Here is a 120,020-nt window from a genome sequence, read left to right as displayed (position 1 = left end):
TCCTTGGGCAACCTGTGAACAGACGCTGCCGTCACCACCTGTGGGGGAAAAACTCCCTCCTCATATCTAAACTTCAGAGGATTTAGGCACCGGGGTGCCAATGCCACGATCACACAGACATTTGTTCCTGCAGTTAACATGGAAAGTAAGGAATATAAATGAAAGGAACAGATCCTCCTGCTTTTCCCTCTGAGAAATACACCATTAGCGTACGGAATGTTGCTGTAACTCAGCAGAAAACTAAAACCATATCAGAACCCAAGGCTCCTATGACCGATCTCTGTGAGATTTCAGCAGGCAGGCGGCCAAGTGGAGCTGCAGCCACAGAGATATATTTTCTTCTTGCTCCGGCTCATTAGCAAGAAGCAGCTGTTAGTTCATTCAGTATTAATGTCAGCCGTAATGAAAGACACCACTTGTAGGAAGAGGTGAATTGAGAGAGCTATAAAGAAGGACACTCTGCAAATGCACGGTATCAGTCAGGGTGGTTGAATTATAACAAGACTCAATTTTTGTGAAGCCATAAAGGAACAATGAGAAAAGAAGAAAAGCTGTGCGCACTCCTGACTCAGCAGACTCTAACCATAACGTGTGCACTTTGACTTGAAATTAATGCAACATACAAAATTAAGAGGAATTTTGCCGGGATGATTTCAAGTGTCAAAACCTAAGATATATACGCTCATATCTGTATGATGCTGTTTGTGCTTGATACAACCTGACTGCTGCCGCTCAGACAATCCGCCCCCAGGGAATAGCTGAAAAACCTCCTGAAATGAAACTCTCTTCGCTTTCCACTTCTGAAAGCACAGAAGCGACGGCTTTACAAACATTTAACTGTTTTTCTCCCTTTTAAGAATTAAAAGGAAAGCTGTATCTGCAGTGAGGACACTCCTATGGAGTGATGCTAAGGAACACAAGATTTGCTGGAGGAAGATTTTGGTAGAAGCTGCCCAGAGCCACATCCAGCCTGGCCTTGAATGCCTGCAGGGATGGGGCATCCACAGCCTCCTTGGGCAACCTGTGAACAGTGCGTCACCACCCTCTGGGGGAAAAACTTCCTCCTAAGATCCAACCCAAACCTCCCCTGTCTCAGTTTAAAACCATTCCCCCTTGTCCTGTCACTGTCCAACAGAGAGGAGGAAATCACTCTGAGGTTCCCAACTCATTATCTAACAAATCAATGACAGCTGAAAATGCCTCATTTCCCCAGGGTCCTCTTACTTGGGAGTGTGTTACTCATTTCTGTAGGTGAGCATCCAACAGGCGGCGTGAAGATGAGCCTTTAACTATCACAGAAATAGCCAAGCCACATGAGCTTAGATATTAATCACTTTAAGCTGCAGCAAAAAACTCTTGCTTCCTCCAAGATAAAGGTTTGGTAAATTGGAGGAAGCCATCTGAAGGGAAATGCTGACAGCCTTTAGATGAGTCCCTCCTTTGAGACCATTCTTACCTTAACCAAAAAGCAAACAAACAAAACCTTACTGCTCTAAATTACACAAAAAAGAGTCAGATCAGATATTAGTCAGAATGAGAGTGGTCATTATGGCTGTTGGTACACCTTAGTGCAGCAATACCTTGCCTGAAATCCACCCTTATTGATATCGGTGAATGTCAGCTGCATGTGGAGGAGCAAATGGAGAGGCAGTGTGCAGTTTTTGGTTCTCATTGTCTAATGCTGTGAGGGAAGAAGTTTGCTTGTTTTCTCCTTTGAGCAAACACAGATCAGACAGTGCTCTGTCAGCAGGTTACTCTCTTTCTCTCTAAAATGCCACCTGTGACTACCATTGAGAGAGTCTCTGGTTGGACTCTATTGCAATTAACACAATTAGTGTTGCAATATGTTGGAGGCTTCATCAAAACCACTGAGCTGAAAACTTCTGACTAATTAAGTCAGCTGTGCTGGGGACACAGATCTGTTCCCTTTGAGGAATGAGGTGAGCCACAGATCCCAGCCTCCACACTTGGAAGGGTTAAAGGACCCAGCAATGTGCAGAAATACGCAAGCTGGGCAGACAGATAAGCGTTGCTTATGAATAACATTACCCTATAACTCTCATCTGACTCTCTTATCCTTTCTCCGACGCTGCTGTAAAGATTGCAAATCAGATAATAGAGCCATTTGTAAATTAAGCAGGGTGGATTTTGTGCGTTATTCTAATGTTTCAATCTGTTTCTCTTTCTACTCTTTGGCCCTGTTACTCTTTCCACTCTTTTGGTGGAGCTGCCCCTTCTTGGCTTATGCCAATGCATCCCAGTGCTGGGGTGGCTGTGGAAGCCCTCCCATCCTGTTCTGCATGTGGGATTTTGCTGCTCATGGTGCTTTGCCTTGGGCAGCCTGGAGATGGGCAGGGGGCTACTCAGCATGTCCCCATACCTGAGTTGGTGCAGTTACAGCCCATTGCCTTTCCAAGTTCTAATAACCAACAGGTCTGTTCTCAGCGAGATTATCTCCTTGTGCTGCATCCCTGGCTGCACCCGTGCTCTTCACCAGGACATGTGCACAGAAGCCCACCCCAGGTAGAACAGCCCCATGTATCCCCAAAAAGCCCCCTACGTGGTTGCAGCTTCCATAGAATCTCTGCAAAGCAACACCAGCAGTGATGCTCCATCCCAGGCTGCACTGCCCCGCACATGGCTGCGGAGGTCGGGGAGGAGCCGCTGTGCAGAGGGTGTGATTCCACCTTGTTCTTCTCTAGCAAATTAATTAGGCTATTCTCAGGGCTCTGCAGCAGCAGGTTGCCATGCAGTTCTCCTGTGTGGGTGTAGTCCTGGAGGTTTTCTGAAGCTTTTAATTACTAGTCATGAGTGCGGCGAAGGCTTGTGAAGCGCTGTGCCTTGGAGGAAAACAGGAATGCTCTGTGGATGGGAAGCGGTGGGGGATGTTCCCAGCCAGATACCTGGAGATAAACCTGCCTGAAACAGTCTCTAGGAGAAATAAAACCAGAAGGAACGATTCCACGTGTTTGAATTAACATTACAAAAGCAGCGGGGTATATACGTTATGTTTTTAATTCCAACAGATTAAAATCTGGCCACTACAGCAAGGGCTTCAGAGGGGCCTTTAGCACTGCCAATATTTTCCTCTCTTATAGCAGCTTTTCATGTGTTCCCTTCTGAAAAAATCCTTGTTCTCACTTGGCTAATCCGGTCTCTTACACAGATATTTAGAGGTTTATTGCTTAGAAACAGAAAACACCACATTTGTACACGGGCTGTATTACTGTGTCAGATAGGATCTGAATGTTTCCCAGGTGCTGCTGGGGGGTGGGAGGGGAAGAAAGTGCTTGTAATAGTCATCTCCATCAGATGCTCTCTGCAACTGAAGGTTGGGGAGGGAGCGGGGCTGGGCTGGCCTCTACCTCAGGTAACAGCAGTAGGATGAGAGGTCACAGCCTCACATTGCACCAGGGAGGGTCAGGTTGGGTATCAGAGCAATGTCTGCTCCAGAGAGCAGCCAGGAGCTGGCACAGCTGCCCAGGGGTGGGCAGTGCCACCATGGAGGTGCTCAGAGCTGTGGGGATGTGGCTCTGAAGCAGTAGGGGGGGTCTCAGAGGGTTTTTCCAGCCTGAATGGTTGGTTCTGTGATTCTATGCACAGCACAGGACAGAAAACCATCCATGCTCCTCAGCAGGTGCAGGAAGGCATTGCTGGGGCAGTTCATTGCATCCTGCATGTATTCCGGAAATCCCAGGTCTGTGATCTTTATTTATATATGCTAGAAAATGAGAGAAGCATAGAACTTTGAGCTTTTTTTTCCCCCTGTGGCACTGAGATTACATGAATGTTTTTCTCCAGTGAGGATCTGACAGACTTGGGTGCTTTGTTTTGCTGATGAAGACAAATCCCTCCGACTCTCAGCTGCCTGAACATGATGGCTGAGTGTTGGTTTAGGAACACGGTGATAAATTGCTGCTGTTTGACACATGTGTGGGCAGCTGATCAGTACAAAGTTTGAGGGTAAGGTAGAAGTTATTTATCCATAGGTTGTGTAGGTTGACGCCATGTTTTGCTGCCATGATGAAGCTTCTCACCCTGTGTCTGGTTGTGTGATTCTGAGCTTTTTCTTCCTAATGTTCCCTTTCCCTCTTCTGTGCACAAATTTCTCTGTGGCATCCAATGTTCAGGTGAAGCATTTGGTAATGGCCCAGTTCTACCCAGCCTTGGTTTCATCACATAAGAAATGTGAATTTGCAGCAGGGTTTACAGCATGATTTATTTCTAACTGACCTTCATTGTTCTCTTTCCTTTTGTTACTCACTTTTCTTCTTCATCTCACTCTTCTCACCCTTTTTACTTATCTTTGTCCCTTCAGTCTCACTCCTCCTCCTTTGCGTATCTCATCCTTCCACTTTGTAATCTCTTATCATTGTTCCATTCTCCCATAGTACCACTGCCTCTCCATTTCCTTTCAGTGTGTTCTTCCTGCCCTGATCCTGGCCTCATATTTTCAGAGCAGGAAGGGGCCGGGCTGGAGGAGGTGGCTCAGGCTCTGCATCCACTGGCCATGGAGCAGGTAGGTGTCAGCAGAGCTCTGCTTGGTGGTCTCATCTCACTCATTCTATACCAGGACTGAAAAGCTGCTTAGAGATGTTGTGGATGCCCCATCCCTGGAGGTGTTCAAAGCCAAGTTGGAAGGGGCCCTGGGCAGCCTGGTCTAGTATTAAATACAAAGGCTGTCAGCCCTGTCTGTGATGGGAGAACTGGATCTTGATCGTTGAGGACACTTCCAACCCAAGTCTTTCTATTCTATAAAAGCAGGGAAAAAGAGATTCAGAAAGTATTAACTAACAGATAATGTCTGTCCTTCCTGTAAATGCAGCCTGGCCATCTATGGAAGAAATATGATCTATTTAGTTTCATGTTTCAGACTTCTTCAGTTTCAACTAATGCAGCGGTAATGAATCATTGACCCTAGAAAAATATCACTGATTTGATTAATTAGCACTTAAAAGAAATCCTCAGATAGGAAACTTTTGAAGGTTGGAAATAATGCTGGTATTTTATTTGTCCTTTCATTAACCGGATTCCTAAGAAAAAATCTGATACAATTTTTATGTGGATTATGTTCTGGTTTGTTAAGTGTAGCTTCAGATTAGGCTGTTTTCATCAGAAATGTTGTGATACATAGATTGTAAGGGCAGTTCAAAGGGAAGAATCATGGAACCAAAGAATGGCCTGGGTTGCAAAGGCCCACAGTGCTCACCCAGTTCCAACCCCCTGCTGTGTGCAGGTCACCAACCAGCAGCCCAGGCTGCCCAGAGCCACATCCAGCCTGGCCTTGAATGCCTGCAGGGATGGGGCACCCACAGCCTCCTTGGGCAACCTGTGCCAGTGCGTCACCACCCTCTGGGGGAAAATCTTCCTCCTCATATCCAACCTAAACCTGCCCTTTCTCAGTATAAAACCATTCCCCCTTGTCCTATTGCTGTTCATCCTGGTAAACAGCCATTCCACCTCTTGTTTATAAGCTTCCTTGATGTACTGTAAGATGCTGAAGAGCACCTGTGGCAGCGCTTGGCAGCAGTTTGTTCCTCACTTAGGTAAAAGGGGGCACCCAACTGATTTCCCAACTGAAGAAGTCCACGTGTGCAGTAGCACCAGCGCTGCTCCCAATACCAGGAGTGCCATTAACTTCTCAGCACCTTCCATGTGTGCAGCAGCCCCATGTTGCGCTGCACCGAGCGGTGCTCACACCCGACTGCTGGAGCGTGGCTGCCTGCTGACAAAGCCCAATGCGAGGGATCGGGAGGTTAATCAGGCACAGTGATTTTCCTGTAGGAAACTGCCAATTGCTTTCAAATTAATGGCTTAGAAGAGTTTCTAGTAGATTTAAATTGAAAAAGAAAAGAAAACCCTGAGAAATGCCAGGTTTCCTCCATAGAGCAGGAAATCCTTCTGGAGGGATTTTAATGGGAAAGCTTTCAACAGGAGGCTGCAAACCTAAGGGGGTAAATGATTCCTCAACAATGGCATTGAACCCTCACTGTCTGCTGACTGCTGTTACCAAGGCTGGCGGTGCTACTTGGAAGTAGCTCTATTAGGGCCCTGCTCAGCTCCCTGCCCCGACAGTGCTGCACTGTGCTGCTGTCTGGGTGTAGGATCTGAGGATCCCAGGGAGGACTCTACAATGCAACAGGATCAAAGGCAGACAGCTCAGGGCCCTGCCCCACCCCCCAGCTCTTGGAGTCACAACAAGAGACGCACAGAACTCAATTACTAAGCAGAAATCCAGCGTAGGACATAATTGCCATCCAGCAGCAGCGCCCTCCTGCATTGATTACTTTTTCCCTTTAGGACTTTACCTGTCAGTTGAGTTTTGCTTTCATTAAAGTACTTTTCTTTCAATTTTCTTCTGTTCAAAAATATCCTGTAATGCAACTTAAGGGTTTTCTCCTCCCCTCCTCATGGGCAGCACTGCCAGCCGCTGCCTGCACTACCGACAAGTTAAACCGAGTGCAGGAATTTTCTAATAAGAAAGGATTTCAATCGCTATTACTCTCCCTTAAAGCCCAGCCTGGAGCAGACTGTGCTCCCAACTCCCACTGGAGGAAGAAGGCAGAGAGGTCTGCAGCAACAGCATTGATGGTTAACTCCCTCCCTACCAGCTGTGATGTGTGGGGGCTCAGGAGTGGTGTCTGAGCAGGGTTTGGCTGCTCTTCTGCTTCCCCAGGGCTCATACTAGGAGGGATGCAGTAGGAGCAGCTCAGCCCTCTCCCAGCACACAGCTGCTGGGGATGTGGGGCACCTCGGGGTGGGGGCTGTTGAACAACTTCTACAGCATTCAGCAGATCCCCTCCCAAGCGACAAGCTTCTTTCTAAACGAGACAATGACTTTCTGTAGCATTTTCTGCCTGAATTTGAAGAGGCTGGAAGTTGCAGCTCAGTCAGTGTTATTCGTAACCTACCTGAAATGGGGTGATCAATAATTCTCTCTTCCTTGAAAATTTAAGAGGCTGCTGTGAGTCTTAACAAGGAGCCTTTCTGCACATAGTGCCACCCTGACCAGCTGTTTAGCTTCAGTGCCAACCCCTCATCAGGCCTCACTGCCCTCCCAGCTCCAATTGGGAGGCTGTGGTGGGGTGGGGGGGTCAATCACTGCCCCAGCTAACAGTGATAGGATGAGAGGTGGTGGCTTCATGTTGTGCCAGGGAAGGGTTGGGTACCAGGAGAGGTTTCTTCTCCAGAAAGTGTCCAGGTGCTGACACAGCTGCCCAGGGGAGGGCAGTGCCATCATGGAGCTGCTCAGAGCTGCGGGGATGTGGCACTGAAGGAGTGGGCAGTGGGCACAGTGGGGCAATGGGGTTGGGCTTGGGGGCACACGTAAGCAAGCTGGTGTGTGCTGCAGGCTCCTCTGCTGTGCCCTGGTATCTCCTGGTATCTCTGGTATCGTGACAGACTTAGTTGATCTGACTTCACTGGAAACCTGGGATGCTCAATGCATTTTCCTGGCTACCTCAGGTACCCAATGCAAGTACACGGCATGTGGTGATGATTAACACATATCAGAGGCTTCCTCCCATTGAGGATGAGCTGTAGCCATTCTCACCTACGTCTGCTTGTGGAGGGGAGCTGGGCTGGTGTTGCTACAGACTGCTCAGCCCCAAAGTATTGTGGAAACATTCTGGGGTCTATTAAAGGAGGAAGGAAGTTTGTTCTCAAGGGTTCTCTGGGATAAAGTATGGTCCACTCCTTTATATTCGAGGTATTTTTATGCTTTTGTTGCTGTGGGTTGGAGCTGGGAATGGTGGAAATGAAGTGTGGTGGTCTTTCATTTGTTTTCCTTTTGCAAGCAATCAGTCTGAAATACTGATATCAGTAACATCATCTTTGCATAAAAATAACTTAAGGATATTGTGTAAGGAACAGGAAAACAGATCAATTGAAGTATAATAGAAAGGAAATGCATATTTTATGGTTAAACTTGCCAATTAATCATCTTTGTGCAATCATGTGTTCTAATGGCTGCTCCAAGTGCCATTGGTTCAGCTGGTACCCAGCGAGGCTAAGATCCAACCTAAACCTGCCCTGTCTCAGTTAAAACCATTCCCCTTGTCCTATCACTATCCACCCTTGTAAGCAGGAGGGTTGGGAGAGGCAAACGTGTGGGGTTCCTGGATCTCATAGTGACTCCCATCACCATCTTGAGGTGCAGGGAATGGCTTTGCTATAGTGACTTTTATTGCACTGAATGTACTATCCACGTGACTCCGATTTCTAAGATTTTTCTTAATGGCTTTAAATCAGGGCTTGATGCACTGGAGATGGAAATCAATGGGATTGGCAAGAAACGAGTATGAGGTTATTTCACATTACAGGAATAGAACCAAAAGGTCACTCCAGGATTTTTCATTTGATGTGTTTGCCTTGAGGAACATGTTCAGCAGAGAACAGGGTTGTGCCCTGAGGAGCCATGGGAGCTGTTCTACCACTCACCACTCTCATGGGCTGTCCTTCCCCCCACCTCCCTGTGGGCATCAGCAGCTAAATCATGAGAACTTGGCTGCTTCAGGCACTGAACCTGCACAAAGCAGGGAGTGGAAACTAGATTATCATTGTGGTCCTTTTCAGCTCAGGCCATTCTATGATTCATTCTATGATTTGGGGTTAATCCTTCCCCATACAGAGGGATTACAGTTTGATAGTCACCATTTCCCAAAGGGACTGGTCAGGGCTTTAGGTGAGCTGCATATGAGGAAGGATAAAAATAACATCCATGGTTCTGCTAGGTGAAGTAAAAGACATAAGGAAAATCAATCCTAATGCTACAGGTTGAAAGGTGATATTTGCCCAAGGAGGCTGTGGATGCCCCATCCCTGCAGGCATTCAAGGCCAGGCTGGATGTGGCTCTGGGCAGCCTGGGCTGCTGGTTGGTGACCCTGCACACAGCAGGGGGTTGGAACGGGATGAGCACTGTGGGCCTTTGCAACCCAGGCCATTCTATGATTCTATGGTTATTTGAAGACAGCTCATTTCCCATCATAGCATGGTATCACACAATTAAGTGCACCATGAGTTTATCTGATCCGTTTCTGATGGATTTGCTGTTTACCACCATTGGAAACAAATGACTGATGCAGCAGGTAGGGATTAACCCCAGGGAAGGACTATTAGTCTTCGTCGTTATGAGAAAACTCAACAGAATAATCACCAGCTGGGTCATTTGTTTGGCTGGATGCTTTGGCAGCTCTGCTTGGAAGACATAAGAGCTCCTGAGATAGGGCTCCTGATTGCTGTAGAGCTGTGGAGGGGTGAATCGGGTGGTTTAGTACCTGAGAAGAAAAAGCTGCTTATGTTCAAGCTTGCTTTATCAGACAGCTCCAGATAGCAGCGATGACAGCTGAGATTCCCTCTGCTGTCTCCAATCCCTCTGCACGGCGTGAAACGAGCAGGTTAACCTGGGAGGCAGGCGTTGGTAAAGATAGCAGGGAGCCTCAGAGAGCATTTGGGAAGCAGAGTTTGTCTGTGTTGAGAGCTGCACGAACACCTGCAGGCAGAGCTCTGCTCCTGCTCATCACGGCACTGATGTTTGTGCCTCTGATGGCTGCTGTGCCAGCGAGATTTACGTCCCCTGTCCCATAGAGGAGCGGGATGTATTACCATTCGAATGGTCGGTCATTACCGAGTATCGTCCATTTCGCATCGAGAGAACCCAGAAGAAAGGGCAGTCAATAATATCCTCGGTAGGAAATGTCTGTAGTTTAGGGTTAGGGTTGTTAATGAAGGTGCTCCCTTTTTGAATGTTACGGGCTCATTTTTCTAGACTTAAAAATGAAGATGATGGGCCTCAACCTTTTGTTTTAGGGCTAAGCTGACTCCGGGACTATCCGAAGTGCACTTCAGGGTATTCAGGGGGTGATGTGTGCACCAGGTGTGGCTGATTAACTGCCCGCAGTGCTCCCAGAGCGCTTCTAAGCCGAAATTAGGAGTAAAAAAAAAGAAGTTACGCTCCAGACACTTGTTTCCCCCATGGCTTTTTCCTTCTAATTCTCCCATTTGTCACGCGGCGTTAAATAAAGCGGCTCCTGACGGGAGCGGTGTTTGCTGTGCGGGGCTGCCTGAGCTCTGCGGTGCTTCACCGCCCCAAGCGCTGCTTCTGGGCGTTTCGCTGCATCCCTCGCTGCTTAAACCCGACTCAGCATCACTGCCGCTCACTGGCCTGGCCGGGAAAAGCAGAGCGCAGCACGGCTGTATCCGGAGCTTAACGGGGGAGGCTGAGCCCCTGGCGCGGGGTCTTGTCATAGCACTGCCATTAATGTAGATGGGGAGGTGCCCAAAGATCCAGGAAGCACCGGAGCAGCACTTGAATCATTTTTGAACCTGTAAGATAAGGCAGTCGAAGGGAAAAAGCAGCCGTTAGTGTGAGCACGCGTTTAGCCAGGTGATAGAACGACTCTTATCAAGAGCTCCCCAGCTTTAATTGACATGAGTGAGCTCGGGCTTACTGAAGCCACATCACCCGTACAACCATCCCTGACTCACGTTACCGAAGTACTTAGTAAGACTGCCCACCCTCCCTCCCACCACCAGTAAACTTGCTCAGTTTTCCATGTGTAAAAGGGCACCTGTGTGTGCATTTGAAAGAGCACGAGCACCAGCTGCTCTGCCCAGCGCTCCTGCCTGCTTGGGAGCCCTGCTGCTGCCTTCGGGCTGTCAGACAGGGCTGCACCCACAAGGGGAGGGAGCTGCTCTGAATGCAGGGAGCAATGGCCACAAACAGCCTCTCAGCGTCCGCAAATTCCCCTCCAAATTTCGAGTCCTCGGCAGCGATGACAAATTTACCACAATTTGCTGCTATGTTGGGTATTTTGTAGATGAAATGCTCCAGTTAAGACAAACTCTGCTCTGAGATTATTGCGTTTCATAGGAAACAACCATTTTCTCTGTCGTTATATTTCTGTTTTTCTGCTCAGTTACAATTACCACGACAAGTTTTGTGTTTAAACTAAATAAAATAACCCAGCACTAAAACATTTGGAAGCTTGTTTCTTTTTATCTGATTTCTGTCACTTTGTGGATTATTCCCATCTCTACTTCCCAGATCTCTCTGAGGGGGTCTATGAGCAATGCATTTCGGTGTTGTCCCATTGTGGCCAGCTGGATGGAGCTTTGCTCAGCCCTGCTCAATGGGTCCGGCCCTCCTGCCAGCTCTGCACCCAGTAATGAGCACAGAAGCCCCAGGTGTGGGCAGCAGCTTCTGCAGGGCTGTCCCAAGGCAGATACTGCCACAGGCTTTCCTAAAGTCTAAGTAGTTGGTGTTCTTCCACTATGGAGCAGAAGTGGAGGGCACAGTGGGTGTGATGTGGTGTGGTGGGGGTTACCCCAACCCTCTGAACAGTGCAACGGAGGTCAGCCTGCACCACACCTGGCCTTGGCAATGGCAATAATGGGTTGTGTTCCTGCAGGCTGCAGGTGAGGGTTTTGTTGCTAACAAAGGCAGTTGAGCATTATTCTTCTGCAGCCCGCAGCTGGAGCCCTGCACGGCCACTGGGGAGGTGAGACGGGCTGGTGTGGTGGCCTCGTGGCAATGGAGACCCACACCGAGTACATCCTCGCATAACGTCGCCTTCAGAGCCAAAACCTGCGATGCGTTTTGCACTGTTCCGTGTCAAGAAGCCCTTCCGCAGCCTCGTGCAGCAGCAATCTCGCTTTAGGCTCTGAGCAAGGTCCATCCTCCCTCCTTCGAAGCTGCCCCGATCCGCCCCATCGCGGCTTCCCCGCCCGGCCCCGGAGCTCAGCGTTGCGGTTCCGCCCCGCTCCTCCCTTACGCGGGCGGTTCCTCTCCGCGGGGCGGTGCCTGAGCCGCCGTCGGCTGCCGGCGAGGAGCGGAGTTTCACAGGGCGGCGGGCACGGCGCAGCCCCGTGCCATGTAGGATGCTGCCGGTTCCCGCAGCGAAGCGGCAGCCGCCCCTGCTGTGGCCCGCCGAGCCCCCCTGGCCGTGGGCCGTGCCGGGGCTGCTGCGGGTCGGCGCTGCCCCACCGCCGCTGTTGCTGTCTGCGCCGGCCGTGGGCTGGCCCGTTCCCTGCGAGCCGCTGCTGCCGCTGCTCGCCGAGCATCCCCCGCCGCTCCACGGGCAGGTAACGGCTCCGAGCCGACCCTCGCCGGGCGCTGCGGCCGCTCAAAGCTGCGCGGTGCCTCCGACTGAGCCCCTGCGGGCGCCGTGCCGGGCTGCGGCCGCTAGAGGTTCTTCGAAGCCCGGGCACGGGGATTTTCCATCGGGTGGGAAACCCGCAGTGCTTTTATTTGGTTTGTTTGGGTTTGTGGTTGGGTTTTTTTTTCGCTTTTTGGGGTCTTTGGGTTTCCAGTTGGGCCGCAGGTGCCTTTCTTAACGCGTGCGGTGCGTCCGTAAGAAGAGATGAGCGAGGAGGACGAGCAGCAATACAAGCACAGCTCCCCGTGCACACGGGCTCGTTCCGCTCCCGAGTTCTGTGCCGTGCTGCCGAGCCCGGCGCTGCCCGACGGGGTTTCGCTTATTTCTCGCTGCCGCACTGGGAATAATTGGGGCTGCGCTTCAGATCCCGCTTTGGCTGCAGTAGTTGCTCCGCTACAGCAGGCGGAGCGGCGGCAGCGCTTGTAGCTGCACCTCTCCCTTCGTAGCGTTAGATGAAAAGTGCGATGCAAAGCGGCAGTCGGTGTGCGGCGGGGTCCCGGCAGCGGCAGGCGGGGGCTGAGCTCTGTGTGAGCCCCTCCGTAAGAAACAGGCTGCCTGCGTTTCCTTTCGTTCTCCCTCTCCCCTGGGGGTGACCGCTAAAGCCGCCTCCAGCTGCTCTGTTCGTGGGGTTCCGTCGGAGCGGAGCCGACGGGCGGCCAGCACCGCATCCTTCCCCGAGCGGCGGCCGGGGAGCACGAATATGTATCGGGTTGAGGCTTGAAATTCAATGCAGTCACCCCGGAGGCGGCTGGGAGATGATGGAAGCATTGACTTGCTCGGGGCAAAACCCTTCTGTTAACTTCCTGCCTTTTTGTTGCCCCCACAGTGGATATTTGGAGCTCATTCTCCAGTCGTTGGATTTTCACCGTCATCCGGTGTGGAATTTGTGCCTGTTTTTCCTCCTGTGTACACATCTGCGGTTCCACCACACGCTGGGAAGAGCTGGATAGATAAAAGGCTGCCGAGCTGCAAAGTAAGTCTGATCGTGTTTAACGGTGATGCTCAGAAACTATAGCAGCAGAGAAATATTTCTGGTTTTGTAAACTGTGCCTGCATGCAAGAGGGAGGTGGTTTGTCCAGTGAAACTGCATGGAGAAGAAATATTGTGGGGCTGATATGTGCAGGAGGCTGCTCCAGGAACGCAGTGTTTTTGGTTCCTTGAAGTTATGCAAAGGATAAAATACTGGAGGAGGTGGCTGCGGTCTGTGAGCTGCTGATGGAGTTGTGCTGCAGGAGCTGTGTTGGAGGCTCTGTTGGCTCCAGCTCTCGTTTGCTTTTGGTGATGCTGCTTTAGCTGACTTGTGTTGAGGGCTGGCTGGGTTTGGGAGTGATCAGCTGAGTGCTGTCCTCACTTACAGAGCAGCAGTCAGTCTGTTCTGGTGTTTGTCTCCAGCTTGAGATCCTATCCATGTGTTAATAATGAGTTAAAAACAAAAGCTCAGGGATAGAAGTGAGAATAAAATCTCTGAAACTTTAATGCTCTATTACTTGTGTTGGACAGATATACCTAAATAATGCATTTGCTCTGGATTCGGTGTGGGTACATCCTGAGGAATCGTGTCTCTTCCAAGGAAATGAGAAGCCTCTGCTAATGACAAATCAAGTGGCTTTGGCCATCGCCAGGCCAGCTCCTGCCTCCAGGCCTCTTCCCACAGTGGTGCTGGCACCTCCGCTGATGCCAGGTTAGTAAATAATTGAGTATTTACTGCTATTCGTGCAGCTCAAAAGAGGAACAAGCCATTTCCGAGAGGGTTTCATTCCATTCATCTGAATCTCTCCCGATTGATCTGGAACCTTGATGGCAGCCTTTAATCCCCTGAATTACTTCCAAAGAATGCCAAGAATGTATTAATTGAAGGAGGTAGCAGCAGATAGTTCTGTATCTGGTTGTCTGCTTCCAGAATGATGGGGCTGGTCATCCCCAAGGTTCTGGGTTTGTTTTCAGCTGACTGATCAAAAAAGACCAATGAGCTTCATGCAGGATTCTCCCAATTGCTGTGAATTGTTGGAATGAGATGTGTGGTTTCCATAGACAGCTATTAGCAGGGGACAGTAACTGACTGGTCATCTCATTAAAACTCAGTTGTGCACGGTGGTATTTATTAAAGAAATGGCATTAATCTGCGGAGTACAGCTGCTAATGGAAGAGCTGGGATTTATACTTGGAATTCCAAGACCAGAACATGTGTTGCTCTAAAGCCCAATCTCTGTTTTTGTGTTACTGAGACAGCAGCTGCCTCACAGATAAGGTTGGGAAGTGAAAGGATGCTGGTACTTACAGCACTGACTTAGAATCTGAAATTCAGAATTGGGGTACTCTTAATGTCTTGCTATCTCTGCTCCTGTGCTCCTTTAGATGTCAAGTAACATTCCTCCGTGTCTGGAAGCTGTGCAGCATGCAGCAGTTCTGTTTTTGCAGTGAGAGGGGAGAGGGTGCTGGAAGAGATGAGTGTTTGGGTTGCTTTGCCAGGTTGATTAATGAGCAATGAAGATGGCTGGGAACGGAAGCACATAGAGCAGTGCAGATCAGCTCTGTGCTGGGATGCTTCTAGCAGTCCTTTACAGAAAGCTGTGCTTTGCTCTTGCCAGAATCGAGCGATGCTCCACTGTAGTGCAGATTCTCTGCTGGGAATGACAGCAGTCATAAATAAGTGTGCCACAGCTTGAAAATCCGTTCTGTTGCCACACAGGGAATATTTGAGCTGAGTTGCATTGTTCAAAGTATGTTTTTAATAAGAAATGCAATGGTGAAGGAGAAGTTTTGTATAGCTGTATGCATGGCAAGTGGGTTGGTAGCCTGGTAACTGCTGAGCTGGCTTGGGTTTACACATTGGCTTGTGTGTGTCGTTCTGCTGAGCACGGGGAGAGTTCTGTGCTGAACTGTCAGCTCATGTGAATGTGGAGAGTTTAAAGTACATACATAATATGTCAAACATAAAGAGCGAGTCTACCTGGTGGTGGATTAGAAGAGCTGGCCATGCAGAGCAGTGGGTCGCACATCGGTGATCCTGAGGGAGCTGTGCTGTCTGTAAAGGGTTTGTTTCCAGTGAACGATATGTGCGCAGTCAGGGCTGCTGTGACAAGAGAGCTTGAGATGGATCAAACCGGTGCTGATCCATTTTCGTCATTGCGAATGTCTTGTTGAGCAGGGCTTCTGGTTGAGTTGTACTGAATGATGATTTTCCCTGCTCTGAAGCCTGTCTGCTGCTGCCTGCCTTTCAGACAGGACTTGGTGTGCAGCGCTGCTGCACTGTTGCTCTTTGTCATATCATAGAACCATAGAACAGCCTGGGTTGCAAAGGCCCACAGTGCTCATCCAGCTCCAACCCCCTGCTGTGTGCAGGGTCACCAACCAGCAGCCCAGGCTGCCCAGAGCCACATCCAGCCTGGCCTTGAATGCCTGCAGGGATGGGGCATCCACAGCCTCCTTGGGCAACCTGTGAACACATCTTAGGCTCTGCCTCCCCCCTCCTTCCATCTCTTGATTGTTTTCCCACCACCTTCTGGGCTGATGGCTGTGTGCAGCACAGCATGGCATGGGCTCCTGCTCCTCCTCCAGCAGCGTGCTTAGCATTTATTGCCCTGCTCCTCAGGAGCACGAGGACCCCAGGCCGACTTGCATTGATGCAATCAATGCATCTGGCTAATGCTAATCAAGTAACATCCTAAGCAGTTGGTGAGCTCCAGAGCTCATGAAATCAAACCTGTACATTTATGACACTGCTGCAAGAATGGGAGGCTATAATACTGGTGCACTGCAGCCTGGATGAGAATCTGCTTCCAAACATACTTAAAGTTCTGAGGAAGCATTATGGTAGTGCTTGAAATATTTAGTGTATAATTTTTACAGTTAATATGAAAAGTAATAAAAATACAGAGAGCAAATTGCTCAGGTAAGTGGCTTAAACTGAGAAGTTAATAAGCTTTTAGCAGGCTGCGTGGCAGTGTTCAGCCTGAAAGCCCATCTCACAGGCAGGTTTTCCTTCTGCAGTTATCAGCAACGATATAATTGTTTTCTCAATTTATCAGCAGTGTTACAAAGATAAAGGAATGTGAAGCACTGACATTTGGTGAATGATAATGCACATGATTTTGCAGCTGTGAGTACCGGTACCAGCTACTAGGAGGTGGTGTTTTCCACAAGGAAAGGATTCTGCTGTTATTCTCCAGTATGTTACACAGCACGAATTTATGTACTTAGAATTTTGGGTATCCAATGAGGTTAATGACAGCTAGAAGTGGTGGCTTGTTTTATGTCTACTGGAAAAAGGCGCCGCTTGAGTATTTGTGCAGAGAAAGGATGAAGGTTTCTGACGGCTGCATTGTGCAGTGCCACATGGCTGGACCCAAGTTAGATGTGCCCACATTAGCTGCGTTGTCTGGCACTGCCCTGCTGGGGGAGCTCCCTGGAAGCCTTCCTGAAGCACTGCAGCTTGGTGCTCCGGGATGGTTCACGTTTTTAGAGCTGCTTTGCACTGAGTAGCTCAGATTTCAGCACTGAGCTTCCAATGGGGGGAAGCAGCCACAGGCACAGCTCTGGGTTATGTGAAGCACGCGTTGCCTGCCTTGTGGCATCCTTCTGTGCATCCCAGCGGGGCTGCTGGCCTGCAGAAAGGAGCCAGGGTTGTACCACTAGGAGAAAAGCTATAGCTCTCCAATGGGCTGTTGTATCCCCCTGGATACTCTAACTTGGTTACCAAGAATGGTTGAGCTGGCAGGAGCTGGAGCTGAGACAGCCTGAAGGTGAATGTGTTGGTGGCAGAATGGCAAAGGTGGACGAAGTGAAGACCCAAAATTAGGGAAGTCAGAATGAGGGAGACCTGAGGGAAGGATGGTATGTGGGGTCTGTGTGGGCTGCCAACATGGTACTGCCTCTGTGCTCACAAATCCTCTCCAAACAACTGGGAAGCACTGAGCACAAGCTTTACATTTGTGGATACCAGCAGACAGCTTCGGGGCATCTCAGATTGGATACTTTTGTATTTAATGGCCGTGTATTAGTTTCCAGTTTGTAACGCAAGAGAGCCCTGAGGGAACCTGAACGTCCCTGAAATGTCACCCAGCCCTCTTTGTTTGGACACTTCAGGGAGGAGAACTCAATCAAATCTTTGGGAATGCTTGATTTTAGTTGCAGCCTTCCTGAAGTTTTGGCTTTGTTTATTAAGTCTGTGCTTGTTGCTGCTCTCTGTTTCATCTACCCAAGTCGAGTACAAATGTCAGCTCCAGTTAAGACAGGTTAATTTTCACTTCAATTATATAAATGAGGTTGCATTACAATATGCCTATTGAAAAGGTTTCTTGTTCCAGCTTGCTTTGTAACGTTGTCCTGCCTGGTCCTGAGACCATTACAAAGAAACTCGTCCCTCTCAGTGATTTGCGGAGGCTGGTTTGGTTGGTTTTTGTATTGTTATTTATTGCATGTGGGCATAGAAGTGAGCAGTCAGTGGTGCTTTTACTGGCAGACATATGCAATACCAGGTTACAAATGTAAGAAGCTGTACGCTTTTTCCCTCTCCCTTTTGGCTTCAGAAGACGGGAAAATCAATATGTTTTTCTTTGTATTAGGATAATTGCCCTATTTAAGTCAACCCGTTGCCTCATGTTATTGATTGATAAGTGCTGCTTCAAGATGCTCAGCACCTGAAATTCCAAACCACGTGCAGTTCAGGTAGCAGAGCCAGCAGGTTCTCCCAGATCTGAATTCTGCAGATACAGATGCAGGTGTGATAAATGCGTGTGTTGTAGGTCTTCCAAGCATTAAAAAAAGACCGAGTTCCTTGCATGAAGCACCTGAAACTCCTGTTAAAATCATGAGTTCCCTCAGGGCCTGCCATGTGGTTGGGCAGTGCTGCCCTTTAGGTGGCCTGGTGTGCCTGTAGAGTGCTGTTCAGTGAGTGCTGGTGTGTGAAGAAGTGATAGGAGAGAATTAGCCAAGAAGCAGCCATGTCTCCATCTTCAGGTCTCAAACCTATTAGTTCCAGAGGGTGCTTTGCTGATGAGGGGTGTCAGTGTTCTGTTGGAAGTGGCCAGCTGTGGCCAGATAAACCTTCTGCAGTGCCCACACTGGGTGGTATATCTGATTAGATGCTCAGACAGCATGCTGGTATGATCAGCGGTCTGAGTGTAGGTAATGCTTCCCATTGCCTTCTCTGTAGATGCTTACATAGGGTTTTCAGCTGGAGCAAATTATCTGCTTCGTTTCCTTAAGTTCTTTACTGTGAGAGTGGTGAGGTGCTGGAACAGCTGCCCAGAGAGGCTGTGGATGCCCCGTCCATCCCTGGAGGTGTTCAAGGCCAGCTTGGATGGGGCCCTGGGCAGCCTGGGCTGGTATCAATGTGGAGGTTGGTGGCCCTGCTTAACACACACCTTATGTAGCTGGCCGGGTCTTGAAAGGTGCTGAGAAAGCAGTGTTATAATCTGCGGGAGGCTGGGACTCTGGGAGGAACAAAATCTAAGGCAGAAATCAGGCTTTTGTTATCCTGTTCCCTCCTTTTTATGGCTTGTCTTCAGGGAGGGGTGATCAGACATCAGCAGTCACTGTAGCTCATTTCAGCTACATTTTTCTCTCTTCCTATCAAGAGACAGTTGTCAGTTTTAATACTGATAACAGCCTAATAAGTTTAATAAGGAACTGTCACATAAAATACTTTGTTTTGTTCCTCTTAAAGGCTCTACAGATGGAAGGGAAAGGGAATAGGGGATTGTAAACAATAAATTCACCCTTCAAATGCTTCGTTCTTCTGGATTGCTTTTCTATACACATTTAGAGGTGGTGATGAGTGCTCTGTGCTGCCTGTTGCCTGAGTGCTGTACTTCCTGCAGCCAGATTGGGCAGCCCCAGGGCTGTGTCCCAGCACTTGCCTGCTGCCCTGGCCCAGCAGCAGGATCTGACCCAGGAGCATCCTGTGGCATCTGTGCTATGTGTCAAGATTTATTGCCTTCAGGCTGGGGCAGTAAGTGGCAACTCTGTGCTGCAGAATGGGTCCCAAGCTGGTGGACTGGACTTGAGAGACCCACTCAGCGTTACCCACCTTCTGCCTTCAGTTTGTCTAAGCAGCATCAGCTGTGATTCAGTAAACAGTTCAGAAGTGTCTTTGTGATCACAAATGATAGACTCCTTAATGTTTCTAAGTATCAGCTGGGATTGTGCAGTGCCTGGATGTGGCACACTGAGTAATGGGTGGGCTGTACAGTGGTACGGGTGCCCAGAAGCCAATGGGGATCCTGAGGGCTGGGATGGGGGCGCAATCAACTTTAGTGTCACAGAATGGCTTGGGTTGGAAGAGACTTTAAAGGTCACCTAGAGACAAGGATGCAGGTGCAAGCTGTTAGTTGTTTTATGAATAAAAGTGAAAACAAATAAGAAAACTGTTGCTTTGAAAAGAACTGGTAATGGTGCACAACCCTCTGTAGGTGAGGATTAAGGCCTCAGTGTTATTAATTTCACTGACCCTCCTGTGAAAGTGTTTAACCAACCTCAGTTTAACTGGTATTTAATTTCATACAGCCTTCACAGCGTGTGTGTCCAATGTTGTTCACTGCTGTGTTCCATCTCCATCGCTGCATTTCAACACCTTCGGTTTGTTACCTCTGAGTACCCCCACTGCTCATTCAGCTGCTCTGTGCTTCCAGTAGCTGCACACCAAGATGTGCTGCCCTCCTCATGTGTCTTTCCCTACTGCTGCTGGAGAGGCACTGGGAAGGAAGGCTGGAGAAGAATATCAATGTGGGTTTGGTCGTTTTGGCAGACAGCTGCTCAGGATGGAATGTGCCTTGACAAAAACAGATTTGGAGGAAAAAGCCATTGATAAGAATATTTTCCCCCCTCAAGAGTATCTTGATGAGGGTTTTTTATTCCTATTTGCAAGGCATTTGAATCTTGAAATTCAAGTAATAGTCACTAAGTGTGATTTGAAACAAAACCCTTCCCAAAAGTTTGTGGGAATTCTCCCAGTGAAATGGGATTGGTCTCTGCAAAGAGCAGCTTTGCTCCGCTCTGTCAATGGCTGAAGAAGTGCCCAGCTCCTGAGAAGCAGCTTCTGAGGCAGGCTGAGCTGGGGTCCCTCCTGCTGGGATGGGTGGTGTTCAGTGGGCTCAGTGGAAGGCGTGTGGGGACCCCGGGCAGTGATGTGCTCCAGTATTAACAATTACAGGGGTATCCTCGTGTTGTGGAATTATTTAGTAGGAGAGAGTGAGAGAGAGCTTCATCAAAAGCTGCGAAATCACCCAAACTTCTCTTTCAACTGGCTGATGAAACTTTAATAACAGAGCTGCTGAAACTTGCATAAGGAAAGCCTTCTAGCTCCTGAACCAGGAGTTCTCCTCAGCTGTGCTCACAGAAAACTTTGGCAATGCAGGATTCTGTTGTTCTGTTGCTTTGCTCGGCTCTTTGGGGGACATGCATGTTTCTTTCTGCTCATGTCCCCTGCAGGAGGCCGGCAGGAAAGTAATTCTCCATACATTTGTTTTCCAAGCATTGCAGAAGGTGTTGCATTGGTTGCTCCCATTGAAGGTGGTTGGGTTGCAGGCAGTGATCTCACACAGGAGGGGTGTGGAACACATCCAACACTTGCAGTTGTTCTCAGGTGAATGAATGCAAAGACTGTTAAAAAGTCTGAGTAATCAGACCACGAGATCTTCAGATATCTCCATTGTGACTTGGGGAGAATAGCCTATTTTTCATCTATCCATGGTGGAATGATTAAAATGTTGATATTGTTTGTTGGTGTTTCTTCGCCTGCACGCCTGCTGCGTTAGTGCACGTACAGGTATTGAAATGGGTTCCTCTTGGAGCTGATACCCAGTTGCATTAACGGAGACTTACTGAAAATATTTGACTTCTGTTTAGCAAAGAAGGAGAGCTTGTTTTGTTGGCGAATAATCGTTTATTATAAGATTGAGAAGCAGTGCTGCTGAAAGTGAGGAGAATAGCCTCAAGAGCCCCAATTAGCTGTAAGTGGAACAAACTCCTTTCCAAAAGCACAGAACCACTTTTCCCAACCCCAGAGCTGAGAGCAGGAACACTTGGCAACAAGGGCATCTGTGTGTCTGAAGGGGCATCTGGCCATGGAGCTGCATGGGGCTGGGCTATATCCTCTGCCCAGAGTGAGGCAGTGGTGGGGCTGGCAGTGGGTCCCTATGGTGCCTTCTGAGCCCCCCAGGGCCGGGCACTGGCTCAGCAGTGATGCAGAGGTGCTGCAGGAAACCCAACAGATTGAGGAGATGTCTGCTGTGATCGAGCAGGGATTTGTGCTCTGCTGCAGTTGGCTCTCAGTGCCTGAAGGGTTTCCACATGAGCTGAAAACATTTGCTAAATAACATAATAAGCTAATGATTGCTTAATTTTTGAATACATAGCTCAGTGTAGACGGAGTAACAGCTGGTGTTTGTCAAATGAGGTTTTTCCTTAAGACTTTCTACTGCTCATTTTCTTGTTTATTTAACATATTTAGCTAAGATTGAGCTCCAAAGGTCTTCCCCTTAAGCTTCTTAGTCATCATGGTAAATGTTATACAGTCAGAAGTGAGTTTGAGGCTGCATTTGGTGGGCAGCTGCTGAGTTCCTGTTCAAGGTAGTCTTCTAGTGGCAGGACAAAGGGGAAAGGATTTAAACTGAAAGAGAGGAGATTTAGGTTGGATGTTTGGAGGAAATTCTTCACTCAGAGGGCAGTGAAGCCCTTTCCAACCTGAGCCATTCTATGATTGTATGAAGTGTCTGCATGGCGTATGCTCAAGGTGAAGGCGCCTGCACATGAAGCTTAGTTGTTTACATATGTAGAGCAGGGCAGCAGTCCAACAGGTAACGTTAATGTCTGGTTAATGTAATGGGTAACATAAACCTTCAGATCTAAAATCAGACAGTTTTTATTTAGCAAAAATCAGATCTGGATGTTTGTGCATCGTTATGAACCATGGCAGATAAAGTGAATACAGATCAATACATTCAGCTGCTTGGCTTCTGTTATTGAGGTTTTCTTCATTTGAGTTTAACAACTTTGCACAGCTTATACATCACTCAGTATTGCCTTGTGTTGTCCCTTCAGGTTTATAAGGGTGTGTTCTCACACATAGGGTTCAAAGCTTGGAGTTCTGGAAGAACAACAGCAAGAGGGGCTGAGGCCATATTATCAGCATTGTGTCCTTGTCCAAGGCACTATATGAAACACAACTTCCTTTTTATAGAGTTTAATGCTTGGAAAAAACCCTCAAGATCATTAAGTCCAACCATCAGTGGTGCTGCTACAAGGTTAGAGTTAGGGTAGGATGGTTGGGTTGTGGTTGGACTTGATGATCTTTAAGGTTTTTTCCCACATGGGCAATTCTGTTAGAAGCAGATGTTCATTAAGGTCCCTTCCAACCTCAGCCATTCCACAGTCCTATCTCATGATGTTGGAGATAAGGTGAAGAATGTTCAGTGTGTTTGTGCTGCCTTTAATTCAGAATGCTGGAAGCATCCTTATATCCATCCTGATGAAATGACTGTATCTCTCTCTGCAGGTGGCTGCCGGCGCGGTCCCAGCCCAGTGGGCAGCCCCCCAAGCCTGGCGCTGCTGGCAGTGGAGGCTGAAGCCCCCCCAGGACCACCCCCATCCAGGGTCCCACAGTGCCGCCTGCTCACCCTCTCACCCCTCAGGATCCCGGTGCTGGGCTCCCCATTCCCAGGTAAGGTCTGTTGGGTCGGTGTGGGGAAGAAGCACTGTGGGCTCTGCAGCACGGACAGCCTCTGTGTGCATCCTGCTGCTGTGCTTTGGTAGCTGTACGCACACAGCTGCTGTGTAAGCACACACACCTGGGATTAAATTGTTTTCTCTGGTAGCGCTTACAGGTGTTCTCTGATAGCATGCGTTAAAAGTTTGTGCTTGTTAGTAATTTTTTGGTATAATGTGACAGCTGTGGGCAGTATGTGAACTGAGCTGCATCCTCTGTTAACTTTGGGAAGGAAATGTGGTCCTAATGGCACTGGGTCTGTGCGGCAGTGGGGTGGTTGGAAGGTGTCTGTGTGACATAGAAGGACAGAACTACAGACCATCCTGAGTTGGAAGGGACCCCCGAAGGGACACTGAGTCCAGCCCCTGTCCCACATAGCAGCAACCAACCCCAAACCCTATGGCTGAGAGTGATGTCCCAGTGCTCCCTGAGCTCCAGTAGCTTGTGGCTGTGCCCACCACCCTCTGGAACACAGCCTTCTCCTAACCCCCTTAACCCCAACTGTCACGGCTCTGTGCTCTAGTCCTGTTGCTGTCACCAGGGAGCAGAGCTCAGTGGTAATGTCTGGGACACAAGCAGATTGCTTCCTTACAAAGCCTGCTAGAGGAACACAGCCTTGGGTTCTACATGGTTCCATATCGGTTTGGGTGTGGATGATGTGCCTCTGGTTGCTCACTGCAAAACCTTCTATTTCCTCTACATGGCATTGCATGTGGTACCTGGGGGCTCTGCAGCATCCCTGACTGCTGTATGAATCTCCTGTTCTACCTCTTTGTGGTCATTTTTGGAGCTATTGGTGCTTTGGATGCTTAGGGTTATATTTTTGAAACACAATGTTCCAGTTAAGTTGAAAAATGTAATTTTGGTGCCTCTTTTTGGTCCTCGAAGTGTAATGTAGCACAATGCAGAGAGATTGAAACCGGCAGGAAGTGTGCAGTTACGATATTGGCTGTTTAGATGAAACCTTCACATGAGAAATGGATCTCTAATGATCATTCCTGTTGAGCAGCCATCAGAACAGCACAGATAAACGGCTGCTGGGGAAAGGCTACATGGTGTGAAGGGCCAGTGTCCCCACAGGGATACGGTCTCCCAGCTGATACAAAGGACCATCCTGCCAGCAGAGCTCAGAGCTCTATAGGTGGTCCCATGGGGTGGGAGCTGAGGGCTTCCCATGGGGTTTTGTCTGACCCACAGAGAGATCACTTTGCCTCTCTGAAAGCGAGCACCTTATAGGAGAATCGGAGCGTAAGAGAATTGTTCTCTATGGGTGCCGAAATACAGATTGAGATGCCAGATGTATTCTTCCTTGAATTGAGATGCTCGGGCATTCTTTGGAGAAGCAGTCACAGGACTTCTGATTCACGGCTGCAGCACTGAGCCCTGCATGAATTGTATTAGACACGATAGAATATTATAATATCAAGGAGCTACAGTGTTAAGATAAGTGGCTCGGCTCTGCCATGATAAACATGTCAGGCCATGATAATTGTTGCTTTCCCTTCGAATGACTGTGTGATAGGCTATCAACTACCATGCTCTGAGTGCCTGAGCAATCAGCCCATTATCAATCATTCACAGTACACCACACGCTTCTGGGTGTGTTCTCCTATGGAATATATAGCAGCTTTTTAGGAAAGAAAGCTTGGAAATGCCCGGCTCGTATAAAATAAACTCAAGATTCAGCTAACCATTTTTCTCTATTAATCATCCTCTCTGGAGGGCTGGCTATTTCCTTTGCAAAGGCTTACATAAAACATTTTTATGAAACTCCTTTTTATTGTGCTCACGGTGAAGAGGACTCTGAGGTGTTCACTTTAAATTATCTTTGTCAACACGAGGTTGATGGAAAGCTTCCTGAGCGGAGCACTGAGGATGGCGGCAAGGCCTGGGAGATGGGGAAAAAAGGGAAGTAATGGATGGGAGTTTTCATGAGCTCTAATGAATGAATCAGAATTGGGGGATAGGTGTGAGTGTGTGCACTGCAGCTGTTGGGAGATGCACAGCAGAGGGGGAGTGTTGGTGGTCAGGTTGGGTATCAGAGCAATGTCTGCTCCAGAGAGTGGACACAGCTGCCCAGGGATGGACAGTCCCCATCCATGGAGGTGCTCAGAGCTGCAGGGATGTGGCACTGAGGGGGTGGGCAGTGGGCACAGTGGGTGGGTGGGGGTCTCAGAGGGCTTTTCCAGCTTGAACACTCCAGTGGTTCTATGACTCAAAGAACGCTGTCTTGCATCATGTTTAAACAAGGAGAACATGGGAAGTTCATTAATTACTGGGTTAGTTTATAAATCATACATGAAGCAAGAAAAATGCAGCTGCCCCAGGGTCTGTGGATAATGTTCTCTTGCAGATCTATTTTTCTTTGAGATCCGTGAGTTGTCTTTAATAATGTCAGCACAATGATGCTTTTAGCTGAAAGGCTGGCAGGGTTTTAAGCACACTGTATGCCTGGCATTATCTGTACGTTAAATTACCCTTTCTTGAGGCCTTCCCAGTCATTAACTTGTACAGCAATAGTGAAGCAGAGTGCTGGGCTGCCTTTCACCACTCACCATTCTTTGCCTCCAAGTTACACCAACTCCACCACCACTGCTGTGTGCCTCCCAGCAGCTGCAGTGTACAGGTCTACCTTCCCATGTTCTCCTTTCTGCCTCAAACCGCACCAGACAATTCCTGTATTACAGCTCTGAAGTTCAGCCGCTGGGTTTTTGTGGAGGTGTTGGATGCGTTGCTCTGTTTGCTGTCTGCCACAGTGTAGGCTTCTGTCCTAAAAGCAGTATCAAAGGAAAGGGTGACTTTGCCAACTTCTAATGATGGATGTCCTGAATGTTGTTACTGGTCATCTGCAAGCAGTTAAAGCTGTGATTGTTAAAGACTTGTGCTGTGACAGAATGAGATTGCTTGGCACCACTGTAAGTGGTGAAAGAGAATTCCAGCCAACAAAGCCAGTGGTGGCCAATGTCCCATTCTGGGTTGGAGGGCACAGAAAGAAGTGTTGTATTCTCACTGCTAGAAAACTCCTTATCCCTGGGGCAGTTTTCTTATCCCTTATCAGGATAAGCAGAAAACTGCTTATCCCGAGCAGACAGAGCCAGCAGAGTGAACCAACAAGGTGGTACGTGGTGCCCCAAGCTTTGGGTGCACCTTGTGCTTTGCAAAGATTTGGCATTTTGAAGAGTGCTGGGCTTCAGTTCTTTTGTTCAGTGGCACTTTGGCTTCTTCCTGCTTGGAGAACCTGGTAGCGTTGGGTAAATGCTTTGCACTCAGCAAGAATGGAGCTGCTTTGCAGAGCTCTGGTCGTCACCATAGTGAGAAACATGAGCACAGTGTTTCTCTGGTTTCTGCTGTACATTAGGGCAGGTGGTTTAACACCAGTGAGCCAACATGGGGAACCATCCAGAAACGCTACCAGAGCTCAGCGCTAGGTTGGTTCTTCCTTTCTTCCTCTTCCCCTTTTCTATCTCTCAGTGGTTCTGCTTGTACGTTCTGCTTAAGTATTTAGTGCCATTCTTGCTGTTAACGTGGGTTTTGTGCCAGTGTTAACATAAAGACCAAATAAAAACTTGTGGAAAGCAGCTACGCAGTGATCTGTGCTGCATCCTTGTGTTCATTTGCTTTACTGGTAAGGAGAGAACTTAATTTTCCAGTGCTATCAAGCTTTGAAGAGGACTCTCTCTTAAGGAAAGAAAAAGGCAATAAAGTCCTGGAATGTGGAGTTATGTGGCACTTTAGGAATGGGATGGCTGGTAATCTCAAACGCCTCTTTTATGGCTACTGTATTAGGAGCTGGGGGATTTATTTATTTTTTCCACATCCCATTTCTTAATTATTCAGATGGAAAAGGTAAGATGGGAGCGCACAGTTATGGACTCTGTAAATTAGCAGCCAGTACAAATATTAAAAAAGACACCATCTGCCATAGGAGCCATTTGCCACCTGTTCTCTTCCTTTCAGAATTATTTAATGGTTTACATTTAATGGTTCAGCCTGCCACGGAACAGCTGGGAAGTGACTAAGTATTTTTCCTATCAGTAACTTAGCGGCCAAGCGACGTTGTATGTTCAAAACACCTCTCAGTGCCAGAGCTTTCTGCATGCTCCTTCATGTGTCTGTCAGCTTGCTTCATTAGCGAGTTCTGCTGATACAAAACACATTTTCATAACAACAATTACTCAGTTATTTTGATGGTGTTTTGGGGGGAGAAGAAGGGTTTTTCTTCTGCAGCAGAGGAGTAAAGGCTCTGGCTGTGCTGGAGGCTGCCCTCCCAACTGCTTTGTCTGGGGGGCACTGATGGGGTAGGGAAGTTCTAGCATATAACTGTGTCACACTGAATGGAGAGCTGAGGTGTGTCCTGTTCTGTGCCTGCACCTGGTGAGGCTGTGCCAGCCCCACAGTGATGGTGGTGCACTGGGTGCACAACCTGCCCTGTGTGCTTGTCTTTTAGCATCACAAGTATTCTTTGATAAACTGGATGCTTTGATGTTTTTGTTGTCCTCCTTTTTACATTAAAATATTTAAAGTTTTGTTGTGTTTATGCTTTAACTATAGTTACGTGTTTTATATGAAGCCCAGACAATACCTCCTCGCTCAGTGTGGTCCAGGGGAGCCAAAATGTTGCACACCTGTGGTCTAACCAATACAGCATGGGAGTTCATAGTCCAAGGGGAGCAAGAAGTGGTGTTTTCAGATCACCAAAGGAGCAATTCCAGGTATTCCAAGCAGATGTGTGGCACTGACATACTGTAGAAGCTTCCCCCTCCTTCCTGGGCTCCTGTGTGCTGAGCAGTAACAGCCACTCATCTTGGAGCACTGAGCAGTTCTAACAAGCTCGTTGTAAATGATCTGCCCAGCTTTAATGCTGTGTAACGAAGCAAGCAAATGGATGTTTATAGTTATTAAAGTGATAACTTCCTGCTTGAGCTAATATCCAGCATAAAATTACTTTTCAGCTTCATATCTGTGTTGGCTCGTGTGAGTGAAGGCATGCATATACAGCAGTTCTTGAGCTGGCCCATTCCCATGAGTGCCAGTTGCCTCCTGCTGGGTGGTGCATCCCTGCAGTGCATGGATGCTCAGCTGCCAGGCAGGGCTCAGTGGGGCTGGGAGGTTGGCCCTGGGGTGAGCCCTGGCCTTTGGCTGGTCATTCTGCTGGGACAGGACTTCAGTGCCTGGAAAGCGGTATCAAGGTACTGACAATAGCAAGAACTTAATTAAACAGCCTGTGTAGCCACAAAGGCAAACAACCCGAATCCTTCCATTCGTTCCCAACTGTTTGCTTGGTAAATGTCATAAAAGTCAGACTTAATTTACTGTATGTTTAACCACTCGTTAAAGCAGGCAGCAGGTTTTTTTTATGCTTTCCTTCAGGTAACGCCAGGATGCTGCTGTAGAGAGCTTGAACCACGTTTCAGGGGTTAGGAGCACATCTGCAGTGCTAAGATACCTGCAGAGCACTTGCTCCCAGATTGTTAGGGGGGGCTGGAGGGGGTGGCTGCAGGCATTGGCTCAGCTCTGAGTACTGGGCTTTGCTTCCCACACCTTGCAGTGCACATAAGTCAGTGCTGCTCCTCAGCTGGGAGGCATTGTTTTCCCCCTGGAAGAGTTTTCAGTTTCCATTTCCTACCTTTTTCTATTGCAGGCTGAAATGTAGCTGAGATTCTGTTTATTAAAGTGGTCCCTTAAGCTAATCTTGATTCAGTACGGGGGTGGCAGAAGTCTGAGGAGGAAAAGCCAAATGGCTGCAAGGACAAAACTGTCCCAGTAGGATGAGTGATGGCCCAGGGCTGTGTGGCCTTCAATGGAACTTTGTGTTCTTGTGTGTGACTTCTGGGACTTAATAAAGCTACAGTGTGTGATGGTGCTGCCGTGCAAAGTGATTCAAAGTAGGATAGCACAAAGGCATCTGATGTGAACTGCTGCTTTGGTACTGCTGGGGGCTACAGGTCCTGCTCCTGCAGGGCAGTGGGGACAGATTGGCTTCAAAGGACCCTTCCAACTCAAATGGTGCTCAGAGCAGAGAGCAGGAGCCCATTTTGCTGAAGTCCATGTGAAAGTTGGGGAGATGCAGCAGGAGGGACATTGCTTTGCAGTAGATGTTATCAGCAGCCTGGGCAGTTTGCCTGGCATAACAGTGAGCTCGCTGGGTAAATGCCAGTGCAAGAAGGCATGGTTCAGTTTAATTCAAGAATGCTATTTTGTTTAACACTGGAAGTTAAACTGGTGTTGCTATACCTACAGGGAAGGTCTTCCAAAAGAATACCAAGTGTTGACAGCAGTTTGGGGCCACAGCAGTAACATGCAGTGATGGAACCTGCAGGAGCAGCAAACAGGAAACTGGATTTTGGTTATTGGGCTTTTCTTTTCTCTAAGGCATCATCTCTGCCCCTTCAGCCTGACAGAGAGTGGGAAACAAATGGTGTTGTTAACCAAAGTCAGGTGTTGGTGGGTGTTCTCTGGTTGGCTGGATGTATTCCTCAATCTGTCCCAGCTATCTAAGTGTAAATAGATTTAACGAGGTAAAATGAATCTGGCTGACTGGCCAGCATATAAATCAGGAAAATTAATTAAATTCCACAATTTAAAATGTGCCGTAGATGCTTCCCTGGGGCAGCTAAATAGAATTTCATTGATTTCATTGCAAATTTTGTACTGTTTACCTCATCCAGAGTGAGATGGGAGCATTCCTACTAACAAGGTGGGGGTTCTGGCTGCCCCCCCCCCCAAGGACAGCTGGTGTCAGAGGATGAAGGCTGCTGGGATGCTGCAGGTCAGGCACTCAACCTGCGGAGCTGTGGGAGTGCATGGTTGGACAAAGATGGAACCACATCTCTACTTTCTTTGTTACTGACTTTGGAATTCCAAAGGTAATTTATAACTCGAGCCCTCCTAGAAATAAGGGTTGGAGGATTTTTCTCTGAAATACAAAGGATTGGTTCATGCAGAAATAATTGCTCTGATACGACAGAGAGAAAGTTCAAGTTCCAAAGGCTTGTTGCTGCATAATTTATTGTATTCTTCCAGACTTACATCCTATTAAACTACAAGATTGAGATTTTATGCTGGAATTGGTTTTCATAAGGAGAAATATTTCATATGGAAATAAATCAGGGAAGTTTTACAGAATGTGGATGTGTTAAGGAGCTTGTGAATGTGTCAATGAAGCACTGAGAGTGGCTGAGCTGTGTCCCCTGCCCCGTGGCTCTCACTGCTGTTCTTATTGCTCTGTGCTGGCTGCACTGATGGGGCCATCAGCTGGGTGACCTGCAGCTGGGCAGAGCGGTGTTGGGCATGGGATGCTTCTGGTTGGGTTTTCAGGTCCTTATGCTCTGGTTTCCTTATGCTATGGTTCATAGGTTCATAGAGTCAGTCAGGTTGGAAAAGATCTGTGAGATCATCAAGCCCAGCCATTCACCTGGCACTACAAGGCCATAGCTAAGTAATGTCCCTGAGCACTGTGCCCTCACTTCTCCTCTGTTCCTGCAGGGATGGAATCTCCACTGTTGCCCTGGGCAGCCTATTCTGGGGCCTGACTACTCTTCTTTGAAGGGATTCGTTCTGGCTTCCAAGCTAAACCTCCCCATGTGCAAATTGAGGCTGTTGTCTCACATGCAGGAGTTGGACTCAATGGTCCTTATGGGTCCTTTCCAACTTGGGGTCACACATGATTCTATGATCCTGTCCTTTCATGTAGCTCTAGCTCTTGTCTCAGACATAACAGTAGGTATCCTGTGTGATATAAAAGATAGAAGATGACTTTTCCTTAATCCTTGCAGCTTCCAGCTGATTTGTGACAGGGTGAGAGAATCAGAGTGGAAATCATCAGGTGGTGCAAAGCCTTCCCTGCAGTGCCCAATGTGGGGACCCTTGTCTGGGAGGGTCCCTGTGCATGGGGGGCTCACCAGTGAGGTGCTGCTGGATGGAGAAATAGAGGAGCTGTCTGAACACAGCTCCTGTGCTGCTGTGGGTTATTGGTTACGTCTCATTTGTGCTCTGCTGCAGAGTGGAGAGCAGTGCCCTGATTGTGCCCTTTATAAGAGGGAGTTAAAGGGAAGTAATCTCTAAGAAATCTACAGTAGGGAGCTGAGGTATATCTGCTACTGTCAGTATTACCAAATACATTATTCTATAAATCAGTGATGAATTAAAATGTCGACCATGTACTGTGTAGGGCTGGCTCTGTAAGGGACAATGGCAGAACTAACGGATGCTTGCTGTGCTGCCCAACATGGAGCAGTGGCACTAAGGGAAGTGTGACAGCTGGGGACATGGGGATACGGGCTCCAAGCAGTGTGTGCTGGGGGGGTTGTATCATTCTGGCTTCTGCCAGTTGTTCTAACTGAGCATAGAAGAGGAAAAAGTCTTTGAACATAAAGGGACAATAAGTGAGCAGAAAAACCTGGTTTCACTTCACACACAGCTTATTTTCATGGTAAATCTAGGGGATGATATAGCCCAGCAGGTTTTGTGAGTGGCTCCAAACAAGCATCCTGGCTTCATTCCTCTTTAGCAAGCGAGCAGTTTGACTTTCTGCATGATGTTGCACAAACTCTGCATCCTCACCTCGATTTGCTCTGGCAGGTGCATGGTTTCGCATAGACAGGTATGTAAGTCAGTGCCTGGCTTGGCCACGAAGCGCCTACCACCACTGCTGCACAGCTGTGATTACTGGAATAGGTTCAGGGAGTTAATTAATGAAAGCAGGACTAGGGAATCTAATTTCACACTTGATGTATGTAGCTGTTCAGAAGCTCTCTTGAAATGTTGTTTGAAAGCTCCATTGCTAAACATGCTGAGATTTGTTCCAGAGCTGGAATTTTAGGGGTGTCCTTGGTGATGCCCATCTGTGCCACGGGCCCTGGAGCTGCTGGAGGAGTAGAGTTGGGTTTGGAATCTCTGGGAGGTGCCCATGCCCAGCCCTGCTGATGCCGGGTGCTGTGGTTCCAGGTGGGCTCAGCCATAGCCTGGGGATGGGTGCTGGCAGTGGGGCAGAGCTGCTCCACCAAGCAGTGAGGGAGGGAACCAAAAGCCCTCTGCAATAATTCCTCTGAGAACTCTTAAATCAGGAAACCTCTGTGATCCCGAATGTGGCAGCGAGAGTTTGAAAAGCAATTAGCATTTTAACAGTCTGCAATTAACAGCTTCTGAATGATGAATGTGGGTGGGCAGCAGCACAGCTCCTGCAGCAGCACTGGGTCCCACAACCAGTACCCAACGCTTCCTGCTGACCCGTCCTTGGGTTTCTGTTGTTGTTTGTTTTTTAACCTAGATGCTGTTTACAAGCATGGGCAATAAAGCACACTTTGTATATGGGTATATATAGAGATATATATATAAGGCTAAACAAGGGCAATTTAGCTGTAAATATTTAAGCTTTATGACTACTTTCCAACTTCTCTTTGAAGTCACTTTGATTTGATTTCTTTCTCTGTTCTGGAAATTAAAAGCAACAAAAGCAGATTGCTAAAAGGAGGCCAAACAGCAGAAAGGATAGAAGGGGTCTTTCCCTGTCGCTGTTCATTGGCTGAAGATGCGTGCTGACATTTAGTGCTTCTGCTGTAGCTTTACTGAAGTATTTGCTGAGCTTCTCTCTGTTGGTACAATTATAGAATCTTTAAGGCTGGAAAAGACCTTTAAGATCGTCAGGTCTGAGCATCAGCCCATCCCCAGCACGGTGCTGGTGCACAACCATGCTGCCTTCCTAATAGGGAAAAATAAGGAGAGATGATCTTGGAGTCTGAGTAAAGGAAAATGGAAAATGTAGAGAAAGGCCCTTGGACCTGCTGTGCAGTAGGTGGGGTATAACCAGGGAGAACTCATGACGCCAAGGGGTGGGCAGTCCCTGTCCATGAAGGTGTTCAGACCCCAGACTGGAATCTGATGTGTGTGTGACACACATTTGGCACCAAACCAGATCCTTCTGAAGGAAACATTTTTTGGGATAGTCTTTAGTTGAGGAGAAGTCATGTAAAACAATGCCAGTCTAATGCAAATTGTAATCTAATACTTGCAGCCGTGCTGTCTTGATGATTTGTATCTTATAAACATCGGCTTGCATGGAATGAGATGAAATCGTATTTTCTCTTCTTCCCTAGAAATCAATTGTCCTCTTCAAATCACAGAGAATGAAAATGATACATTACAGAGTAGCTCCATAATCTGCAGCCGTGTAGTGCAGCCTGAGCATTTTCTGCGGGCATAAGGACAGCTGTTGTGTTTCTGAAGGAAAGATGAGCGTGGGTTGGCTGGGATGGCCATGGTTGGGACCTGAGCCTGCAGCACAGCCGCAGCTCCTCAGCTCTGGGAAGCCACCCCTTTGCATTTCTGGAAGCTCTTGAGATCATTTAAACCCCAAGTTTAAAGCAAGACAGTAATGAAGATGCAGGAGGAGAACGTTATGTGATTTTGACTGGGCTCCGTGGAAGTAATTGCCACATTATCAGCATTTGGCTCCACTCCAAAATACATCTCACTTAATTATCTGAAACTGGTAGTGACACGCGGCTTGCCAGCATTCTGACGTGATCATTTATTTTTGATTCCATCTTTAAGGGAACAAGTGGTAATTGCCCCAAAAAGGAGAAGCTTGAAGCCGCTTTCCTTTACATTTAACTTCCCCAAGTTTCTCTTTGCACCTCGTTTTTCTACTTTGTGCATCATTTTTTAAATGAAAACTAAGTGCTGCTGAGATTTGATTTATGGCGGTGTTTATCTGAGATTAAAGCACAGCTGGAAGTATAAAGGAGCTCCGAGGGTTCCCCTCCAAACAATCACAGCAGCACAACCTATGGCCGCCCATTGAGTCACTGCAAGCATTCAGCCCTGAATGGCACAGCTCGCCCTGCTGTGGCTCAGTGGTCCCTAGGGCACATAGTGGCCTTGCTGGCCTGGCTCTGGTCATACTTACTGCTGGCAGACCCTGTACCAGCTTGGGCTGGCATAGCATTTAGGGCTGTTCTTTGTGAGTGTAGCAGAAACGCAAAGTCGCAGCCTGAAGCAGTGATGGAGCACCTGGTGGGAAGGCAGGGTCAGCCCAGGGGAGCTCAGGTGTGAGCAATGCAGCTGAGTGACTGGATGGATGGAGCCAGGATCCACCCCCTCCCAGCCCTCATTGAAGGGCTGGCAGTGGAGACAAGGGTATTTTGCTGGAGATCCCTGTCTACCTGAGGCCTTGCGATCTCTTATTTTATTCCAGTTACATCTTACTCTTTTCATTGGTGCACCAGGAGCTGTTCTACTACAGCTCGAGTGCGTATGTCATACATGTGTTGTTATATCCTGTTTGCCTTCTGCCATGTGCTGTGTAAGGGAGATCAAAGTGGAGATTAACAATGGGAAACAAACTGCTGGAATGACTCCTTCATTTACCTTTTCTCTTAGTCCTATGAGGGCACATCAGGTTGCCTTATCACATTGTTTTGCATTGCAATATGGACCCAGGAAAGAAATTAATTCTCTGGGTATGTTTTGTTGGACTCATAATTCATAGGAGTGCTTCCCACACAGTTCACTTCAGCAGAGGCATCCCAAGGCCTGTTTGAAGTCACTCTTGCATCCTGAAGCTGCTCCTCTTCCAGCAGCTATGGGCAAAGTGAGGTCTGTGCTGCAGAGCTCCTGCAGGAACCCAGCCCTGGGAGCCAGCTGCAGTGGCTGCCTGTGGAAGGAAGCAAGCTAATGGAGCTGGCTGAGATTCCGATAGCTCCCTGGGTAATTCATGGAGAGCAACTTTAACTGATCCTAATGACTGTAAATTACAGAATTCTGTGATTTTGGGATAAGCATCAAGTGCAATTAAAACTAATGAAGAATTACAACTCTTATTTGTTTACTTGTTTCCACGTAGTAGTGCTTTGCACTGGAGCTACCACCACACAACGGCTGCTGCTCATCTTAGAAGCATGGCATACTGGCCATTGCGTGGCTCCTCATCTGTCTGCAATCAAACCTGAGATCCAAAAAGCATCCATCCTTGCTTCTAGCACTTGTTTAAGTTGAAGAAATGGAAACTGGTTGAGATCTTTCTGGCTTCTGGTAGATGTATTTTGCGTGATTGATTGGGGGCTCTTTGAGCTTCTGAGATCATTTCTGCTTTTCCAGCAGCCAAAGCCAACCTGTTCTGCTGTTGCTGAGAGGCAGGAGCTCCTTCAGGCAGCCCCGTCCATCCCTGGAGGTGTTCAAGGCCTGGTTGGATGGGGCCCTGGGCAGCCTGGGCTGGTATTCAGTGTGGAGGTTGGTCCTGTGTGGCCGGGGGGTTGGAGCTTCATGATCCTTGAGGTCCCTTCCAACCCAGACCATTCTGTGGTTCTGTAATAAATGTTGCTTCCTGGTTTGCTATGCACAGGTTGGAGTCTGCACCAGGAAATCTGGAGCGCCACTCTAATCCCTGGGGATTAGAGAGGAAACCCGGGGCTGCTTAGGGCCAGAGTTCCTCCTCCTGGTCTCTTTGGGATTCACTGCATTGAGTTCATCTGCTCTGTGAGGTTACGGACCTTTGGGGTTGTTACCAGTGACAAATGAGGAACTGATGATAAGTTGGAAAGGATTTAAGGTTAATGTGCTTGGGTCCCACAGGAGCTGCTTTATGTCTGTACTTACTGTAAGGAGAAATGGCAGTGAGGTCTGCCTCTGCAAGCAAAGCTCTTTTGGGCATTTAAATTCAATATTAGAATTCCGTATTTAATGTGTGTGTCCTGGTTTGGGCTGTTGTAGGTTTGGGTGGTCGGTTTCTTTCGTGCAGGAGAGGGATTGTACTGGTATCAAAAGGGCAGAGCCCATGTGCCATCAGCACAGCAACACTGGTCCCTTGGAAGCTCCCAGGCAAAACCTTCCCCTTGCACAGCCTAAGCACTGAATACTTAATGCTCTTTGTTAATGCATTCTCTCATTACATTTCAATTTGGATGTAAAAAAGAACCATTGCAGCTCATATTTGACTTAGAAATAAACATAGCGTGGAGTACCTGCAGGGCTCGTTATTAACTCTGGGATTTTCAGTGTTGCATCAGTGACTTGAAAGTCAACACAATTGTGCTGTTAATGGGTTTTCTGCTCTTCAGTGATGGGTGCGCTTTTGCAAATCACATTCTTGGGTTCAGGATCACTGACATATTTTGTCATCTCAAAAACAGCCAAAGATGATCCAGTTGTTGTCTTGTGCTCCTGAACTGAGAAGATAGAGGAAAAATTCCTTCCCAGAAGGAGAGCAGGTTGCTCAAGGGGGATGGAGAGTCCCCATCCCTGGGGGGGGACATCAGTGGGGATGTGGGCAGGGGGCCTGGTGGGGTGGGTTGATGCTGGGGATCTCAGAGGGCTCTTCCAACCTTAATGATTATATGAATCTGTTTTAGGCAGGAATAAACATTCAGGATCTTGTCCTTTTTCTGTGGCTGTTGATGTGATTCCATTGCTTCCACTGACATGAAAGCTTTTTAGTAACAACACCAACATTTTAGTCTCGGTCTCAGCAGCGAAGGCATCGTGATTTTCACTTCTCATGAGCTCCTGGTCCTGCAGTGCAGGAGGCACATGGCTGCTTCTGCCCAGCGTGGCTGTGGGGTCTGGCCCTCACTGCCTGAGGAGGAGGAGGATGAGGAAGGCTCCTGGCAGGGCAGCACTCCCAGTGTGCCTCTGGCTGCTGGCTGGCAGGCACTGTCTCTCCTAGCAGCTCAGACTGAGCAATGAAGAGCTGCAGTGGCAGCGCTCTGGCTCCCACCATGGGTTACTGGTTTTGGTTAGAGAATGAGCCAATGGGAGTTTGTAAAGCTACCAGAATCAGTTACATTTCTTGTGCCTTGGAGACACCAGCCTGGGTGCAAAGTGGCTGTGCAGTGGGACCCTGTTCTTCCTTTCTCAGCTGGTTCTATTTGCTGCTTCTGAGTGATGTGTTAGCTCCATCCTCTGAGCTCTGGGACTGGGATGCTGCCTACATACCTTGGGATGCCCTGGCTGTGGTGCTGGGCCCTGGGCAGCAACAATCGCTTTCCTCCCTTAGTTCTGCTCAGGAGGCTCCTCCTGTCCCAAGCAGCTCCTGTCTGCTTTGAGTAATTGCTTCGCCTCTCTCTTATTGGCATGATTTATTGAGGACATGCCTGCTGTCATTTCATCCTAGTCAAAATAAATGCCCTTATTATCTTTGTTTTCTCTTAGCAGCAGAATGCAGTGAATACAGGCAGATGTTTCTGACTGAAAAAAGAACACAAGGGATGATCCTTCCTTTGTGTTCTGGTGAGGAGACATCCCAGACGAGCACTGCCCAGGAGCATGCAGTGTCTCACTTGCCTTAGTCCTCCTCTGTCCTTGCAGTGTCGTTGCAGTTACATTGAGACACAGGCTGCTTAGCTTTTCAAATGACGGTGAAGTGCATTTGCACTGAAATAGTTTTTAAAATGGAGGGGTGTTTCCAAACATGCAGCTTATGGGTCAGTGCTCCTTGGCTTTAAGGGTATCCAGAAATGTGTCACATTCTTTGTGGCTCATGTTTGGGTGTTATTTCAGCCCAGGTTATGTGGAGTTCATACTGAAAGCTTATATTGCATTATGACATACAGCAAAATCCACCGAGTTGATTTGTATTCCAAATCCATCTATTGCAAAGACTGCTTTTTCATGAGCACAAAGTACTGGAAAGCATAAATATTTATTTCTTAAAGTTTATGATTGCCTTAAATCATTTGTGCTTATTTAGCAAGCGTAAGTTATAATTGAACTGAGCCATTGAACCTGATCTGCGTGCATTAAAAATATCTATATGTATGTGTATATATATCCATGTATATACTCGAGTCAAATACGGATGGAAGCTCTGAGCTAATTGCTTCCATCACATTGAAAGACGCACTGATAATTTCATTTTTCCTCCAGGTGATAATAAATCACTGCAAAGAGACACTTAAAACTACAGCGCAGAGTCATGCTTCAGCGTGCAGTGTGTTTTTGATAGATAAAAGCTGAGCTAATATGCAGCGCTGTATGTCCATCCATAGGGAGACAGCTCAGCACATCGTGATGTTATTCCAGGTTGGTGTGTGTGGAATTGCAGACTGCCATACGTTGGCATACATTAAGGGATGCTTCTGCTTGTGGGCTCCTTAGAAGCGTCTGACTTCAAAGTGGACCTTGGGCCGCAGGGAGCACAGCCAGCACCGCACTGTCTTGCTTCTCTTCTGGAAGGGATTTATTTGTCCAACATTCTTAACTCTGCCTTGAGTCCCACACTTTCCTTGCCACCCACCCCTCAGGCTGCAGCCCTGCCTTCAGCTGGTGGGGCTGCCACCATGCTCCTCTCAGCCCAGCACCTGCTGTCTGTTGGGTGTGAATGGCACACTGGCCATCCCAGGTCTGGCAGGGCTGTAAGAAGCGCATACAAACATTCAGTGTCTTCTTATATCCATATGATTTTCAGGCTTCAGGAGGAGGGCAACAAAACACAACCTGGAGATGGATGTACTGCAGTACAGTGCCAGGTGCACGTCCTCCTGGCTGTGTGTGGATGGAGATGTGCAGCACAAGCACAGTTTGTTTGCAGAGGGGGAGTTTCACTCTTCCAGAGGCCGGATCCTGCATCCCCAAAGCCTGAAGGTCAGGGCTTGTTCTGAAGGATACCTTTGAAAAGGAAATATCGTATCCATCGATGTGGAAGCTTAGAATAGAGAAGGGAAAGGGCTGTGAATCATCAGAGCTGGCTCTCCATGGGCTGCTACCAGGTCTGGTGCAGTGCTTGGGGCTTCTGATGTGCACTAACAGCAGGTCAGAAGTAACACTGGGTAAAAATAGATGTTTTGACATGGTCAGATGGTGAAAGAGGAGGAAAAACATGATGAATTTCACAATTAACATTTTACTTTAGCCGTACTGACAGTTCCAATTATGTTCAATAGAGTCTATGTCTGCCTAATGGCAAAGCGCCATTAGGGTCACAATTACTGTTGCTGCTTAAAGAGCCTTTGAATGTGTCAGGGCATTTCAGTGTGTGCTGGGGACCCTGGCTGAGCACTGCTGCCACTGATGCTGATGGACATTTCAGAACCATATGGAACTACCTCTTGTGTTCTCAGTGGGGTGATAACCAACAGTACAGTTTCGAGGACTAAAAAGTGCATCAAAGTATCCTTTGCTATAACAGAATCAAATGTTATATTCAAGGAAGCAGACAGCATTTCCTGTGTTGGTGAGAACTGGGCTCAGTAATCTGCTTTGACAGCTGGGAACTGGGAAACCAGCATCAGTGAAGTGGACAATGGAAAGGAAGGAAAAAAAGGAAGGTTCCAGAGATGCTCTCAAGTCCTGCACAATGCAGAGAAGTTTGGATGAGAACCCTCTGATGGCATAAGGGTATGCAGTGAAATGGAAGGGCCGTGCACTCTGCAGCCTGCATCACACCTGGGAAATATGGTGTGAGTCTGCCTTAAACTAGGGATGTGTCTCTTCTGTTGGTTGGACTTGATGACTTTTCAGGTCTTTTCCATCCTATGATTCTGCCAACTCAGCATTGAAATGGTGCTTGTGAGCAGGAGATGGAGCCTGCTAATGGGACACCTGAATTTGTGTCTGAGTTGAGATGGTGGGATGTGTCCTTTAATCCTGGAAAGATCTGTGTTGTCTGAATGCGGTGCTAATGGGAAACTGATGCTCCAGATTTGACCTCCAATTTGGCAGTAGCCACAAATTCTCAAGGTTTAAGTAGTGCAGTTTAATTAGCATCAATTTTGCAGCAGATCTGGGTTTCTAATTTATCATGAATAAGGCTTTTGAGCAGTTTAGTGTGTTTCTGTTTTGTGAATCATCTTTGAGAAGGCTGTGACTCACTGGGATCAAGCTGCTGTTTGAAACTATTGGCAAAATATTTCCCATGGCTGGGATGGGACGCAGGTGGTTTGTGGTGAGTGATGGTGGGAAATGGATGTGTGCTATTTAGTCTTAATTAAGAAAACTGATCTTGCTGTGTGTGCCTTTTCTGAAGGCATTAAGATGTCCTTGTGCATCACATTTGTGTTAATGTACAGTATCTGCTTACTTACTTACTTACTTACTTGGATGTGGTGGTCAGGCTGGACCACTCACTCAAATACACACAAACCTGATCACTCGAACCACCCTGGGGGTGTTGGGCAGAGAGTTCACAGGAGGTTGGGTGGTTCTTCTGAGAAACAGGACTGACAAAAGGGCCTTGTTTAATGGAAGTTGTGTCTTCCGGAAAGAAAACATGATTTCATTGTGGTTTGAATGCAGGTTCAGCCTCGAGAATGGATGCTCGCCTGAGTCCTTTGATGCCAACACAAGTCACCAGGGTGACTGCTGTGGCCGCACCAGCTGTGACAATCATGACAACCAACTTGGTGGAGCAGGCACTGAAAGGTGTGTATGTGCTTCTCTAGACTGATTATATCCTTGAGGCGTATGTTGTGTGTCTGTATTGCTGACCAAACCCTGCTTTCCACACTGCACAGGAACAGGGGACACTTAAAAAATGGGCTCTGATTTTGGGATTTGCTGTGAGTGCTGTCAGTGTTCAGTGTTGACTTGGTCTGGCATTTGGCAGCAGTTTGGCATCTGGTGACACGAAGGGCAATTTCTTCACAGTCTTTGGGCTTTTCGTTTCCCATGCCAATGTGTGTGTGTTGCAAAAGGGAGCAGGCACTGTTCCCAAAAGCTGGAAGGAGCATTCCAGCTCTGTTTGAGACTTTCCAAACGTTATTACACAGACATAAATCTGAAGGAAGCCTCATAAGTGTTTCTTTTGACATGCTTTGTTTTAAAGTTTCTTTTTGGTGTGGTTTGCTTTTGCAAAACACCTGCTGCTCTTATCAGCAGCGTAGTTACAAAGACCTTGTTCTCCCCAGAGCCACTGAGGTGTTATTGACTTGTTTCCTTGTTGGGAGCGAGCAACAGAAGAAATATTAGAACTGTATAAAGAACTCACAGGTGGAAAGACAAAGACCATAGAATCATAGAATGGCCTGGGTTAAAAAGGGCCACAATGATCATCTTGTTTCAACCCCCTGCTGTGTGTAGGGTCACCAACCACCAGACCAGGCTGCCCAGAAAAGATCTGTGCTAGAATCATTCTGTTCTGCCCTTTGTTGCTTGTGGGAAGCTGAAATATATTGTGATATATTTCATGTCAAATGTATTTGCTATCCTTCTTCAGAGGACTTGCCCGAGCCCTCCTGTCCTGCTGGGTGAGGATTACACTGTGTGAAGCCTTTGATATCTAGATGGCTTCTGGTGGATAAGCCAATAGAAAATGAAATGGTGACACTGCTGAGAGCTTTCAGAGAATCATAGAATGCTTTGGGTTGGAAGGGACTTCTAAGATCATCGAGTTCCAACTCCCTGCTGCAGGCAGGGACACCTCCCCAGACCAGGTTGCTCACAGCCCATCCAGTGGTTTGGAAGAGCAATCATTATATTTTTCCTTGTATGCAAGTAATGTAAATAGGATGAAAATCGTATTTTTGTTCCTGGCTTTCCCTTGGAAATGACAAACACATTCATCTTCCTTCAGTATTCATTGCTGATTTCCTGCTGACCACACTGAAAGACGAACAGCAATTTCACTCCAGTTTTTTCTGTAAGGTTTCTCAGGAGATCACACTCCTTTCTGCAGGCTGCTATGAGCTGCCCTCATTTCCAATGGAAAAACAATCGAAGAAAGAATGATAATTAAGAGGAACTGGCAGTAATGCGGGTGATTTCAGGCATCAGTCCCAGGTGCGCCAGGAAAGGAAGCTGGTGGGAGGCAGGGAGCTGGTGGGGCAGTGGAGCTGGGGTTGGGCAGCCTGGTGTGCGTCAGCTGCAGTGGGTTTGTAAGCCCACTGAGCATTGTGCACTTGGCATCCTGTGCCACTGTTCTGTGCTTGCAGCGCCCGTGGCAGGAACAACAAGCCAACAAATGTCTTTTACAGGACATTCCAGCCATGCTTTCATTTTGCACCATAGATGAGTCTTTCTCTGACTTTGTTTCTAAAGACAAAAACTGTGTGTTCAGGGAGACTCAGCGCAGTTGTATTCTGCTCATGATAGCACAACAATTCTTCCTTCCTCAAGACCAAATTAAATTCTCTTTGGATGTCTGGGGCAGAGGTAATAAACTCTACAACAGTCCTGGCTTCCACTAAGCATTTATTTTGTGATAGGAGCTGGAAAAATCTAATGCCAACTACAAATCATATTTGTTCCCTGTTGTGGTTTAACCCGGAGGGGCTCAGCATCGCACAGTCATTCACACCTTCCAGTGGGATGGGGAACAGAACTGAAAAAATCAAAGTAGAGCTCATGGGTTGAAATAAAATTGTTCAGTATGATAGAGAAAAGGATGATAGTTATGACTATATTTATATGTAGGAAGAGGATCAGGGAAGTCAACTCTTAGATAGGGTAGATAACAGCAGGACAAGGGGAAATGGTTTTAAGATGAAGGAGGGAAGGTTTAGGTTGGATATCAGGGGGAAGTTCTCTTCTCAGAGAGTGGTGAGGTGCTGGAACAGCTGCCCAGAGAGGCTGTGGATGCCCCGTCCATCCCTGGAGGTGTTCAAGGCCAGGTTAGATGGGGCCCTGGGCAGCCTGGGCTGGTATTAAGTGTGGGGGCTGGTGGCCCTGCCTGCAGCAGAGGGGTTGGAGCTTTATGATCCTTCCAACCCAGGCCATTCTATTATTCTATGATATATATATGAATGTATATAACAAGCAATGCACAAGCAGTTGCTCACCACCCTCAACCAATACCCAGTAAGATCCCAAGCAGCAGAAGAGAGTGAGATGAACTCCCAGCCCTTCCGAACTCCTTCTGCTCCATGTCCTATGATACTGAGTGTCCCTTTGGCCAGTTTCAGTCAGCTGTCGTCATGGTGCCTGGTGCTGCTGCATGGACAGTGTGTGGGTTAGGAGCACAGAGCAATCAGTGCTGGGGGGTTGGGTGAAATGCCATGTGTTTTGCTCACTTAATGGGGAAGTTCTGGATATTGCAGTAGGTCCCCTTTAAAATAGAAGTTCTGTTGTTAGAATAGTGGCAAATATCACCTATGTGAGTGTGTACACTGTGTGTTTGAGGAGCCTAGGAGTGATGCTTGTCTGGGACCTCTGCACCAGACACAGAGCCCACTTTGTTGCAGCAGACAAAGAATGTGCTGTCATCATCCTACTGCTTCTGTTAAACATCTTCAGGAAAATAAGAGTGAATGGGAAAAAATTGCTGTAGGGGCAACAAACTGCTCAAGGAGAGGTATTCTAAGGAGGGAGGGAAGCACAGAGTTCGATAGATCACAGTGGAATGTGTCGAAGCAGATGCAGACACTCATCAGGGGGTGAAATAAGATGTACAGGAGCAGCCCAGGAGGTGCCCATTGCATTAAATGGTTGTGATGGGTTGAAAGTGGGACCCACATTTGTGGGAGTGGGACATAGAAGCACACACACCTGCAGCAGGGACAGCCCGGGGTAGCCTGGGGGCTAAGCTGAAAACAGACACTTTCGGTCTGTCAGGACAGGAGGTATTCGGTGCAATATGAAGCACTGAATGCCTACAAGTGTGCACTTGAAGAAAGCCCCATCCTTTGCAATATTTAGAGTCAACATTTTAAACCTATTTAAGCTGCCATTGACAGTAACAGAGGTCTGGCCTCTAAAACCCTTAGCAGAGCAAAGCTTCATTCTGTCTTTGTCCGTATCTTTTCACAGAGCGAATCAATCTGCTCTAATTCTGCATTTAATAACATGTTTATCATCACACACTTCCATCTGCGGCAATATACGTAGGATAATTTTGCTACTTCACCTCTACTTCTCATTCTGTGAATTATTCATGTCTATTACCTGCCTTGGAATATCAGAGAAATCCCTTTCATCAGGTTTCCTGATGCAGGCATGGTATGAACGCATCTCTGGTAATTGCACTGCTAAGTTTAGGGGCAAAACTGCTGTGTGATTATGGCGGAAAGATGTCACATGGCTTAATTGTCTGCCTGCAGTGCGTTTCATGCACGTAAGTTAAAGAGGAGCAAAAAAGTTGATTAATGAGAAAAGAGTAACCCTGAGCAATGAGCTGCCAATGGAGGGTGATGCTGCAGTTGCCAGCGGGCCTTTATAGCGTGTCTGGAGAAATGGCTCCTCATCCTTCTGCCCAACACCATCCCAGGGAGTGCTCCCAGAGCCTGGGGTGTGCATGGGGGCTCAGGGCTGGCTGGGGAGACACAGGTTTGCAATTTCAGTGTCTCAATACAGTAATGTTGGAAAATCATCTCAGTGTTTGCTGTGGGTATACAAATAATTGACTCCTGATGTGCACAGTGACTTACACCTTCTTCTCTTCTACTTTTCTTTGACTTCTGCCTTCCCTTCCCTTCCCTTCCCTTCCCTTCCCTCCTCCCTCTTCATATAAATTCAGAATGTTGGGATAGTCCGAGCTGTGTGTGAATGCGTGCTGACCGTGCTGTTTCAAGCAGAGATGCTGCACCCACATCCCTTAGTGAGGTCACTGCTCAGACAGTGTGAGAGCTTTTCAAAGGAGAAGAAATGAGAGGTTGCCTCGGGCACTGCCAGCACAGAGCATCTCTGCAGGGAAGCTGTGTAAGGCCCTGGAAGGAGCAGCTGCAGGGCTCTGGCTCAGTCAGTGCTGCTGCCCCTGTGCTCTGTAGGCAGCAGGGGGAGAGCAGCAGCAGCAGCAGTAGGGCCACCCCTGTGTTACCTGCCTTTGCAGCAAGGCAGCATTACCCCAACTGTCAGTGTTTCAGGTTCTGCCAAATTTCACGTGTGCAATAGAAACCTAATAGAAACAACCTGGGTTGAAAAGGACCGCATTGATCATCTGATTTCAACCCCCCTGCTATGTGCAGGGTTGCCAAAAACCAGAGCAGGCTGCCCAGAGCCACGTCCAGCCTGGATGTAGTTTTGCTAAATCTATCAACTGGCACTAGTATGTTTTTATTATTGTATGTATGTTAACAAATGGTGACAGCTTGGTAAATGTGTTCTCTTGTTCCTCATGTGTGCATACATTGTGTGTGGGTGAATGAAAGATCTTGGCTTCCTCTTAATCAGAATGCTAATGAAGACCATAAAGGCACTGAACCAGCTTTTCTTTCTAGGATTAGAGAAGGAGATAGGGAGAGGCAGAGCAGCAAGTGGGGTTAATGTGATTTCTGTGCTGAAAGAAAGATAAGCCCAAAGTCTCTTAAGCATCATCCGAGTGTGTTGCTACATGTTCAGCTGCTCCTTTGCATGACAACACTGGGGCTTTGCCTTGTCAGGGCAGCGCTTTGGGGCTGTGTCACCAGGAGATGCTGAGCTCTCCAGAGCTCTTTCTTGGGGGTTATTCCTGCGGATGGCCTCCAGCAGAGCTGCCCCAGTGGCTGCACATCCCACATCAGCAGTGGGATGCTGTGACCATGGGGAGCCTGGGAGGAAGGCACACGGCTTACAGGGGGCTGACAGGATGTTGCTTGACTACAGCACTGGCTGAGCTTGGCCCATAGCGCAGAGTCCCTGTAACAGATGTCTGGTGAACAGGGATACATTTAGAGATGCTCTTGATACTCATTAGCCGCTCCCTTCTCCTCGCTCCTTTAATGTGGAAATGAGTTGATGTGATTTGTAAATCCTCTTCTCTGCCACCTATAAAAATTAACTAATTCTTTTGAGAAAAATGGCGTCTATTTACATTGTTATCATTGTAATATATTCAGTGGTGAATTAGTCAGACCCATGACAGGTTCAGCCTTCTCCACGGTGCAGCCGCTGTGTTTTTTTCTGTGGTCTGAATAACCTTCAAATTACTGGAATAGCATTTTAGGTGTGAACTGGCATATAAGGGGCATTCCTGGAAAAGCACCGCTTGCAAATATTTTCTCTGAACCCAAGTTTTAGTTCAGTGACTAGAGAAAACTCAGCTAAGTTGTCCAAGTGAAGGAGTGGAAGGACAAGAAATGAGCAAATAGAAGAGAGTTCATCTTTTCAATGATTTCTTACCGTAAAAGCCACTTTTTCCTGATGGTTTGGGCTGTCTGATACCTGCTGCCTTTTGCCTTTCCTGCTGTTCATTATGGCCCCTCTGTTCTCCAGATGCAGTCATTTTGTAGTGGAAGCACTTTTAGCATTTAGCATTTCAGATGCGGACAACTGCTTTGTAAAGGGGAAGAACTTGTTCTTACAACTGCTTCCAATTAAAAAGCAATTAAGAGCTCATGTGCAATTAAGAGCTTCTGTGGCAATTGCTACAGAATCGAAGCCAGCACATGGCAGTGCCTCCAGCTTGCAGGCTCTGCTGGACGTGTCTCTGCACTGTGCTGGCCTTCCTGGAGGCTCAGGGCTGTCCCTTAGGAAAGGTGTCCTGCTGGTCTCTTATGTCTGTCCTGCATCCGTCCTATTTCATCCTGCATCCACCCATCCTGCATCCATCCTGTGTCAGGGGGGCACCTGAATGACACAGTGTCCCCATTCCCCTCTCCATGACCTCCTCTTCTTCTTCCACATTGCTCCATTTTCCCTTTTCCTGAGCACAGCCTGGCTTTTTCCTGGGCTTTGGCTGCATGAATGTCCATCTCAGGCAGCACTGACAGTGCAAGTGTAGTTAGTGTATGGGATGTGCAAGCAGTTGTGCAATGAGCATATTTTGAGTGTGCTTCATTATGACCCTTTTTAAGGAAATTGTTGAGCCTGGTTTGGACTTTTCACCTCCCGTGCTGCTGTCCCCATCACCATTCTTCTTGCTCTGTCTAGCAACCAGGCAATAATCTAGCAAAGAGAAGGGAAAAATCCGTTTCCAAAGCTTTTGAAGAATGCAGCTGGGGCCCACAAGGCAGCTGGCAGGTGTTGGGGAAAGAATATGTGCTCAGTGCAGGCAGAGCTCTCTCTGAAGGATGAGCACCACTGAGACAAGGTGTGAGCACCATGCTCCTCATCAGGTGTGTGGTGCTGGGGTTGGGAGCTGGGGCCTGGACCTGCAGATGGGAGCAGTCCCGACCTTCCTGCATGTAACTAATGGGCAATGCTTCCCCTTGCAGATAAAGGCAGAGAACGCAGCAGGGCCTCCTGCCCCCCCGCCCTGATCCTGCACACCGACAGGAGGAGCAACTCTGTGGAGAGGGATGGCGACAAGGTCTGCTGTGCGTTCCCTTCTTCCCTTAATTCTTTCCCTTACAAACCATTGCATGATATGGAACATCACAAATCAGAGCCGGTACAAAGGGCTGCTGTGTGACCAGGAGATGGGTTTAGTTGTGCTGTGGAGCTCTGTCAGTCTGGTGCACCATGGGGCTGCCTGCAGTGGGCACCCAGCTGCCCCAGGAGCTCCATCCTGAGGAGGAGGTGTGGATGGAGAATTGCTCACATCTTCTTTTGGGTTTTACATTCCTGTCCACAGGTTCTGCAGTCATTCCCCACATCTGCAGCTGTGTTGGCACATCCAACACTGGGGCACATCCTCAGTGCTTCAAGCAGCGGAGTATTTTCCAAAGGAAGACCTCTGGACGTGCACTTTATTATTTTTTAATTAAGTACATGCTTGTCACTTCTTGATATTGCACTGAGCTGGATGGCTGCCTTCCTCCCACGCCTCCTCCTTACAGTTCATTCCCTTAAGTTGCACAAGTAAATAGCTGTGCTGGAGCCATTAAAATGCTTGCAGGCCGTACTTGTCAGTTGTGCCACACCAATGCCTTACTTGGTGCCTGTGACATAGGACAGGAGTGCTGCTGGGTCCTCATGTGGGACTCCCCCCTGCCTGGGGGCTTGTTAGCATTCTGTCCTTGCAAAAGAGAAGTACACAAAAGCAGGCAGCGAGTGATGCTCAGTGCCCCTTGGGAGCTGTTGGGATGGGCAAAAGCAAGAGGCTGCTTTTTCATTTATGCTCCTGAAAATGGGGCAACACATTGATTATACCCCATTGGTCCTGACTGTTCCCAAAGCACTTGGCTGTCCATAAAGCTGCTAGTGTTACAATGGCCACGTTGGTAATCCAATTCAAGTTTAAGGGAATGATTTGTAAGACAATAACAGTCTTATGCATCGGCTTTATTTGTTGACTAATCTCTATCTCTCTTTCAAGGATCATTCTTTTAAACTAGTAAATGAGGATGACAGTACTTCAAATGGCAACAAGCCGGTGGCATCCACTCCAGTGCCAGGATCTCCATGGTAAGCAAATGCAATTAGAGCTAATAAAAGTCATTCATCAGTGCTGTTTCTCTCGCCAGACATGCATTAGTGGTCTCTACGTGGGGAAAATACACTACCCTGGATGTTAAACAGCAGCGCTGTATTCCTTTTCCACTGTAGCTTTCCCTCATTAATCACACACTTAGCAAAAATGAGAGGACGTTGTGTGACTGCCTCCCTGGGATCCACAAGGTAAGTGCAATGTGCTGCTGTCAGGAGCAAAGCTCAACCAGGAACGGCTTCTGGCAGAACGTTCCTGGTGCTTCTTTCTGATTGTATGGGTGCTTCACTGCTGGTGTTGTGCAGCACGGTGCTGCGCTCAGCCAGGCTCTTTAGGGCTCAGGTCCTGCTGGAGCTCTCACGTATTGAGATTCTGGATGGTTGACATGAAGAATTTTTCACCTACTGTACCCATATGCTGCAGAAAAATCAGTTTATTCTCATTGATTGATGTCTGTGGGATCTTTGGCCAAAGCACTCCATACTGATACCAGCCATTATGTCTTGTTATTACTCCATGCCATTTTACGAACCGATGCTATAAATACAGTGTGATGTCACATCAAATCTCGGCATCATAAATGGGATTTACGTTAATCATTCCTCTTTCTGGTTAGTTGCTAATACAGGAAATAGTGCAGGGGAACCATTTGAGCCTGGGTGGCAGTTCCACATCTCCTGCAGCAGTGGCTGCTGGGTGGCTCATAGGCAGCAGTCTCAGATCCAGACCTGTGATGCTGGAATCTCTGAGGTGAAATCTTAAGTTTCTGAGTCTTCTGAGAACTATTTGGTGACCCAGCGAGTATTAATGTGACAGATAAAGCACTGAAACCTCATCCTTGGGACAAGAAGGAAATAGCATAGTCCTCATGCCAACAGTTGCCCCCTATTCCGAGATGAGAGTCTGGTTATTACAAAATAAATGTTTATGTAATCATCTTGTTCCCTTTCTCACACTTAAGCTACTATTTCTATAAGGGAAAAATGAGCACAGCAATCTCTGCATTTCCAGTTTATGGTCTGTGACTGAAACAAAATATCATGCGTCCCCTATGGATAATTGAAACTGTCATTGTACCATGGAGGAATAGGTGATATGTTACGTGGGGAAAGGGACATTAATTTTAAATTAAATGTCAAGTGATATTAGTCACAGAAGAGGCAAAGAAGGGCCACAAGGGAGCACGGAGTTTCTCACTGGGGGTGGCTGCTCACAGACCTGGCAATACTCAATGGTTAATGAGCACCGTCAGCATCTGTGCCAGTGGTCAGAGGAGCACTGAGCACAGCAGCCCATCAGCAGAGGCAAAACACACATTTCCAATAGCTCTGCTTCCAACCCCAAGTCAAGTAATAACTTTGGCCGCCCCATGTACGTGGGGTGGCATTACTGTTACCCGACAGGGTGCTGGATTTGAGCTCCGCAGGGTTTATGTATGGCCAGTTCCCCTCACAGTACTAATTCTGCAGTATGCCTGTTTGTTCATAATGTGAATTTCAGCGAGGGACATTTCAAAGCAGGCATTTACTCCTGGATGGGATTGGGCCTGTGCCCTGACAGTAGTTCTGATATTTAATAAAAGGGCAACAACAGCCTGCTTACATTAATCAGCTGAATCTGTCCTCTTCACCTAAATGCCAAGGGCTTTTTCCCTTCCCTCTGGGACCACTGTGGTATTTATGGGAGTGCAGAGCCTTGATATGGAAATGTTCCTTTACACTTCCCTCTTGTTATTTCATGTAGAAGAGACTTGGGGCCAATGGAACAGTTCTTGACCTGGCTGTCAGTGTTTCTGGTAGAACAGAGGTTTCTGTAGCTCTGAGACACCAAGTAGTGAATATACCTCATTTTTGCCCTATAAGATATGAGAGGTTTGAGAGGCTGCTTTTTGATCTAGCATGCTTGTGTATTAAAACAGAAAGTTACTAAAATATTGGTCACCCCTTTGTTGCTGAATTCAAGCCCAAGATCATGCGTGCTGTAAATATAAGCGAAGTCATCAGCTGAGCTGAATGAATTTACTTATAAATTCAGTGAGCTCTTCTGAATGTACATCATGGTGGTATGGGACTTATTTTCCTTATTGCTGTAGCTGTTTTATAATGAAGTTCAGGTGCAAGTAGTGCTGTCATGCAGAGACAACTACTTGAACTGGTCAATAAACTGGCTTGTACAATGGTGACTTGGTCATGTTTCTGGCCTGGACCCAGAGCCCCCAGCTCTGCACTGTGGGTTGTTGATGCTGCCGTGTGCACTCCCCAGTGCAGATGCCTGTGACCAAGAGGCACTTTAAAATATGAGCTGTGCTTTCCCATGGCTTCTTTCACTGTGGACATCACTGCATTCCTCCTCCCCTTGCTCTGTTCTCTACCATGATAGAGTACTCCTTCTTCTGTGGAGTCTTTAGACCATTCATGTTATGTGGAGGGAGTCACTCTGCCCAAGGTGACTTGCATGGTGCAGAGGAACCTTGCGCGGGTGACACTCTGAGTCTCATGCACAGTTAATGAGATACAAGAATTAAGCTCGGAGTTAATTGCTTGGTCACAAGTGTACTTGGCATGATCTAAGCATAGTTTATCACTTGGACTAGGTGTGTAGTCTGGACTGGAGATGACCGGGTCTTCTTCTTCAACCCTACAATGCAGCTGTCGGTGTGGGAGAAGCCGGTGGACCTGAGGCACCGCGGCGACATTAACAGGATCCTCGAGGACCCTCCGCACAAGCGCAAGCTGGATGCTGCAGCAAGTAACTTAACGCGCCGCGACTGTGCCTCTGTGCCAACACATACTGGGTCTCTGTGTTCAGTGGAAGTGTGATAACCACGATTCAGTGGCTTTCCTTGAGACTCCATGTCAAGTACCCTGTTAAAATTGGTGTTTATCACTAAACATTTATTTTAACTGGAGTGGTGAGCAAGGGGACAGAGAGTGCTCATTACTGGCAATAAAGAACCAGGTGGCTTCTTGTACTGGAGGAATCTGTGATGTATAAAATACATCTCGGAAGACAGTATGTTTTATTACTGTTATTTCCAAGATGTACATTATGGGCGCATTACCGATGCATTATTTAGCTTTTGCACAGGAGCAGATACTCCAAAGTTAATGATTATTCAACCAAGTTGTAGAGACGGAAAAACTCCCAATAGTAAATCTCTAATGGTTGCTAAAAGGTTCAGTGGAAACGTGGGTGCTTCAGTCTAAACATAAATCTACCAGTCCCCTTTTAAACACTGTACTGTTGAGGGGGAAATTTGTGGTGCTGGCTAACACATACCATGCTGATCTGCAGTAATATGTGCTGAGTGGTTCAAAGTGCAGCCTAAAGGAACAACCTGGCCTGTTGGATAGCTGGAGTTTGCTGGCTGTTCCTTTGCAACATGGCCAGTTTGCAGAGGCAATTCCCTCATCCCCACGCCCCTTGTTGTGCTATTTGCTCTGCTCTCTGCTGCCTTGTTGCCCAGTCCAGATGTTGTTCCCACTGGTGAACGATCCAGCAGTACCCAGTACCCGTGCTTGCCTTTGTTCTGGTGGCCCCACAGTGTTCCACCACATAATTCTCTATATATGTTGTTTCACCAGTTGTTGGCTCCCTTCGCACTGCTACTGAGAGCAGTTCAATTCAGTTTTAGTGCTTCCTTTATTCCTTAAATCTTCATGTTGGCTTCCATGTCTGGGCCATGCCAGTAAGGTCTGCCATTGTGGTAGGACATCCAGCCATTGGAAGCACTGCTGGTCCTGGTCAGTGCTGGTGGCTCTGTGAATGTCATCATGCCTGATTCCTATACTCCTTAATATATAACATCATTACCTTATTTCAATATTAATTTAAATGATCAGAGGCTTCAAATTTGCATTTTTTTTCCTTTTCTTTTTTTCCTCTGTATGATTTCAGTAACTTTGTCTCTGTATCTTATAATTCCAAAGTGTATCTGCAGAGCTTCATTCTTCAGGAGAAAAGCAGAACGTACGCTTTTCATTATGGGATATATTGAAAGAGTGATTAATTACTGATGAGGGAGTGTGGTGGCCAAAGACAAAAGCAAGGGTCATTGTTCAAAATCTCTACTGAATTACTGAGAAGAATCTAAAGGCACTGCTGATAGGTGCCACTTCACTCCCACCCTTTATCATCTATATATTCCACCAGGATTTGATTCACGCACCGATTTCTTTATGACTATGGTTTTCATTGCTGCTAATAGTCTTCATCTTCCTTGATAAAATTGGGAATCAGTATTTGAGGCAATCAGGTTATAATTAGTACACATTAGCTGCCAAGGTGAAAGAAATTATTTGTTACCATTTCTCTTAGCTTGTAATCTGATTAAATAAATAACACAAATGAGCCGTGTGTTAGCAACAATGGCTGCCAAATGGATTTAGCTTAGTTGCCACTGCTGAGTTTTAATTAGAGTTTTTAAATCAAAGTCACGAAAAAAGTTAACAGGCATAATTATTCACGGGGCGTTGTAGGTTATCTGCACATCATTCCACTGAAAGATCAAGTGCATTTGTAATTCAGGCGTAAATGAAACATTGCTCATTTGCCCATGGCGCTGCATCCACGCAGTGCTGGATTTGGCAGAGCTGTGAGGCAGACCCACCCTTGGTCTCAGCATCCCCCAACCCATCCCAACAGCCCAGTATGATCTGACCCCTCCAGCCATCCACTCCATCACAGTTACCAACATTCCCATCCATGTGTTGCGAATGCAGCAGAAGCCCAGAAGTGAGGGTGGCAGGAAGATGTCAGTGCTGATTCTTTAAAGGAAGATTCAGGTCTGCAAACCCAGAAGTGAGATTTGGAACGTAGGCCCACATGTGTTGTACTCATCTAAGCTGAAGGCGGGTGTGGGCAAGGCAACGCAGTGGGAATAGGTAGGAAAGCAGAAAAAAGTCTGAGGTTGAAAAAGGGCATTTTCTTGACAGTTTTTGCAAATTGATTGCCTGGGTATGAGGGTCAGGAGGTCTTGCTTATTTCAGATGAAGAAAAGCAAATTGGCATTCTAATTACAGAAATTTGCATGTTGATTCATACTCAGTCTGATAGCTGTTCACAATTAGGAGTGAGTTAGTCTACTCTTTTCTGACAAACGCTTTTGAACCATTCATTGTAGTGTTCAGACAAAACTAAGCAGCCTGTTCCTTACAGAGAATCATAGAACAGCCTGGGTTGCAAAGGCCCACAATGATCTTCCAGTTCCAACCCCCTGCTGTGTGCAGGGTCACCAACCAGCAGCCCAGGCTGCCCAGAGCCACATCCAGCCTGGCCTTGAATGCCTGCAGGGATGGGGCATCCACAGCCTCCTTGGGCAACCTGTGAACAGTGCGTCACCACCTGTGGGTGAAGAGCTTCTTCCTAATAGAGAACAGCATTGCTCAGCTCCCTCTTGCATGTGATCTGCATGCACTGGGGCTCTGCAGAACCATGAATCAGGTTTCTGTGTATTGCCAATGGATTGGCAGCGCTTTGACGCACCTGCTAAATAGTGATGTTTTCTTTTCGTTCTGGAAAGTGAACCGAAATTCATTACATGGTTGGGATTAGTGGAATGATTTAATTAATCAGCACTAAGCCTGGCAGACCATCAGACTGTGGCGGAGCTCCGCTTCATGATTTCACGGAGAGATTACTGTCAAGTAATATTCTTCCTCAGCGCTTTAAGTTAATTACTCGAGGCTGTGCTCGGCTGCTTCTCTCCCTCTCTGAGGCAGCTGCTGGCCTTAGTGGTGCGCTGTGATGCAGCACGTTCCTGAGTGAAGGTACAAACACTGTTTGTCATCTTCCACTATTTTCCATTGCACTGAGGTGTTAAGTGATGCTGTTGACTCTGCGTTCCATTTATTCAACGCAGTCAGTGGTACAAGCGGTGCAGGGAGGATCTGGTGTTCCTGCTATATGTGGGCTCTCACTATTTGCTGGGGAAAACCTGAGATAGGTCAGGAACTGGTGGATAGGAATTTGGGCAGATTGTACCAGGTTCCTTTTATCTGAAAGTTATGTGGTTAAATAGCTGTCATTAAAGCTGAGATCTCTGCAGCTCCCATAGCTTTATGATATTGCTATTGAACTACATCCCACCATCCAAGTCTGTGGCTTGTTTTTCTTGTTTCTTTGTACTTTAAATTGGATGCCTTGAAGAATTCGGCAAGAAAAGGTAATAGTTTCACAGAATTTGTGTCTATTTAAAACACGATTAAATTGATGTGTGTATTCTTAACACCTCCATCTAGTAAGTAACACTGAGATCAAGCTCTCCTTATTTTAGAACACCATTCACTTGGTGTTATTCTCATGCGAAGCTATAGCTACTAAATATCAAAAGCATTTTTGAATGCTGTGTATCTGCTCCTGTTGGCCTGTCTCCAGTTCTTGTAGGCTGCAGTGTTATATTGTTCCTTCTGCAGTGATGTAAGGCTGCACGCATGCAATGCTGAAAGCCCACTAATACACTAACATACCACTAATTTCCCTCAAGTAGGGAAAGAAAACAAGTGAAGAACAAGATTACATTGAAGCCTGAAACATCCCTATTTCTGTCAGCTTTGGTGATATAAAGGTTGGACTTGGGAAGTAACAGGAACTTGTAATTGGTTGATGAGTTTCAAATACTCTGTGCAGAGAGAAAAGTAGTGAAGAGCTGAGTTGGAGCAAAGAGTGAGGAATGAAAAGTCACGTTGGAATTGGAAATGGAATTGTCTTCCCATTTATCTTGTTCAAACCTAACTGCTCTGTTTGTTTCTTTTTAGCAGATAAAAACGTTGGCTCTTGTCCAGGAGATGAAAACGATGACATTAGCGTCAAAATTAAGAGAAATAAGTAAGTCCTAACGTTTACTTACCTGTATATAATGTTGGGAACCTAAACTCTGGTACTGATTAGTGCAAAGAGAATCACCATTATCATGTTCTGTATGGTAACTTCCCGATGCCCAGTGAGGGACATCCTTGAGGTATCTGCTCTTCATCCAACTTCACCACTATTTTTAAAGTATCTATTTCCCATAGATAGCATTTTTGTATTACTATGTATTAGTATTACGCATGTATTCGAAAGAGACGGGATAAAAGCTTAATCTTCATTGAAGTGGGTTGGTTTGTTTTTCTCTGGTTTTGGGGTTCCCATGGTTTTTGGTCAGCCTGTTGGTGCTGCCAGCTCAGGGGTATCTGGAGGCAGCTCTACTGCTGTGCTCCTATTTGACCTATATTACCATGTTTGTTTCAAATGCTGGTGGAGAAACAGGCTGAAAAACTTGTGCTAGATGAGCGAACTTCTACTCTCACCAGTGGTTGAGGGTAAGAAAATGAGATATGCAGTTCAAATGAAGTGATGCCTTCGGGACATCTCATTGTACGTGACTTTAGGCCAGTAACTGCAATCCAGGGTCAGCTGTTTGCATTGTTTGGAGCAGTAAAAAATATATATCCATAAAATAAATATGTATAGATACTGTGCTCTGCATGTGGGGGCATTTTGATTAGGAAATACAACTTATTTCTGTATTTTCCAAGTGGTTATGTTGAAGATAATAGTATTCTCTTCTATATTGCCATTCTTACCTTACATTGAGTGGCCCTTTGCTCCTCAGTAGAGTTTCCATGGATTTATATTATTGTGAAGAAAAAATCAGATCCATTGAGTTCAACACTCAAATGTGTATTACTTAAGATGTAATAAAGTATATGTTTATACTTAGTACAGAGTGTATGTGTACTCCTAGTATTTATTTTATATTTGTAAACTTAATATAGAAGTTGATGTTCACTCTAAAAGTGTTTAAGTATACTTTTATTAAAATCCATGGGTTCAGTAATGGACCTTTCTTAGAGCCTATGTGTAGGAGCTTTTCTGTGCAGCTATGATTATTCCTTCTAATGATTGAGAGATTGGAATTCCACATACAGTGAACTCTAAAACTCAAGAAACTCATTCATAAACTCAAGGAATACCCACTCAATGATTTCTGCATCAAAGTGATTATTGGCATATGAGGATTACAATGTCAGCTTGGCTGCATTTCCATGACTTGCTCTTGGGATGCTAACTTTAGCCCTTCATTTTCTCTGTATTCTAAAGGGTGTTGTCAGAATTGGCAGGACCCAGATAGGGACCATCTTTTTCTATGTTGCCAGAGTTTGTTTTCTCATTGTTTTATTGCCATCAGAATATCCCTTTCTAGGAAATTATGTCATACTGGTCAAGCTGGGCAACGTCAGTCTGGCCCAATGCTGCTCAGTGCAGCTGTGCTCAAATGGGCACAGCCTGAGGACCAGAACTCTGATCCTGCATAGCATCTGATGTATGGCATGATCATCATTTAGCAAGTGTTGGGTGCTGGGATCTCTGTCATTAGTCCTGTCTTCATTTAACTTTTAGAATAAATCCCGAGACTAGAAGGAACCAGTTCACATTTGTTGTACTTGGGCAATTAGTCCCATGGAAGTCAAGGGCATTAGTCATAAAATAAACAAGCAGGATTTGGCTTGACAGCACAGCGGTGTCTCAGACTTCGTCGTGTTGATCCCAGTTCCTCAGAAGTTTGACCTGTCACTGGAGAGCCCCAAAGTGTTTATTTTGCTGTCAGCAGGGCATATATCCCCCAACAGCTCCATGCTTTCTGCAGCTGTTTTGAATTTTAAATTCTCTTTTATAGCATGTAAAGATTTCCTGACATCTTGCTTTGTGCCCTGAAACAACAGCAGAATGCAGAGGTTTGTGGATGGAGATTTAGAAATTGACCTTTTGCTATGGAAGCACGGCCTCAGTGCTTGTTTAAATGTCTGAATATTAAGCTGCAGTTAACAGTCCTTGACATGTAAAATACTTGAGGATTTTCATTTCAAACCAGAATGTAGTTATCCTGTTATCTTTTTCATTAGTGGGACTCAGACATCCCACAGTAGTGGGCGGGATAGCACCAGTAATCCATGTCTGAAGTATTCCCATTGCAGCTGTAGGTCTGTGCTCCCTCGTTGCCTCCCTGCTTCCTTGTGCATTTTCATGTTGATGCTGGATAGCCTGAAAAAAATATTTACGTACAGACAGTTATTTACTTCTTTTTGCAATATTAATGATTTGGGGTTTTTTTGTTAAATATAACTAAAATGAGGTTATGTGCTTTCAGGATTTGTTTTAAACATGCAGCAGTTCCTATTCTGTTTTAATTATGCTCCCTCTCTGGAAGTTGTCGCCTGAGTAGATGATAGGGATGCTCTGACACGCAATAAATCATCTGCTCTGGAGAGAGCCCCGTGCTGATGATAAGACGTGATTGCATCAAAGTTCCAGCACAGTGCATCGTAATTCAGCTGGAGGGGTCATCACACAGCTACATGGTAGAGCCTTCTGACTCTATTACTTCTGTCAGTTGTCATTTCTGATGTTCGCACTGATGTCTGTCTTCACGTTTATGCATTACATGTACATCAGTAAGAACAGAACTGCTCCCACAGCCAGTGGGGGACTTGGCTCAAAGCTGGCTGCAGATCGGAGTGGGAACGTTCTGCTTTCATGGCTTTACACAAGCCTGGTGTAGGCTGTGAGCACCTGATGAGCTGTGGGTATCCCTGCTCACTGCAGAGAGTGGCACCAGGTGGCCTTTAGAGGACCTTACCAACCCAAACTGATTCTGCAGTTATTTGCTGAAGAAAATTACATTGTTTGTTGTAATCTCTGGCGTGAGACAAAAGCAAGTCAGTGTAATGTTCAGCATCCATTCCAATCTCCTGAGAAAGACTGAAGGAAAGAAGGGCTCTGGTGATGCTGAGCTGATTGAGAGCATGCTGGATTTCTGCAGTTTCAGCTGGAAGAAGCTCTTTGCTGATCATAGAAATTGGATTGGGCCTTTCATGGATGATGTTACAGGAAAACATTTGCTGTTGCAATATGAAATTCACTGTCATTCCGCAAAGGAAAACAATTTGATATCTTTGAAATCACTCGTAATATAGCATCGTTTTAGGGTAAATGGAAGTGTAATGTGATTATTTGTAGAGGGAAGATAGTGTACTGGAACTCGTGTTACATACCGATGTAATCCATTTGCTTGGAAATAAGAAAGTGTTTTCATGTAGAGATTCCAAACCTAAGTGTTGAACAATACTGTACAGTAAATTGCATCATGAACAAATGCAGTTATGCCTAGTAGAATGCTAAGAATCAAAGCAGCTCAGTTCCATCAGCCATGAGTGTACACTGTGATCATTCCTAGATTCTTGGTCTCCCCAGAAGGCACCTTCATGTTTTATTGTGTCTGCTCTGCTGAAGACATTGACAAGCAGTAGGAAGAACCCAGAACAGGAGTCTGAGTCCTGGCTTGAAGCTAAAAGATGGGAGATTTAGCTTAGATGGCAGGGAGGATTTCTTTCCTTGGAGGCACTGAGGTGCTGACACTGCCTGGAGCTGTGCTGCCCCATCCCTGGAGGTGCCCCAGGCCATGGCTGGGCTTTGGGAGCCTGAGCTGGAGGGCACCCAGCCAGTGGTAGGGGTGGGACAGGGGGTTCTGGGTTCCTTGCCAACCCAAGCATGCAGGGATTCCATGATTCTGTGATTCTATGAGCTCTTCACTGAGGATGCTGAAGTCATGTCATGACACATGAGGGCTCTCCAAACAATGACATTTCCCAGAATGGGGTGAGGATGCAGTGTTAATCGTCTCCAGCTCTGATAAATTTATTTAAGAAGTTTTCTGGTGGAAAAAACTTTGGTTCCAGTGACTGCACCAATGATGTAGGATTACGGCTGAGGAGAGCATCCCCCTCACGCTGCAGCAGCAGGGTCAGTGGTTCTCCAGCACATTTGTACAGGGGATGGATTGCCAGGCTGTAAAGAGGGTTAAAAGTGCCCTCCCAAGGCTACAACTGCTGAACTGTTTTCTGTCTTGCCTTGTTAAAGAACAGAAGATTGCCAAGTTGCTGACCAGGGGAAGGCAGGCACGGAGGAGAGGAATGAGAAACCATCAGCAGCAGAGGTCACACCACCCCTCGAGGAGCGCATCACTCATTTCCGAGATATGCTTCTGGAGAGAGGGGTAAGGAACACGTCCATGGGTCAGCATAGCTGCTTGGTGAAGGGAGAGCATTGTGTCTGACCAGTGCAGGAACCACGGTGTGGCTTGGTATTCAAAGGAGAAATTATTGAAAGGGTGTTTTCTATTAACCGTGTAGCTTCTGCATTTCTTTACTTTGACTTTTTCCCAGTGCCATCCAGTGAAATGTGGCCATTCCAAACTGAAAGCCTTTTGCTAGTAAATCCCTATGTATGCAACCAAATGTGGCTGCTCCTACTGCTGGGAACTGCACTGTGCATTCTGGAGGCTTGAAAGAGAAAACCTGCTTGTATCTTTGGCCTTCCCTGGCTGTATTTGGACCTGCTGGGAAGACCTGGTGGTCCCAGGGCCATTTCCCTTGGCCATTTCTCTTACAGTTTCCGCAGGGTCTGAGCAAGGTTAGGAGCAGTTAGATGGAGCATAAACTCAATTTATGGATAGAGTCCATCAGCACTGTGAGCCTCACCACCAAAAGGGAACTACGAGTCACAGATCACAGCAACAGCATCCTGTTAGCAGTTTTGTAAAGAGCTTCACCCTGACTTTTATTTCCTGCCATAGCACTCATAAACCTGTGTCGAACTGCTCATATAAAGGTTACCAACAACAATACAGTTGCTTTTATACATAAAATTGCCAGTGCAAAATTTTGTCTCCCAGTGCCCCTTCATCTTCAAGGAAGCAGGGTTGGATTTAATAAAGGTAGCGTGCTTTAGCCCTATTCCTGCAAATGGAAATGGGTGTGTGGTGCAGTTGTATGTGCAGATTCTATATCTTCCTCCAACACTCTTCAAGTATGTACTATATAGAAGCTTATGGAACTTCTGGGAAGAAAAAAGAGTCATAAGTGTGTGTTGTTAGGCAGTAAAGCAGTAGAAGTTATCTTTGTTAGTCGGCAGACTTTACAGGTTCAGAAGTACAGCAGTAAATTATCTCCACACCATCCCCACTTCTATTCATGCATTTTGTTATTTATGCTTGAGAACCTCAGATATGCCATAAAGGAATATGGCTTGAAGGCTCCTGCTGACATACTTTAAGTCAGAGGACAGTAAGTCTAAATTTAGAGGTATTTGGTTTGTTTGGTAACAGAATTTGAGTGTTAACCCCTATTCAGTGTGGGTTGGTGTGGGGACTGGCAGGCAGGGCTGTGCCTCTTGGTGTGTACCGGCTGTGGGCATCACTTTGCCTGGGTCAGGGTCTCCCTCAGGCTGAAAAGCCTTTGATGATAAAGATAAATGCACCTGCTGGAAATAGCAAACACTTCACTTTTCTTATCAGCCTTTTCATCAAAGCCAAACTCTCAATGAGCTGGGCTTTCAGAGAGAAGAAAAAAACAAAAGCAGCTATTCAGATGGGTGTCCTTTCACTTCTAAACATACTTCTCCAACTTGATACATTGCATTTTCATGAGATTTTTCACCGCACTCTGGGCTCAGATTAAAAAGCAGGAGCTCTGAACTGGGAAACAAAGGGAAGCTCAGCTCTCATTTCTCCTCTGGGCTGGTACCGGGCTGCAGAGCTCCTTCTGTATTCTGGGAAGAGTTGCCACCCCCCACCCCATGATGTGCTCCTGGCTGAGGGAGGAGGAGGGTGCAGCACTGGTATGGAGATGGGTCAGAATGTGAATGTACGTCTGCAGAGCTCCGAAATGAACACTGTGTGTACTTAGAAATATATCACAACTGTTTGCAACCAGCGGTTATCACAGATGTGTGCCCTGGTTTGTAGAAGCCGATAGTGACTGAAGGAGCAGCCAGAAAAGGAATCATTAAGTGATACGTTTGCCTGAGTTTAACTAGTGCTGAATTTAAACTGGCCTTTGTACTGGGAGCAGAGCAGATGTCCAGGAGCAACATTCCTGGAAAGGAATTGCTCCCTTTGACCTCTCTAAAGCAGCAGCAAATGCACGCCTCAGGCTGCAGCCCTGGGCATGGAGGCTGTGTCACAAGTAGATAACACTTGGAACAGGCTTTGCCAGATGTATGGTGCATGGGTATGGTCTTCGTTCAGCCTGACTTAACCTCACAACTTAAGGAAGAACATCTGTGCCACTGGTGGTTTTTCAGCACACGGTAACGGCATAATGTCCTCAACCTAATTTAAATGGAATGTGGGATACACATTCCTATGCTCCTTTATTCACCCTGCAGATACCAGCTGCAGTGATACACAGCCTGTACCTTAGCCTTCCCAGCTAAGGTCTGTAGTTTCCCCTCTCTGCCCCCAGGCACTTGTTCCCATGGCAGCTTCCAGTGGACATGCCCTGAGCTCTGGTGGCCCTGTGCCCCAGTAACCCACCCCACCCCATCCCCAACCCAGTTCCCATCTCTGCACCAGCGCTGGCTGCTCCAGTTCAACCTATTTGCCATCACGAAAGCCTTTGTGTCTGATTGTTAATTAGTCAACTTTAATTATACTCCACATACTTAATTTTTTTTTTTCTTCATGAATTTACTCTTCTTTGCAATCAGGTGGAGTGATTGGAATATTTTATCTTATGAAGGAGTTTTCTGTAGCAAAGTAATCAACAGTGATTTTGTCTGAGATACCAGAATCATGATGGGGTGGTGCTCATAACTCATCGCCTCGAGGGGCTTCCTGAGAATGTGGAAGAACCTCTGTGAGTGTGGCCTTCTCATTTTGCATTGCAGAGGGCCTATAAATGATGCAGTGATCTTGGGTGCACATCCAGGGGCTCATTGCAGAGGGCTGAATTCAGTAGAAAGAGGTGGAAGCCTCAGAATGCAGACGGTGGCATCTACCCCCTTGGATGAACGTGGCAAATTTAATATGAGTGTGATGTTTTGATGTATATCACTGTTAGTTCTTCAGTGTGTTTGTGCATTAACAGCTTTATTTGAGTTAACAGTTCAGTTCTGCAAGAGAGGGGAGCTAAAGCTGAGGTACCAAATAAAATGGAAATTGATACTTCAGTCTTAAAAAGCAGGTAATGAAACGGGCATTTCTCTTTCTGCTGCAGATTCTTTCCACCAAAAAATGTAGCATTAGAGTCTTCCAGATACTCACTGAGATGTCCTGGGGTAAATCAATACTGATGGTGTGGGTGCAACCAGATCATTGCCAGAAACAGACTGAAATGCAACTTCCAACTGCTCTGAGGCTTCTTGGGAGGGTTCATTCACTTTCTGAACTACACTTTCATCTCACCTTGGAACATTTCCTTGTTTCCAATCCCTATTAAAATTCCTTATTGCAGCTGTCTTTGTGTACTTCACAGGTTTCAGCATTTTCAACATGGGAAAAAGAGTTGCACAAAATAGTGTTTGACCCGCGATACCTTCTACTAAATTCAGAGGAACGTAAGCAGGTGAGCGTTACCCCAGTGCAGCTTCTGGTTGGTGGCAAACATCTCCCAGTTTAACGGTAATAGTCTTAGTAGGATAAAAGGAGCCGCATGCAATTGAAATTTCTTTTTGGAGTTTGCCAGTGTGGCTTTTGAAAAGGTGGTGCTCCAAGAGAGTTGTTACCTTTGGAAAGCAAATGGCAACACGTCAGTCAGCCCATAGCAAAGAGCTGCAGCCCCTTAGAGGTTGTAGGAGCGTGTCCCTCTGGTGCCTAGGGGCTCAGATCTTGAAGGCTAATGGCCAGAAGGTAACTTTTCCTTTCTGGTTTATGCTGCATATTGTGGGGAGGGTTTCCTTTTATTACTTAGGAAAATTTCCTATGAGTTTGTCACTATTGATTGCAGTATTTTGCAATAACTAAGTGGATGGGGCACGTTGGCTGTGCTTTTACCTGTTTGAATGAGCAAGCCACAGAGGGAAGCAGACTTCTTTCTGCCCTGTTTATTTGGGCGTTAGTTGTCACAAAGGAGCTAAAAGGACTCCAGGGATGTAGATTAGTCTAAAAAAATTAGGAGAGATGCAGGAATGTGGCGGGGAAGGGGAACTCTTTCATGCTATGGTCATTCATCTTCCTTACCACTTCTTTGTCATCCTGGAAAAAAAAGGATTTTGAATATGGAATTATCCATTTTTGAACTAAACATGATGAATAATGTACTTCTCATGTCTTTTCCATTGCACTGGGGCCCGTATTGTCTTGTGGTTTCTCCAGGGAGCCTGCTGCAGTTATTTGTTGAGGGCCCAGGCACATACATCTTCATTTACTGCCTTTCCAATATTTTCTTTCCTAAGAAAAAAAAAAGTGAAATAAAATAATAATGAAATACGGGAATGAAAATGTGAGCAAAACCACTAGAGTGGAAAATACTGCTAAAGAAGAGGCTGAGCAAAGAGCCTTCATTTTATTTCAGGGAATCAGCAAGGACAAAACCTAGACCTCGGTCAGTTCATCAAGATACATTCGTCCTTTATTTTGTCAGCCATGGAGGTGATGTAATAAAAATGCATGATGAAAACACATTATGTAATATGGAGCTTTGCTTGAAGCCCCATAGACAGGGCCTCATCTGCAAGGTGCAGTCAGTGCTGGCAGATGGGCTGAGTGCTAATGCTGGTTGTGAGTAAGCTGGGCTGCCAGCTGCGGAGGAAGAGGATAAGCATTGGGTGTGCTTCCACTAGCCAGGGCCCAGGAGAATTCAGCCTGGGAGGACATGCCATGTATTTAATCTATTTTCGCTACTAAACTTCAAGCTAAGAGTTCTAGACGTTCCCTGTGAGTGCTTCCCTTTAATTAGACCTCGTTTTCCTCTGGGAAGTGGTTGAAGAAGAAAGGTAGGATTGGGCAAGGCTAGGTGCCTGATTTAATGAAATACTTAATGAAGTACAGCCTAAATCAGTAGAAGACATCATTTAGATACATGGAAACGTTTATAGTGCAGATGTTGCCTGTGGCCCGCGTAGTGAGCATCTCGAGTGCTTTGTAAGTTATAGCAGTGAATTAATACCGGAGGTGCTTAGGGATGAAAGCTGGCTCGGCGAAGGGTGAGGAGTGAATGGTGAGTGTGTGCCTGGCCCAGCCCACCCCTCTGCTCTCTGTGGTCAGTAGCACTGGAATAGGCTCCCCAGGGAGGTGGCTGAGTCACCATCTCTGTGTTTTTAAACCATTTGGATGCTGTGCTCAGGGATATGATTTAATGGAGGGTTATTAGAGTTGGGGTAAGATGGTAAGGTCATTGTTGGACTTGATGATCTTTAAGGTCTTTTTCAACCTGAGCAGTTCTATGATTCTGTGATTTACAGATAGATTGATCCACTTGCTGACTGATACTCTCAGAAGGGTTACAAGTATCTGAAGGATGTTTCTGTGTTTCAGTCTAGGGATAGCAAAGAGTGAAAAGGCAATGCTAATAGGTAATGAGTTGGCACTTAGCTTTGATTTATTACTATTGTAGTATCTTCGCTGATAATGGAAAGGCAGCAGTAACAGTTCTCACGTTTTCTTTATTTCCTTTTCCTGCCTTCTCTTATGTTCAGATAGTGCAGTTGCATACAGTATAATATATTCAGGTTTCCTGTGTTGTCACAGCACTTCTTGCACAGCCGTTGTTGTGTTTTGCAGTTCAGATGCTTACGCTGTCCTGAAATGTAGATTTGCACCTGTGCATCCCCCCGGCTGATGAGAAAGCAGCCCTGATAGTAACCACAGTAATCATCTGTGATGTGTATAATATGTGGTGGAAAGAGATGGATGGTGACTATGGAAAGCCAATAGCATTCTGCAGAGCAGCTCAGTGTGCAATGCTTTGTAGAGCATGAAGCCGCAGGACTGGAGTTTTGGTACTCAACGATGTGATTAAAGGAGGTGGCAGAGATTTTAGACATAGAGCTGCTGATGTACATTTAGCTTCCAGATGCAGTCAGCAGAAGGTTGTTAGCTCTTCCAATAGGGTTCAGACTTTTGGGTCCATGTGTGCAGAGAGCTGTGTGTAAACTCGTGTTTTGTGGCAGCTGAACTGAAAGGTCTTTGGGCTTTTTTGGGGGTAACCTGCAAAATATTGATATTTACCATGATATTGTCAGGAATTAGAGCAAGTTGGGAAATATGTCAGGTCTAGACAAAGCACAGATACAACGAGGAAACAATAAATAATGCTATAGGAACAAAAATGTGAGCATAACACTGAAGTAAGGATTGTGTTGTACTGAAAGTATTATCTGTGCAAAGGATGCCTTTCTCCAGCTGTGTGTTTCCTGACCACAAGTGCCCAGCGCTCCTTAAAGCAGATTCAGCTGCATTTCAGTCACACTGGGGGTGGATAGGAGTTGTGGTTTTTGAGATTGACAGCCCTTCAATGAAGCATGAATGCCACAAAGCCTTTATTAATAAATACTATATCATTTTTCCTTATTTTGAAAGATATTTGAACAGTTTGTCAAGACCAGGATAAGAGAAGAGTATAAAGAAAAGAAGAACAAATTGTTGTTAGCCAAAGAAGAATTTAAAAAGCTCCTTGAAGAATCCAAGCTATCACCAAGGTATGGCATCACCTTATGAAGATTTGTTAAGATAAGATTTCTAATTCAGTCTCTGCTTATCAGCCCTGGAACGCTGCAGAACAGAATGCACTCTTCATGACAAGGTTTTACATCTATTGCTATAATGCTGTGCCGACGTATCCTTATTGATGTTTTGTAGTACTTAGTTTATTTCACTGGGAATATCACTGAAAATGAGATATAGTGTTTCTCTCTGTTTCTTTTCTTCTTTTCTCTCACTTTGAATGTGCAATATTTTGCATAACATGCGTATTTTATATGCATATATGTGGTAGAATTATGTGGCACAGGTGTTCTCCCTCCTGTTTATGTGCTCCTTTCAAATATCAGAATGCCACAATGAGGTCTCCCCGCAGCCTTTTCTTCTCCAAGCTAAACAAGCCCAGTTCCCTCAACCTTTCTTCAGAGGAGAGGTGCTCCAGCCCTCTGATCGTCTTAGTGGCCTCCTCTAGACCCATTCCAAAAGCTCCATGGAAACTCACCTTGGCAGTAACCTCTAGCTTGATTTGGATGTGCAGTAAAGATATGCAGACAGGTCTGTTCCCCTGAGGCTGTTAGGAGTCTGCATGGTGCTTAAAGCCAACAAGAAATACCACAGCATTCATACAACATATCCATCACTTATCATAGCACTGTGAATGCAACCTAAACCAAAATTACGCTAGAAACCATTGCTAGAACAATGCAGCAGTGAGATTTTAAAGCCCAAGGGTTGAAGGGGGCAGGGGGCTGAGCTGGGCTCCCAGCAGCACTTGTGCTCTTGGTGCAGGGTCTGTGCTCAGCAGCTTGGCCTGGCCATGGTTGAAAGCATGATGCTGCTTTCAGCCGCCGCCTGGCCGTGCCTCTACTACAAGGCACATCCACAGGGCTGCAGCTTTCAAATCTCTGTCTTTCCTGCAGAACGACATTCAAAGAGTTTGCAGAGAAATACGGCAGGGATCAGCGGTTCCGCCTGGTTCAGAAGAAGAAGGACCAAGAGCATTTTTTCAACCAGTTCATACTTATCCTTAAAAAGAGGGACAAAGAAAACAGGATAAGGCTACGGAAAATGAGATAAAACTGCTTGGAGCTGGCAGTGAGTGCAGAAGCTAAAGCTGGGACTGCAGGAAGGACCCCGAGTGAAGGTGAAAGCAAAGGCTGACCTCACAGCAGCTGAAGGACAGAGTGCAAATCCCTGAGAAAAACTTTCTCTGAATGGCGTTTGTTGAACACACGGAGCATTTGTGAAGGTTGTTCTGCAGGAATCTGAAGGATATTTGTTCCCAAGGAATTAATGTTTCATATTGAAGCTCTCTTTTGTAGAACATCCAGAGTTTGATGCATTTCTAATTGCCGTGATATGTCAATCCCTTAATTGTTTTAATTATGCAAATCACTTGTAATACACACAAATTATGAATCCGGTGCAGATTTGTAATTAAGCAGAAACAGATGCCATCCATAACAATCTCAAGATATTCTGATCATTTAGAGGAATTACCTATCGCAATCTTTTGGCAACTTTCTGCATTAGCACAAGTTGTTCGGAGGGGCAGCGGGATTCATTGCCGCGTTCACATGTCTGTGTCCAGTTCTCTGAGTAGTACTATTAAATATTAATTGTTAATCTTAGTGACGAGTGTGAAAACCCTGGCCAGTGTTCCATAGGAAACTCTCCGTTCCAGAAATAGCTTTCCTGATGCCATGAGTGGTGCTTTGGGCTGATAGCAGCACTGCTCCGTCAGAGTTCCGTCAAGGCTTTCTTTTGTACAACCATCGCAGTCTGAGTTACGTTCCTGTATGTGGAAAGTCTGCATGAGATTTTTCTCATCACCTTTGTATAAATTAAATATTTTACTTTTTTAATTAATAAATATTTTAAGTCGATTTTGGGGGGTTTATTTTCTTTTTTTCTAAGTTTCTAAACTTTTGGAAATGCTGGGTAAAGCAGTGCAGGTCTCACGGTTCCGACTCAAGAGGTAAAACACTGACTGCTCCTGGAGCTCCTGCTTTGCAAGCACATTTCTACTGATGCCAGCTGTGCTCAAGAGCAGATTGAGAGCACATGGTTTGTACACTGAGGTAGCACTGGGTGGCTGGGCTGAAGGCAGTGCAGCTCCATGCTGTACCCTCACATCCCCCACTTCTCTCTATGCTCAGAACCATTTGCTCAGTTGACCTCATTTTTAAGTTACTACTCATTAGATTGATGGATTTCTACTTCATAGGGGTGACTTTTATATTTGTTCCTACTAAAGGTGAATATTTTTTAAAGCGCTCCAGGTAATTTTTTTATGATCGTGGACACAAATGGGATTTTCTAATACTTCAGACAAATGGATTCAGAATATTTCCAACAAGAGTAGTTCAGGTGATAGTAGGTGACGTATTTGAGAAAGTCTGTGGCCTGAGAGCAGATCCATTTCAGGTCATTCATGTTCTCCAGTTCCTTTTCACTTCTGAGGGATGTTTTTTATGCCCCATTTTCCTGGCTCTTTTCCATTGCAGCTTCAGGAACTCCCCACACAGTAGAGCAGGGCATCACATGCAGAAGGTTCACTCCTGCTGCTTTATTTCTGTGAGTTGGAGATTCTGGATGAAGGCCACGTTTAGAATTCTGTGTCCAGTTCTGGGGTCCCCAGTTCAAAACAGACAGGGACCTCCTAGAAGGAGTCCAGTGGAGGGCCACAGAGATGGTGAAGGGCCTGGAGCATCTCCCCTATGAGGGAAAGCTGAGTAACCTGGGTCTGTTCGGTCTGGGGGAAAGAAGACCAAAGGGGGATCTGACAAATGTTTATTAATATCTAAAGGGAGATGGGAGGCAAATGGATGAGGCAGTGACTGTGATGGGTAATCCTTTGGTTTTCTTGTGTAATCCTGTGAAATGCAACAAGTGACCAGTGCAGGTGGTGCTGCCTATGCATTACAATGCCTCCGAACATGGCTCTGTTTTGTTATACTTCAAATGGAAGAATATTAATATAAATGTGATTAGCCCCATGATACAATAGAAGTATTAAGTCAGATTATAATGCAAAACACTGACAGTAAAACAATGACAAAGAGCTGCTTTGAGGAAATGGTCTTTTCTCAAATGATGTTTTTATGGTCCGCTCCTTTCCCCGTGCCCTGCTCCCACATGAGGTGCTTGGAATTAAAACCTTCTGCTCTTTTGCCACTAATATGTAAGAAACAGGAGTTGGCCAAGGGCAACAGCTTGGCTCTGTCACCTCCTGCAGGGCCAGCAGCACCGCCACATGGGCACAGCACATCCACTATGTTGTGTTCCTGTAACCACAGAAAAATGATTATAGCTCAGCTGAAATAGAAACCTGGATACCAGCAACATGCAACAAAACTGCTTGAGGTTTCAAATGGCAGACTTGCTTGCTGGGAGTGTGGTATTGACCTCATCATTGATAACTGCAAAAGGAGAGCAGCTGTGGCAGTAGGGGACAAATGTCTGCAGCTGCTGCTCAGGGCCCAGGTGGGTCCAGTTGCTGTGGTTGGGGAGGCAGAAGGGCCCTGATCAGTGGCAGAGGCCAAACCTGTGACAGGAATGGGCTGGGCTAAAAACAGGTTTGCAAAGGTATCAGCACAGACAGGCTTAGCTACTTGCAGAAGGAGAGTGTTAGTGGAGCAGCTCGTAGGCTATGAGTCTTGGACCAGAAGAGCCTTCATCAAAATGGAAAGATTCCTGTGCTATTGTGTGTGTTCTGAGCTGCTGTATTTCAGAGAGCAGATCCTGGCCTGCTCTGTTGAAAGGTCCCAGAAAACAAACTGGAACTGTTTGAGTGGGTAAAAAAGCACAGCAAATTGTTCCTCCAGCCCATCAGCCCATTCCTCCTCACTCTGCAGCAGCCTCAGCCATAACCACCAGGCGGTTCTGGGTCTGTGCTGCAGCTCTTGGGGCTCACATTGCATGTCCTTTGCCCATGCTTTGCAGCAGGAAAGGCTTCCAGTGAGAGCCCTGCTGTGAGCTTGTGGTGTATGAGCCCATATGGGCATAGAAAGCTACAGTTTCTCTTCTCACCTTAAAACTTTACATATGTGAAATATACCACGCACCTGTGTGAGTGATGCCTGCTGTTGGTGCAGGGCAGGTAGTGGGCAGTGCTGTGCCTGGTAGTGGCTCTGCTGCTTTCCAGGCATCTCCCCTTGCTCTGCGTCTCCCTTTGTGTGCTCCATGATGGTTTGGGCTCCTTTATCTCAGGTAAGCTTCTTTACAGAATTATGTTTGTTTATTTTCTTTTCTGGGATATGTGCTCTCATTCTTCAGATTTTAAAAAATAATATATATATAGATATGTGTGTGTGTGTGTGTGTGTGTATGTGTATGTGTGTATGTGTATATGAAGCATTGAATGGTTTTTGGCTCAACCAGGAGTGCAGAGTCTTGAAGGGGTTTTGCTTTCATTCCTTATTTGTTGGTTTTTTTCTACTGTTTGGCTTCCCAGTGAGGATGAAGATGTCTGGGTGGAAGCTGAGTATCTCTGTGATGGTGAAGTCAGTTTGTTTTCCTTTCCTAAGTAGTCTGTAGCTCATTTATTTTCTTAAAACTCAGTTCTTCCTATTGTGATACCTTCACTTGAGCTTACTTTGGTGAATATTACTTTCCTCCCATCCCTCTGGGACCACATTTCTGTATTGCTGTGATCACTGTTTGGAGAGTTAATCTCTAACATAAGCGAAGAGAAGTCAAAGAAATGAAAACAAACGATGGCATCATTCCCCAGAGACAGCGGGTTTACTTCTCTGGGTTCACAGTGAGATGCTCCGGGTTTGCCTCCGCAAGCAATTTAACTTGATTTATCCCTCCAACCACCTCTATATTGTATTTCTCCAGCAGTGGCCGTGGCACCTGGGGTTGTTGGCTCTCCATGTGCTTTTCATAATGAATGCTCTTCTGGCAAGTTGTTTGTCTGAGTGGTTGTGTACTCAGACAGTTTGTCATGGTTCCCTTCCACTTACTGGTCTTCAGGTTGTTGTATTTAATAATGCCTTTGCTTTGGGGAGGAACACAGAGCAGCTGCTTGAAACATGGCACAGATGCTTCTTTCTCACAAACAGGGCTGAGTTTCTCACTTTTCCCTGTTTCTTCATAGGCAGCTCTGAAACAGATTTGGAACATTTAATTCTGAAGACTTTTGTGGAATGTTAACTGGGGGTGGTAACCGGGATGCTCAGAGTGCATGTGGATATGGAGGAGGGGATGTCTGATAATGCAGGAACCCACCTCCAGCACTCAGGGCACTGCAGTCACTGACTTGGCCAAAGGAACATGACATATAGAGCAGTGTGTTTAACTTTTTAAACAAACCTAATAAATCTCCTAATAACAGACCGCTTTAAATTAATGCACGGGTAAAAATGTTTTGTTGAAGTTCCTGCTGGCATCAACAGAATCAGTCTTTTCCCTTTGGGTCATAATTGCTTAAGTTACTGGGAAACAGCACAGGAAACATTGCTGTGGTCCCTCAGCTCCCTCCAGGAGAGCAGCCTGTTCCCTTGCAGCCTGTTTGCTGTGGGATGCCCAGGCATCAGCCCTTCCATATTACCTGTATATTAATCTGCATAATATTTGTGGTCTGAGTGCTGACAGATGGGCTGCAGGGACTGCAGGCACGAATTAGTCCCCAGGTGCCCTCTATGTGCTGTCCCCCCTCCTTGCAGGTCACAGTCCCTGCCTGCATGGCCCCCCAGGCTGAGTGCCACCAGCATTGCTGCAAGGCCCTGCAGGTCGCTGCTGAGTCACCTTACTGTGCAGCCAGGTTTGGCTTGCACCAGGTAAAGCCAAATATCTTCTTTTTGTTTTCCTCCTTTTCCTACTTTGAAGAGAAAATCTGTTTCCTGGCATCACAAGAAAGCGGTGCTCCTGCTCCGAACGAGCGCTGCATGAGAAACAAGGATGTGTTTAGCTTAAAAGAGCATTCCTAATGAAGCCCTTCCACATCTGAAGAGGCTGCAGTTGTGTGCGCAGCGGGCTGAGCTTTCAGGGCCGTGTTTGTTTGTGTGGGAAATAATGTTACCTTAATCTGTGGTGGTTTTCCTCTGAAAAGAATAAAACGTTGATGTAATGCAAACAATGTAGTCAACTGGAGGTTGATCCTGTGTAGATCTTCTTACAGATTGTGAGCAGTTTTTGTGTTAAAACTGAAACCAGAATGTTTGCTCCAGAACCATCAGGCCGGCTGCAGAGTTGCAAAATATGGGAAGCATTTCCCTTTGCTTTGCAAGATGAGTGATGTGTGCAGGGAAAGGGTAAAATGGGGAACACACCCAAGTGAGGAGGAGGTGGCACTGCTACAGGGCTGGCTTTGGCTACAGCTTCTTTCTGCTCTGTTCACATCTTATAATCCTACAGGAGATTAGGGAAATGTAAGTCATTCATAACGTTTTGTAAGTGGCCTAAGGTGAACTGGAGGCCTTAATTAAAATGTGTTATTTACTGATCACTGGAGGGTTCTCTCATCTGTTCCATTTCCTCATTCAATGCCTTCCTCTCTGAGTCACCGTCCTGCTCTGCCCTGGGAAGCAGCACAGCTCCCTGCCAATGAACACCTGCAGCTCTGCTCTTTGGAGAAGACAGTGCTCCTGATGCACAACCTGACCATTCCCAGCACAGTGTGAGGCCATCCCCTCTTGTCCTGTTGCTGCTACCTGGGGCAGAGGCCGACATCCCCTCACCACAACCTCCTGTCAGGAACTTTGGGGGATGATGCGGTCCCCTCTGAGCACCCTCTTGTCCAGACTGACCCATTCCAGGCAGAGGTGTTGTTTGATAATGCATATATCTGGCAAGAGTCATTAGATTTCCAATAAAATGAATTAGGCAGAGAAACAACCTGCAGAACCTGTGCTGGCTGATGCCCTTGGTGCCCTCAAACCCATGGTTTGGTGGAGACTCTGTTTCCTTTGGCAGCAGCAGCAGAAACGTCTAGTTTTCAAGTGGTTTTTATTCCTATTTCCACAAGCAAATGCTTATTCTGACTGCTTTATTAGATATATGTACACTCTGACATAGCCTCAGCTGCTACTGCAAGTAATGGCAATTACCAAACCCATGTGCTGGGTTGATAGGTGGAGCCTGAAACCTACTTTATAGCAAGTGAGTAACGAGCTCAATGAGGGAAGAGAACATAGGAGGACAGGACATCCCAGGTTGGAAGGGACACATAAGAACATTTGAGCTCAGCTCCCAGCTCCACACAGGGCAGTAGCAGAACCCAGCACTGCCTGGATGCTTCTTCCTGGGCACCCAGTTCCAAACCAGATCCATCTCTGCAGGTTGAGCAAAGGTGGGGCTGGGTGTTGGGAACTCAGTGTTGGTGCATTCGGTTTGCTTTGTGATAGGAAAAGGCCACTCTGGTGCAGCACAGAAGACTTTGAATGGAGCAAGGAGCGGGGCTGGCAGCCCTGGGTGCTGCTGGAGGCAGTGCTGCTTTAGGGGCTGCATGAAAACCTCCACAAAACCAACAGAAACAGAGAAAATCCCATAACTGCAATAAACCTGCATGCATTTCCTATTGCAAATCGATAGTAAATACATAAGTTAAGAAAAATGTTTTGCTATTATGCTTGTGGCCATACAGAGAGCTGATGCATTGGCTGTCCCTCCATGTCCTCCAGAATCAATCTCATGCTGAACAACTTATATTCCGGTATTTGCATTTCTAAACTGACAGTGTCGTTTAACTAAACGAAGGGGCATTAATTAGCGGTGGGTGGAGCAGGACAGGTGGGCCCGGGTAGAGCAGCAGTGGAGTTCATTTCTTTGTAATGGGGGATCTGGGCTCTGAGAAATGTGCTGCTCCTCGAGGAGCTGCCTAAATGCGCCTCGAAGGGATTAGCTTCTCCACGCCTAATCTGCTTATGCATAACCTAAAATAGGGCCGTGACAATGCTCAGTGTCTGGGTTTTATTCCTCCTGTCGTGGAGGAGGGTGTGCAATGACACTGCCTGCAACTACCGGCAGGAAAAAAACAGGAAGAAAAAGGAAATTGCAAAGAGGCAGAATAGAGGGGTTGGGATGAGCAAAAGAATTTGGGAAAGGATTAAAACAGAAGCTTTGAAAAGTCACTTTTGCATGCATGTGTCTGTGTATGCCACATACATGGCAGCACCTGCCTTGAGAGCAACAAATTCCTCAGGGGGAGGGCAGTGCTGTGTTAATAAGGTGTTTGTTGTTGCCTTAAGGGGCTGAGCCCCCCACGTCCCTCTGAAGCAGAATGTTTGTTCCCCGTGCTTGCCCTCCTCAAGGTAGATGAGAAGGAGTAGGGTGATGATAGTGGGGCTGTGGGATGCCCTGCAAGGAGGAGAGGGGAGCTGCAGTGCCACATCCTGCAGGGCACGTGCCTGGCCCACAAAAGGCACCAGGAGCACAAGAGGAATTGCAGACGCTGGAGAGAGAATAAATCTTTCCAATCAGTCAATTTATCAGTGGATTCGCAGTTCCTAATTCAAAGCAACTGAAGTAATTATTGAAAGAAAGTCATTAATTGGAGTAAAGCTCTTTATTGAATATGTTACTGAGTCATTCTTGCAGACACTTGGGGGTTTATTGTGTTGGCTTTGGAACAAAACAAATCACTGCTGTTACAGAACAGGGTCACTGGATGGAGCTGGGTAAGGACTGGAGCTGCTGGTGGCCTGCCCTGCTCCTACCATGTGCAGCTGAGAGTGGGCTTTGTTTCTTATCTTGCAATAGATTTTTTTATATATATACTTGAGTGTTCTGTTAGCTCTTAGCGCAAGGCTTGTTGGAGAGACCCTTAAGATATCCTGAAGTGCTGAGATGTGAAGTAGGGAGGGGAGGTGCTGTGCACTGGAGGTCTCAAGTGGAGGTGCTGAGCCACAGTCACGATGAGGGGCTGCACTCACCACTTGTCTGTCATGTGGATAAATGGAATGAGGAGGTGAAACTATCTGTTCTCTTATTCCACCTTTATCTACTGAGGGCTTTGTGCTATCTTATTGAGTCCAGTTTTATCCTTTAGTAATCAGCCCTGACTGGCTCCCATCCCCTTTGGTTCAGCTTGAAAGTGCTGGTTCATTCCCATGACCATTGGTTGAACATGAGCCCGACGTGTGCCCAGGTGGCCAAGCAGGCCAGCAGCATCCTGGCTTGTGTCAGCAATAGTGCAGCCAGCAGGAGCAGGGAACTGATTATCCCTCTGCACTGGCACTGCTGGTGCCCCTCACTGCAAGAAAGATGTTGGGGTGATGGAGTGTGTCCAGAGAAGGGCAGTGGAGATATGTGGGTTCTGGAGCACAGTCCTATGGGGAGCAGCTGGGGGAAATGGGGTTGTTCAGTCTGGAGGACACTCAGAGGAGACCTTATGGCTCCCAACAGCTCCTGACAGTGTGGCAAGGTGGGGGTTGACAGGCTCCAGGTAACAGCAGTAGGATGAGAGGTAATGGCTTCACATTACACCAGGGAGGGTCAGGTTGGGTATCAGAGCAATGTCTGCTCCAGACAATAGCCAGGTGCTGGCACAGCTGCCCAGGGGTGGGCAGTGCCATCATGGAGATGCTCAGAGCTGCAGGGATGTGGCACTGAAGGATGTGGGTGGTGGGCACAGTGGGAGCGTGTGGGCTCTGTGCACAATGGGGCCACAGTGCAGGACATGGAGCCCCCAGGCAGGGGGAACAGATGGGGTCTAACTGTTGGCAGAGCTGGAGAGCTGGTATCAAAGTTGGAGAGCACCAGGAAACAAAAGTGTTGTAAAGGTGCTGTCAGTTAATGGTGCTTTAGTCCTAATTTTTGTTATGTGTCAGCAGGATTCTGATTAAATGCAACATTTACAGGAGCTCCTGTTCATTTGTAAGTGGCAGACTTAAGGAACATGATGGGAAGGGTTGCTACTTGACTTTTCTTGTGAGGTACAAAGCTGGGTGTTATTTTTGATGGGCATGTTTGTGATCAGAAGCCCCAGATTACTATTTCAAGCAAAGCAGCTGCATGCAGTGCCCTGGGGATGATACATGACCACGTTTTTTAATTCATTAAGTGTGGATTGTCTTCTTTTAATGCTGCTGGAAAGAAATCTGGGCAGAAGTGGGCATTTCAGCAGTGCTGTTGGTTTGTCTGTGTCTGCACGGACCCAGAATAAAGCACAGCTCCCTATTAGAGACCAAGTCAGGATGGTTTGAAAATGTGAAGAAATCAATATCCAACTGCATCACCAAACAAGCAGCAGTCCTGGAACAAAGAGGCCGGGGGAGGCTGGTGGTATGAGTGCAGAACTTGAGGTTTCTGCTGAAGCTGAGCAGAATTTGATTTGCAAAGAATGAGAGATGAGGAGGTGCAGAACAGTCATCCCATTCCTCAGTTTGCTGCCTCGAGTGTTACCCGTGCTGAATCTCATTTGGTCTCTCAGTGCTGTTTCCTTATGTTGTTTTCAAAGCTCTAACTATCTCCTTGGAGGTGCAGGTATTAATTGATTTCCGAAATCAGAAAGTTACAGAAAACACAAAGCAGACTGCAGTGCGTTAACAAAGTGCGTTTCACTTCCCACCAGAGGAGCAGATCCAAGGGCACATGTTGGGGGGGGGGCTGAAATCTGCAGTGATCTGTTCTGGAAATGTGTAATCAAGAATGACAACAGGAAACAAATGAGTGTGGCACATAATGGCCGGGCAGGAGCGCTGCTGATTAGCATATATATACCGCATGACTTCTAAGTATAGGGAGCGCGGGCTGTGGAAATTACATCATTTATTTCTCTGACAGTAACAGATATAAAAATTATACCATAAATAAAGTGGAATCAACGTTTCAGCATAATTTAATGATGCTTTAAATAATTCTAATTCACGTGCTTTGGTTTGCAGCACGGCCACTCGTTTCTGGCTCTCGTTCCTCTGTCTAAAAGAAAATAATGCCAGGTGAGTACATGGAGGGATGAGTGGTGGCCGTGTGCCTGGGCCCCAAAGAATCATAGAATGGCCTGGGTTGAAAAGGCCCGCAGTGCTCATCCAGTTCCAACCCCCTGCTGTGTGCAGGGTCACCAACCAGCAGCCCAGGCTGCCCAGAGCCACATCCAGCCTGGCCTTGAATGCCTGCAGGGATGGGGCATCCACAGCCTCCTTGGGCAACCTGTGAACAGTGCGTCACCACCCTCTGTGAAAAACTTCCTCCTAAGAACAGCAGCCATCCCAAAGTGCTCCTCCCCAGGTTTTCGCCTCATGCCATGATTCCCCATCATGCTGTCAGGTCAAAGCAAACACTTCTGATGCTTTAAACTTTGGTGCTTGACCACCTCCATGGAGAGTTTCAGCTGTTATTTACCGAGCTGCAGAAATTCCTCCTGAATGAAAGAAAATTAGTCTAGATTTGAATCAGAATTTCATTGTGTAGTAGAACTGATCAGAATCAGTACACACTGGACTTGCTCCTGGAAAAAGGGCAATCTCTTTGCTCCCAGACTTGTGCAGTGCAGTACATGGAAGGGAGTAAAAATGGTGGTACCAAATGCAGACAGCTATGATACTCCTTACCTAAGTTCTTGCTCCTTACCTAAGTCCTGGCCTGGGCCATGCAGGAGATGGGCAGCGTGCTGTCATTGGTGGCACTGGGTTACAAGCATGTCACCCTTGGGCTGAGGGATGGCTGCAGGCAGGTCTCCAGGGATGCCTTGCAATGCTGTAAGATGGCACACTATGCTCCATGAAAGGCATTCTTCAGAAAAACAAAACAAGTCAAATCCCAGCAGAATATAATATGTGTTTTATATATACCAAGACAGATCAAGTGTCAGATTTAATATTTCCTTGTCTTCTCCTGGTAATTCCATATATCTCTATGGGGTACTCTCTTATTTACCTCCTCTTGCATGCAACCATCCTATCTTTTTGATTTTTCATGTGTTAACTGATTTTTGAGGCAGACAACTTTCGGTTTCTGCCCAGTGCTTTTGAGACAGTGAGAATTACTGGCTGCATTTTCCAAGTGAGGCTGCTCTACTTTAGGGAAAAACAGATGTGGGTTGGTACGAAGGCTCTGTAACTCTTCACGTTGTTTGGTTCCTGTGCTGTTTTACTGCTGCCCAGCACTGTACTTGAAATGAGCAATGGTGTGCATTGAGCTTGTCCTTGCAAACAATCCCATGCCTAATCCCTATGTGACCATGAGAGGTCTTCCATAATTTATGCTTATGTGTTGTTGGCAAAATGAGGAGGGCTCCAGCACCACCACCCTGCTGATTGCCTTGTGTTGTCTGTATCCACTAAAGGTCCCCACACTCTATTTGTTTTCCTGACCTTTGACAGGTTTCGAGTAATTTGTGGCATCAGCAGTTTTCCCACTCTATTGTTTGGTCACTCCCAGAGCCAGGTGGTTGATGTCGATTTAAACTGCAGAAAGCTTTGGCCATTGATGCTTTGACCTCGATTTCTCTTGGTTCCTGATCCATGACAAAAGAAGATGAACTTTTGGAGGAGATTCTCAGAAGTTTCTTAGGGGCTCATTGAGGTCAGAGGTGGGAGGGCCATGGCTGCTCCTCCTGCAGTGTGGCCAAGCACAGTGACCTGCAGCACTGCTCCTCTTCTTTCCAGGTCCAGAATGGGGGAAGCACTTCTTTTAGCACAACAACAGCTCTGCAACACCTGCCTGGAGCCCCTCCCATGGGAGTCAGGTGTTTTGCACCTCTGAGGATTGGAGATGCAGTGTCAGTTATTTTTAACCATGTTTTAACTACGTTTTATTTGCATCAATTGTTGTGGCTGAGGCTTGAGGGGTCAGCCATGACATCTATAGATTGCAGGCTGCAGGATGATGGCTGTGAATATCTATTCATTATCTGTCAGTAGCATCTGATGCTCCCTAATGTGCTCTGACAGCTCCTTGGCTGGGTGGAAGGGATGGAGGCCCCAGGCAGCTGCTGGCACACAGGTGACACAATGGAGAGATGTTCCCATCCTCACAGCAGGAGGGGCAGCTCCCACACCCCACAGTGGCATGGGGTGAGGATACGGCCTTCTTTTGCCCACTGCTCCTGTAGACACAGCTTTCCACAACTCTCAGTGCCTTCTGTAAGATCTTTGAACATGAAATTCTCAGTAAATTTTACCAAGGAGTTACATATCATCTGTTGTACTTGATGCCATCCATCTCATTCATCAACATGAGCAGACCATGGCCAGTCCATGGTCAATGTCTATAAGAACTCATCTGAAATCTGCCGGTCCAAGTAGAATTCCATGCTTATATCAAACACAAAGGCACGTCATCATGTTTTTCCCTCCAATTTGAAACTCATATCAAATTAAAAAGATTCTCCGCACCTATTGAAAATGGAATTAGGAAAGTCTATGTTTGCAGAGCTGGTGAAAGAGGAGATTGCATTATGAGAGCCCAGTAAGTGCTCCCCAGAGATACACAGGCTCTGGCTGCATTTGCACAGCCTTGGCAGAACCCCATTAGGACAGTGCAGCAGGTTTTGGCTTTCCAAAGGGAAATCTGGGAGAAATTGCAGTGGCAGCCCCAAAGCATCACATTTCATGGGACAGCTGAGAAGGAAACTCATTCAGGTTAACCTTGGGGAGTTTCTGGTTTGTCTGATGCTCCATTTCTCTTCTCTGGGATGTTCCTCTTTTCTTCCCACCCTCTGTCACTAAACTCAAGGATCACATGGAATTTATCATGAAACCATTTGATAGCTCATCTGAAGATTTATTGTCTTTCTCTCAAAGAAAAGAACACAGCCTTGTGCTGCTGAATGGCCATGAATCACATCAGTGTCACTGGCAGGACAGCAGAGAATTAATGTTTATCTTGCTTTTAAAATCTGATATTTAGGGAAGGAAATTCTTCATGCATTTTGTAGCATGATTTTTTATTACACTTGTCACTCCGGTGTTTAGCTGAAATTAGATTTCTGAGGAAGAGAAATTTGGAGACAGAGTCAGACTTGGTGGCTTAGGACTGTTTGCACAGGCTGTGCAGGCAGACTCCCTCCATGCAGGGAGGCTTTGTGTTCAGGTTTCTTCTCTCCTAACTCCAAACTCTCTTTATCCACCATGTTTTTTGCCTCCTTTCCCCCTGTGTTTCAATGCTATAGATGATGTTACCCATGCTGCCCCTTGGCTGGCATCTCCTTGTTGTTTCTCTGCTTCGCTGTTCCTGTGTCTCTCACCAAGAGCTCAGCCTTTGCCAGCAGTGCTCTTTGTGTGTCCCCACTGTTGGGACATTGAGGCAAGCAGATGTTACACATGGGATGACACTGCTGCTTTTTCTGCTCCCTGCCATACAGCAGCCGCTAGTGGCTGTTGTGCTGTGGTTTCGCTTATGTGCAAATGCATCGTGGCGCTGGTTTCAGTCTTCTTGGTGAGTTTATTTCCATTCTGAGTTTGTGCTCCAGCGAGGTAGAAACCACTTGGGATGGGATGCTGACTCTGCTCTGTCTGCCATGCAACTGGTGGAAAGATGGCTGGAAAGCCCCATCTTTACAGGGAAATACCAAACAGAAGATGAACAGCCTTGTGCTGTTGCCTACAGGTGTGTCACCACCAGATTCCCTCCACAAACCCCATGTCACTTTAGACCTGTTCATTAGACCTGTTTTGGGCAGGTCTAATGACAGAAGGGTACATGCTGCACTTTTTACATGGCTTTTGTAAAGCCTCTGGCTGATAAAATAATGCCCATCTCACACCATAAAAGCAGCAGAAAGTGCAGGCAATGGGTTGCAGTGCTGGTTGGGTTCCTGTACTCATAAACAGAGGGACTCAGGAATAAATTAATTTGGGGAGACTAATTTCCTGTGTTATTAAACGGGCTTTAGAAAATTGGTTTAAATTTATTTTTCAATAATTGAAATCCAAATTGTTGTACGTTTGTATTGCAGTCTGGTTTTCCTTCACCATTATAAGCAAATTTTAGCTGCGCTGCTTAACTCAATCACAGCAGCATGTAATGTTTCTAACACAACCCACAACGATAATCTTTATGGGCTCACCAGAGATTTTCAGTTCAGTGACCTGACCTGTGTTGGGAGTCATAAGATTTTGTATGGAGCAGGTATATTTCAAAGCTATTGCCTTATTCAGTGATCAAATTTCTTGACCAAGTTTTATGATCTATGCTTTTTTATTGTGATCCATATTAGAATAAGTGCTTTGTCTTCTGTAGTCATAGCTGGCACAGTAAGTGTTATTGATGCTTGGCGTGCTCGTCTGTATCTGGCTGGCAGAGATCATTGTGCCTCTGGGTAAACCTTGAACAGAGATTCATCTGCTGTTCAGAAAATGGTACGAACCACAACAAAATGTATGAAAGCACATGAGTAATGATGTGAACTTTCAAGTTCCTAAGATTAATCCATGTTGCTCAGGAGTGCTCAGAATCCCCCTGTACAGCAGGCAAAAGCAATAAACACTGCTTATCTCCCTCCCTTCCTCCCCTCTGCAACAGAACCTTTGAGGCAATAGCAGCCCAAGCCCCAGTGTGCCCCCTGGGCACTGCACAGCAGTCCCTTCCACGCTGACTCCCGCTGATGGGGCTGAGCACGGGGCAGGCAGCACAAGCATCTGCTCTCTGGTGAAGAGGGATATACGTAATGAGTTGGTCCCTTCCATTGCTTTGGGGGAACAGAGATGTGCATCGCTGTCCTTGTTCTATACCACTGAACTGGCAGAGGTCTGTCACCCGAAAAAAGGTTGTTGGCTGGTATTTCTTTTTCCAGCATGTCCAGAATTAATTGGTCTGTGTGTGTGCTGGCAAAGTTACTCCGGAGTTTGCTGGAAGTCAGGGCTATTGAAAAATAGCTCCTTGAGTTTTTTTGTTCTGTTGTGGTGTTGCTGTTGTTGTTCAAATTCAGAAGGCAAATACTTCTGTCTTCTGTGGGTGATGTGTGAAATTCCCATCACCTGTCATCATCTCATTGCATGTCGTTGGAGGGAAAGCGTGTGATTGTTCTCTGCAGAAACCCTCGCGTTGTCAGGCTGCCTCTGACAGTCATCAGCTGCTTTCCAAATGCTTAATTAAGGGCTCTAAGCACATACCCAGTACATAAGCTGCTTCTTTCCCCAAGCTGTCTATTTGATGAGGATTTTGGAGAAATCCTTCTACTCCTTGTTGAAAAGTAATTCTTGTGTTTCATATGTGTGGGTACAAACACAGTCTGTCTGTGCAGAAAACCTCCCTCCAACAACAACAAGCAGCTCAGAGCTCAGCCTCACTGTGTTGATCCCAGGGGGTGAATTCTATGAAATCATACATGTGGAAGGGCTTGCTCATGAAAGGTGGACCTCTGCTAACCAACCCATGGAAGCCCTGGGCTGAAAATAGGGTGTGAGCGTTGCCATTAATGGGTCAGATGTCTCTTTGGTGCTGTCCTCTGTAGAACAAATGTGCTGCCGGGTGGCCAAGAGATGCGGGCTTGGTACTGGAGCAGAGTATGTTTTGGGAATGGTGCCACTGAAGTCCTGTGTTCTGAATGGTTATTTAAGTCATGTCAGGAGGTATATATGTTAGATGCTCTTTGGTCTCAGGCTGTCTTCCAGTAGAGCAATTTATATGCCTAAAAAAGAAATGAAGCAAATCATATAGTAATCTTGCTGACGGCCTCGCAAGGAAGTGAGCTACATGCTACAGAATACTGCAGCAAAAGAGGGTAGCAGTTGGCTTCCAGCAAAATGTGGGGAGTTTGTCCTAGTTCTGCACGTGTGGCTCTCATACTCTGATAAGCTCCGAGCCAGCAGTGTTGGAAGCCATTTACAAGATGTGTGATTGAAGCCAAACATGTTTTTGGAATATACTTCTATTATTTATACTTATATATACTGCAAGTGTGAGTGTATCAAACAGCTGGGAAGCAGCTTCCTCAGTGCCCTCAAGTGAGCAAACCCCAGCAATGGAAATGGCAGCTTGCACAGGGAGGGTCAAAAGCTGAGCTGGGATGCCAGGAGAAACAAACGGCTGGATGCAAGTTTCAGCTCTTGGCTTTCCCTCAGCTCACAGCTTTCTCTGTCTTGTAAACTCTCACTGTTCTCTTGTCTGGATATCACTACTGTGTGTTTTCTACTGGCAGCCTCAGAAGCGCAGGAGAAGAGTCGCTGAGGAAGATGAATACCCTGAACCCACCCAAATGTGATCATTGCTGTGAGGAGGGAAGGAGAATTGGCATCAATCCTTTGAATTGTTTGTATTCAGGTTGAATGAGCCCACTAACTTAAAGCACCTCATAAAATCCAGTTAATAGTGGAAGAGAGAATTGGAGCCAAGGAGGTAAATTGGTAGTAATGTAGCTCAGGGAAGTCAGGAATGGCTGGATCAGCACCTCAGGGGAGACCTGTAAGAACAACATATGAAAAGATCCCTTTCTTTGTACCCAGTGAGTGAGGCTCCAAGTACTGGAAACTAAGGAAATGTATTCGTCACTGTTTGCAGGTGGAAATATAGAGTTAGTGAAGGTCCATGTAGCAAAAACAGGTATATCAGCTTATTCCAACTTTCTTCTTGTTATCAGTGGGTATTTTGACAAGGAAACTCATGACCATGGTATTTTAGCAAATCAGAAGCTTTACAGGATTATCTTATCAGCACCAACTGGGATAGTGCAGCGGTGGTAGCGCTCATCTCTCAGGTGGCAGTGACAGATAGGCTATTTCTGCTAACGGCAGAAGGAAGAACACAGGCAGGAACTTCCTATGGAGATGATCCTTTTCACAGCCCTCTCCTCATCGGCTTCTTGCTCTCAAGGAGTGCCCATGGCTCAGCAGCTCTTGCAGCATCACTTCCCACTCAGCTGCTCAGGGCACAGCATGAAGTGCAGCATCTGTCCCTGGCTGAGGCTGCTGCCTGTCCCTGGTTCCCCAGCCCTGCCCTTGCTGACCTGTGCTCCCTGAGAACAGCACTGACCCAGCTGCTCTGCCCCATTGACTTCTGGAGCAGGGGGCACTGCTCTTCCTTTCTTTCCAGCCCCCCCCAAATGGTCCATCCTTACTGCTTCCCATGGACAGAATTTGTACCTAATCATTGCAGAGCTAAAGAAAACAGAGGTACCTCCAAGCCAGTGATAGTAACAGGGCAAATAAACATAAAGTCCTTGGGAATTAGCTGAACCCCAGGTGCCCAGCAACATCAAAGCCTGCTCTTTTAACATGAGTGTTACATTTTAGTCTGAGAAGATGAGAGGGAGTAGAGCAGAGATGAAGCAGAAAATTATCAATCACCTGCATTTCCTTTTGAGGCCAATCGTGAGATATTCCACTGTTATTTTTCCATTAGAGATGGAAAGTCATGGGTTTAACCTGGCCAGAACCACGGCTCGGCTGGAAATGTACTTTGATTGAAGATTTCTTTTGAAGATGCACCACTTTATTTGAGAATATCAGATAGAATAAATAAAAAGAGCATCCGTACAGACCACAAGCTGAAAGATGAATGTCATGGAGTGCATTCAGAATGTAGTCTGACAGCAGTATGGAGAATGTAAGTATTTAAAACAAATGCAGAGATGGACTCTGTATGTGGCAGAGGAGGGAGAAAGGACTGAAAATCATTTAGAACAGTTTTTGCCTCCATCTGATTTATTGGTTTGTATTTAAGGTAAGAATGAGTCCCAGTAACAATCCAGGCTACTGCCACACTGAAAGAATAGCAGTGAAGTTTCATTCTTGCATTGTGTGAGTGATTTCTGGTTAGTGCGTTTTATACTTAATGCTTTTAGGAAGGTATTCACTCTTGATTTACAGCTTGTTCCTGAACAATACTCTTCTGTGTCCATTGATAGTGATAGTGGTTCCTGACTGTTGCAATCAGTTCAGGTACTGCTGGGGGTCAGCTGGCCCTGGGGAGGGGAGATGCTTGTGGGGGAGGACTCTCCTTTGGGTGCTTCTTCTTGCCCACAGGAATCATCTGCTCGTCCTGGACATCTCCTGTGTGTTTCAGCAGGCTGCCACATTTGGGGTTTCAGTTTGAAATCAGGGCCGGTGTTCATTAAGGTTAAAATAACTCCTGTGTTACCAGGTTGGTCTTCAGCTGGCTGTGCCATCACTTGTTATCATCTCAAATCTGGTCCTAAAGTCCAAGAATTGTCAGAGTTGTGAATCATAAATATTCATCTCTCAGCCATTGCTCAGCAATACCAATCAGATTCATAATGGCACTGCTGGCATAGGAAGGGCCACTGCCCACATCCCTCAGTGCCACATACCCATGGGTCTGAACACCTCCATGGATGGGGACTGCCCACCTCTTGGCAGCTGTGCCCGAGCTTGGCCTCTCTTTCAGAGAAGAAAGACCTCCTAAGACTCAATGAGAACTTCCCCTGGCACAATGTGAGGCCATCCCCTGTCCTCCCATGAGTGTTTTATTGCCCACAACTAAAATGTGGCTGCCACATCAGGATCTCCAGCTCCCAGGTATTTCAGAGAGCTCATCTTGGGAAGAGCTGGGGAGCCCCTTCCTTTCAACAGTGCCTGGAATGATCAGCAGGGCTCGCATGGAAAGGGGCACCTTGAGACTAGAGGACCCTCCAGGAAGTTGAAAGTTTATAGATTGCCCACTCCCATTAACATGGGTTAAAAGGCCTAATTGGTTTCCTGTGAAGAGAAATAGGTTCTGGCTGGTTACTAGGCAACTGAAGACAATTTGCCTTTTCCTTGCTATTCAGGAGAACTCAATCCAAACTTTACAAGAGGACTTTCAATTCCTGTTTGTGTTCACCATAAAGAAGCTTTCTGATGCTGTTTTGCTGCCCTTAGGAGGTGACCCCCCTGCTAAACTGCCCCTTACTAACTGGATACACCACAGCTTGTTCCTGATGTGGTGCAAGTAGAGAGGAACCAAGGATGTTTGTGCTTCTCCTCCATTTGTACTAGTAGAGGGAATGATGGCTATCCCACTGCACAGAAGCTGCAGATAACTCATGTTTTGCTTAGTCCTGGCTGAGTGAGCCTCAGAGTGGGGCCTTGTTCCCATGGCAGTGGGCAGGGATAATTTCTTCCTGGGGACAGCATTTGGGCACTGGAGGCAGAGGTGTGTCTTGTGTTTAAGGGACGTGTGGATGTGGTGCTTAGAGACATGGTTACAGGCGGGTTTGGCAGCGTTAGGCTGGTGGTTGGAACTGATGATCTTAAGGGTCTTTTCCAACCTATAGAATTCCATACTGCCTTTGAAATTAGGCTTTGTACAAAACACAGCTACCATATCCTATTTTTATTTCCCGAGCCAAACAAACTGTTAAGAGCTTGCAGCTGATCCAAGACCACTGAGCTCTCTTGGCACTCTGTTTTAAAGAGTCCCTAGGGGCAAGTGAAAATGGAGGAGTGCTGCAATTAGATTCTGCATGGGTTATTTCCCATGCATGACAGCAGCGTGTTTAGTATGGTGCACGTTCTGGTGTAACGAATGGCAGAATAAGAACAGCAGGAAAACAGCTGCAGACATCTTTAATAGAGATGTCCTTAACACTAAAACCTTCTCAACAAATCTTTATTACCATTTCTAAGTTGTCTGTGTTTTGTTTAAAATAGGTAAGCGATAAAACGTCTGTGTGCAGAGATAAAAGCTTCTGACGTTCTCAGAAGTTCATTCAAAATACTGAAACATCTCAAGTATGGAAAAGCTATTTAAAAACTGGTTGGGGAGAAAGGCCCAGAAATGTGCTTGATGTAAAGTATCAGCGTGGCTCACTGACAGTGACATCTGGAGTCCCTCAGAGCACAACGTGCTACCTGTGGCTTGGCCCCAACATCAGAGCAGTTCCCAGCACTGCTTTGTCTGGCAGTCTGGGAGCTGCCATTGGTTTTCATTTGGAAGGCAAACTTGAACAAGAAGTGTGCCAGGTGCTCAGCTGCAATGGGGCAGCTGTGAAGGCTAATGGTGAGTCCTGAGTTTCACTGCAGAGCTGGTCCCATCACTGGGTAAAGCAAGGCTGATCCCCTGGAAAGGTGGCTTTTCTATACCATTTCCACCACTAAACAGCTCTATATGCAACTTGCATTATGCCAAACACTATTGGAACCGTGATATCAAAACACATGGCATGGTGTGTTTCATGCAAAGGGCTGTGATGCTGAGTGGCACACCCAGCAGTTCACTGCTTCAAGATAGGACAGTCAAATGTAGTTCCCCTTCCAGCTTGGGAACGAAATGTATTGAAAGAAATGGAGGTGTGCCTTGGCGTGTGAAGAATATGGCTGATCTGCAAATTTATGTGAAACACGTTATGAAAAGAGTCTGAAGCCATGGAGTAATAACGAGGTCTGAACACAGCAAAAGGAAAAACAGTTCTCTGTTTTTCCAACTTGCATTTCTGTTGCTGAAGAAATCATTTGGCATAAAGAGAAACTGATGAAATGTTACATGCTTCAGGTCCTAGAATAAAACCTTAATGGGCCCCTATCTTGTTCCAGGCCTCCTTCTCTATTTTTGTGTTGCCTGATGACAGCGTTCCCATTCAACTCTGTTTTTCTGCTCATCCCCACCTCTCTGTATTTCCTTTTGATGTGGTGCTCTGTGAGTCTTCCTGAGATGTCAGGCTCTTGAAAGAGAAAGAAATTTTGCTTTCTGAAAGACACGCTTTGTTTGCAAAAGGCGCTGGTAACCAAAGTATTTAAAAACTCAAGTGTCTGCTTCATCTCTTGTAAGGCTCTTTAAAAACACTGTTTATCTGCAGATGAGAAAGAGCCGCTGGGGCTGATAGTTGACTTTCCCTGTTGTTGATCTGATTTTTGTTGAATAAAAACTTCTGAAAAATATTTTCTCACCAGGAAGAGGTGTTGCAGTGTATTCTAATATAGGTTTCAGGCTGGGAATTGCCGTACAAATCCCAGATCTGCTTTTCTGCACCTCAGCCTTCATTGGGTTGTGTCAGTTGACCCCAGCAGGCTTTGGGTTGGGATGAGGAAGATAGGACTGGGCTGCTCAAAAGAATGAAGCTTGGGAGGACGGTGTGCAGAGGGAAAATATAGCAACATACAGATCATTGTTTGTAAGAGAAAGCTCTTGTTGTTTGAGAAGTACCCGTGTGTATCCTGAGTAACAGCAGCTCCAGCCAACGCTCTGTGTGCTGGGAAGCCGATGGAGTAGAACTGACATTTGCTTTAGTTAATGACCACATTCATTTCAAATTATTGTCTCAATATGGATCTTCTGATCTTCTTAAGCTCCGTTCTTAATATTTAAGCTACTTTCTTAATATTTAAGCCGCTTTCTAATATTTACTATAATTTCCTAGAGCTTTAATACTGGTGTTAATTAAGCATGTGTTTTAAACTTCAATAAGTCCTGTTAAATACGGCATTATTTCGTTGTCTTGACTTTTTTACCATGTTCCGTAAAAATATCACATTGTTACTTCGTTTCAGAGCTTCAGAACTCGGCAGTTTCAGAGCTGCAGTGCTGAGAGATGAAGCTATGCACAGCTATAGGTATTTGGGGCATATATATATACATATATGTATTTTGATAACATCATCAGAATCATAAAGAATGTGTTGGAGCTCTCGGTCAGATTTCTATTACTTTGTATGGAACTTCTGTGTTCCTCGACGTTGTGTTCTGTTGCCATTTTGTACTTAGAAAGGATTTCCCATTTATTGCTCCGTCTTCAGCTGAGGCTGTGCTAAAGAATCTTCATTAAATTGCTTTATTCATCTTGTCATTTCCAATTACGAGTATGTTAACTTGTGTGCAAAGGAGCCTCAGCTGCTTGGTGGAAGTGATAAATGCTTTTTTTTGTTGTTATTTCTTGGAGACAGCAATGAGATTGGTGCACGTAATCCCTGAATCCCTCAATATGTTGATTGTGACTTTCTTACCAGCTGTGTGTCCCAAGACTTTTTGTATGCTGACTTCACCAATCTTTTACAATGAGAGTTGCTCCTGTGTCATGGAAGAGCATTGCTGAGACTGGGATCTTCCTTTATGGATAACAAGCACAGCTTCAGGTGGAATAAATCCGCTAAAGAGCACGTGTTGCTAAGAGGATAGAGGGCTGTGATTTTCAGCCATGCACAAGGCAGAGCAGCTGCTGCTCTACACGCATGAAGGAAGATGTTGTTCTTTGCCTTTTAGGATTTCCCCCAAATTTCCCAATAGCAGGAGGACCCAGCACTGAGTGCTGCTGCTCAGCGCACCGTGAGCTCAGTGCTGCTTGCTGGAGTTGTGCCTGTCCCAGGTGGCAGAACCAAACACACACCCAGTGCCAGTGCACCAGAGAATTGAAATAATTCTGTGCTTCTAATTGGTATGGAAATAAAATGACACACTGCTGGGAAGCAGGTCCTGGCAGGAGCCCTGTGCTTGGGAGATGGGGCCACAGAGCTCCACCATGCTGATCAACCACTGACTCCCAGTGGGATTCTGGAGTGTTTCAGGATAAAATGCAGTTCTCTGAGGGAAGAGAGGGAGATTTTTCAATAGAGTGCTAGGTTACAAATAAGGCATTTATCTTCAAAATTGCTAGAGTGTTTTCTCCTAAAAAATATTGAGTCCTGCTGTATGGGGCATTCAGGCACTTCTGTGCTTGTTCTGTTTCAGTCTTTGTAGTGCTTCTTGCATTTATGCGACCGGGGAGCTCGCCTTCTGGGCAATGGATGTGGGGAGAAAATCAAATTGCTTCAGCCCGATGGAATACTAATTTTTGTGTTCTTTTGAAGGGACAAAATCTCCCTTAATCACCGTACAAATATGATCCAGGAGCTGGTGAAAGGGACGGGTTGTTGCTTCCAGATTCCCAGCATCCAAGCCATATATCCTGTCTCACAGGCAGAAGAGACAGCCCCAGACCTTTTAAACACTTGGATTTATTGACTGACAGCCTCCTAAGCAGCCTGAAGTTTAATTTGGAAGCTGTCAGGCATACGGCTCAATTCTTCAGCATCCATCACAAGCACAAGCTGGCGATGTATCGGAACTTACAGATTTCTTTTTTACTTCATTCTCTGGGTGTAGAACTTGCAGATTTGGCTGCAGCCATCCCTCCTAAGTGCAGCAGTGGGGCTGCTGGACCTCAGTGTGTTTGTACACAGACTCTGCTCCTTGTCTGGGGATAGAACAGCAGGTCTCACCAAATGCCCTGCACTCAGAGGCTGGGAAGGAACGGCTTCAGAGCGAGCAGAATCTATTTACATGTTGGCTTTAGCTCGTTCCCATCTGTTTTGGGGATCTTTTTGAACCTGTTGAGCAGGGCCAGGGAGGCTTTTTTTTTGGCTTTCATTTTGTCAGGCGGGGGTGGTTTGAGAGGCACCCAAACACTTCAACTGCTGCAGAAATCAGAAGCGTTAATGGGGAAATGGTTGTGACAGATCTCTTTCAGCAAAGCTGCAAGTGCCAACAAACAACCCATCAGTGCTCATTGCTGGATGCGCCCACAGACAGCGCGCACTGCTGGCAGAGGGCTCTGTGCAAGCTCTCCTTGCTGTTCTTGGGCTTATGTGCAGGGCTGGGCTGCCAAACATACCTGCTATGGTCTGTGTGGTGTTGTCAGCCAAGTAACAGTGTTTTCATGCTGTTCCTCACCAAGGCCAGGCTGGATGGTGCCCTATGCAGACTGAGTTTGCAACTGTGCCCATAGCAGGGGGCTGGAACTGGGGGATCTTGGAGGTCCCTTCCAAGCCAAACCATCCTATAATTCCATGGTAACACCCCCCAGTAGTGGCCCTGCATGCTTCTCAGAAATGGTTGTGGGGATGGGGAGAGGTATCTATTGCTGGTCAGCACAGGAACCTGGCTTTGCACCCTTGACCAAACATCGTGCTTCTGAGCAGCCAGCCTTAGGAGAAAGGATGTCATCAGGGAGCTGAGTGCATTGCAGACAAGGAGGATTTGTCTCACTGAACATGCAGTTGTTTCCTAGAGGCCAGAGTCTGTGCTGGCGGGTCCTGCAAATCCCACCTCCAAAAATAACACAATGCAGTAGAATGCCAGCACATTGCTGACCATGTCTGCTTGAGAGCTAAGATTTTCATGTGAAGATTCATTAATTTCATCAAGCACAGAAAGTGTTTTGCAGCATTTTTTTATGGGGAAGTTTGTTATCATTTAACAAAGGATAACAGTAGTAAATCCATCGGGGTGAGGGCTTAGCAGGTTTGCTGTGGAACATAAATTATCTAAGTTGTTTAGGCAGTTACCTCAATTAGCTGTGCAATTTAAACTCCTTGGCACGAATTAGGCCATTTAGCCTAATGAATCCCTTTTATTCCTGATAGATGCTGTATCTCCACTGATCCATCTGACATCAGCCCTGTGGCTCTGGTCTCTGCCCCCAGGGCCTTTCTGCCATCCTCTGTGCTGGGTGTGTGGTGAGGAGGGAGCAGAGCAATGTTCTGCATCCTGCCATCACCTGTTCATCATCTAATTAACACTGACGGTGGTACCAGCATCTCCCCCACCAGATGAACCAGCCTTGTCACAAGTGAGTGCTAACTGGGCTAATACTGAACGTGTTTTAATTAACCTCATTTATATAAATAAGAAATAACAAGAGTAAGAAAAGAAGGGAAGGTGTGTAGTTGGTTGGGGTTGGGGAGATGGGGTGGGTAATTGTCATTTTGTGTTTGGGGTGGGTGGGAAGGGAAGTTGTTGTGTTCAGGGGGGTGTTATGTGTAGGGCTGCATGGTGATGGACAAAAAGCTTGCTGTCATTGCAACTGGTGGGAAGAGGGAAGGGCTCTGTTTAAGAAAAAGGCAGATATAAACTGTTTATTTGTGCTTCAGTTTGTCTCTGTTGACTGTGCTCAGCACAGCAAATTTGTTTATGGACTGAAAATTTGTTTATAGTTAGAGGTGCAATAAAAACTGTTTGCTTTGAAGGCAGAGTGTATTAGTCAGGGATAAGCATCCTGCTCCTTAAGTAGATTCATCTGTGTTAGTTATTGATTTCTAAGTGCTCTGACAGGTCGGAGGGCTGGATGTGCTGTTAGGGCAGCTGGTGGTGAACCCTTGGGGGGTTTCCCAAGGGGAGGGGTTGTCCCCATCCCCGGAGGTGTTCACACACATTGGGTTGTGGCACTGAGGGAGGTGGGCACAGTGGGGGTGGCTGGGGCTCTCAGATGTGTTAATGATTCTATGGTTCTCCCTCAGGGCTCTGTGTGCAAAGAGAGGTTTGCTTGTTCCATCAGGAAAGCAACAAAATGCATTTCCGACCTGTGTGCCCATGTCTGAACTGAGAGCAAGACAAACTCTTGTCCATTTGGGTGAGTGTTTCCTTGAGCCTTCCATGATGGGAGGAGATCTGAGGCACTGATGGAGAAGTCACAGTAATTTTTGACATCTCTGAGGTGATGCGCTGCAGAACCTGAGCAGCCACTGTGCTGGAGTTCCCAGCACCAGGAGGAGGGTTGTTAAGCACCTTCCCAGGGAGGTGGTTGAGTCCCCATCTCTGAATGTGTTTAAAAACCTTTTGGATATGGTGATCAGGGACATGATTTAGCAGAGGGTTATTAGAGGTAGGGTGGGATGGTTGGGTTGCGGTTGGACCTGATGATCTTAAAGGTCTTTTCTAACCTGAGCAATCATATGATTCTATTTGCAGTGGTGTTTAGGTCCCAGGTCTTAGATGCACTGGAGGTATGGCTGTGGCTATGCTGATGCACACCAATGGGGAGAGAGCAGCCCAGCCTGCAGGTATGCAGAGCTTCCAGGTCTTCAGCATTCTGATTCATTAAGGTGGCTTTGATGTTGTTTCTTTATCCATAAGGAGCACAGAGGAAATTAAATTGCTGGTGGTGTAACCAATATGCCTGCAGACAGGAGGAGGCTGCAGTATGGTTTGCATATCACCCATTTGATTCTCCTCTCAGTAAATTACATTATTTTCATTTTCTCTTATTATAACTGCAACCTCATCCTAGCTAGTGCTCTCATCTGTCAGACTGCAAGATAATTCATTTAACTGCTCCTTACACCAGGTTCTGTGTCTCACTCTTGGTGTTGTAATTCCAAACACATTTCACCCAAGAGATGGCATTTTGGGTACTGTTCTGCCAGCATTGTGCAATGGGAAGTTATTGCCATTGCTTCTTTCATAACAAATTCATCCTCGGTCAGAAAGGTCTGAGCTGGAATATAAACCCTGCAATTATCAATAATGGAGCTTGAAGGAAACTGAATCTCGCTCTCTGTTGGTGTCATATGCTTTAAGTGTTTTTTGGACAGATGAGGCAATCCCCTAAAGACAATAATATCATACATGTGATAAATATGGTAATTTACTTGACCTGGCAATGGTGTGTGAATGTGAGCTCCTCCTTGGCTGTTAATCCTGTGAAGGACTAATGGGAATAAAAATGCCATCACTCACCAGAGCCACGGTGCAGCAGGATGAGATGCCTCATGGATCACAGGATCACAGAATGGCTTGGGTTGGAAGGGACATCAAGGATCATGAAGCTCCAACACCCCCAATTCAGGCAGGGCTGCCAACCTCCATATCTAATGCCAGCCCAGGCTGCCAGAGCCCCATCCAACCTGGCCTTGAACACCTCCAGGGATGGACGGGGCATCCTCAGCCTCTCTGGGCAGCATCTCCAGCACCTCACCACTCTCACAGTAAAGAACTTTTTCCTGATATCCAACTTAAATCTTCCCTCCCTCAACTTCAAACCGTTTCCCCTTGTCCTGCTGTTATCTACCCTTGTTAAGAGTTGACTCCCCTCCTGTTTGTAGGCACTTTAGGTACTGGAAAGCTGCACTGAGGTCACTCCACAGCCTTTTCTTCTTCAGACAAATGATACTTATCTAAATCAATGTATTTTTATTTGTCTTTTGGTGCCATTGTGTTGATGTCTATTAAGGGTAATACAAGATACTGAGAAGAAATGTTCTATATTTCTGTGTCTCTTTAAGTAAAAGTTAATCTCTGGAATTAAGAAGGAAGCAGTTTCACGGAGGACCCAGAAGTACATGCCAGAGCAAGAGATGCTCTTCCATAGGAGTGTAGAACCATAGAATAGCGTGTATTGGAAGGGAACTCAAGTAACATCAAGCTCCAACCCCCTGCCACAGGAAGGGCCACCAAACTCCATACTTAAAACAAGAATACTTTAATGTTTAAACGTTAAATTAAATTAACACTTAATACTAGAATACTTTAATCCCAGCTGTACTGGGGAGAAACATTTTGCATAAAACCCCCTAGAAATGGAACAACCTCAACTTACCAAATAACATCCACTGCATCCAACACATGGATAACCACTGTATTAAATCCAGATGTAACACAGTAGGAATCTGGGTAAGTAATTGTTTCATATCAGTTTTTGGCATTTTAAAAGCTCCATCTTCAGCAGGCTGATGGTGTGGGCAGTGTGATGGGCTAAGGCTTGTTTCCAAAGCAATGGAGGAGATGAGGGATTTGGGGCTCCTGTATCTGCAGTCACTGCCGTTGTGGGACTTCACAGCACCACAGCAATATATCACCTCTTCCTATAAGTCTGTCCTGTGCAATCTCTAAACAAGTAAAATAATTTTTTTAGCTCCCGTATCCAAGTCCCTAAATAACCTGGAAACTCATCCAGCCACCGTGCTAATAAAACCTAATTCTAACCGATGAGAAAACCAAGTTTTCTGAAGCCTTTTATCACATTCTGACAGCGTGACAAAACCAACGTGTTTTGGGGCAGCTCTTCCAGTTTGGCTGGGTTCCCCTACAACGACCCATGCAATCTGCTGGTCTCCTCCAGCCATCCCTGCCCAGTCTGGCAGCCTGGCCTGCCTGGGGCGGCCTCTGGCGCTGTGATCATCCATTGTAATCCTCTGCTCAGCACAGGGCTGCCTTTTTGGGACCAGGCTTTTTGGAACCCAGTCCAAACACCCCATGAAAATCCCTTGAAACTCTGAGTTTGCCCACACTTTATGGGTGACTGTCTCCAGGAATTAACTGCTGTCACTGCCAGAAGTGATTTTTCCTTATGTGCGTTTGAAATTCGCGTTGCTACAACTTTTTTCTCTTCTCTTTTTAATTTCTTTCAGTATTTTTATTCTGACAAATGCTTGTTCCCATTGAGTTGGAATCCAAACTGAAAACGTACACAAAACTCAATAAAATAATCAGAGCTCTGCCACAGAATGGAAATCCTTAATTTAACAGCATGCTCTGAAGGAAGCACACAGCCTGCATGTGCTCAGATCTATTCAGTTGGCCTCCCAGGGTCTCAGTGGGCTTCTGCATGAACAACGGGGTCTATTCTGATGAATGTGACTGTGAAAGTAGTTTGGGGATCGTAACAGGGTATCAGAACATGCATATAAAATAATAATTCATAATAAACTTATTAAGATTCCTTCAAGTGAAATCCCATTTACATCCTTCATTTTCTATAGGGAAATTAAGGATTTCTAGTAGTAGATTTTTTTTTTAATTCTTGGGAGACGCAGCATTTGCAGCCTTCTGCTCCCAGCATCTGTGTAGCAGACCAAGGAACAGAATAGAACAAGTGCTGGCCGTATCTCTGAGATTAAAGACCATTGTGTGTGAGTTGCTAAGCCACGGCCTGAAGTAGTGATTGAGCACCTGGCGAAGGGATGCAGCCAGCCTTGGGAGCACAGGTGGAAGCAGTTCAGCCTTGTGACTGGAAGGGGTGGGCCCTGTCTCCATCCCTTCCTAACCTCATTTAAGGTCTGGCAGCCACAAGCAAAGAACGTTTACCTGGAGGTTCCTCCTTTTGGAGTGTTTGGTGAGTCCTGATCTTTGGGATGGGTAAGTAACTCTCTTTCTTTAATTGGATTGTGATCATCACCTTTTTGGGGGATAATTTAGCACTGGTTCTCTGCTGTTGCCTTTCCCTATAGCCATTGTTGGTAGAACCTCTGCAGTGGTGCCTTCTGCTATTCTTCCAGGGATGCTGACGAGGGGCAAAGATACTCTGATAGACATATGGCAAGCAGGCCACATCCTGACTTTCCTTTGCAGTGATTCCTGTATTGTAATCCTAAAGGATAAACCAGGTGTAGAGCTTCCAGATGGATCCTAGGAGCTCTGAGAGCACATTGGCAGGGCCAGCAAGCATGAGGGCTCCTGCTTTTGGTCCTGGAAGGCACTATGTATGACAGTCTTACACTAATCATGTTAATCTTTGGTTTCCATGTTCTTTTTCTCAGTTTTCACTTATTCTGCTGTATTACCGTATGACAGGGTTGTTTTTTGTTGTTTTTTTTTTTCTTTGAGGAGCTAAACCTGAATCCCACTTAGGTGTTCAATTAAAAAGCCCTACTGAAATAGATACTGAAACCTTCAGGAGTTTACCTCTGAGCCTGGCTGACTTATGCCAAGATGGAAGTTAATGAAAGAAGCCCTCACTTAGTGGCACACACCAAAAAGGAGATCCCTTGCATCCCCCTTACCACAGGGAAGCAGTTGGCAAACAAGCAGGTAGGCTGTTATGATGTGATGTGTTCCATTGGATTTATTTAGCAAGGAGTAATGACCTGAAAACTGGAACCATTCGGACTCAGTGGTAGCAAATAGGTACAAATTTTTGTGTACATTAGGAGTCCTGGAAAAAATTCAGACTATTTTCTTGTGCTGTCAAAAGCCATTAGTAGATGCCAACATACAGTGCCAGAAGTACTATAAATTCCAGAGCAATAATATAAAGGCTTCTTTTTTTTGTATCCTAGGTGACCACAAGTCGTCTGCAAGTGTTGAAAAGCAATTTGCTGCCTTTGCATTACCAGCTGTGCAGACACATTTAGTACCTGTGCTGGATGGATGGTGAGTAGCTGCATTGTGCTGAGTGGTACCTGGGGGGGGAGGCTGAGCACACAGTCACTGCTAGGTGCCATGCATGCATTTCACATCAAAATGAGGCAAAAGAGGTGCACAAGTAAGTATGGGCTTGTAATTTTTAATGGAAACATTTAGATTAGGCAAACTACTGCAAACATTCTTTGTTTATTTAGTGTTTTACTTCTGGAAGCTGATGTGGGTCTGGACCGAAGGTGTAGGTGGGAGAATCATTACAGGATGGGCTGAGCTCTGCTTTAGGAGCTGGAATACATGCTGGAGCTCTTCCTCCTGACCCGGAGCTGCCTTGCAAGGTGCTACTGCTCTGACTTTCTCAGTGGAACCTCACGTTGGGTGAAATGACTTGAGGAAATCCAATCCAAAACTGCTTAAAGATAAAAAGCCACCTGGGAACATTGGTCAGCTACTGATAGTGATTAAATTCTAGGTTTTTTTAATTAGAAAATTGTAGCTATGTAACTAACTTTTCATAAGCTACTCTCTATGTGTAAGTTCATAAGCCAGTTCTCTTAAGCCCAGCAGAGATATCTGCATTTTGCAAGATATTATGGTCAACAGATAATATTAAAATTAATACTGGAAGTATTAGAGTTGTTTTGTTTCCTCTCTTCTGAGCAATAAGAATGCTTTTGTTCTCCTCGTGCACAGAGGAGAACACATGTAAATTCAAACGCTTCAGCTTTGTGATTGATGTGTTTCATCTCATAGCTCTGTGATCTTCTGCCTTGTCACCATCTGCATGAAGGTTTCTTAGCAGCTGCCTGATTTCTTCCCTCATCCCTGTGGGCTGTGCTGGGAGTGGTTGGATCCCTTTCCTGGTGTCTGAGGTATGGGATGTGGGCAGGTGACCCTGGGACTGCAAGCACTGAGTCCAGGCATGGGATGCACTCAGCAACTTTCCTGCACAAGAAGATGAATCATAGAATCATAGAATGGCCTGGGTTGAAAGGGACCACAACAGTCATCTAGTTTCCACCTCCCTGCTATGTGCAGGGTCACCAACCACTAAACCAGGCTGCCCAGAGCCACATCCAGCCTGGGAAGATGGATGTGAAGATGGAGAAGTCCTGGGGGATGAAGGAGACTTCTGAAAGTCTTGGGGAGAATACACTGGTATCTGATGAAGTTATGCAGGAATCTTTGCTCAGGTGAGGCCCATTTGTGGCTCAGTATTTTTTGGGGTGCATTGCATTCAGTACCCAGGCTTAATTGCTGGTTGTAATTAACAATGGAGGTGGCGGTCTCTAATAATGTCTTTTAATGAGACAGTCCATAATGCAGGCAGTTGCTGGAGATAATGCTGGCTATCACCTTTCCACTGTGAGATCTTGCTGCAGCCATTGGGTACAGTCCTCCCTTGCCCTCTTGTTGCATGGAACAATCCTACCAGCCATCCTTAGGTCTTCCCTAAGGGCTAGTGGGGTCACCCAGATCTGCCTGGGAAGGCTGAGATGTGGTGGGATGTGCTTATGGTCTCCTGTAGGTATGTTGAGGAGTGGGCAGGGCTCAGTGATAGGAACAGATGGGGTGGCTGTGGCTCATCAACTGGTGATGTGATTTACTGTGTCCTCAGTGCTGGGTGCTTGTGGTGCTTCTCCAAAGAAGGTATCAAATAGGAAAACTCTGGACTTGTCCATAATCCAAACAATGGGTTAACTGGAGGGGAGGGGGATGTTTGTAATTATGCTTTCACTTCTTTCTTTGAGACTTTTTTCTTTAACAATGTAATTATTCTTAAAATGCAGCTGACCTTTTGCTTCTGCAAACCTTTGCAGTTTTGCTCTGTGATATTTTAGTTATCATTAGATGTAAGGCACTGAACAGTGGAGAGACTTCCCTTTGATTAAATAGACTTTAGCCATACGTGGGGTTGTGCATCTACACGTGGGGCTGTGCAGGTACTTTCTGGCTTAAATCCCTCTTGTAGAGGGGTGAAAATCTTTCAAAGCAGTCATGCAGTTGTAGGCTATGTCCTCTTACAGGGCTGCTACAAGGATTGATTAGCTGGTATACCTCAGCACAGTGCACCAGCATTCACATAATAGAAATATTTATAAGTATATATCGAACATACAACTAAGCACAGAGAGATGGGAGAGCCCAGAGCAGAATGCACCAGCCCTTCTGCTTTGTGGAGATACTGCAGTAGTCGGTTCATCAAATTAAAACAAATGTTTTCATAACGTGGAGTCATAGAAAATGATTTTATTAGTGTGTGCACTTAATTCTGATAAATGATTGTCTGTGTCCTCCAAGATGACACGAGATGATGCCGTGTTGTACAACAAGCAAAAAACACGGATCTAATCACATTTCTGGGGGCTGTCACAACATTTGTTCAAATAAACACAGTGTAGGGCTATAATCTATCATGCATCTCATGGCACGTTGCCATACCCCATCTCCTTCCTTTTCTGTCACCTTTAGGCAAATCAAATAATAGTCTTCTAAAGTAACAGGTATTCATTTATGTAACTGCTTTCTGGACTCCATTAGGTCTGATTTTGAGTAGAAATTGTGTTTCTGTGGGCTGCGTTCTGCACCTGGGCCTGAAGTCAATTCATTATCTTCAGTTCAGAACAGGAGAATTAATCCCAGCTTGGAGGCAGCCTTGTGATGGGTGAGGGAACTGAACCCATGGGCACTGCAGCTGCCCTCCCGGAGCTGAGCTTCTGACAAGCAACTGCTTCCCTGTATTCCTTGTTATTTAATTGATGCCAATGCTCCCAACAGTTTGGGGTTCGGATGCCCTCAGCCTTAGGATCTGCTAATTGGGAAGATTCATTGCTCCCACGTTAACAGCACGCACTGCAGATCTCCCATGGGCACGTTCCAGTCAGAATTGGCATTTTGAGGAATTATTCCCTTATTTTTCACCATTTTCCTCTATCTCCCCTTTCCAAGTACAGATGCCTCTTCTGCCCTACCTTGTGTTGGAAGAAACCCTAATGGCTGTGCCTGTCCCTTCTCCATGGTGGTTTTAATACCAGGACTGCCGCACCGCTCTGGCTGAAGCAACAAGGAAGGCCACAACCTAACTGTGTTTTAAATAACCAGGTAATGCTTCGGTATCTCTATTACTTCTGGTGAAGCAGCTTCTATCATATCTGAAAGATGAGTTATAATTTGGGGGTTGGCCTTGATGATCTCCAGAGCTCCCTTCCAACCCCTATGGTTGTGTGATTATCAGTCATGAGTAAACAGAACTGGCAGCTGAATGAGGTACAGGAGCTTAAATAACGTGCTGAGCTTGGGAATGGTCTGAGGGTTGGTAATACTACAATAGTGCTTTCTATTTGTGTTCTTCAAGCATGTTTTTCCTGGAAATCACACAGGCCCACACAGTGATGGATGGGGCACGCTGTCATTTTGAGTCACCGGTATGTTGGGATGGAATAGGAAAGCTCCTTTAAAAGCAGACCGTGTCATGTTTGCAGCTTCGTTTTCATGGATGAATATTGTTTTGAGACTAATGTAAGCTCTGTGTATTATTTGGTACCAAAATTGTGCTATGCAATTTCATTTCCAAGTACTCTCAGGGTCATTTATGTGTATATAATGGGTGGATAAGTCAAACAAAGAGCCCTCCTCTGCCACTCTGGGCACCAGGTCATGCATAGGCGTCCATGCTAGGAGCTGATAGGAAGCTGGCATTGCTGTGCTCTGTGAGCCCACCCTGAGCTGGCATTTCATTGAGAACCCTTTTGGAGACTGTGTGTTGCTTTGTCTAATAGCAAACAGACTTAGCAAACGAGCTCCAGAATACGTTAGCAGGGTTTGTTTCTTTTTTGCATGTTTGCAGTTTTCAGTTCAGGCATTGACAGCCGTGAACTTCACAATGAGACTGACATCCGAGATCTGTGTAAAGGTCAATGTTTTTAATCGTGCTTTATAGATAAAAGCAATATCTACATCGATACAGTCTGATAGCATTGATTTCAGCACAGAGTTTTCAATTATTATTCAGAATTCTCTATTATCTTGCTGCAGTCCCACAGCCTTAGCAGATAGTGCAGTGCTCCATGAGATAACCTTTAACTCATGCTGGTGTCAAAAGCGAGCTGTGATGTGCACTCCCTGCCCTTCTGCAGTGGGCAGTCTGGGTAAGGAAGGCTTCAGTGCAAATCATGATGCACTGAGGGCGCCTTCAGTTCTGATATGGTGTATCAGCTGTTTGCAGGGCTGATGGTGCATGAACAAGCCAAGATCTCAGCCATGCTGGGAAATGCAGGGCAGTGGGAGGGGTGGCTGTGATTATCCCATTACAAAGGGAAGGATGTCTTCACTCTAAAACATGTCCAGTGTTACCTTGTAAAGCATGGTTCATCACAGGGGGGATTGATACTAAATAATAATGCTTCTGCTTAATTCCAGTATATACTGGGTTTATCTAGGTGTTGTCATTCACTGTTTCCAACAGCTTCCACGTGATCAGTTGAAACCAAAGCACAGCACAGCTGCTTCTTGCAGGTGTACCTGTAGGACTCTTGCTGTTGGTGGTGTTCAGAGCAGCCACTTTGAGTATCCCAAACCCTGTGAGTAGCCTTTGTACTTCCAATTGACCTCAGGAAAGAATGCTTTAATTATACATGTGCTTCTCTTAAATCAATAACGAATTACAGTTCTGCAGGGCAGTTCAGTGGGACTATTCCCATAAATAATGCTGTCCAGGCATGCCTGGGTGGTGGGGAAGTATGGCAGTGCAAAGAGAGGTTAATGCAAGAAGTGTCTTAGACTGAAACTCTGAACTTGGAATTCTATGCACTCTGTACAGAAACTAGAAAATGTGCACGTATGTAATTTCATATTCAGACTATATACATGTAATTTCTGCATATGTTATACAAATGCACTGGAACAGGCTGCCCAAGGAGGCTGTGGATGCCCCATCCCTGCAGGCATTCAAGGCCAGGCTGGATGTGGCTCTGGGCAGCCTGGGCTGCTGGTTGGTGACCCTGCACACAGCAGGGGGTTGGAAACGGATGATCTTTGAGGTCCTTTTTAACCCAGGCCATTCTATGATTCATTCTTTGATTCTATATAAACATAAATACACAGGTGTGTGTAAAATATTATCACTCTACAGTTGCATTGAGTATAATCATGTAGCTTGCATGCATTCTAATAGGAGCGTCTAATAGGATCATCAAAGGGAAAGATCAGGCAGGTGCCAAGTGCTGCAAAATGACCTGGACAAAGAATGCAGAGAATTTAGGAGTGTTTTGCATAAATAGAAGAATTATGTGCTTTGTGGAGCAAGCTGCGTTCAAGTTCAAATTGTGGATGTGTGACAAGCATTCAGATAGTAAATTTTGCACCTCCAGTTATTCTGAGATTGAAATGCTTGTCTCCATCTGTATAATTTGCAAAAATTGATAAAATAAAGGAGGTTTTTACGGAAACAGTTTGCTTGGAAACTGTTTTAACTGCTTAAAGCTTTCTCTTATAAATAACTGTCCCTGCACTGCTGAGGTGGGTGGAGGGCTCCATCCCCACCTGGCAGCCCAGGGTGGAGCCCATATCCCTGCCAGGACCTGGCTTCAAACCTGCTCAGTGCTTTCTGGTTTGTTCCTTCGAATAGTGATACGCTGCCTCAAGTTGCATCGGAGAAACCAACAACACATCTCTGTATTGTGGCGAGGCTCTTAGTGCCGTATGGTCAGTGTGAGGAAGCATTCAAATGTGTTTCCTTTCTCAGCACATGGAATACAGGAGGGCAGCAAAGCATCACCTCCAGGCACAGCTGTGATGACCCACTTATGCATCCTTCTTGTGTCTGCAGGTCAGCTGGTGTGAATGTTCTTAAGTGTTATGTGTTACTCTGCAGTCATGTGTCCAACCTCCATGTGTTTGTATGTATATTGAGCTATCACATCCTGCTGAGGGGTGAGGGCACCTCTCTGCTGCCACCCAAATTGGGGAACTTCTGCTTCACCGAAGCTCATAATGCCTTCAAGGCATCGATTCCTCTCTTAGCATTTCCCAATCAAAGTATTAAAATGAGAGTTTTATATCCAGCCAATGCTCTTCTCGTAGCTGATAAAGGCAAAGGAGGAATCATTTGTATGATTTCATAGAGGTTTCATTTAGGTTATTTCATTTAGGTTATGAGAAGAGTATAGGAGGAGAATATAAGCAAAGCATTTTCTTCCCACCTGTATAAAAGTGCAGCTGCTGTTTCTAATAAATCTTAATTGGGAAAAATGCCAGGTATAAGAGAAGAGGGGGAGAATCCCAAGACTTTACATTAGTGCTGCTTCAGCCCATGGTATTTAGGTGGGGTTTCCATCTCCCAGCCCTTGAATCAGCAGGTAGAAACTGTGGGTGCTGGCTGAAATGAGAAGGATGCTCTGAAGTGAGATGTAGCTGCACACAGCCTGAGGGCAGAAGAAGGACTGTGTGTGGCCAGTGCTGCTGGTTGGGGGGGGTTGTTGGAAAACACTTTCAGAGACGGAAGCTCTGCTGCTCTCATGGCAGCCCATTCCAGCACCTGATTGTTCTTTCAGTGGATATAATGAGGATGAGGCATGGAAATACAGCTTAAATGTGTACATTGCTGGGTTTTACTGATATGGGAGTCAGCATGTTATAACCACATGGGTTATAACAGGGCAGCTTTTCCTTACAATAAATAAGCGCGAGGGGGAAAAGTGGCTTAAACAGTGGCTGTAATCTGTTTTAAAAGTTACTTAGGATATTTCTCCTTTCTCCCTTCTCCTTCCCAACACAGTGATGTTATCTCCATTAGCGATATCACACCTGAAAGACGGATGGCATCAGGTTTAAAGTGAATCCATTCCCACGGGGCGAAATGGGACTGCTTCCAAGCTGCTCCACTCCTATCTACCTGGAAACACAGTAAACTCCTCCTAATTCCTACATCCTTCTAACTTCTACATGAGACTCCGCCAGCTTTCATCTGCTTGACATGAGCTACCAGTGCTGGTGATTACTCACTTGTGCTGGCTGTTAGTGATAGTAATAAAACGTTGACAATGCCGGAGGGTAAAGCTTTCAAAAATGCTTTTTAATAAACTGTGGAAAGTGTTGTTTCAGCAATTGGAAAATAATTAAGAAGCAATTACAAAAGCAAACAGAAATCCTGAGCGTAGAGCCAGGCCATTAAAATATGTTCTCTAAGAAATTACCACAGCCACACTGGAAAGGAAAAGCTGCATTTAAATAAAGTTATGGCTATAATGAACTGAAAAGGAAGAAAAAATGAGGCAATTCACACTGGAAAAAGTACTCATCTTCTCCCTTCCTTTACATACTGTCAGTCTATTGTAGTTTCTCTTTCTATAATTTTCTTATGCAGAGTAATAGTTGCACATTTTGGAGTCCTTTTTCTTACTTTGTTTTTCAGCAAGCATTGGCTGCTGTGGGACTGTGCTGTGAGTGTAAGTGTGTGCGGGTGGAACGTGAGGGGGAAGAGCTCCACACCTCCCTTCTCCAGCCAGCAGGTAGCTGTGCATTGAAGTGCTCTGATATCAAGTTCTGCTGTTGTGGTGGGAGTGCTTCCTGCTCCAGGTATGGCAGAACAAGCCCCATAGCTCACCAACCCACACGACATATAGCTAAATCGATCAGCTGCTGCAATAAAGTCAGGCCCTATCCATGTGCCAATACAGAGGGCTGCTCCTGATTATAAATTCTCTATGCAGAGTGCTGGCTAGACCATTGAAAAGGTGGAAATCAATGACATTACCACTCACTCATAAACCACATTCATTGTGACTGCTTCTCAGAATAGCCCTAATTGTTATACGTCTGTCTCATTGGTCTGCCTCATAACAATGCCCAAAATGATTCTGGAGACCAAATAAGAAAAAGGTGCAGAAAGCCCCCACCAGAACAGCACCCTGTGCCAAAAATTCATCTCTTACATAAGGAGAAGGGCCAAGAGCATGGCTGAAACTGCTCCGTATTGACTGCAGGACCTCTGAAAGAAGCACATAGCAAGGTGGGGGTCAGCCTCTGCCCCAGCAATAAGATGATGGGTCACATCATCATATTATTAACACCAGGGAGGGTCAGATTGGGTATGAGAGCAATGTCTGCTGCAGAGAACAGCCAGGCACTGACACAGCTGCTGAGGGGTGGACAGTGCCCATCATGGAGATGCTCAGATGTAGCACTGAGGGGCTGGGCAGTAGTGGGGAGGAGGGGGGCAGTTCTCAGATGACTTTTCTAACCTGAGTGGTTCTGTGAGTCTAATAACAAGATATACAAGTCATCCCCAGGGATGCTGTTTAGTCAGCAAAAGCTGTTGTGTGGGCATTTGGGTTGTTTTTGGGGGGGTTAATTTGTTTAAACCTGCATGGGGTTGGATTGAGAAAAAAGATCAAGCTGATTGGAGACTTTGTTTCTCAGCAAGATAACTGAAAAACCGGTCTGTATAATATTTCAAATACAAAATGGGCATCCTGTGATCTTCTTGAAATGACAAAGGGGCTGGACTTGAATAGCACAGCCATCTGTGTCTTGGGATGGGAAGAGGGGATGGTGGCACAGCACAGCAAACCACCACAGCCCTGCATACTAGTGAGGCACAGATGGAAGCTTTCCCCCACTCTTTGCCACATCTCCCATTAAAATAGGTGCAGGGAGTGAGCATATTTGTCAAGTACCTGTTGTGCTGACTCAGCATTCCAGTTATCTGTTGGGCATTAAATCTCACCCTGGTGCAGAGCCTTTTTCTGTTTCCCTTGGTGAATAAATTAGAAATGCTAATTTCTGCTGGGTTGAAGAGAAGATTAAGGCAGTGTAACAGACAGGCATGCCAAAATATTTATTGAATAAGTTGCAAAAGCGAAACAAAAAGGCTGTGTATTTCAAACTGAGCGCTGAGCAGGGCTCCAAGCTGAATTTGAGATCAGCTCCTTTATTCACCCAGAATCCAATTTAGTGCCAGTATATTATATCCAGCATCTGTATGCTGAAATCCACTGCTGAATAAGCTTCTAAAATTCTATTTTCTGCAGTTTTGCTGTATACTTGCACATATGTTTCTTAGTAAATCATGGTAATGACCCTAATTCCATGAGGAGAACCTAAAGCAAATGCTGCCCTTGGGCTGGTACCCACCCAACCACAAACACTTTATGAGCTTTAGCACTTGTTGTCTTCTCTATTTCCACCCAGACTGTGTTGTAAACGAAAGGGGAGAACAATCTGAAAACTGTTAGAGAAGCATCTGAACTGTAACAGCTGCATTAATACCTACCCTGGGGTCACCGCTGGAGGAAGGTGCCGTTCTTTCCGTTCACACAGACATGGTGGGATTCCTGTTAGGCATCCACACAGTATTAACGGAGCCACAGAACATCCTTTAAGGTCTGTAATGCCTGCAAAACTGAGTTTGCTGCACAAAGCACTGAGTTATGCTGTGTCTGCATTAAACAAGAGGGACATATGTCAGCATCTCCACATCACCCTGCTGTCACAGTAAATGAATAGCAGTACAACATATGGGCTCATTAGGTAACATCCAACAGGTTAATAGCCATGGACGTGTTGGATTTCATTTCTACTCGAGTGTTTTCAGATATTCCAGCAAATCAAGCTTAAGGGGAAGGAAACTTCACAGAAGCCAAAATAATTTGAGAGAGCATCTGCAAAAATGAAGTGCTGAATTTAACTGTTTCAGTGCATGTTGAGCAGCAGGACCAGCAGTAGAACCAGCCTTGGGCAGCTTTCCTTTTCAATATGGTCTGCTCAGAGAAGTTAAACTGGAAAATAAATACACTTCAGAAAATAAAGATCCTTCTGAAGAGAGAGCTTGTGGCATTGGGGGAATTAAACACTGAGGGCAACTTCACTCTGATCGCAGCTAAAATCCAGCCTGTAACAGTGAGGTGATAAACAAATGAGGCCTTAGGAGCCACAGGCCTTGAGATTAAGAGTCAGAATAGAATCATAGAATTACCCAGGTTGGAAAAGACATGAAGCCTGAACTGCTCCATGCGATGTTTGCTCTCAGCCCCTGGAAGTGAGCTTGAAATTTCACCATAGAAGGATGTGCTCATCATTTAGAAAGTAAACCTACACAGCTACCTCTGTACCTTTATGGTGAGGGTGACAGAGCATTGGAACAGGTTCCCCAGAGGGGTGGTGGAGTCTCTTTGTATAAATATATTCAAGAACTGGCTGTATGTGACCTATTATGAGGTATGTACTCTAGCAGGGGGTTAGACTTGTGGTCTTTTAAGATCTCATCCAATCCCTGTGGTTCTGTGACTGTGTTTCTGTAATACATAGAAGCAATATTTATGATATATGCAGCTTAAAGTACATAGTTTCATATGTCAATGTTTATATAAATGTGACTTAAAGTCTGATCACTTAAACTATTTCCACCAGCTTTCTCTTTTGATCCTGTAATGCCATGCACTGCAGCATGTCCTGACTGCCTGTAACATACCCTTAAACCTGGTATCTCAGGCTACATAGCTGTATAGGATACCAAAGGGGAGTCCTGATTTGCCATAGGGACATGATTAAGGTCCCCTTAGCAATGAAAACAGGAGTGTTGACCATGATGTCTGCAGGCCATGTACCTATTACTAGTGGGGCTACTGATCCCCCAGCTTCCAATAAACTCCCCTAGGTGCAAGGAACCCTACACCACATTGGTCCTACTTGCATCTTCCAAGGCCATTCTATTTTATGGCTACCAAGTACTAGGTTTTCAGGAGCAGAAGATTATTTTAATTGTCAATTTGGGGTCTTACCTGACTATTGGTGCCAATAATCTGAATCCTTAACAGGGAGGTCCATGTTGCCTGTAGCATCTTTAGGGTGCTGGGTCAGTTGTCTCTAGAGCTTTCATTCAGGTCCCACAGGGTTCATAGAGTCTCTTTGTCCACCCCTGCAGGGACTGAGAGTCTGTCTTCAGGGCAGCCTTAAGAATACCATTATAGCATTCAATAAGGCCTGACCCCATTGGATTATATGACAGATGGAATCGCCACTCAGTCTGGGAAGGGGAGGATTCTGGCTCCACACTTCTGTTCACACAGCTGCATTGTATTGCATTAGATTGCATGCACCTGACATTCCCCTGGGCTGGTCCTGCCTTCCCACCAGGTGCTCCATCCCTGCTTCAGGCCATGCCTTTCCATTGCCACTACGGGCCTCCAAATGGAACATTTCTTTTACTTCCCAGTTAAAAGCACTAGATCAGGATTTCTGCTTTTCCTGGTGACAAAGTGAGTGATGCTCAATAGCCACATTTACAGAGTGCTCGAATCCCTACCCACAGACTACTTTTGTCATGAAAAGCAAAGTTGTCATGGTGACAGAGCAGCCTGATACCTCACTGCAGGGAAGTGGCTGCAGGAGGTGGGAGCAGAGGGGCACATGGGGTCAATGAGTGCGGTCCCGCAGTCACCAGACCTTTCACAGCATTAACAGCGCATCTCTCAGATAACTGAGGTAACAGGATGTGCATAAGAAAAGCAGAAACTTAGAAAAGAAGTCATTTGTGGAGTTATTTCAGCTGAGTGATATGTGACCGGCATCCAGACGAGAGCCATGACATTCTTCTGACAAGTAATATCGACAGTAATTGGTTTCATCCCTCTTTCAGTGTCTCTGTCCTTAATGAGATTTGTGATCTAATTTTTCATATCTCTGTCAGATCTGTTGGGAATAATTTTTCTAACAAACATTTATGGACATAATATGTGCGCGTTCATCGAATACGTCCCTTACAATCCAGCCTTCTCCAGGAAGTATTTCTATTCTGACAGATGAGTTTAATAAAAACCTCTCCGAGCTGAGCATCCTGAAACATAAGAATTCAATAATGATAAAAACTTAACCTGCCTCGAATCAGAGCGCTCCTTATAAATAGAGAGCGAGCAGCCTCGCTTTTACCTCTCATAAGCCCACTTCATACATGTGCAGTGATGGTACACCCATCACTCCCATTTCACAAAGGAGGTGAAGGTATAAAGTGAATTGCCAAGTCTGCCAGACAGTTCTCTCTTATGGTTTACTTACAGCTCCTAACAGAGCACGCAGGAGCCTGCTCCTGAGCCCAGCATCAGTCCTGCAGGAGTCAGCAGCCAGGCATAGACTGGTTCATGGTGCTGTCTGATGGAGGGTGGCCATGGGGTGGAAGGAGCTGCTGTTCCCTCCTTTGGGACCCAGTATGACTTTTAAATCATTCTGTGAAGAAAGGAAAGGAGCATTTGTTGTTTTGGATGTTCCTCAAGCAGTACGACCTGCACAGAAGCGAGGTGTGATGAAGACATTATGGCTCATCAGTTGTGGAGATACAGAGGCAGAATCACATCTCCCCAGTAGAACTCAGGAAGCCCATTCTTAACATCAGCATTGTGCAAGAGAAGGTATTTGATCTGAAGTATGAAGAATGGTTTAATCAGACAGATTAACCTACCTGGTGCTTCTGAAACGTTTTCCTTCCATCCAAGTCCTTCAACAACGTAGGCTTTAAATGGGGCTTAAAGTAGTCTACAAAGAGAATATAGAAGGAGTTAGGAGAGTGACAATTCACCACGTTTTAGCTTATGTGCTTCTGCAGCAGAAGGTACAGCACTGGGAATGGGGATGTTGCTCCAGACTGACCCCACCACAGGACCTGGTGTACAGTGACAATAATGAAAAGAGTAAATACCCAAAAGGTTACTTACAGGAAAAACTCACCCATATTAAAGCCTTCAGTCTGCTGGGAACTACTGAGGCAATCTCTACCAAGGAGCAGTCTCCAAGAGATGCTGCCTTAGTGGTGGTCGGCCCTTAAATGAGGTCTAGAGGAGGCGGAGTCAAGCTAAATCAGGAGCACAGCTCCATTACTCTCACCTGTGCTCCCACAGCTGACCCGACACTTGCCTCAGCTGATTAATCAGAGGTTCAGGCTGTGATTACCAATTTCCCATACACTACACTATAAATCTACAAACTATCTCTACAAGCTGTGCATGCTTTACATCCCTTCAAGCCTATTGCCTAATATTAGTGAAAGTGACAAGACATTAGCTGTATATTAATTGAATTTTTCACGGATGATTAAAATACAGAAACTATGCAACAGATGTCTCCTTTGAGGTGTAATAAAAGAAAAGTGAAGGGGAAATGAATAAACTGCCTATTTTAGAGATTTTATGTATAGTGCAAATAGGCATTTTCCTTTTAGACATCTCACCAGGATTAAAGCATTTGTTGCAGTGAGGCCAGGTTGGATGGAGCCCTGGGCAGCCTGGGCTGGTATTCAATGTGGAGGTTGGTGGCCCTGCCCATGGCAGGGGGGTTGGAGCTTCATCCAACCCCATTCCAACCCAGGCCATTCTGTGATACTGTGCTCAGTGTAAAACACAGGAACTGAGGCTACGTGCCACAGTCTGCCCCACACAACAGTAAAATTTACAGCAAAAATGTGCTCTGAAGAATAAACAGTCCTCCAAAAACCATGAGAAATGGATGGTATTTCATATTTTTTCCACAGATTATAAAGTTTGATAATAATAATAAACAGAAAATCTTAGACGTGAAGAAGCTCAGGCTGAAGCTGAAATCACAGAGAACCAAGTGCTGAAGCACCTCCCAAACCCCACTGTTGCTCCCCGGGATGGGATGTAACTGCACAGAGCACTCCCATGCCCTGCAGCATGAACTGTGGGTTGTAAGCAATTTACAGCAAATCATTGGGGGAATTTTTCAGCATATTTCTCAGCTCGGTGTGCTGCAGTGTCGTTCCTGATAGTTGGCAGCGCTGCTGGCAGCGTACAATGTGCATGTTCCCGATAAGAGTGCCCGTGTCTTTGTTGCTCTGACTATAAAAAGGCCGATTTATGAGTCACAAAAAAGCGTTTATAGTTTGCCTCCCATATTTGCTGCTAAGAATCTCAATATTAGCTTTGCTTTGCTGATGGCAATAAAGAGGAATTAGGTAGATGCAATGGGCAGCAAAAGATAAACACCATAGGCAGAAAATTACAGTGTGAGATACGCTGGTTACACCCCTTTTTCACCAGTTTTCACTGCAACAGTGATAAGAAATTGATGTCCAAATAGCACAACACCTTGTTTTACTTACATCAAGATGAAGGGCTGCATTGAGATTCCTTATGGGATGCGATGCAGTCGGTGAATCATAGAGTCATGGAATGACCTTTGTTGGAAGAGACCTCAAGGATCATCAAGGTGAAAGAAGCCCTTCCAGTTGGGAGGACACATCCAGGCTGATGGTCAAAAGTGAAATCATTGAAGACTGGAGCGCTCCTTAGCACAGCTGTGCACACTAATCAGGGCTGTTCAGACTTACAGAACCCAGAGGCCACAGGCAGGACCCCATGGCAGCACCTGGGCAGCTGCAGGACCCATGGGAATGCTGAAGAGTTGCCACTTGCTGAGCAGATTTGAAATTCTTCTTCATCTTCCATTGGCAAATGGTCTCCAAAAATCTGTTTCTCAGTTTTTCTTGCTTATCATTTAAAATCTTATTTAGTGTGAAGACAGAAATGAAGCAAAGATATGCAGAAGAGGACCTCAGGTGTGATGGGGAGCGCTGAGCACAGCTCAGACCTCCGCACTACTGCTGAGCAGGTCATTGGAATTACCATAAGGAGCTCAGGGGTGGTGACCTTGCCTGAGCTTCCTGAGAATCGGTGCACAGAGAGGCTGGGAAGGGCCAAAAGAGCAGAAACAGAATGAAATCCTAATGACCTGAGGGCAAAGCCCAGCCATGGGCAGGGGGTGAGATTAGGCAATATGCTGGGGGCAGGGTGCTCATGGAGGAGAGAAGGTCAGGGAAGGGGATAGCAGGATGGGATGGCAACCCAGGGCAGAGATCAGCAGGGTGCTGTAATCGGGAGTTCTGCATCCAGCCCTGTGTTTGCCTTCTGCTCCTCCAGAAGCTCGCAGTGCTTTATCAGGTGTTGAACAAGATGTCAGCTTGTGGCACAGCATGAGATGCTGAGCTGTGCCCACACTGTCCAGAGATGGCAGCTCCTAACAAGGCAGCCGTCGTTAGCAGGGAGCCAGAATGCTGCAGGATCTCACCCAGACATGGGCACCGTGCTGGCAATGAGCAGATGGCAGAAACGTCACCTGGTGATGTGCTGCCCAGGACCAGATCCAATGTGTAACGTGACAGGATGTGGGCAAGGGCAGATCTGGTGTCTGAGGCAGGAAAAAGAGCATTGTAAAGGCCATAAATTGTTCTGTGGGTCTTTATGTATAAACTGAGTCAAATAAAGTTAAGGAAGGTGAATCAGCTCTTAAGTGAACAATAATGAGCCTGAGATGGAAATGACTGTCCTGGACAGGTAGAACCTCACCCAGCAACCTGACCCTGCATTGGCCCCATTGCCAGCAGGACGTTGGTCCCAGCTGCCTGCCAGCTCCTGGTGACCTCACAGCTCTTTTTGTGGACTTTTATAGCATTCTTTTAAAGAATTTTCAAAGCAAACCTACACTTCAGCAGCATAAAATAGGAACTGAGGTGTAAAAGCCTGCTGTGTAAGCATTACAGCTGATGGCTGGGTGGTTTGGTCCCAGCAGGAGTGACCTCAGCTTTAACTCCAAGGGGCCATGTGAATTTCTTGGTGTGGCTTCAGCTGTTCTCAGTAACCCTTCCCTTCCACACTGCTTCGTGTACCAGGACAGGACCACAAACACCCACATTGTTTGCAGCAAGGCAATATCACTCATGTACATGGCATCACCATCATATTTCAGTTACAGTTTCTGTTCCAAGCCTTTAAACACACCAACATTCCACTTGTCTTTCTTTACAAGCTGCTGCCTACTCAGCAGATACTTTTATTAACTCTCTACAGTGATGCCCATGTCTTTGTCATGACTAAAGCTAATTTAGAGCTCACCAGTGAGTTACACTTCACATTACTCCATTTAATGCGCATTGCTTTGCATGTCAGCAGAGCACTCCATCTGCTACACTGCTGCCATTCCTCCCACCCCTATGGGAAGTTTCCTTCAGCCTTCCCCTCACTCTAACCACCCGAGTAGCTCACCTTGGGCACGCTGTGATTCATTAAGCATGGAGAATTCATTAAGCACCGCGGATCTGAACTCCCACCCTAGCAGGCTCTGCTGAGCTGCCACATTGCTGCTTGCTCTGTGTCAGCTTTGTACATACACATCAAGCACCAAACCTGCTGCCCAGAGCTATTCAGTTCCTCACTTTCCTCCTGCAAAGTTGGTTCTTGTGAGTGTCTCACTTCAAGGATGGAACAGAACACATGGATTTCCTTGGTGTTTCCTCTCATGAATTACTGAAGAAAAGAAAGGCAGCCAAGGTCTGATTGCTGAAAAAAAAAGTTGGCAAGGTTCAAATTCCCCCCAGTATCTCATTTGCTTTGCACACAGAGTCAGAACCCAACAGGAGCTGCACTGAACCATGCACTGGATGTGTGGTGCTGCAGCCCTGGGGTGGTCCTGGGTATCATTGGGTTGAGGGGGCTGCTTTCCCTCTGATGGCACCCACATCTGGGTGCTGGGAGGGCCCAGGGCATCAGGCAGCTGCATTTTCTAGAGGGAAAGGGAGTTTCAAGCAAGCATTCCCCAAGAGGAGACAGACAGAAGCAAAGCTCAGCAGCCTGTCTGGGAGGAAGTTTCACCCGACGTTTTAGGAGCTGAAAACAAAAGTGAGATGAAATGCTGGCTGTACACCTCTTTGCATGGCAGATCCTTTTCTGTACTGCTTCAAATCAGCAGCTTCAATAGCATCCTGCAGGTATAGTTTATGTGTTTGGTTACTTGGAGATTAGAAATAATGGGATTCCTACAGTTACAAAACTAAAAGACATATGCTTTGTTGATGAAAGGTCTGTCCATACAACTGCAACTCCTGATAATTAAATATGCCCTTCTATCAAGCTGGGAAAGACACAAAGCCCAGATTTAGTGGCAGCAGAGAGAATCTAAAATTAGACTCCCACTCCAGGCAGCATTACTTAGGGAGAGCAGAATTTATTTTCTCCACTTATAAAGTCCCTAATATTCCCAGGGAGAGGCTTCCTCCAGCAATACATTAAGAAGATGCATCAGGTTTTGAACCTTCCAGGCTATTTGGGGCAAGGTGCTTTTCTGGGGAACAGCACACATTTCAACATGAGAAATTTTGGCCATCACTGGAGTTCTTCACATCATACAAATGCATCTGACCTCCATGTGCAGTTCTGAATCTCAGCCAAGCATCACCACTAGTTTTCCCTTCCAATCACAGAATAATAGAACCCGATTTCAGTTCATTAACCTGCTTTGTGTAACTGGTTGATTAGAATGATAGACTCATAGAGTGGCTTGAGTTGAAAGTGATCTCCAACATCCCCCAGCTCCAACCCCCTGCCATGGGCTGGCTGACCCCAGAAGGTCACTTTGCCCAGGGCCCCATCCAACCCGGCCACTCAGCCAGCAGCCCTGATGGCATAACAGTGTGCACTGTCCCTGCGCTACCTCAAAAACAGGTATATAACCAAAGCCATCTGATTTTATGGAGTGTTCTATTCTAAGGTAATACTCTGGCACACTAAGGCTTTACTGCTTGTTAATGAGGTAAACAGGAAATCTGAAGAGAGGAGAGAAATGTGGCCACTGCAAATCGGGCTTTTAATTAACGCATTTTTTACCTGAGCTTCATCTACTTTTCCCCACTATTTCCTCCTCTACAAGCGCAGCCCAGTGTGACAGGAAATTAATTAGGCTTGGAACTCTCATCAGCTAAACAAAGGAATCATTAATTTTAGTACTTAAGGAACTGAAGTCCCAACTTGCAGCTTACTAAGACAGGGAATATTTAGGTTGGATCTGAGGAGGATTTTTTTCCCCCAGAGGGTGGTGACGCACTGTTCACAGGTTGCCCAAGGAGGTTGTGGATGCCCCATCCCTGCAGGCATTCAAGGCCAGGCTGGATGTGGCTCTGGGCAGCCTGGGCTGCTGGTTGGTGACCCTGCACACAGCAGGGGGTTGGAACTGGATGAGCATTGTAGTCCTTTTCAACCCAGGCCATTCTATGGTTCCAGGATCCTATGATTAATTTACATTGCACAGGGATTTGAAGCGAATCCCTTTAGGAGACCAGGTTGGCACTGCACTGCACTGGGTGGCCCGTGGCCTGATCTACACTTCTGTGACTCTCCTCTTCAGGCAATATGTGCCTGGCCCTGCACGGTGCTGCCCAGGTCCCACCAGAGGGACTTCAGTCCCTGCCATTCAGAAGCTTGTGCCTGGGACATGGGGGCAAGGCTGGGAATCAGCTCTTGGCTGAAGCCAAGGACCCATCTGTCTCACTTTAAGGACTCTTACAACCCAATCATTTTGTGATTCTATGATTCTAGTCGATATCATAACGTTAAAAAATACAGTATGAGCGCTCAGAATTTGCACTCAATATTTGTCTTTTCAAAGCAAACATTATTTCTTGTATGACTGTATGTGATAAGAACTGAATACAAAATACATAGGTGAATCTAATGCTATTGCTTCCTTTCCTCAAAAGTACCCATCCCTCCATTAGGGCAATGCCTGCCCTGTTGGACAAGTCTCCCCTTTGTTCAGTGCCACGCCAACCCCAGTGCTCGCCTCTCCTCCCTGGACACATTGATGCTTATGAGGTTCCTGGGTACCTCTGTTCACTTCTGTAAATGCCATTGGAAGTACAGGGAGCTGACCTGGGGATGGCTCCATCTGCCTGCAGGGAGAGTGTAAATAAATGAGAAACAACCACAGCTTGTTTCCAAGGGTAAGTAGTCAAAGTGCGAGATACAGATTGCTTGTGTATTATTGCTCTTCCCTCAGTCGCCTCATGGTGCTCAGGTATTTTACCTTGCTGGGGGTCCTGCAGGGAAGGGAGGGCTCAGCTGGAGGGCAGATTGGACCAACCTCCAAACTGGGTCCAACAGCACTTAAAGAGTCTATTAATGAGCCAGGGTGAGCTCATCTGTACAGTTTGAGATGTGATGGATGCCAGAGCTTGCCTCACTGTGCCTTTTAAACGCTCAGTTTTTTCAGTGTGCCCTGAATACTTTCAGCTGTACGTGACCCTTGAATCTGCAGACCTCAAAGTATTTGCCCACTGGAGGAATCTCTCCCCAATAAAAAGCATCTTCTGAAAGTCTTTGATGGCCGAGTCTGAGAAAATGGAAACCTGTAGCTCGTTGCAGCCACTGCTAAAAGCCATGTCCAGTAATTAAGCAGCTAATTGCCTCTGATAAAGGGGGAGCAAAAAGATCCATTTCTTTTCATTCCTACCACCACCATTTTTCCACAAGTATTTCTCCATGAAGAATGAAAAAGTAAGTTTAAAAAATGCATTACACACAGGACTTGCTCTCTATTAGCTCAGACTTCACAGCCAACAGACTAAATTCTTCAGGGATTAAACATCAGCTTAACTATAAATCCAGCACAACGACAACAGGCTCCTTGGCCAGAGGTACAAAAGAGGCTTTGCTCTATGCAATAAATCTCATGTCCTCCTCTTCTACTCAGGCTGAGAGAGGAGGAAAGGCTGAAGTGAGGCAGCACTGAAGCGGTACCTGCTGCACCGCGCTCACCAAAGTGGAAAAGCTTTGGTTCTGGTTTTGAGAGGAACGATGTACAAAAGAAAGAACCTTGCAAAGCTTTTCCACACTCGGCTCAATAATGTATATATAGAAAATACTGATACGTGCACGGAGAATAAATTATTTATGCGGTCCCCTCTTGCCGTTATTTCAGTTATACTGCAAAGGTTTCTATCGATACATCAATTCTAGTGAAAATATCTTTTAATTCGGTTTATTATATTTGGATTTTAATTTGATTCTCATCTAATACCGGTATATGAAAACATTAAATAACAATAACGGTGGCTGCATTTTGGAAGTGTATGCAAAACTACTCATGCAGGAGTCCTAGATTTCATGCCCTTCCAATGGCTGGAGAGAAGAATTACAGCCACTGTGTGCTGTGCTGCTCCTGGAGGCAGCCACACGCAGGTGGAAGAGGCACATAGAATGGAGGAATACTGTGCTTTCTTTCAAGATACCTTGAGAACAGGGGAATGAAAAAGTAACCAGCTATTGAACTGACATTAAACGATTCATACCGTCTAATTTTCCCAGCTGGATTATTTAATCTCTCCTTAAACATGACACCTCAGGCTGCAGCTGCTTCAGCAGCTTTCAATGTTCTATTTATATTTCTCCACCTTGAAACCCTCCCCACGTTACACTGTGGGTTTTGCGACAGTCCCACCCCAGCAGTGTCACACAGCCCAGGACAGAATTTATCCATCCCTCCCAACAATCCCTATCACCATCCTCTGGCTGTTGCTCCTAACAGACATATTTTGGTATTAATGCACAGTCATATAGAACAGATGAAATTTTAAAGTCAACAGAAGTGCAGACATTTGACCTGTGTTATGTTGGTGTTTTTATTTCTAGAACTGATTTCTTTTAGCCTTCAAATGCAAATCATGTTCCACAGAGTGGCTTCTGATGGGATTTTCGTTACCTGGCACAATATATTGGTTAAATTTGATGCAATACATTTTCAAATCCAGGACAAAAATAGAGGTGCTCCTCATTATTCCACTCCCATGTGCACTGCAGGAGGGAGGGGACCTTATGAGGCTCTTCATCCACCTCCAACCCTGGCAAGGGACATTGTGATGTAGAAAATCAAGGCTTGGGGTATCTGGTGCTGGAAAATGAGCAACCTGTTTGCTGCAAGAGTAAAACACAAGTTGGGCTGGCAGCAAAATGCCAAGACATGGATGTGCTTGACACAGCACTTAAAGCTGAGCACAGGCGGAACAGGGCAGACACTAAATGACAACGATAGCTGTTGATAGATAAAGAAATCCATTACGAAAGGGAGAGGAGGTGAGCCTTGAAAGTACAAATCAATCATTGTGTGTTTCAACTCCTTCATCTTTTTTCTAACAGCAGGGAATGAATGACTTGTTTGAAGTAGACAATGGCACCGTAATTTCTTTTGCTATATATAGTGGCATCATGAATATGCATCTTTGGAGATTGAAGAAAGCCCTTTTTCAGACTACAACACGCAAAACTCCAAATTCGATTATTTAAATCACAGTAAATTATCAATGCAATTATCACACAGACAAAACAAGTCGATTATTATTGTGCGTAGTTCTCTTCGAAATGAATAGGGGAGAAACAAAAGAAAAGGGAAGAGCATCCTTACCTTCAAAATGAGCTCCAGTCCATCTCCTCTTCTTCTGCATTCATCCCTTTCCTGCAGGGTGACGTTTTGTTTCCCAGTATCCCATTCTTTTTCTTCTTTCAAAAACTTCTCCAGTTTTCTCAGTTACAAACTGAAGGTATTCACTTAAAGTAACAGCATCCAGCTTTCCATGCCCAGATGCTTGCTGTTGGCACCTGTGTCCCCCTGCATGGCAGACATCTGCTGCTGATGGCCACAGCGATGGCTGCAGAAGCCACTTTCCTATTGTAGCCACCATGGAACTGCAGCTGCTCGCTGGGATTGTCAGTGTGCCAGGAAAGTACACAGTGGTGTGAGGTCACTGCTGAGGCGAGTATACAGGGACAATACACAGTAACAGTGTCCTTCACCATGCTGGTCAATGAAGACCCCCAGGTGGTTCTGCCAATGGGGCATGCATGGTGGTGCACCCCCTTCTGCCTCCCCTTCATCCTCACATTGCACCAGGGAGGGTCAGGTTGGGTATCAGAGCAATGTCTGCTCCAGAGAGTGGCCAGGCGCTGGCACAGCTGCCCAGGGGTGGGCAGTGCCATCATGGAGGTGCTCAGAGCTGCAGGGATGTGGCACTGAGGGGGTGGGCAGTGGGCACAGTGCAGTGGCTGGGGCTGGGTTGGGGGTCTTGACTTGGTGTCAGCAGAAGCAAACAGGAGCTGCAGAGCTGAGAAAGGGCTGAGAGCAGTAGAGAGGAAGAGCTCAGAAGGGCACATATGACAACCACTTATAGATCAACTGAGCCTGTTCCTTTTTATGTACATTGATATTGTGACTAATGGTCCTACTGCAGCTACACGGTGTTCTGTGTATACAGTGGACATACAGGGCTGCACAAAACCAGGGCAGAATGAACCCTTCTGAATCCTGCCAAAGCTCTCCCCCTATGTCACAAGCAGAGCCATAGCAATGGGCAGCTGCAGCGTCATGCTGCACTGCACGTGTCATGGCTTCAAACTCTCTTAAGCTGCTACTGTTATTCCAATTTCTATTAACTTTTCTTTACATGAAAGCAATTATAAGTGAACTTATTCCTTTCATTTGCCTAAAGCAAAGAAAAAAACCCACACAAAACAACAAGCTGCCAAACAGCAGCAGCAGCAGCTTTCTTTCTTCCCACTAAAAAAGAACAGAAGAAATGAACAATATGAGATATGGCAAGCTCATTAACAAGTTCATTAGCAAATTCATTTTGCCGATTAAACTCTAATAGTGTGCATTCAATAGAGACCGAGCAGTACTGGTGGAAGCAGGTGCTTGCAGCTCAGTACAGCACAGGGCTGTGTGCCCCTGGCAGCAGGGCAGGACCTGGCGGTGCTTTCTGTCCCCATTGCATGCATTGTGCCTGCAGCAGGTAGAGCATTTACATCCCAGTACTGAGACACAGTGGGCACAGTGCCACACATCTAGATGGTCCCATGGGGGTACACAGCAGCATTACTGCCCTAGCAAAGGTCGGGAGAATGGGCCTGGAAACGTCTGTCCTGTCTGCTCATTCTTAAGTTCTCTATATGGGTGAACATATGCAGGGAGTTTAACTTCCTGCACCTTGGATTACTTACCTTTATTTCCAGTGACAAAGAGAGCAGCTGGTAGCATTGTCCAAAACACAAAACCCAAAACCCCAACAGCAGGTTTGTATGAGGGCTGCTGCTGCTTCTTCCTGTGCACTGCTGGTGATTCCAGTAGCTTCTAATATAGAGTAGACTGCTCGTATTGGAGAGACAGGCTGACTTAGGTGAGACCATGGCTCTGTGATTCCATGACTCTACAGTGATGTTGGTTAAAAAGAAATGAACATAACTTGGACACACTTACCTTCTCTTCCACATCCTCCACGAATTAGAACTAGTCCTCAGTGTAATGTTTTGCCAGAGCTCCTGGTGAAGCTGGAAAGAGCAAATGGCTCATTTCAAATGTATTTTGGTGCTTTAAGGTATGTTAAAACTGAAAAGTTCAGGTCACCCACCGGAGCATTTAGAGTCACCTCCATTTAAATGTCCGCTTAAATCCTCTTCTGTTTTAATGCTCCGTTAATGTGTTGCTGCAAGCAATCATATATATTGCTGCAGCGTCATATATAACAATATTAATCTGCAGAACATTAAATATTAAATTAAATTTTATCTTTAAAAGGCCATAGATCCGGAATAATTGCAGCTCTACAATCCAATGAGTCTTTGCACAGCTTCCCAAGCAGAAAACTTCCCAGGTGGCTTTCAGCACATCCCCACGCTGGTGACATGGGGGTGCAATTATCTCTGTCTAACGGAGGGGAGGAATGGGAGCAGTGCTCAGTTTGACCTCTGGGCAATGGCTGTGGGCCCATGGCAGCACCCACCAGCAGGGATTCCCCCATGGCCCTGCTGGGCAGACAGACACGCACATACTTACAGAATCACAGAATCACAGAATTACCCGGGTTGGAAGGGACCTCAAGTATCATGTAGTTCCAACCCCCCTGCCTGGCAGGGCCACCAAACATACACCTTTACTAGATCAGGTTGCCCAGGGCCCTGTCCAACCTGGTCTTGAACACCTCCAAGGACGGGGCATCCACAACCTCACTGGGCAGCCTGTTCCAGGACCTAACCACCCTTCTAGTAAAGAACTTTCCCCTAACATCCAACCTAAATCTTCCC

General features: G+C 46.2%; 1 protein-coding gene and 2 long non-coding RNA genes across 6 annotated transcripts; all 3 read left to right on the top strand.

Annotated features, from left to right (window-relative positions):
* The first annotated feature begins 11,307 nt into the window (after positions 1–11,307).
* On the top strand, positions 11,308–67,352 carry TCERG1L (transcription elongation regulator 1 like). 2 transcript variants are annotated; one of them, XM_015867621.2, is made up of 13 exons: positions 11,308–12,081; positions 12,982–13,128; positions 13,657–13,837; positions 22,652–22,816; positions 40,088–40,213; positions 46,855–46,949; positions 47,898–47,986; positions 50,602–50,756; positions 54,767–54,833; positions 58,908–59,043; positions 62,303–62,392; positions 65,347–65,465; positions 66,387–67,352. In XM_015867621.2, exons 1-13 carry the CDS (start codon positions 11,878–11,880, stop codon positions 66,541–66,543), a joined length of 1,731 nt encoding a protein of 576 aa, XP_015723107.1. In that variant the 5' UTR covers positions 11,308–11,877; the 3' UTR covers positions 66,544–67,352. The 2 variants fall into 2 exon arrangements, with proteins under 2 accessions (XP_015723107.1, XP_015723105.1); XM_015867619.2 differs by having other exon boundaries at positions 11,309–12,081; positions 54,764–54,833.
* A 22,697-nt stretch (positions 67,353–90,049) lies between these two features.
* LOC116653584 lies at positions 90,050–92,830 on the top strand. The gene is made up of 3 exons (XR_004307676.1): positions 90,050–90,832; positions 91,500–91,612; positions 91,951–92,830. It is a non-coding gene; the product is annotated as an uncharacterized LOC116653584 (long non-coding RNA).
* A 282-nt stretch (positions 92,831–93,112) lies between these two features.
* LOC107316312 lies at positions 93,113–103,165 on the top strand. 3 transcript variants are annotated; one of them, XR_004307782.1, is made up of 8 exons: positions 93,113–95,115; positions 95,584–95,787; positions 96,036–96,129; positions 96,871–97,310; positions 99,072–99,219; positions 100,583–100,697; positions 101,861–101,944; positions 102,893–103,165. It is a non-coding gene; the product is annotated as an uncharacterized LOC107316312 (long non-coding RNA). The 3 variants fall into 3 exon arrangements; XR_004307781.1 differs by having other exon boundaries at positions 99,072–100,697; XR_004307783.1 differs by lacking the exon at positions 101,861–101,944 and having other exon boundaries at positions 99,072–100,697.
* The last annotated feature ends 16,855 nt before the right edge of the window (positions 103,166–120,020 follow it).

This window comes from Coturnix japonica, chromosome 6 (genome assembly GCF_001577835.2).
Source record: "Coturnix japonica isolate 7356 chromosome 6, Coturnix japonica 2.1, whole genome shotgun sequence".
NCBI lineage: Eukaryota > Metazoa > Chordata > Aves > Galliformes > Phasianidae > Coturnix > Coturnix japonica.
This window is presented reverse-complemented; position numbering and strand designations above follow the sequence as displayed.

What these genes read in the sequence shown, in the direction of transcription:
- TCERG1L (XM_015867619.2), top strand. Translation starts at nt 11,878, where the DNA reads ATGCTGCCGGTTCCCGCAGCGAAGCGGCAGCCGCCCCTGCTGTGGCCC. An exon ending in GCTGGGCTCCCCATTCCCAG is followed by an intron (nt 22,817 to 40,087) that starts GTAAGGTCTGTT and finishes GTTTGAATGCAG; the next exon opens with GTTCAGCCTCGAGAATGGAT. An exon ending in GTCAAAATTAAGAGAAATAA is followed by an intron (nt 54,834 to 58,907) that starts GTAAGTCCTAAC and finishes GCCTTGTTAAAG; the next exon opens with AACAGAAGATTGCCAAGTTG.